Source organism: Dreissena polymorpha, chromosome 16, assembly GCF_020536995.1.
Source record: "Dreissena polymorpha isolate Duluth1 chromosome 16, UMN_Dpol_1.0, whole genome shotgun sequence".
NCBI lineage: Eukaryota > Metazoa > Mollusca > Bivalvia > Myida > Dreissenidae > Dreissena > Dreissena polymorpha.
This window is the reverse complement of record NC_068370.1, coordinates 3,382,320-3,514,534: the sequence shown is the minus strand read 5'-3', so window position 1 is coordinate 3,514,534 and position 132,215 is coordinate 3,382,320. Positions and strand designations below refer to the sequence as shown.

The window sequence follows — 132,215 nt, the reverse complement described above, 5'->3', positions numbered from 1 at the left end:
TGCTGAAAATGGTGGTTTTCTGGATCCTGCGATAACTCTAAAAGTTTTAAATATTTTTTCATGAAACTTGGAACATGGATAGATGGCAATATGGACATTATGCACGTCATTTCATTTTATTCCTACGTCAAAAATTATGGTTGCTATGGCAACAAATATAAATAAAATAATCTGACAATGGTGGAATTTCTGACAATGGTGGAGTCGGTAGGGGACTTTTATTGCTTGGCAATAGTCTTGTTCAATGGTTTTTCTGCTGAGATCTTAAAACTGGATAAAAAAGCTTTTACATTCTCTAGAGGCAATATTTGTATGCCCCCGGTAGGAGGGCATATAGTGATTGGACTGTCTGTCCGTCACACTTTGCGTTTAGGTTTCAAAAAAAGCTCATAACTTCTATGTCCCTTGAGATATAACCATCATATTTAGTATGCATGTGTAAATGGACAAGGCCTTTCCATACGCACACAAAATTTGACCCCTGTGACCTTGACCTTGAACTTAGGGTCCGTGTTTAGGTTTCAAAAACTGTGTTTAGGTTTCGAAAAATGCTCATAACTTCTATGTCCCTTGAGATATAACCTTCATATTTGGTATGCATGTGTATATGGACAAGGCCTTTCCATACGCACAAAAATGTTGACCCCTGTGACCTTGAACTTAGGGTCCGCGTTTAGGTTTCGAAATCTGCGATTAGGTTTTGAAAAATGTTCATAACTTATATGTCCCTTGAGATATAACCTTCATATTTGCTATGCATTTGTATATAGAAAAGGCCTTTCCATACGCACACAAATTTTGACCCCTTGACCTTAAACTTAGGGTCCGCGTTTAGGTTTCAAAATCTGGGTTTAGGTTTCGAAAAAAGCTCATTACTTCTATCAAGCGTTTATAGGGGGCATAATTAAGTCATCCTATGGTGACAGCTCTTGTTTCCAATATTTATGAACATTTGTCCCAATGATATTTCTGCCAAGTTTGAAAATGGGTTATATAGCCACTGAATCTTGTTGATTGTAAAACATGACTGTCTTGACCTGAGGCTTTGCAGATATGGCTTGAGTAAACCAATGTGAACAAGTAAGTAGTAACATTGTTTACCCACTCATCGTGAAACTTGCTCAGAATATTAAACACTTGTATCAATCGGGATGATTTTGCAAATGAATGTTGGTTGTTTAAAAACATGGCAGATAGGTGATCGGACCGGTTTCCTTTTAACCCATTTATACCTAGCGCCTAGAAAAAAAGGCCTTGGCAAACAGCTTAGACCCAGATGAGACGCAGCATGATGCGGCGTCTCATCAGGGTCTGCGCTGATTGCTTAAAGGAATTTCTGTAAGAAATATTCTAAATATAGAAATAAATATACTAGACATCCCTAATTTTGGAAATAAATTGATCCAGGTTAGAAGGATGGGAGAGTCCACTAGGCATAAATGGGTTAATTATTGTGAAACCTTGTGATCACTGCCTGCTCGGACCAGTAAAAGTTCCCTCGGGTCTTACTTGACTACTTAAAATGTATTTTGCGCTCATGTTCTCGTTTAATGAAGATATTCTATGTTTCTAAGTTCATTAAATTGCACTTTCTTTTACAATCAAAAAATGACTACAATCAATAGTTCTCAAGCAATGTAACGAAATTCATAGAAAACTATTAACAATAATTTGCCACTAAAACTTGAACGCTTGAACTGTAAAAGGATATATGTAGATACTGTGTATATCAATCATTGATTAAAATATGTTAATCTAATTCTTCAACAAATTGAAATAAAATATGACAAGATTTTATGTGACAATCCGTTTGTTTCTACCAGTCCCAGTATCTTTCAAAATCTCACACATAAGACCTCTGTTGAAGAAGCCAACTCTAGAGCACAACACTCTGAAAAAATATAGACCCGTTTCAAATTTGCCTTTCATATAAAAAGTGTAAAGATAGTCGGAAATCGTATTGAAGAACATTTGAAATAAAATAACCTTCATGAAGTTCACCAGAATGCATATAGAAAGTTCCATTCGACTAATAATGCTTTAATCAAAGTTTAAAATGATATTCAACTTTCTCTCCACCAGAAAAATGCCACTGTCCTAGTCCTTTTAGATATGTCAGCTGCGTTTGATAATATAGATCATTCAACATTAATTTACCGACTTAAAAATGACTGGCATCACAGCAAAACCTCTTAAATGGACCAACCACATCTTATTTTGAAGATCGATATCAGTCAGTTTGCATTAATGGAAAACTCAAATCCTGTGTTAATAAACTTTAGTGTTCCCCAGGGATCAGTTCTCGGGCCCAAATTCTATTCAATGTACACGAAGCCAGTAGGGGCAATATGCAGAAAACACGGACTTTAAAATCATGTTTAAGCCGACGACTCCTAAAATGTGTTCACACCATGTTATAAAAATTTAAAGAACCTTCATTAAATGCATTAACAACCTATAGTCAGAGCACGCTATAAACCCGCAACAAAGTTTTCTTTAGCTTTTGGGCATGACAGAATGATACGATTTTAGAAACGACCAAGGCCTGTATCTGGGAAATCTGCAATTATCTATTTCTTCGTTAGTGCTACTAATGAATCGTCGATGTCAAATAGTTCATTAAATAAAAGTGAAAGTTTCCAGGACGTTGTTAGTGATCCTGAAACCTCCGACCCACATACCAAGCGACTCAAACAGCGAGCCATTGGGTTCGAAAGTAGTTGGAAGCAAGATTTTACATGTTTAACAGAAGTTGAAGGAAGTAAGTATATCTTTACTTTACTTAATATTTTGTATAAGTATGTAGTAAAAGCAACACAAAATGAAATCGCAAGTGAATAATAATTTAAAATTGTCGCTCAAACGGTTTATAAGACAGATATTGTGTTGCATCAAAGATTAGACACTACAGTTAATAAATTTTCAATATGAAAGCATGTCTTAATGTAACTTTATGAACATATAATAGACTATGAAATAAAACAGTTGTTTGAAAAATAATCCACTCTTTTGTAGGTATGATGTGCTCTTTGTGCATACGTCACATGTGCAGACCAGTGCTTTCAGCAGTCGGTACTGCTCCGTCAGTACTTAACTAGACTGTCAAGAATACATAAACAAACGAAAAATGCTTAAATATCTCTATAATTTCAGAATTATTTTACAAATTATGCGTATTGCAGTTTGCAAGAGGGCTTCAGCAAAATGAAAACGGTTAAAAAACTGCAAATCGTGTTCGCCTGAAGTCTGCTGTCCACCATGCTCTTGTGATGGTCAGCATTGAAGGACCAGACAATTAGGAAGTGGACTTCGGAAGAATGATGGATGCTTGGCACCTGGATAAAGTCTCGAAGAATAGTTTTTGGAAGTTAAATTATTATATCTGTACACTTGTGGTAAAATATGAAACTGTATTAGCGTTTTAATGCCTGATTTTATTTTTCTTGTTATTTCATAGTATAAAATATGACTTGAATGAAATAAATTTAGGAAAAAATTATACACATTTAGATAAATTGTAGTTTTTTTAATAGCTTCAAAGTATTGTATATTTTATTAAAGACAGGTAGAAAATCGATTTTAAAAATCGACCCGCAAAATGGACACCCTTCCGCAATAACCCCGATTCCGCGATGTCTTGCCGCTGTGCCTGGCCAAATTCCTGGGGAAATGCCTGTAGCTATATATGTCCTTCAAACCTAAAGATAAACTGTCACAATCTGAAACAATATACCGCTTAGAACAATGCTTGAAAGACAACTTCCTGGATGAATGCAAACATGCTTAAATTTAACGCTGAAAAAACAGAAGTTATCGTGTTCTTCACAAAACACAATCCTCAATATGTGAGTGATGTTTCCATTATTGTAGGTGACACAAACATCACACCATCCGACTGTGTCAGAAATTAAGGGGCCTGGTTTGGTTCCCGAATGAGCGTAGGTGCGCATATAAACTCATTACACACAGCTACGCCAAATTGGTCATATAAGACAATACATTACAAAAGATGCCACAAAATCACTTGCCGATTCACTGGTGACATCGAATTGAGAGGTGTGTTTGTACGATAACGCGATACGGCATCATAACTACAACGCTTACAGCGTCTTGGCAGTTATAGACATACATACGCGTTTACACAGGTGATTTCGTTGTTTAAACTTACACGTCGTAAAACGGCATATGGCATTTATTTTCAGTTATTAATATTTCTTTACTCGCTACCTAAGCTATCGAGACAATTTCTAGCGTGAAATTATGATAAAAGAAAGAAGTTCAAGCTCAAAACATAGAAAATCCAATAAGTTCTATCTATGTATGTATCTACCTACCTACCTACCTACCTACCGACCTACTTATCTACCTACCCGCCCGCCCACCAGCCCTACTGGCCGAAGGCCTGAAGAGCTTATGTCATGGCGTGGTTTCCGTCGCCCGTCCGTGCGTGCGCGCGTTCGTTAGACTTTTTCTTGTTTACGCGATAAAGTCCACAGTTTTCATACGATTCTTTTCAAACTTATTCAGTGTCTCAATATTAATGAGGACTCGAACCCTATTGAAAATGGGTTACATCAGAGTAAAAAGTCCAGAATTATCTTCCCTCGAATTTGAGAAAATTGTGAAATAAGGCTTGTTTACGCAATAAAGTCCACAGTTTTCATCCAATAATTTCCCAACTTGCACAGTGTCGTTATCTGAATGATGAGTCAAACCCTATTGGACATGAGCAATATCGGAGTTATAAGCCCAGAATTATCTCCCATTGAATTCGAGTAAAAAATGAAAATTCAGTTTTTTTATGTGATAAAGTCCATAATTTTTATCCAATTCTTGGCAAACTTGCACAGTGTCTCTGTAGTAATGAGGACTCAAATCCTTTTTTAAAAAGAGCAATATCGAAGCAATAATTTAAGAATTACTTCCCCTTGTATATGATAAAATGATGAAATCCTGCTTGTTTACGCAATTTATTCCACAGTTTTCATCCAATTATTTCCAAATTTGCACAGTATCTTTATATCAATGAGGACTTGAACCCTATTGAATATGAGCAGTTTCGGAGAAATAAGTACTAAAAAAATCTCCTCTTGATTTTGGGAAAATTCTCCTTGTTTGCGCGATTAAGTACACAGTTTTCATCTTATTCTTTCCAAACTTGCACAGTGTTTATAGCAGTAGAGCGACTCAGGCCCTATTGGGCCTCTTGTTTGTAAATTTTGTAATGTGCGAGGACCCCATACGGAAGAAGCATATTCAACCTGTGGTCTTACTATTGTCTTGTATGCCAAGCGAATGTTGAAATTTCTTGTCTGTATGTTCCTGCTTAGAAAACCAAGAGATTTATTAGCGTTATTTGTAATTCTATTTATATGGGTGTTCCAGGAAAGGTCTTTTGAGATGTCCACACCTAAGTTTTTTGCATTGTCAACAGTTTCTAATATTTGTCCATGGTGTCTATAATTAAAAGAGACTTTTGATTTATTTCTGGTTATGTTTAAAACTTGGCATTTACTTGGGTTGAACTCCATGTCCTTAAGATGTTCCCATTTCATTAGTTTATCAAGATATTCTTGTAGAGTATGGCAGTCATGCATATTGTTGATTGTTAGATAAACGGCAGTGTCATCTGCAAATAAGCGAACTTAAAAAATTATAGATTTAAGTAAGTCATTTATATAATGAAGAAAAAGTAACGGACCAAGCACAGACCCTTGTGGTACCACAGATGTCAATGGCACCTCGGATGATAATTCTCCATCTAGAGCAACACGTTGAGTACGACCTATCAGGAATGATTTGATCCATGAGAGTGTATCTTTATCCACGTCATGTTCCTGTAATTTGAAAAGTAGTTTAAGATGGTTCACTTTGTCGAATGCTTTACTGAAATCAAGCAATATAAGATCAGTTTGTTGTCCAGATGCCATATTTCGTGCCAGGTCATCAATGAGTTGTAGAAGTTGTGTTTCGCAGGAACGCTTTTCTCTGAAGCTGTAAGTCATAAAGTATGTTATATTAATTGAAGTGAGCTGAAAGATTTGAGGAAACTATATGTTCTAAGGATTTACATAAAATACAGGCTAGAGAGATAGGTCTGTAATTTGCTGGGTCTTCTTTGTTTCCTTTCTTGTACAGCGGTATTACATTTGCAGATGTCAATACTTTTGGTAGAATTCCGGAGTCCAATGATTTCTGAAAAAGTAGTGTTATTATGGGAGAAATTTGTGAACTTAATTCTTTTAGAACAAGAGGTTTGATGTTGTCGGGACCTGCTGCCTTGTCTGGTTTAAGATTGGATAGCAACTTCTGCACCCCATTGACACTGACTATGATATTGGCATTGTTGGAAATTTTCTGAAACATGAAGATGGAATTTCATTAAGATTTCTGAAAAAAAGTGACATGATTGAGAAAGGGTATGGGGGACATAGGGGTGAAAAGGGATCGAAACTGTTGGTTCAAAACATTGGCCTTTTCTTAATTCACAGAAGTTGATTTTTCTGAAACATTGTCAAAAAGAGGAGATATACCTTGAGCGTCTTGTTTGGAGTTTTTTAAGATAGTATACAGTTTCTTTGAATTAAAGTTGGATCTGTTTTCTTGAGCGTCAGGGTCTTCAATGCATAAAATGGACTCGACATATTTATTATAAGCAGTTTTAGTATTTCGTTTGATAAGGTTTTTAATATTGAGAAACATTTTCCTCGTCTTATGTGCTCCATTGTTTTTAAGTCTGAAATAAAGGTTATCTCTTTTTCTTATTAGTCGTTTTATCGGTTGCGTAATCCATGGTAATGATTTCGTGTACCTATAGTTTTGAAGGAATAAATACCAGTTGATATCTCATCTGAAAAAAATGACCAAAGTTCTTCTACGGTAACCGAGGTACTTTCACCTTTTTCAAGAACCCTGTCACTCACTCCTTGCATGTGGGTTTTAAAAGAATCCCTGTCTGCCTTTCTATACAGGGGTACAACCCTGGGTTTCTGTTTTGCTACTTTAGGTTTTAGGTCTGAAATAAAAGATACAATATCATGGTCTGAAATACCTGGAAGAGTTTTACAGAGTTAACAAGAGTATGATTAGAGGTCAGGAAAAGGTCCAAGATGTTGTTTCCACTTGTGTTTTCAGTCACCATTTGAGTAAGGTTGAAATCTGCAAGCAAGTCAATAAAGTCATCATAAAGTTTTACATTACTACATCCAGGTATTATTGTGAGTCTGTGTTCTGTATCCCAGGAGAACTTGGGGTAATTAAAATCTCCGAGTATCCAAAAATCTCCTTTCAGGTCGGCGGTTAGCTCTAGGGATTTCCTAAATTCTTCCGAGCTTTGCATTGGCTTTCTGGCTTGCAGTTTCTGTCACGATGATTATTTTTAATGATTTGTATCAAGTTCACTCTTATACAAACATGTGATGCCCATGTGTATACTATTATTGGTAAGTTCTATCCGATTTTGCAAAAAGGTTGTAGTATGTCAACTCCGTGTACATGTTACGGTATCTTCTCTTACGAATAAGACATGTTACGGTGTCTTCTTTACAGCGTTACAGCGCCTGCAGGAAGTCCAATTTACAACCATGGAGATTTCGTTCCACGATAGTAGCATTTTGGACGTGAGTAAGGAGGTCGTCATTGATTGCAACAACAACAGTTACTAATTGCCTCAATTACTATACATAATTTACAGGAATGTAGAAAATATTTCAAACATTGAAAGTGGGGAATTCAATAACATATTATTGTCATTTAAAAGCAAGACTTCATTTGGGTAATATTTATTATCCCCCGCCATAGGCGGAGGGATATTGTTTTCGCGTTGTCCGTCCGTCCTTCCGTCTTTCCGTCCGTCCGTCCGTCCGTCCAGAGCCATATCTTGGAAGTGCTTTGGCGGATTTCGTTGAAACTTGGTATGAGTATATACATGGCTATTAAACAGGATGATGCACGCCAAATGGCATTTTACAACATCTGTTAATAACGGAGTTATGGCCCATTGTATCTTGAAAAAATGCTTCTTAATATAAGCTTACAGCTTAATGTCCATTTACACATGAGCCAGAGCCATGAAACTTGCCATAGTTGTTCTCAATCATCTGGGGGTGCTTCACATTAAACACCCATAATCCTATGGGCTAAGGTCAAGGTCACACATTGAGGTTAAAGGTCACAAATTTGATCAATTATTCATTATTTAGTCATTCCTTTACTATGCCATAAAACTTGCTATAGTTGTTCTCTATCATCTGGGGTTGCTTCACATTCAACACCCATAAACTTAGAGGCTAAGGTCAAGGTCACACATTGAGGTCAAAGGTCTACACCCATCCATGAACACAATTTATATGGCGGGGGATATCAATTCAACGAATTTGCTTGTTTGTATTTCTTTATGGCGTTTTTTTAATCAATAAGTAATACAATTTTTAAAGATTTGGTTTATTTATTTTTAGATAAAATAATAGTAAAAATATTTAATTAAAGACTGAATTTATCTTAGAATCGCAAATTTATTAATATTTGGTTATGCTTTTTTTTAAAATAAATCAGTACTACAATATTTTACAAGACTTTGAACATGTGTTAATAGCATTAATTTAAATTGAAGATCTATTAATTCAGTCTTTAAATCAACATGTATTATGACTATTATTGTTTTTAAATAAATGCACCAAATCTTAAAAAAATAGTATTGATTTATTTAATCGTAAATTTACTTTCAATAAAATTACATTTTAAATTCAATCTACATTTTTTTCGGTTTGGTACCTAAAATTATTATTTTTAAAAAGTTCAGTGGTAGCTCATTCATGCCCCTAAATTCTTTACTGTGTGCATTGCATTAATTAATCAATGAAAAATTAATTACCAGTTTGCAAATATATATGCCCCTGATGTAAGACAATAATAGGTGGCATTAACACCTCATTAAAGGTATACCTCTATAAAGATCCATTTTACCGAACCCTCCACAACATTTACTATATACATGTAAATACAATTTACCGACCTTGTTATTTACCGAAACCTCAAGTAACCGTCAATACTAAACCGTAACCTTAAACATGTTGTAGTAAATGCACTGTAACACGCTGTGTAAGACGTCGTTACATTTTCATTCATCAAAATTTATCTCGTTACACTAACACGCAGTTAATTTTGAGACAGATCTTGATAAGATTGATTCAATATTCGTGTATGCTAACGTTTGTTTGCATTTTCTTATGTTTAATGTCAGACTTTGAATTTCCATTGATATTATGAGTTGTCTATAGGTCACATAACCCCAAACCGGAACTCCTGTTTGCAGAGTTACATGCAGCCAGTTTGATACTTAGCACACATTGTTCAGTGCATGCTGCATAGGATTTGTAAAGTACATTGCAAATGGAATGTTTTGGTATCAATTTGAAGGTATATTTGTAAGCAATAAGAAAAAAAAGCCAAATTTGTGCTCTACTTTTTCTGTTGATGGTTCCCGGCTTTGAAAGTAGGTCATACTATTTGAGCCCCAAATGGTCGCCTGCACAGCTGTCAAACCGGTTTGCCTATTCTAAGGTGAATATTTTGAGTTAAAACGTATAGAATGTAATGACATCCATTTTTTTCAAAAGATTATGCATTTATCTTTCTAATGATGTATGATGATATAGTGGGTCATTGCTTGATCATGGTAAAAATTGATATCGAACTTAAACTATTTTATATGTTATATAGAAGGAAATTAATTGCGCATGCGTAACCTTTAGCACATCCGACCAAGTTAGTCGTGTGCCAGAATGTTGACATTTGACCATCAAAAACTCTCTGTATTGCAAAACATAACTGCCAGATGTCATTTTGACCCTAATTAGGGCTGTTTGCAATTGGGCTGTTGCACTTGGGGTAATAAGGGGGGGGGGGTAAATGCTGGAAAACACTCGGTATTGTTTTTCAGTGCCATTTTGACATTAATTTGCATCAATCTCAATAATGAACCTAATGCATGTCTTTATTTTATCTGTATTTATTATTATTGTTTACTTTTTGAGCCTTTTACTGTTAAAAATGCCCGCCAATTTAGGACCGACACTGCTATCTGCCTTCGCCTTCAACCCCGTCAGGCAGATCTATTCAGAATAACACTACTTTGCCTTATTTTTCTTGTTTGGATATCTTGCTGAGTTCAAGTAAAATCAAGTATTCAGCTGAAAACACAAAAATGATAGTAATATTATGCTTTCTTTACTGGAAGAATGTTGTTGTGATAGACCCTTCGTGACAAACACCAGGGAATCTGTATTTAAGTGACCTCAATATAATTCGTAAACCTAAGTGTGCATTTGTAGGCGGTGTCGAAATGGGTCTATAGCTCTGCCTGAACTGTCGAACAATTGGTTTACAAGTCCGGCTGAAGTGACAGGCCATCAAAAACTGTACAGCATGACTGATTCGGAGACGGCCCTCAACACTCGCCCAGTCGTGTCGAGAGGATCGGTGTCTTTGCTGGTAAGTACGCCGTTATTTTCAATTAAATCTATTGTAAAATGATTTCTTTGATATCCTGGCACACTTTTGTCACCAAAATTAGGAAAATTGGATGTTTTACATTGACTGCAGCTCTGAAACCACATTTTGTGGCGATAACTTTGCCAGTGTGCCCGACAATGTGAAGCCGGTGTGGTGAATTAACCATTTGCAGCAAATAAAGCAACAAAGAATATTGAAAGCTTACTCTTATTGTATCTAACTTACATTAGTTGGCACCGTAATGGGTAAATGTGCACAAACAACCTTTTTGTTTTCTCAGATTACACGTAATTGAGCACCCGGGCCAGACTGACACTTTCCGGAGCCTGTCCGAGACGGAACTCGAGCCAAGGAATCATTGGTTCAGGTGTGACAAAAGACTTAAAGCTCATGTCTGACGATGACCTTTTTAGTCAGGAAGTCAAGTGTGTTGTTTTTCCATGCAAGCAAGCCCTTTTGTTGACATAAAAAATGCAGCTTCTACATGGATTTTACCTAAAATGTGCAAAAAAATAATAAAAAAAGGTTGTTCGAATCCAGTTCAAAACCTGCTTTGATGCACAAATATTGCTTTTGATGATTTTGTTCACTTATTAAGTCATAAGTTACATCAGCTTTGCCTATTTGAATCGAAAGTGATGCCTTGTATGGAGTCTTATTGCTGCATGTATGATGTAACCAAGCTTGGCTTTTCTACCTTAATTCTTGACGCAAAACGCTGTTACGCATGGCGCTTTCAACGGCAACTTTTATGAATAAATCTGTGTGTCATTGTACCGGAACTTTGTGATCTTTCTCAAAACAGATAATACCTGTGTGAAAAGTGCCTTTAATTCAAATGTAAAGGGGTTGGGTTCTCTTAAAGGTCACATAACCCCAAACCGGAACTCCTGTTTGCAGGGTTACATGCAGCCAGTTTTATACTTAGCACACATTGTTCGGTGCATGCTGCATAGGATTTGTAAAATACATTGCAAATGGAATGTTTTGGTATCAATTTGAAGGTATATTTGTAAGCAATAAGAAAAAAAGCCATTTTTGCGCTCTACTTTTTCTGTTGGTGGTTCCTGGCTTTGAAAGTAGGTCATACTATTTGAGCCCAAAATGGTCGCCTGCAAAGCTGTCAAATCCGGTTTGCCTATTCTTAAGTGAATGTTTTGAGTTACAACGTATATAATTTAATGACATTCATTTTTTTCAAAAGATTATGCATTTATCTTTCCAATGATGTATGATGATATAGTGGGTCATTGCTTGATCATGGTAAAAATTGATATCGAACTTCAAATATTTTATACGTAATATAGAAGGAAATTAATAGCGCATGTGTAACCTATACAGGTCTGTTAAACTCAATTTTACATAGGAATAAATAACATGGCAAGCTGTGAAAGAGGAACACCATATCCGTATTTAAATAAACATTAGCTTACACATTCAAAAACTATTCAAATTTACCTTTATTATCATTTATTTTAACAACGTCCCGTATCGTCAACAAACTGTGGAAAGACGCCGTAACCATTGTAGTTATGGCGCCGTATCGAATTGTCGCACAGACGCACCTCTCATTGTAACGTAGTTCAGCGGGAGTGATCACACCTGTTTTCAAGGATCTACACTGGCTACCCATACAACACAGAGTAAAATATAAGATCATGACTCATACTTTCAAAGCACGCAACGTCTAATCACACATTTACATCAGAAACTTGCTTAGCATCTATAAACCAAGAAGATCACTTAGATCACAAAACAAATCAACAATATTAGAAATACCATCAAATATAAAAGGCTCCTATGGCGACAGCAGCTTCGCAATAGCAGCTCGATCCGACTGTTTGGATTTCACTTCCTTATAGAATCAGGGATGTCAAATCATTGTGTTCTTTTAAACGGTCACTTAAAACACACTATTTCATTGAGGTGTACGGGAAGTAAGTCTCCGGGGGCAGTGTGCTCAGTTCTGTGAACTTGTGATTGAGGATTGCCTCGCACACTTGTCATGTCTCGATCACACCCATTCACTGCCAATTCCACATGTTTATTTTCTTTTTAGCTGTTTTCATGTTTTACCAGTCAGAACATATTGTTTTCCCCTTAATCTTTTAACATTCCACTGATGAATTAATGTCGCCTTAGGTTTGATATCGGTACGGCCTCCTTCGGCGGCCTGGCGCGCAATGTCCTCGCCCCAACAGGGAGGATTGTTCTCTGTCTGAAGGGATGTTTTAGGTCTCTGGGTAGGACCCGCTTTTCTACCGTTGGGGTTACGTCATTGTTTCAACAACTATCTGAGTGTATCGTGCTCTGTTTAAGGGTCCGTTTTATCTATGGAATGTACATTTAATCAATTGATTTTTAATTCTAGAACTTTTAGATGAATTCCTTCAATCGTGTTGTATGTTTTTACCTATTTTGCTTATGCATCATGTTATATGGTTGCATTGTATTTTATACTGAATTATGTCATGTAATTTGATGTGAAGCGCTTTTGAACGCACAACTATGTGTGAAAAGAGCGTTAAACAAATCAGGTATAATAGTAATAATAATCATCATCATCATAATAATAATAATAAAAAAATAATAATTATAGTAATAATAATAGTCGAAATAGACACTTGACGACATCCTTACCAACTTTTCCTTCCTTATGACAACTCTAGAAGCCACATTTATTGCCTACTATATAAGAACCTTGCTCAAAACACAGGTGGTTAGCGTGTGGCTATGATATTAATTAGTGAAAACATCATTTTGAATGATAAATAATCATATTATAACGAAAAATTAACTTTTCTCAAAAAAAATATTTCACTATCAAATATATATATAACAAGGTATGCAACTCAAAATCAGCCCAAAACGGGGTGCATCGCTTTGAACAGCCATATCTTTATCAATTTTGCAGCGATTTTCACGATTTCGGTCTTATTCAACGCAGAAATGAATTTCCTTTCTGGAAATGTATATGTCTTGCAATATTTTTACAAATGCTGGGTCAACTTTTAAGAAATAACACGATACACAACACGCATGACCCAGTTGACAGTGATCATGCTGTCTTTAAGACTGAAATCTTCACGGAGTAAAGGGCAACTTCCCTATAAAGTTCATGTAGTTCGATACCATAATTCAATAAAACGTATGAAAAAACATTATTACTGTTCTTGTCGTTACATTCTGCATCAAGACTAACTGTCCAGCGCCGTTTGAAACCTTTGTTTACATACATTTCAACTAACTGACATTTTAAACATACGAGTGATTTCATTGGTCCAATGCGGAGGTGTGTCTTTACAACTGGAGATTTCATTCATAAAGAATACATGATCACTGTCAACTGGGTCATGCGTGTTGTGTATCGTGTTATTTCTTAAAAGTTGACCCAGCATTTGTAAAAATATTGCAAGACATATACATTTCCAGAAAGGAAATTCATTTCTGCGTTGAATAAGACCGAAATCGTGAAAATCGCTGCAAAATTGATAAAGATATGGCTGTTCAAAGCGATGCACCCCGTTTTGGGCTGATTTTGAGTTGCATACCTTGTTATATATATATTTGATAGTGAAATTTTTTTTTTCAGAAAAGTTAATTTTTCGTTATAATATGATTATTTATCATTCAAAATGATGTTTTCACTAATTAATAGCATAGCCACACGCTAACCACCTGTGGCTCAAAACACATCTCTAATTGTCTCGGCCAAGTTCGAAACTGGGTCACATAGGATCCAAAACTAGGTCACAAGATGAAATTAAAGAAAAGGCTTGTGAACGCTCTAGCTGCTACATTTATTGCCCAATCTTCGTGAAACTATGCCCCAACATTTTTCCCAATGATACCAGGGCCGAGTGTGAAGATTGGTTCAAGTCCATTGAAAAACACGACCACAATTGGACGTTGCAGTTTTCCTTATATTACTATTGTAAAACCTTGATAACACTCAGGTCACATTTTGCCAACTTTTCATGAAACATGTTCAGAATGTTTGTCCCAAAATAAATTTCATGGTGGTTTTAACATTTTATCTTTAATGTTTACAAGTGCACAGTTTGCACATTTGTTTGCGATGTGGATTTAAGCGTGTTCATTACAGCAGCATCATGTAAACTTTCGCTATCAGGTCAGGGGCTAAGCTGTCCGCTGTAAAGTCGAAGAAGGATTAGTAGACAGGTAGTTTCTGACTAGAGTTCGTTGATGCGCTTCTGGTCAGAAGCTACGCTGGCCCATTTGGCATGAGACCCATCATTCACAGGGCGCGGTCCATATTGTTGCGTTTTAAACATTTTAGCATTATATATTTTTACATTAGATGTTTGAACGTATTCATGTTTGATGGACATTTTAGCATGCTCATAAAATAAAGCTTTTAATGAATTTGAAGTACCAGGAACATTCCGCTTGAGGCACACAATAACAACAACATATGCACGATTATAAGATGCTTTTTCGTTTAATTACGCATGTATAATTTTGTATCATGAACTCAGGTAAACCAAAGATAAGTTGTGATTACTTAACATATTAAAATCTTGCAAATTGTATATAGATTGATATTTCGTCTTCATAACTGTTTTTCTAAATAATTCATTCGATTAAATAACGTTTAAGTATCAGGACATCGCATTTAAAGCGATATTATACGATTTTTATATGTGTTGAATTGTAATATATTGATACAAATATGTTATAATAACACACAATAGACAAGAAAAATGATACATTTAAGACGAATTTTATAAAATGCAGCAAAAACAAATTAGCGCCCCGAGCCGCTTGTGACGAAGATAATTCGAACATATCTTCCTGCAATAACCGATGCATTCGTCTTTTTAGTAACTGTTCGTGTGTCGTCACTCTGGATCAGCAGACGATTTATTTCCTATCTTACGGAGGAATCCGAGATAGCCGATGTATCACGATTGGTGTGTCATATGATTCGATATCACTGCAGGAATTTCAAATGAACCGTTAAACTAAATTTAGATTCACATCGTACATGCATAATATACATGCTGGCGAATTTGGCTGTACAGCCCGTTTCGATTTCAGAATTAAATATCTGGCTTATTTAGCATTTTTCGACACATGTTCATCTTAACTTTTATTTTAGTTTATATTGAAATATATGTATAACAAGTTTTTTTTACAGATTTTATATTAATTAATAAATATTTGACAAGATCGTATATACCACAGGTGGTTAGCGTGTGGCTATGATATTAATTAGTGAAAACATCATTTTGAATGATAAATAATCATATTATAACGAAAAATTAACTTTTCTGAAAAAAAATATTTCACTATCAAATATATATATAACAAGGTATGCAACTCAAAATTACCCCATAACGGGGTGCATCGCTTTGAACAGCCATATCTTCATCAATTGTGCAGCGATTTTCACGATCTTGGTCTTATTCAACGCAGAAATGAATTTCCTTTCTGGAAATGTATATGTCTTGCAATATTTTTACAAATGCTGGGTCAACTTTTAAGAAATAACACGATACACAACACGCATGACCCAGTTGACAGTGATCATGCTGTCTTTAAGACTGAAATCTTCACGGAGTAAAGGGCAACTTCCCTACAAAGTTCATGTAGTTCGATACCATAATTCAATAAAACTTATGAAAAAACATTATTACCGTTCTTGTCGTTACATTCTGCATCAAGACTAACTGTCCAGCGCCGTTTGAAACCTTTGTTTACATACATTTCAAGTAACTGACATTTTAAACATACGAGTGATTTCATTGGTCCAATGCGGAGGTGTGTCTTTACAACTGGAGATTTCATTCATAAAGAATACATGATCACTGTCAACTGGGTCATGCGTGTTGTGTATCGTGTTATTTCTTAAAAGTTGACCCAGCATTTGTAAAAATATTGCAAGACATATACATTTCCAGAAAGGAAATTCATTTCTGCGTTGAATAAGACCGAGATCGTGAAAATCGCTGCACAATTGATGAAGATATGGCTGTTCAAAGCGATGCACCCCGTTATGGGGTGATTTTGAGTTGCATACCTTGTTATATATATATTTGATAGTGAAATATTTTTTTTCAGAAAAGTTAATTTTTCGTTATAATATGATTATTTATCATTCAAAATGATGTTTTCACTAATTAATATCATAGCCACACGCTAACCACCTGTGGTATATACCCGCTTCAAAAAGGTTACTCATTCATAGTTGTACACATTTTGATTTTGTTTATATATTTTTTATTCTACGGTACAAATTTACATATAATCAGTGTAATAAAACTTCATAAATGAGCAACTATTCCAGTCATCATCCGTATAGAATACCTTTATTTGCTTGTGTAAATTTAATAAAAAAAGTAATAATCCCAAATTTATATGCATTGAAGTATATCAATCTTCACAAGCTATTTCACAAGAACAATCTTCGGTTGTACAAAGAAACACGCGATGTAATTTTTAAAGTAACTTCATAAGTTGTCGATCACACATGATCTTTATTGGTAGAGTAACTACGCGATGTCCAAACCGGTGGTAGAAAACATCATGCAAACCGTGTGTATACTGTTATGTACAACATGTGGTCTCAATTACGCCAAATGTTTCGATCTGAAAGAAAAAGTACATAGCACGATAGTAATAGACCCTAAATCCCGATATAGTTTACAACCTATTATTTAGATCACAAAATATTTTCATAAATTTTGGTATGTGATGATATAATACTCGATTAAAATTAATTACTCTTAACTAATGACTACGATCTAAAGGGAGAGCACTCAATAAAATATTAGCAGCGTTCTGGGCAAACTGGAGTTATGCATGTGCGTTCAATGTCGTTCCAGATTAACCCGTGCAATCAACATACTTGTAATTTGACGTAAAATGGTGATTGACTCCTCACCATATTAAACCCGATACAATTAAACACATATGATCATAAACTAGATTTGCCACATACTCTGATGCCCCAACGACAGGTGTTTAGGAACATATTTCTTAAAAAAATTGTATTGCCTTACAATTGCCAATTCGTGAAATTTCTTTATCCGTGAATGCGTTCGAAAGTTCCCCCCCCCAACAATTTAAAGAAGTACACAAAATTGTCCGGCGGAGAAAAAAGAAGAAGGTGCCATAATTCTACCAGAACTGGTAACAGCCAAAAATTAACACATTAAGATCTGGAAATTTGACCAAAATTCGCCAAAAAAGAGTAGCCTAAAAAAATATGAGAACTATATTATCAATAGTGGATAAAAGAGAAGCCAGTAATTAAATAAGAAATAACAAGAATACGCCTAATGATTGGGACACTTAAGAAGTCAGTTTTCTGCAAAGATTGATTATTTAATGCCTTTGATGGGAAGTCTTCGACTGTTCCCTAAAGGAAAACAAACTCCCGTTCCCCCGCCCACAAGGCGGACAACAAAGTAAGTAAACTACTGCGGCCTCTATATCTTTTCAACTGTATTTATAGTATTTACATTACAATCGCAGAAAGTCGATCTAGGATTTCGTTGTGGATTCTCGCAATTGTTTACTCAATTGTGTGTATTTTTTAAAACATAAAAATAATGTTTATATGGCTTACCATTATAATTAGATACAATGTCGTTGTAGTTGCCGCGATTGTTGCCAACGACATCGTTAACTTTACTGTAGAACTCGTTGTTGTTGTTGTTGTTATTGTTGTTGTTATCGTTGTTATATTCGCGGCGCCTGTACGGGATGTAGCTGTCGCTGGAGTAGTAGTCTCGCGTAGGGACCGGTACATATACGGGCACTCGATAAGGCACGGGCACTTGAACGGGCACTGGCACCTGAATGGGAACAGGCACGCTGACTGGCACTTTAACCGGAAACTTGATGGGCACTTTAATAGGAAGAGGAGCTACCTTCTTTGGTTTGAACTTTGGCAGAAACAAAGGTAAACCTTTTCCGCCGAAGAATCTAGGTCCATATCCGCCTCCAAATCCGAACGAACCTCCGCTGCCGACAAAAGGCCCGACTCCGTAACCCGCCGGTCCAAAGCCGCTTCCTCCCCATTTAGGCGGCACCGGTCGAGGAAACCAGGCCGCCGATGATAACGCCGAGCAAACGGCCAATATCAGCAAATGTAGATGCATGGTAATTGACCGCCTGATTTAGAAAAAAGCAAGGTCACATGCTGAATGTGTAATTGTTGTTATAAATAAGAGGCTTTTCATATATTGTTAGTAACGTATTTGGTAAGACAAATGCTTGACATCTTATTACTGACACGAACGGTGTGGTAAAGGTTAATATATTTGTATGTGAGTTCGAGCTACGATCTCGTATAATAATTTACAGACCCTGTATCACAACGTACGGGGTGAGTAAGATGTCGTTTAACTGATAATACAAACGGATCAAAAGCACAACATACAAAAATATGTGCATCATTCGGCAGATAATCAATTTGTATCTACCTACCGGTACTCGTGATGCAAAGATATTGGGTGTAAATTAAATTATTTCTCTGATCACTCGTGAATTAAAATCGATATTCTACCGAGCCAATAAATATCCGAGAATATCGTAACGCAATAGATATAGTATATAGCAAACCTAACATTCTCAATTTACATACGATGCATTAACGTGTGTTAACATATAATAACTAATCGAGATGTCCGACTTTCTTGGTACGGTGTGTTTAATGAAGAATCTAAATATATAGTGCCGTGCAATCATTAGATTGCTTAAACATTTGAACCTTATTTTATTATACTGCACGTTAATTATTGCGCGATAATTTTGCTTACAACAATTCACCGTCTGTTCAGTCAGAATTATAAAATACTGCAAAACAAAGTCAGTGTTGTGTAAGAAATTAAACGAATGTTAAAATAAAAACCACTAAAAAAAGTGTAGAATACAGCGTTGTTTTGCCTTAAATGCCTTGTCCCAGTTGTTCAAATCCCGGGTAATTTAGAATAATGGACCGCAATAATCACTGGTTAAAATTATCCACGTTTGATAATTAACCAGACTGGATAAATATAATGTTGACAATAAACCCTAGCTTGGATACCTGAATGTTTTAGCGTTGACCCAGCATTTGACCAGGGTTAGGCTTAAACGCATGCTTTGCTTGTATAAATTTAACCAAAAAATCGCAATAAAAATAATCCACAACTTTATCCAATGGTTGAATTTAAGTTTATTTATTGTAAGCTAAGTTCACTAATAACATGACAATCAAGTGTAAAAATTTCCCAGTTTTTGAATAACCTGATCCTATAGTATTTGTATCGTGATTTCAACGATAATCAAAATTTATGTACATCACTGTTAATGACTCCAACTTGTAAGGGCATTAAAACAGATTATCTGGCGTAGGTTGCATAAGACAAATTTTGTTCTGAATTTATACAAACTTCATTAAACGAATAATACGATTGCATTTTAATACATCGTTGTAAAGATATTTACAGGAAATCGAAAACAAAAGCATGTTTTATTTCGATTATAAGTATAGCTCAAAGTAGTGCATTAATAGTGGAATACGTGGGTATATTATTTTAAAAATATATTAAAATAAATTACGTCGAAAAAACGTGAGTACCAATTAGATAATCGCAAAAAAGAAAACGATTGCTTACCTCTGAAGCACTAACACCAAAGCCAATGTCGGGAAAGACGTATAACTTCGAGTTTTATAAGATCATTAAATTTAAAAGCTATAAATTACAAATCGTGGCATAAAAATTGTATAAATAAATATGTAATACTATTTAGCAAATGTTATGATGACAGTTTTTGACAGCAGCGTGACATAGCTCGTTTATTCAAGGAGCTAAAGGTTATTAAATTAACCTATATTTATTCGGAACATAATGAGCGGATTGTTTTTGGAGTTAATGTATGAATTATGTTGAAGCATATCAATGTCGCCTTGTCAATCATTGTTTAAAAAGGCGGTAATGATTGGTTGAAAAACGTCAAGGATGAACATAAATATTTTAAACATAATACTGACGTGTCAAAGTACTTAGAATATGTCGACCAAAAGAACATGTAAATATGTAAATGACATAGAGTAACAGGTGTTATTAAACTTGCACCATTTGTCTTCAAACAATCTTGCGTAATCACTTATGATGTCCCACACCTCGCTGCCAGTGACTTTTATTATCGTACATTAAATTCATTCACAAGCTTACAGTATAAGTATACTTTCTTGTTTTTAAAAGGTTTTAATGTTGATAAAAACGAATTTATAAAACCAGTTGTGTATGATTCTTCCTACTAAATTGAGTATTATCTAAAATGATTTTGCGTGTTAAATAAATATAAGCTTCGCGTTCAATTATAAAGAAATACAACTTTTACATAGCAGAACATTTTTTTTATTAACACGAGTACAGTGATAATTTTAACTAAGTCAGTTTTACTTAATTGACTTAATTTAGTTTGATACGATTACAAGGCAACGTTTGATTCTCATTGAAGAAAATCTACAGTTTCACATATCATATAATAATAATAATAATATCATCGGCGTCGCACTGAAGTGCGGCGACTAGTATTTACTACGTTTTTTTTCGCTTATAGGAGGAGAAGTTATTTTACGGATCAATGTAAATATTTTTGTTGTCAAAAATATTTTGCATAGTGGTGATTTTTTTGTGTAAATTAGTGTAAATAAGTACTGCATTTGTGTCTATTACATTTACTACAACATTTATTGCCAATAGTGCAAAGCTAATTCTTTTAACTAATAACTGATCACAGGGACTGGGCAATAATAAAAGATCACAGGGACTGGGCAAATACGCGAACCGGTGAAACTTTCTGGTTTTGTATAAAATCAAAACTTCTTTGTTCAAATATCCTAGCAACAACCTAGTTACTAATAAAGGCGCTATAGAGCGCGAAGCGCGACACGTATTATTTATTGTAATAATGAGTCTTGATAAAGGAAGCAGCCGCTTATCAATGAGGAGCACCATCACAGCACCCCAGTCTCATTACTATCAAGTCCTCCTAGAGTTTTTTTTAAGAACCACATATAGAAGGCCGCAGGCCTGACCCGTATCTTGCCAGTGATATGGACCCTTTGGTATGGACCTTTAACCCCGCTCACTATCTAGCGTTTAAACTTCCGGGTTTACATTTAAACCGACTATTAATAGCTTATTAATATCTTAGTTAGAAGGTGATTTTTCAAGCGGTTCCGTAGTGTAGTGGTTACACGCTCGCTTCATATGTGAGAGGCCCACGGTTCGAGCCCCAGTATAATCTAATTATTTTATTTGTGTTCTATGTTAACTTTTTGTTTTGATTTTAGTTTAAATAAATACAAAAATGTATGCTGTTTTATTGTAACCATTTTTTGTTTTTATTATGCCCATGAAATATATGTGTGAGAGGGTGGGGGGGGGGGGGGTCGTAAACACATTAAAACTTTTACAGTGTTTTCATATCAATGAGTACTCAGCCCCTATCGTCAATGAGCAACGTAAGAATAAGTTCAGAATCATCTCCCCTTGAAGTTGAGACAAATATGACATTACGCTTACAAGATAAAGCAGATTTTTTAAAACCTACACAGTTCTGTTCCATTAATGAAAACTGCACACGGATGCCAGTAAAAAAAGGAAACCTGTGCAGATTCGCAAATTTTCGTTGAAGTTATGATATTTGTGAGGAAACAGTAATACTGAACATTTGCCATGCTATAAAATATCCATTGTATGCATCTTTTGACGATTTAAAACCCTGAAAATTATAAAGCGTTGCAACGCAAAAGAGCAATTTAGCGAACGTTTCGAATTACATAAATATAAACGAGTATTAAAACTAATTAATTATCCCCACGCTTTTTGAAAAAAAGGTGGGGATATTGTGGTTATCTCCGCCGTCCGTCTGTCTGTCTGTCTGTCTGTCTGTCTGTCCGTCCGTCCTGGCCACTATCTCCTCCTACACTAAAAGCACTAGAACCTTGAAACTTATACACATGGTAGCTATGAGCATATGTGCGACCCTGCACTATTTGGAATTTTGATCTGACCCCTGGGTCAAAAGTTATAGCGGTTGGGGTGGGGCCGCGTCAGAAATTATCACTCATTTTTTTAGGTTATTTTACATTTACTTCTTTATTTCTACACCGATTCACTTCAAATTGATACTGGACCTCTCTTATGACAATACGGTCAATCTCAACCATGCATGGCCCCATTCCCAACCCTGGGGCACCCCGCCCACATAGGCCACACCCACCAAAAATTTCCATTTACTATAATTTTTTCATTTCTACACGGATTCACTTCAAATTGATACTGAACTTTTGTTATGACATTAGGGTCAATCTCAACTATGCATGGCCCCAATCCTAACCCTGGGGCGCCCGCCCACATAGGCCACACCCACCAAAAAATTCCATTTACTATAATTTTTTCATTTCTACACGGATTCACTTCAAATTGATACTGAACTTCTCTTATGACATTAGGGTCAATCTCAACTATGCATGGCCCCATAACCAACCCTGGGGCCCCGCCCACATAGACCACACCCACCCAAAATTGCCTTTACTATAATTTCTTCATTTCTACACCGATTCACTTCAAATTGATATTGAACTTCTCTTATGACAATACAGTCAATCTCAACTATGCATGGCCCCATTACCAACCCTGGGGCGCCCCGCCCACATAGACCACACCCACCCAAAATTGCCTTTTACTATAATTTCTTCATTTCTACACCGATTCACTTCAAATTGATACTGAACCTCTCTTATGACAATACGGTCAATCTCAACTATGCATGGCCCCATTACCAACCCTGGGGCCCCGCCCACATAGACCACACCCGCCCAAAATTGCCTTTTACTATAATTTCTTCATTTCTACACCGATTCACTTCAAATTGATACTGAACTTCTCTTATGACAATACGGTCAATCTCAACTATGCATGGCACAATTACCAACCCTGGGGCGCCCTGCCCACATATGTCACACCCACCCAAAATTGCCTTTTACTATAACTTCTTCATTTCTACACCAATTCACTTCTAATTGATGATGAACTTCTCTTATGACAATACGGTCAATCTCAGCTATGCATGGCCCCATTACCAACCCTGGGGCACATCTAGGTCAAACATTCGGCGTGGGGATACGCGTCGGCCTCTGCCGCGCCATTTCTAGTTACTACTGAAAAAAATCAATAACGTTTACCCTTGTTGAATGTTTGTGGTGGTGGTGGTGGGGGGGGGGGGGGGGAGCGTACGTCGTTTCTGCCCCCTCCCTAAGCCGCCTATGTGTACACATCGTAAGATGAAACAATCATAGGCCGTATTAAATTATTAATGACTAAAGTGAACAGTCCGTAAACATTTTGAGACATTATAACTCACGACGAAGTTGGTGTAAACAGTGTTAGCAAGCATTTGCATCGAATTATCGAAAATATATAGCAAAGTGACCAATATTCTAGTGTCTTACCAATATAAAACAAAATCAATACAAAACGTATCTGTTAATGTTTCCTTTAACAATAATCAAGATAAGACTTTCTAAGGATATCGCATAGAAGTGAATTTTCAGAGTTCACTTTCGTATGCACATGTGACTCCAGTTGATATTTTCCGAACGATTTTCGTTGGTTTCATGGCTTCGGCATTTGACGAATCTCGCATCTTTGATTTCCTTCTGCATCCCAGAACGAGGTTGCGTAACGAGTTGCCGAAGTGACAGCTCCGAAAATGGCGGTCTTAGTCCCGAATCCCAGTCCTACCGCACCTGCGCTCTGAGCCAGGGCAAACCAACTTCCGGATGCGACTGCTGGGCTCTGCAGAACGGAGAAAATCCGTGATTTAAATAAAATATGATCATCAAACTGTTATGTTAACGAGAATATCATTTGTATAGTCCTTGGTATTAACTTTATCCTTCACAATACCCATATTATTTTATATTCAATTTCTAATACATAATTATAACAAGAAATTAGCCAAATTGCATAAAGAAAAAAAACACACAAAAAGGAACGTTAATATGACCACATAGGCCAACGTTGTAAAAAACATAACTTATGTCAGCCGTGAATACCGAAATACCTGAATAGCAGCAGCTATAGATCCAGCGGCTACTCCTGCGGTTGTAAATCCGACTGCCGACAGAGCTACCGGCGCTACCACCACCGCCCCAATACCGACGGCGACAGCAACGCCCGTCTTAGATGTGTTGTTCAATGTTGATAGGGAATCCTTTATTGCTCCGACATTTTCAGCTACCGTTTCTCCTATCTTAACAGTGTCCTCCCATGTCGGCAATGAATCCTTCATAGCTCTGAAACCTGCAGCTACGGCCGCCCCAGTATTAGCAGCGTCCTCCAAAGTGGGCAACGACACTGTCACTGAATCCTTCATGGCTTTGACACCAGAGGCTACACTCGCTCCCGCCTTAATAGCGTCTGCCAATGTTGGCAATGAATCCATCACAGATTCCTTAATTGCTACGACACTGTCAGCTACGGCCGCCCCAGTCTTAGCAGCGTCCTCCAAAGTCGGCAATGACACTGTCACTGAATCCTTCATGGCTTTGACACCAGAGGCTACACTCGCACCCGCCTTAATAGTATCTTCCAATGTCGGCAGTGAATCCATCACAGAATCCTTCATAGCTCTCACACCTGCAGCTACGGCCGCCCCAGCATTTCCAGCTTCATCCCAGGTTGGCAATAAGTCTTTTATATGGCCGAAGACTTTGTTACGGGAAAAAATACACATTCAGATTAAGACACATATTACATAATATCGGTCTATTTGAAAGATAAATTATGCGGATCCTGGTCAGAAAAGAACACGACGAATAAAACCTTCATTATAATTCAGCCGCGTTCTGAGAAAACTGGGCTTAATTCACGTGCGTAAAGTGTCATCCCAGATTAGCCTGTGAAGTCCGCACAGGCTAATCAGGGACGACACTTTCCACCTAAATTGGAATTATGCTAAGAAGAGACTTCATTTTAACGAAAAATGTCATACAAGCGGGACGACACTTTACGCACATGCATTAAAACCAGTTTTCTCAGAACGCGGCTCATTTAATCTTAATTCACACTGAGAAACAATTTGATTATACTACATGTGCTTTATTCGATGGTTTGCTATTTATCAAAATTATGATATTGTTATTGAAAAAAAGATAATATTAACATCAAACTAAAATTCAAAATTCAAATTTAAATTAAATGTGGTGATAGGAATGAGGTCATAACAATTGGACACCATCTTGTTCACAAACTGAAAGTATATGTTTAAAAAAAGAAACTTACCCAATTTATCCGTAGTTTCTGAACCCTTCGTATTTCCACTCAAAAGTAAAACAACAAAACAAAATGCCAAAGACCTACGTCTTAAAAACATTTCAAAGAAATGCGTTGTAGAATTATGTGATGTTTTTGTTGTTCTGCACAGATATATTTATTAATAGACAGAGAATTCGGTGTTGCCAGGTTTCCTTGATTCTGACTTCACTTATGTATGCGGCTAACAGGGATTGCGTGGAACCAATGTATATTTGTAGCGATATGACGATATAGTATACAAGACAAACGCGTCAGTAGGCAGAGTTTGCACTGGGTTGAAAAACATTTGCATGGGCACATAGTTGGTTTAGTTCATTGGCTTTAGCAAATCAGAAGCACGTCTCGCAGTCGGTTGTGGTTATATTACACTAATTCCGAGTCCTATAGGATCCAATTATAAAACTTTTGCAACTTCCACAGCATTTATAAATTTTTCCGAACATGGTATCATTTTAATGATGGATCCGTCCTCTTCCAATAATTACAATAAAAAACTTACGTTCCCTCAACTTCTAAGAAGCACGTTTTTTCGGCGGTGAGCAAGCACGTTTTACCCTTCTTGATTTTGCACTAATAAGCTTTAGAGAGTATTTTTACGCTGCTCACGATTCCTATTGAAATGAGATGTACTTGCTAACAGCCCTAGGATTATTTTTACGCAAACACTCCAAATGTAAGCATAAATTATTATTTAGAATTTACTTTAATTAATGTTGTTCCGTTCCTGACTTTTATGGCCAGCTCACCGGTAAACACTTCGCACTTTAATCAAGAATTACAATCAAAAACGGGAGACAATCACACCCGAATCATTGAATATTGAAAATTAATCACACGGTTTAACCTTCCCTGGAGAAATCTAAATGTGCCCAAAATGCTTTTGTCCAAAGTGTTTATTTATAATGGGACCAATTTAAATTTCAAACGCAAATGCCACGTATTGAAAGGTCATTTAAATTTGAACTTTTCGTTTGCTGCTGTGGTTATTTTTATCGAAAGATGTTTTTTTAACATGTCATTCTGCTTTCTCATGTCTCATATATTATATTTTTTTCTCAGTCACGTCCAAGTCATGTAACACACCCGATACGACTCGAGTTAGTCTGTTCAACAGGCCTTAGGTTAACGGAGTTAGCCTGTACGGACAGGCAATGGTATTACCATCATACCATTTAGTATGGGGTTAGCCTCTAGATAACCTGACTCAAAGATCTATAAATAAATAGTCTATTTACAGATAACGAAGGAAAAGGGATTTGGCTACGGGATCTCGATCTTCTCGATTATGTATTAAAAATAATGAAAGAAAACGCCATTTTAGGTCTTAAACCAATAAAGAATGGAAATTGGTTTTAAATTTATATTTTATTCAATGCATTAAGAGCATTTTAATTTAAGATGTAATATATTACACACTGATAGTGAATATATTAATTATTTTGAAAACACTAGGGATTTGTTTGTAATTTAATTATATTAAAGTATGAAATACCAAAAAAATATCAATAATTGTAAACAGAACAGGATTTCATTCAATCATTTATTTATGTATTAATGTATTTATTTATGTATTAATGTATTTTTTATGTATGTATGTATTTATTTATTCATTCATTCATGCGTTCATTCATGTGTTTCTTTCTTTCTTTATTTATTTATTCATCTATTTATTTATTTATGCATCTATTTATCTAATAATTCCGTTTGTGAGTACGTGAGCTAATTCATTGGTTTATTGGTTCGTTCTTTCGTACGTAAGTTCTTTAAGTCAGTCAGTCAGTCAGTCAGTCGGTCGGTCGGTCGGTCGGTCAGTCAGCGAGCGAGCGAGCGGGCCGGCCCGTCGGTTTGTTCGTTCGTTCGTTTGTGCGTTCGAGCTTTTTTGCGTTCGTAATCATCATCATCATCATCATCATCATCATCATCATCATCATCATCATCATCATCATCATCATCATCATCATCATCATCATCATCCTCATCACCATCATCATCATCATCATCATCATCATCATCATCATCATCATCATCATCATCATCATCATTTTTTTATTTGTTTTATTTTTTTATTTCATTTCTTTATATATTTTGTATTATTTGTACTGTATTATATTAAATGCATATTATTTCAATGCTGCCACGTTAAAACAAAATAAATGTTGAATGATGTTACAAAAATCAATTGGTGATATCGTCACATAGCAGGAGGAAGGGTCCGTGTATATACCGTCTTTTCCATTTTCATTTTGCATTAGACACAACGAAAAACCAAAATCAACATATATTAGTTCATATTCCGATTTATTTATAACCAGAACAAAAACAAAAAAACAAAAACAACGTTGAGTTCTTTGTATCGTTTTTCGGTGTACTAATAACAAAACAAAACAAAAATCTTATTTCTCTATTCATATTTCGTTTCAATTTTAATTATACAAAAAGTAATGTATGAAAATTGAAACACAGTGCCTGTTTCCATTTACCGTTCTTGAATTGATAAAACGGTATACGAAAAACGAGGGGCGCTCCGCTGTTTTGGAGAGATAAGTCGTGATTGATCTTTTTGCGCAATTTTCTCCCTTAGATCTTAATATTTTTTAATACATACATGCAGACAATTATAGACGAAGAATAGTAGAGTATTGGGACAGCTATTATTGGCTACTCTGATGGGAAAATAAATAGATCTAGTAACATTATATTACAAGACCATTAAATTATAATAATAGAAAAATCAACGCTAATTAAAGTCAATTATTTAAAATACCATATACGTTACAAATATGAAATTGTTACAAATTTATGAATAATGTTTTTAGGTACGTTTTTTTCCACTTTTCGAATGACTTTTTACATGAACTGGATGTGTATAAAAGGAATAAAATAATACATTTTTCGACTTTTCGTGCACTTTAACAGATCACGCAAGCCAACGCTTGCTTGAATGCGCGTTTCTCTCTGCAAATCATACACGAATAGTTACAGATGTACAAGCTTTTTTATAATTGTATTCGAGTTCCATTTTAGGAGACAACCATTTTCTAAAACGGAACGTTTTAACGCGTGCAAGAAGTTTCTTTAGGCGTTACGCATGCTATTCGCCTTCTTTATGAACCGTAACATTTAAAGTCATTTTAGCGGCGTTGTTGGCGTCGCACTGAAGTGTGGCGACTCGTATATAATACGTTTTTTTTCGCTTATAGGAGGAGAAGTTATTTTACGGATCAATGCATATATTATATGAAGGTATATGAAGGTAAATCTTTTGTAAGCATTAACTTCATCTTGAGCGCTCTTTCCGGAACATTAAATATGTTTTTTAATAAGTTATTAAATAGGCACATTTATAAATATTATTAATAATATTATATAAAATGATTTCAAGCGCAAAACGGTTTCATATAAGGTGTTTGGTTATAACTCTATCAGAGCAAATAGCACTAGACATATCACAGTTCAGTTGTGAAATGCAACATGTACATGTATTTGTACTTAATCGAACGAATTAGAAATTATATTTAAGACACCTTGCACTTAACCATTTCATAAGCTTCAAACAACTTTTTATTTATTGTCCGTGTGTCTTGTTCTTTATTTCAATATTGGCAGTACTAATACAACTTAAACATAATTTTATGTACGGTGATGTAAAAAGGGGACATTTTAGCAGCCGCCGCCGATTTTTGTTCTTCTTTAAACATCATTCGGGTCTAAGGGTTAATAATAATTGTAATACGGGAATCAGGCGAAGCGCTATTACAGCTTTTAAAATGTAAGGACCTCTCCCTAATTATAGGACTAAAACGAGTTTGTTTTTTTGTAAAATTAGTACTGAATTTGCATAGTATAGGGGCAAAGAAAAAGAAGTTTCATAAGGGCAAAGAAAAAAGAAGTGTCATAAGAGACTAACTATAGCCCTATAAATTCGGTTGGATCGACATGAAATACCGGTACGTTGGGAAACATTTAGATGTCAGATTATTATCATTTCAATTTGGACAAATTCATAATTTGGAAAAACAACTGAAAATATCCACGTCTTCTTCCCTAATACGGCGTGTCTTTCTTTCCCCCCCCCCCCCAAAATGCACGTAAGAAGCCATCCTGGTCGAAAAACAACTGAAAATATCCACGTATTCTTCCCTTACGGCGTGTCTTTCCCTCCCCCCAAAATGCACATAAGAAGCCATCCTGATCGAAATAAGTGATGTATTCTTATGTAAAGGAAAAAAGAACGCGCAATAGCCACCAATGAGTTACCTCCCCAAGCCAGCAGCACAGAGCAAAGATCTTTTTTTATTTATAGATTTTTGAACAGCGCCACTCGTTTTTCGTTTTTTGTAAACCGTAATATCAAACCAAGAACGGTAAACGAGACCAAGTTTTAATCACTGATTTTCGTTGTATGAAGATTGAAACGAAATTTGAAGAGGGAAATACATTTCGCATTTTGTTTTATAATTAGTACAACAGAAAAAAGATAAAAAGAAGTTAATTTTGTTTTCGTACTTTGTTTTTGTTTCGGTTATTAGAAAATCGGAATATAAACGATTATGCCTTAATTCTCATGTTTCGTTGTGTCGAATACAAAACGAAAAAGAAAAAGACGGTATATACACGGACCAGGAAGGGTGCCTTGGGTACTTTATGACATATCATGCCGACAGGGTGATTGATGTCGGTGTGTCATACTTCATTGTCCTGTTTACTGGACCCTTAATGCGATAAAGCCGCTTTTAATAATGGTGATAACTGTAATTTCTAATGCTTAACAATACGAGACTGCGAAAACAAATATCACGGGTTATTTATTTGACTCTTTCTTTGTTTCAATTTATATTAAAAGTTTATTGATTATCTTAAGTGTGACTGTCTTTAGTTTAAAGATTTAATACGAAATTACATACAAAAAAATAGTTGTTAATTTACCAAAGCAATTGATTCTTTTGCATGTGTTTATTTTTTTATGAAACTACGATAATGGTAGCAAAAAATATCATATTTTTAAAGATGCTCGGTGCATATCCCGATCGTGAAAATTAAGGTTGAAATAAAATGTTTATATTTAAATTACTGATTTTTTTTTTAAAGTTTTAAATCTTTTTTTATTGCATAAATCGATTCCGGTTAGAATGGTCTTTAAGAAAAGGTATGGTTATGGGGGTCTCTATGTGCAAAATGTTGCATTTATTTTGGCCTAAAGTTGTCGCTTTCGCATTGAACTTTATAAGGAAACTATTTAGTGTATTCTGACCTGTAATACATTTTTTTTCGCTTATGGGAGGAGCAGTTATTGTACGGAATCATGTATATATTTTTGTTTTAAGAATATCTTGCATAGTGGTGATTTTTTGTGTAAATTAGTGTAAATAAGTACCACATTTGTGCCTATTATATTCATTACAACATATATTGCCAATAATGCAAAGTTAATTCTTTTAATTAATAGCTAAACACAGGGACTGGGCACTAATAAAAGATTACAGGGACTGGGCAAATACGCGAACCGGTGAAACTTTAAATAAATAGTCAACATTTGTGTCTGAATTTTAACAGTCGCCTTGGTGTAGTGGATGAGGTATCCGCCTAGCGTTTGTTGGTGGGTTCGATTCCCAGGCGAGGAGCATTTTTTTATATTTTATTTATATATTTATATATATTATATTCTCAACCGCAGCTAAGCGAAACAATTCCTTAATAACATTGGATTCGAAATGAGCTCCTTGATCGCTGTGTATTCTTGCAGCGAACCCGTAATACACCACACAATTATCAAACAGGATGCGGGCTGTTGTTTTAGCTGTCTGATTACGGGTCGCATACGCATGGGCATATCTGGTAAAGTGGTCTGTTAGCACCAGGCTATTTTCGTAACCGCCTTTGGAGTGTTCTAACGATAAAAAAATCAATACATATGATTTCCATGGGTGTTGTCGATATTATCGGTGTCATTTCGGCGACGATGCCTTTAGACTTTCGGTATATGCAACGTTTACAGTCCCGGACTTGTTCTGCAATAAATGTGTTCAGTCATGGCCAATAGAAACGCTCCTTGAACAGAGCCGTAGTAGGTCTCTTCCTTGATGGCCAAGGTCTGTGTGCAGAGCGTGAAACACTTCACATCGAAGATTCTCTGGAATCAACAGCTGAAGTCGTTCTTCACCAGGTGTTCGTGTTTTCTTATATAACACTCCTTGTATACTAACTATGTTAGGCAATTCCTTTAGGTACGCTTTCAATTCGCGGTTCATAGGTTGAGCCAGTATGGTACCTTTGTTAAGTTTATCAGCTACCTGTGAAATATTTGGATCCTGATTCTGTGCATCATGCCAGTCTTTAGAAGACACACTGTTGGACCGAATAACATCCTCTGGAATATGTAGTGTGGGGTTTGCCGGTACTGTTTGTCGGTCTCCCACCGTGGCTGACAAAGGAATCGTTTCTGTCATTGCTGACTGTGTAACAGCTTCAATCACGACAGATGGAATGCATCTACTTAACCCATCAGCATCCGAATGGTTTTTACCTTTCCTGTAGGTAATAGTATAGTTGTAGTTGGATAAAGCTGCAAGCCAACGTTTGCCAGTGGTATCCACTTTGGCTGTACTTTGTATATAAGTGAGGGGGTTGTTATCCGTCACATCATCGAACCTCCCGCCGTACAAGTAGTCATGAAACTGTTCAGTGATCGACCACTTAAGGGCGAGAAATTCGAGTTTATGAGCTGGATAACACCTATCGCTTGCTTTTAGGCTGCGACTGGCATAGGCAATCACACGGTCTTTGCCATCTTGGTGCTGATATAGTACCGCTCCGAGACCTAACGATGACGCGTCAGTGTGAACGACGAAAAGTTTGTTATAATCATCGTAACCAAGCACTGGGGGATTACAGAGCTGCTTTTTGATTTCCTCAAAAGCCTTGTGTTGTGACTCTCCCCACTTGAACGTTGTCTTTTTCCCCTTTTTCGCAGGTTTCGCATTTTTCTGTGTCGTTGTAGGTTGTCCCACAAGGAGGTCGTTTAAAGGTCTTAAATTTTTTGAAAAGCCTCATATAAAACGACGATAATAACCTGCGAAACCAAAGAATTCCCGGACATTTCTCGTTGATGATGGTGTTGGCCAATTAAGTACCACCTCAATTTTCTTGGGGTCAACCTTAATTCCGTCAGCCGATACTACTTAACCGAGAAAGGTAGTCTCTGTTTTGAAGAATTCACATTAACTTGGTCTGATCTTGAGGTTCAATTATGCTTACCGATGGAATACGTTATCTAATCTTTCAAGATGGCTGCTCACGTCACTGCTAAAAATGATGACATCATCGAGATTGATTAGGCAGTCTCTTAGGTTAAGGTCGCTCATACAACGCTCTTTCAGCCTCTGAAACGTCGCTGGTTGCATTGTTAAAGCCCAAACCCCATACTTGAAAGGCTGTCTTTTCCTTATCTTCTTCTTCAAGTTCAACCTGCCAGTACCCTGCCTTAAGGTCAATCTTCGGGAAGTATTTGGCTCCGGATAATATATGCAAAGTATCTTCAACCCTCTGGATAGCATAGGCATATTTCTTCGTGCGGTTGTTTAACTTTCTGAAATCTATGCAGAATCTTATTGAACCATCTGTTTTCCTCACAATCACCACATTCGACAAAAATGGACTTTTTGACTCTTGTATTGCTCCAATTTCAAGCATATCCTGTAGATGTTGCTTAACTTCTTGAAATAAGGCTGGTGGTATCTTCCGGTACGGTTCTTTGAATGGTTGCGGATTTATTATTTCAATCTTATGCTTCACTGCTGTTGTGTGTCCTAAATCCAGTGGCGAAGTCGGAAAAATACATTTCCATTTTTCAAACAATTTTAATAGTTCTACATTTTGTTCAGTTCTTAGTACAGATGTACTCACATCCACACCATATTTCGCCTTGATTTCTGCTTCAGTTGTTTCAGGGTCTTTCTGTTCAGCATCCGATGCTACATGCTGTTGGACTGATGCCAATGGACATCCTGAGGTAAATAGTTCAGAGTGTTCTGTTTTAGATTCAAAAATAGGTGCAGAACGCAAAACATTGACCTCCTGCAGTTATCATATTGAAGATTTCGCGTGTATTTTCATAACCTTGGCCGAAAGGTTGTAAACCCTCACAGGAATCCGCGCTGTTTTTACTGGCTTATCTAACGATACCACTCGTGGGCACACTGTAGGTTGATGTGGACCTGCACTTTCAGTGTCTTCTGTAACAGCTGCTTCTACATGCCGATATTTTCTAACTATTCCTGAAATAGTTTTAATTTCCATAGGTTGTAAAGTAATGTCTTTTGTTGCCTTTACTAACCCCACATTGACACGCTTTGTCATTTCAAACGCGGTATTCCATTCATTTGATATATATATATGTCATGTCATCTTCTTCATACAAATGAGCCTATTCTCTAATAATGATCATGCCCACTATAGCAGGTACTTCTTTGTTATATTCCGTATGTTTGATAACTAACAACGGAACAGTCAGAAGTACCATATTACTGTTGGGTAACTTCACTTTCGCTTCAATATAACCACTGTAAGGACTTGTCAGACCATTTGCACCTGTGACATGAAGCTCAAACTCATCTAAACTCTTAATGTCTGGTTTATTGTCCATGTTTTCGAAGAACTCTTCAGATATCGAACTTATCATTGATACTGTATCAATTAATGCTTTAACACGTATGCCGTTCATTTCAATAGCATCTTTATTCGCGGTTCCAATTAATCTCTTCTTCAAATCGTCCCTCTCGAATGGGCCTAATTTCTCTTCGCTTCCACCGTGCCCTCCGATGAAAGCTGCCTCTGGTTAAAGGATTTTGTTCTTTCTTAGCCGTTTCATTTCCTTTCTCATTTGTCTTATTTTCATTTCTACCATATCGATGTTCATATTCCTTCTATATCCTCTTCGATTTCCTTCAAATCTTCCAGTAAACTGTCGGTTCGATGGATATTGTTCTCGATACATTGGTTCTTCGTTTCTTTATCATTTAACTTCAACTTCTTAAGCTTTAAGCCTGTAATGGTTACGGCAGCACTGATATTTTCTTTCTAAATCTCTTTGCTTTAATCTTCCTCTTGTCTAGCCTTTCGTCTTAGCATTTCAAATGTATCATCGGACTCATTCGAAACTCTAGTCGCCATTTTTAACCTCTCTGAATACCAGCCCCCTCCAAAATCGCTCCTTTAGTTTTCCATCTCTTTGAGTTTCCACTATTTCTCCTTTATCAACCGCCCTTCGGAACAACATCTCCAATCGCACTCCTCATGCAGAACAGGGTTCGTTCATTCCTTGGGTGGCGAAGTAGAACTCATGGGCAACACGATCAGCTGTTTTAATGTTCCCATATATATCACTAAGTTTATTAATAATTTCCTCTGGTCTAGCTGATGGTTCCATTGTTAATAATACTAGTTTGGTATCACCCTTTTAATGAGTTCCGTATTGCTTGTATAATTGTGTATTCAGGATAGACATTACTTTTCATAACACATTTGACCTCCATCATCCATTGATCAAAATGATGGCCATCAAAGGTAGGTATCTTTGGAAAGTTGCCTTTATAAACAGTGGGATTATCACAAACAACCGTGTCTCTAATTGTTTGTTCCTGTGGAGGTTTAAGTTCATATCCAGAATACTTCCCTGACGTATTGAAGGTTGGATTGTGTTTTCTACCCACGTCTCTAATTCTGCGTTCCTCTCGTGTGTCAATGTCATCTTTAAAACACACCCGTTTGTCTTCTTCTACTGTTCTCACCAATTTCATTTCCTTTTCTCGAAGTAATTCTTATTGCTTGTTAAATTTCTTTTTCTCTATCTGCTTTGAGAGCATGTCTCTTTCAAGCTTTTCATTTTCATTTCTTGTTTTACTAAGCAAAAGTTCATGTTCCTCAAGAAGTTTAACTCTATTCTTTAGTTCCTCTTCTGCTCTTCTTTTCATTTCAAGTTCACGTTTAAGCCTATTTTCAGTCTCTAACATGAATTGCTTCCTCTTTTCTTCCTCTAGTTGAAACTTTCTTAATTTCAAACTCTCTCTTTCATATTTGCTTTATTGACTTCTTAGTTCGGTCTGTTCAAATTCTATCTTGATCAGTTCATTTTCTACTACATTCTCTCTGCCTCGAATAGAATTGCCCTCAATTCCATGAGTTTGACTGTGTCTGTTGAAATAGTGTGTATTCATCATTTTACCAATGGGATGTTGTGACACATATGTTACATCATCTGTATGTATCTCTCTCAATGTGTTTTCTAGCCTCTGAATATGATCATCGATGAATTTGAAGTGTGTTTTCTACGTCTTCACGTGTTGTTGAACCTATACCATCTGACATTTCTATGACTTTTCTTTATGTACTTTCATTAAGAAATTCGTCAATAGTGTTCAGTTCAGATAAGTAACTGAAGCGTTCCGATTCATCTGTGTAATCGCGCTCATACTGTTGAATTATTCTTGCCGAATCTTCTCTAGCATCATTGTTATCTATTGCTCTTTTATTCCTCAGTTTACGTTCAGTCCGTTTCTTTTCCTTGCTGTCCTCATCTATCCTCATCTGAATCTCTCTTATCTGTTCTCGTCTTGGTATTTCTCTATCGTCAAAAGACTCCATTATGACCAAGTGTTATATTCACTACACAAAATGTACGTAAATATTTTTAAACTAATAACCTCATTGATGCATGCTATGATATAACATTAGTATAACCCATATCGCACACATAAAGCACACATATTTCTTTATACTACTTGAAATGCTAGTAAAAACGCATAATATAAGTCTAACACAAATTTGACATTGGCTTATTAACTAAATACTTTATTGTTTGTGATAATATATTAATTACCTAAACTGTTTGTCAACATAACAATCTTATTTATTTTTTTCCAATCACTTATTAAAGTTACTAGATAAGATATATTTTTCATATTGAAAACCGTTACACCTTACAAAAGATGCTTAGCTATGGCCTGGTTTAAAACTAGACAAAGCTATGTACACAATCAATAAGTGCAAGATTTACTATGTGAACACTATTTCACTTAGCTGCGTGTTCAAGGTAAATCTTCAACTACCCAATTATATTTCTAGTTGTTTACTATACACTATTGTCATTCTATGAACTAAAGCAAGTCAACCCTGCAAGCCTCAATTGATTATAACGGTTAAAATTGTAGGTTCTAAATTAACATATATGCTTAATAATCAACACAATATTTAAATTTGGCACAACATGTAGATAAAACTAAAGCCCTATAACTGTAACTATATTCGCAGCAACACTAGATACGATTTACAAAGTTAATACAAGTACAATAATAGGAACATATAAAATGTCTTACCAGTCATCCAAAATGTCATAAGTCACGCAATTATATACACTTAAAAAATCATAAATTGCTAAACAATAATTATAACGAAACGTCCACAATGCACAAAAGTACAATTCCATATAAGTGTAATATTTCATAAGTTTGCACAGGTAACTGGATATCGATTCCCCGACGGTCAACGATGAGGATCACTCAACGTCGAGGCTAGCCTTCCGTGCGAGAACGATCAAAATTTCCACTCAGTGTCCATGTTCCGTCAGAGACTTCTAGGCTTCATATGTAGTGACAATCCACTTCGAGTTAGTATAACTTCAGTATAAGCCTTGAAGACTTGTTACTAGACAGAATCCAAACGTTGGGCGCCAATGTCCACGTATATGGTAATTGCTCGTCTACGTGTTGCGGGATTCTGTTCCGTCAAAAGGATAAACCAACCACTGTAACACATGAAGATCACTTTATTCCTCAACTTCACACTAAGTGTAATCAAAGTTTTATCTATAAAATCTATACATTTTATATTGTTATTTAAAATACATAGTTAGATAGCAAACTATTCATAAATTTATACACGATGACTGGTAATTAACAATTTAAAGCTGGTTGTAATATGGTAATATAACAAGATATGTAATAAACATTTCTGAAATATATGATAACTTTTTATAAAAAGTTAAACAAACCTGTAACACATGAAGATCACTTTATTCCTCAACTTCACACTAAGTGTGATGAAAGTGTAATGAAGAATAGTGATCATGGTATGTTCACTCATGCGTTACAGGCTGTTCACTTTGGGATTAGTACTGGGGAATGATGATTCTTAAATTGATTGAAAGCCTTGATCGACGGACTATAAAAACACTGTAACTGTAAATGTTACCCTATGACACAGACAGACCCTGATTAGTGAAGTGTATTGTTAACTTATAGAAAATAGGTCGTTTTTTACGAATGTCGGGACAAATTGTGCCACATCGGGACAAACACCTTAAAAGCAGGACTGTCCCGCCAAGATCGGGACGTCTGGCATGTATGCTCATTTGGCATATTATGTATGTAGCATACGTCTGTTCTCAGCGATTGAACTATATGGTATTAAAGTATTTCATTTAGACGCAGTTGTCTTTCCACACATTCTAATCACACATTTATGACTACTTTCGTTTCTTAATTGGACAATCTAACCACAATACTTTACGACAGAAAATTAAAGTCAGGCTAATATATAAGGGAGCCGGCCGATATCTGATCTATATGAGATAACTTAACGCTCAAATGGATAAGAAAGGGATCACCACAGCAGGTTGCTTATTCGCAATGTAGACATCCGCTGTTTTATTGTTGTAACATGTTTGTTTAGAAAGCATAGGCAAAATAATATGGAATCCAACTTTGAAATAACAAATCGTCTGAAAATCGTTGACTTTTTAATTGAAGAGAATAGATGACATCAAAGTCGAAGAAGTGATTTTCTAGACACCTGGAATTAACTGAGGACGACACATACACTACAATAAATAATACAACAGCTAATAACAATCCAATGGAGGCAGATGCCAGATAATATCTTACTTAAAAGTCAACAGATAAGTTCAGGCTAAAAATCGTATTTAATAAAGGAATATAATTGAATCTCTCTCCAATTAGATGTTTTGCAAGTGAATGTTTATTTCAAATGTAGTATGTGCTGTGATAGAAACCATATTTGCGCATAAATTATTAAGTTATTTAATAACGTGCCTTGAATTTTTGTCTCGTCTGTGAGAGTTTAAACTCGTATTATACTGTGAAAATCACCCACGGTACTTCACCGATGTTATTTCCCTGAAGACTTTTACATGCAGACAAGTTTTGAATGTACACACATTCACATAGACATTCATTATGGCATATAATCATATCAATTTAATATTTATCAAGCATCTTACTGAATGACCAGGATGGTTTAATCGCCTTTCTATTAAAAATATATTTTTAGTAATTTACACTATTTCAATTTAGAACGTTTTTTATAATTTTATTTTATTTTGTATGTTTGTTACATCAATATATTTAAAAAGAAAATACATGCATTTAATTAACTAAATAAAGCTAAAAAGTTGAACACAAAATAAGTAATAATTATTAAATACATAAAAAATGAATGAATGAATAAATGGCTGGCTGGCTGGATGGATGCACAGATGGAAGGAAGGAAGGAAGGAAGGAAGGAAGGAAGGAAGGAAGGAAGGAAGGAAGGAAGGAAGGAAGGGAGGGAGGGATGGAGGGAGGTAGGGAGAAAGGAAGGGGAGGGAGGGAGGAAGAAAGGAAGGCACGAAAGAAGGCAAGAAGGAAGGAAGGAAGGAAGGAAGAAAGAAAGGAAGTATGGAAGGCAAGAAGGAAGGCAAGAAGGAAGGCATGGATGGATGGAAGAACGAACGAACGAACTCAGGAACAAACGAACCAACCAATGAAAAAACGCACACTGTAGCGTGAACACAAACGGACGGACGAAGGGATGGAAAAGTTAATGGATGAATGAACGAATAAATAATTAAATACAAACAAAACATCAAAACAAAAAATCATAAATAAATGAATAAATGAATGAACGAACGAACGAACAAAACAAAGAATTAATCAAAGAACAAACCAAAAAAAGAACGAAATAACAAAAGAACAAACAAACGAACAAACAAACGAACGAACCAAGGAACGAACCAAAGAACGAACGAACCAACCAACAAACATACAATAAACAAACGCACGAACGCACCCACAAACAAACACACGGATGGACGGACGGACGGATGGAACGATAAATGAATGAATTAATTAATAATTAGATAAATAGATGGGTAAATAATTGCATACTTAAATATAATTTAACTACATGTATCAACAAATGCATAGTGTTTTTCAATATTATGAATCTATTGTACATTTCACAGGTATTACAAATAAACCACGCGGTAACAAGATTCACTTTAGCATTTATTATATTCAAACGTAAAATGTTCTAATTTCATTGAATAAAATATAAATTTATAACCAATATTTCCATTCTTTATTGGTTTAAGGCCTAAAAAGGCGTTTTTTTTTCATTATTTTTGATAAATAATCGAGAAGATCGAGATACCGTAGCCTAATCCCTTTTCATTTGTTATCTATAAATAGACTATTTATTTATGGTATGATGGTAATACCAGTGCCTGTCCATACAGCCTAACTCCGTTAACCTAAGGCCTGTTGAACAGACTAATTCGAGTCGTATCGGGTGTGTAACAATGCTATTTTGCCGCCAACTTGTTCCACAGTCTGATTGGTTTAAACCTCCTGTGTTGTTAACCTTACTACCCAATGAGTAATGATGTTACTCAATACAGAATGCCTGCTTGAATTTTTAACTCAAGTGTACGGATTAGTCGTCAAAAATATACCATCAGTTTTAATTTTTGTTATGATTGATACAACTTCCGTCGAGTCTGCAAAGATTATCGCAGTTGGAAATTAACAAATACCTAAATTCGTTGTTAGTATGTGCGCTCATTGTTGTATGCGCTGATCTTTTTCGTTTTATTTAACTTCTGTCTGGTGATGTCGAACTTAATCCAGGCCCTCAGAACAATACCTTGGGCTTACTTTATCTTAATATAAGATCGATTCGCCACTAATTGACTTTATCAAAGATAATTTACTACATTTTGACATAATGTGTTTTACGGAAACCCATTTAACCGAGGTTATCACCGACGAGCAGACTCTAATTGATGATTTTAATCACTCATTAGTTCGGAAGGATTTTTCAAGTCCTTCAAGCGGCCTAATAGTTTATGTTAAACAATCATTATTATCGAGGCGTATTACTTGAACTTGAAAATCCCCATCTGCAATTGGTTTGGCTAGAAGTGAAATTGTATAATTTCAATACTCTGGTTTGCTGCTTTTACCGACCGCCTAATGCGGATGTTACTTATTGGAATGCTTTTGAAATCATGATTGATAAAGCGCTTGATTTAAACCAGAACGTTATTATGCTTGGGGACATAAATGAAGACCAATTTAAACACAATGCTCGCCTCTTTCAATCAATATCACTGTATAATATGCACAACGTTATCCTCAAGCGACAAGGGTCACCGCAAATACTGCTACACTAATTGATCCGATATTAATATCGGATACCTTTTTATGTTTGAACAGCGAAGTAATACGTATCTATCAAACCGTTAGTGACCACCATGCTACTGCCATTCATGTTACAATTCCTTTAATAAACAGCAAACTGATTCAACGAAACTTCTGGTTGTACAAATATGCCGATTTTTGAGCGACTTAACAATATCTAATTATATGTACAAACTGGGAATTTATCCATGATTCTAATGTCAACGAAGCAACTTTTATGTTTGCGAACAAACGAATCGAACTGATGAAACTTTGTATTCCAAATCAACTTGTTACAGTGCGACCTAATGACAAACCATGGTATGACTCATCTATAAGAACAAATGCTCGTAAACGAGGTAGACGTAACATATATCTATATATAATCCTACTACTACAAACTGGAATAAATATAAGCAACTTCGAAATAAGGTTAAATACATTATAAAGTATACGAAAGAAAAGTTTTATTTAAACCTTGAAACATCTCTTGATGAACTAAACACTTCAAATCCAAAAATAAATAAATATTGGAAAACGCTTTAGCAACTTATAAAAACAAATTCTCACCCGAATTTGACACAAATCTTACAGTCAACAGACTCTTACGGAACTCTTATTGTAAATATGTCAGATATTGACAAATCCAACTGTTTAAACAGATACTTTGCCTCCATTGCGTCTTTGAATTACTCGACCGGTGTTTTTCCACAATTCATTGATATTTCTAACGCAAAACTGTATAACCTGGCCATATATGAATAAAAAAAATATAGTCGTTATAAAATGCTTAATAACCAATAAAGCCGTCGTTGGTGACCTCATAAGTCTTATTGTCTTTACCGTCTACCGTCCTATCTCATAGTTAAGCTGCGTACGCAAGCTGATGGAGAGGGTAGTTTATAAACATTTATATAACCACATGCTTGCTAACAAAGTGATATACTCTAACAAGTCGGGCTTCCTAAAAGGTCACTCCACAGTCCTTCAATTAATCGATATTTTTGATCAAATAACACAAGGTATTGATGAAAAAAAAAACTCACATGCAATGTATTATGTGATATTTCAAAAGCGTTTGATCGCGTCTGGAACACTGGACTACTCTTAAAACAAAAACAAAATGGACTTGATGGAAATTTAATGAATTGTATCAAAATTATCTAGGGAGTCGCATTCAAAAAGTCGTGCTTGGGGCATCCATGTATCAAACGTTAGAGCTAAATGCTGGTGTTGCTTAGGGATATGTTCATAGCCCATTATTTTTTCTTGTTTATGTAAACGACATAGTCAAACACATTCAATGTACTGCCCGCCTTTTTGCCGATGACACATCCCTTTCTTGTACTACCTCAAATATGTCTAACATTGATATTGTTCTGAACCATGACCTACAAGTTATAAGTAACTGGGCAAAACAATGGCTCGTATATTTAAATACACATAAAACTATGGCTCTGTTATTTCAATTACACCATGCTGTTTTTCCACCCACATCTTTTATTTAATAATGTACCGATCAATTTAGTAGAAAACCATAAACACATTGGCCATACACTCAGCTCAAACGGTAAATGTCATTAAAAATACTTGGAATTATGCAAAAAGTTAAATACATGGTCTCTATGTTAATGGTCAATTTTTATTATAAAGTAATGTATGCAGTTTATGAAATAAATATTAAACTAAACTGTGTTGTGTTGTTTTATTGTTTAACCAATATCTGTACATTAAGTTAATTTAAAACGTATTTCACGAGTATTCGATGGGAATATAAATTTAGTCAGTTGTTTATTCGATTAAGTCGTTAAAGTCGTTAGTCGTTAAAGTCGTTTTTCTCTAGGTAAAGATAAGATCACCCTTCCCTTTTCTCGTGCATCAAATGATTGCTATAGTCATTCGATGCTTTACTTTCAAAGATTCCACATCTTTGATATATTAACGATTTTTAATATCATTAATAAATATATATTTCAGGTAACTGTGTTTTGTATTTTTATTATGTTTCGTTGTTTTAATTATATATTCTATTGCTTGTATTTTAATGATCACCGTCGGATCATGCATTACTTGTATTTGTCTATTATTAATATTGTTGTAAGTGAGATTCGATGCTTTGCGTTCAAAGATTCTACATCTTTGATATATTAATGATTTCTAATATCATTAATTAATATATATATTTCAGCCAAATTGAGTTTTCTTCCACGATCGAACCCACAAAATAACCTACCGGTAACATTGGCGCCCAACAAGTCTTCGTGGTATTCAGGAAAAACAAGGGTTGAAGTATTTTGTTTAACGTTGAATCGTCGAGCATCATACTTTGCTCAAATTGGCCAACTACGCCTTTGCTATTTGACATAGTAGAGACATATTTGGGAGTTATTCCCAAAGAGGCAGTCGACTGAACTGGGATTGTTTAGTGAGAAACGCGTTTGCTGAACGTTCTATGGTCTGTCTGCTCACAGAGAAACCGTTTCCGGGACATTCACGGTATAAATGTGCACACATTAACTTTTGCGTACGCACGTCAACGTCAGGATTCTTCATTCTACGTTACCAGGATTGAATTCGCCGTTCAGTCTGGATAGTGCATTGACACTCGTTTATATTGTGAGGTTGCTGTGAGAATATAGTGCTTTAAGGAGATAGTTTTATCTTAAAAGAATAGAAATTATTGGTAGAAGTGCTATTTGTTGATTAGTATAAAGAGGCCTCTACATAAGTACATAGATATAAGTATTGAGTATAGATAGTAGACAGGTTAGGCTCGCACGATGAGTTTAGAACAGTTTAGAAATGTGATTGAAAGAGAGGAGATATTGCAGAGGAGAAATATAGAAAAAGAGATGGAAAAAATAAGGCACGGTAGACACTATATCCAGGAGAGGAATCATACTCACCTGAATGAATCTGTCCATGCATGTGAGTCCCCATTACGAACACAGGGGCGAATTACGAGTAGTTCCAGACAACAACGTGTTTCGTCTTATGTTCCATTACACGAGGGAGAGAATCTTGAAGATTTGGACATATTTCTAGAAGAGGCACGCATGGAAATACGGAACAGAATCAACAGCCTTGGATCAATTGTCGGTGACCTCGTAACAGTTGATGAGTACGTTGGTGACACCGAACAATCGGAAACCAAGACGTTTGAACATCACAAGTCTGCACAACAACCAGAGACGGAAACAGACAACAGATTCGGACGACAAGCACACATTATCCGTAACAGAGATGAAAATGAACGTACAGAAAGGGAATTAGAGTTACGACAGCGGCTTCTGGAGTTAGAGGACCGCGAAAGCAAATATCGGGGAAGAGAAGAGCATATGTATGAATATTGGAAACCGAAAGAGTTTGACTTACAGCAAAAGGAACGAGAAATGAAACAGAAATTTGATAGGAGAGAAGAGCGACTATTATCTCAAGAAATGAAGTTAAGAGATATGGAAATCTCATTATCTGAGAGGATGCAGAAGCTTGAATGCAAACTGGAGATGCGAGAGAATCGTATAACGGAGGGCTATTGGAAGAATGAACGAAATGAGACAGTGGGCAATGCATCTGTGCTTGAAAAGTGCAGTAAAGAGAAAATTGACTAGCTTCAGCGGAAGATCGAAGCTCTTCAAAAAGAAACGGCATCATTAGAACCCAGATTACCAGATGCTTACGTTTTAAGCTACGACAAAACGCTTATAAGAAAAGACGGTATAAGAGATTCATCAGAAATAAAATTGAACATTTCGTCATTTTCAGGAGAGGTACCAGTACCAAGAAGCGAATCTTCTTTCGAGGATTTCAAACTAGAGGTAGACAGTGTGAAAGTAATATATGCTGAACACGTTGTCAAACAAAGCCTTTACAGAGCACTTAAAGGGCAAGACAAGAAAAATATGCTTCATATGCAAGCTGATGCGACGGTTGGTGAAATCTTGACCGAACTAGAAGACAATTTCGGAAATGTCGCCAGTTCCGACACATTTCTATCCCGTTTCCTCAGTGCAGAACAGAAAACTGGCGCGTCCGTTACACAGTGGGGTTTACGACTCGAAGAAATGCTCCTTCAAGTAATCAGAAAGTCCAAGATTGATGAACAAGAGAGGCGGTTCATGCTAAGAAAAACGTTTTGGAGAGGCCTCAAGAGCGAAGAATTAAGAAATGCCACCAGGGTTCACTTCGAAAATAATGTAACATATGAGGAACTACGAAATAAGGTACGCGAAAAGGAATTCGAGGTGAAGTTACTAAAGGACAACGATAACAGACATAAGATAGGGAAAGGGAATCCGCTTGCTGTTGAGACAGTTTCGTGTCAAAGTAACGAATTAATGCAACAGCTTATGAAGAAAATTGAGAAGCTCGATCGAAAGTTGGAAGACTTGAAAAAGGAAGGACAGACAGATCGGAAGATAAGCAATGATAGAGCTGCGAATAATACATGCGAATACCGACAGAGAGGGTTCCAGAGAGGCGGATACAGGAGACGCCCCAATTATTATCAGAATAACCGGAATAATTATCATACTGCAAACCCCGATAAATCCATGTAGAATCAACCAGCATAAAAGGAACATTTAAACTAACAAACGTCGACATTGAGTTCCCGTTTTGGTAGTGCCCAATACGGATTACAATATCAGTGTGCCAGTCATCATCGGTACCAATGTGATACGACACCTTCAATTACTGCCACTAGAAAACTTATCTGAGGAATGGAAAGCAGCTGTAATGGCTACGTCTCTGGCGACGAACATAGGCTTGGTTATTTCTACGAACAAATCCTCGGTACAACTACCACTGAACGATACGATGACGATATCCGGTTTAGTTCGGAAGTCAACAAAGAATTCGGCCGCTGTTACTGAGCCATCAGATAAGGCGTCAAGTCGAATTGGTGTATGCCCGCGTGTTGTTCGCCTTGACAACCGAGGAAATACTGCCAGAGTTCCTGTCCGCACTTTCAACTTGTCAGCCAAACCCATTAAAATCCCTAAACCGTCCTCTGTGAATTGCAACCTGCAAAGGTACTGCTCTCATGGACGCCAGATACCACAGATACACCATTAAACGCGACGTGTGCACCACAACAAATAAACAAGGAAGATAGAGGTAGGTTCTGCGATAGTCTGAAAATCGATATCAATTATCAGAACCGGAACAACAAGAGCAACTCAAATCCATGTTGTTTGAAATGAGGGATGTTTTTTCGTCAGGGTCGCTAGATCTGGGTAATACCGATCTCGTTCGCCACAAAATACGCCTAAGTGCTGACGAACCATTTAAACAACCTTACAGGCGCGTACCGCCTGGACTCATAAATGAGGTTCGTGAGCATGTGCAAGAAATGTTGGACATCGGCGCTATTCAGCCATCATCCAGCCCGTACTCATCAACCGTGGTCATTGTCCGACAGAAAGACGGGACAATACGCTTCTACATTGATTACAGGAAGCTGAATAGCCGTACCCACAAGGATGCGTATGCCATTCCCGCACTGACGACACCATGCACCTCATTTCCGGTTCCCGTTACTTCACTTAACTTGACTTTAAGGCGGGGTACTGGCAAGTAGAGATGGCGGAAGAAGACAAAGAAAAAAGTGCTTTCCAAGTAGGCAGTTTAGGCTTCTTTCAGTGTAACCGGATTCCTTTCGGCCTCTGCAATGCACCGGCTGCATTACAACGATTAATGGAGCGTTTATGGGCGAATTAAACCTGACAGAATGCCTCATATACCTTGATGACATCATTGTTTTCAGTCATGATTTTTCAGAGGCTGTGCAAAGACTAAAATCAGTTTTACAGCGTTTAAAAGACCATAAGCTTAAACCTAAAGCCTCAAAATGTGAATTTATGACACCGGAAGTGGTATATCTAGGTCGTTTGGTCTCAAAAGACGGTATAAAAAAAACCGACCCAAGTAAGATCAAGGCGATACTTAAATGGAAAGTACCGACATCTATCAAAGAGGTTCGAAGTTTTTTAGGATTAGCCGGTTATTATAGAAAGTTTCTTAAAAACTTTTCTCAGATAGCCCGGCCCCTCAACGACCTCCTAATCGGCACCTCCGGAAACCAGTCAATTGCAAAGAAACAGTTTATAGGGGTGAAGCACAACAGATTGCTTTCGACACTCTAGTTCACAACTTGTCAACGGCCCCAGTTCTGGCGTATGCCTTCTATTCGAAGCCGTTTAAGTTGCATACGGACGCATCTTCGCACGGTCTTGGTGCAGTATTGTATCAAGAACACGACGGCGTAGATAGAGTGGTTGCCTTTTCAAGCCGCAGTCTGAAACCATCAGAGAGGAATTATCATGCAAGTAAGCTGGAGTTTCTTGCTCTTAAATGGGCAATCATCGATAAATTCCATGATTACTTGTATGGTATCCCATTTGAGGTCTACACGGACAATAATCTACTGACATTTGTTCAAAGCTCTGCCAAACAAGAAGCATGTGGTCATAGATGGATTGCCTCACTAGCTAACTGCGACTTCAAAATACACTACAGGTCTGGAAAGCTGAATATTGAGGCCGATGCACTGTCGAGGTTAGATCAGGACGTTGTACAAGCTGTCCTGGTAACACATTCAACCCCTATGAATTCAAGTCCTGTTGTCGATCAGACCAATATATATGAAGCCTGCAACACACCGGAAGTTCTAAAATCCGATGACTGGATACACGATAAAATGCTGATCCAACAATTGCACAGGTCAAGGCACTAATTGCTCTGAACTGGAGACCTAATCAGAGTAATGTCCGACAACTTTCACTGACAGTTAAAAAGTATGTCCGAGTACTCAAGAATCTTTATATTGAGAACGGAATTCTTATGCATACAGCCAAATTACACGAACAAACCGTACACCAAGTTGTTTTGCCAGAATCGGCCAGAGTACATGTATTTAAAGCGTTGCATGATGATATGGGCCACCAGGGACGAGATAGAACTATTTCTCTATTCAGCGAAAGATTGTATTGGCCTGGTATGACAAGTGACATAACGAAATGGATACGAGAATGCGACAGATGTATCCGTAGTAAAACTGCCCCAACTGTTGCCACCGGTCTGGTAAATATTACCTCTACGGCCCCTATGTAATTGGTGTGCATTGACTTTCTTTCATTGGTAGTATCGAAAGGACGTTGTGAGAACATACTCGTTATAACGGACCATTTTACGAGATATGCTCAAGCATTTCCAACCAAGAATCAAACAGCTCGCACCACGGCAAAAGTTCTTTTCGAGAACTATTTTGTTCATTACTGGTTTCCGGAGAAATTGCATAGCGATCGCGGGCAGAATTTTATGTCGCGAGTGATTAGAACGCTTTGTGCGATAACGGGTATCAAGAAAACCCGCACAACTGTGTACCATCCACAAGGCAATGGTCAGTGCGAACGATTTAACGATACACTGCTACAGATGCTTCGCACGCTAGACAATGGACACAAGTCAGTCTGGAAATCTGCAGTACCAGCACTTGTGCATGCATACAACGTGACCCGGAGTGAGTGCACTGGCTACTCACCATACAAGTTAATGTTTGGGCGCGCCCCTCGACTTGCAATCGACGCTGTTTTGGGTTTAAACCGACAGAGTGTGGGAGTCTCAACATCGTCCACATACGTGAAAGAGCTCAAACAACACTTTAGGGACGCTTATAAAATAGCTTCCCGCGTATCACAAGAACGTGGAAAGAAAGCCAAACAACAGTACGACAGAAAAGTGCGTGAAACTGTTATTGACGTGGGCGACAGAGTCCTGCTACGCAATTACGATTGAAAGGAGCTCACAAAATCGCACATATATGGACCGAACATATATCGTGATCGGCCAACCTGACCCGTCAATTCCGGTATTTCGTATCCAGCGTCAGGGTGACAAAAGCATCGTCAAAACAGTTCACCGGAACCATTTGTTACCAGTCCGCCAACTTCCGCTAGACGTCACTTCAACGTCTGAAACGGAAACTTCAAACACGCATGAGACATCGGATGCAGAGTCCGATACCTCGCATTCGGTACTGTCGTCTGCAAGCAGTACGTCGAGGTCGGTGTTTGTTCCACCACATCAGCGGAAGCCGGGGGAGCCAGGGTTATTACCGCGCAGAACAAAGCGCGCTACAAAAACACCAAAGTGGATGCGCACAGGAGACTACATTGTGTAAAGTTCAAATATCGCCTGTCAATCATGAAAATAAGATGAATGTATTTTAACTAGCATTGAAAGATGTTCATTTCAGTATGTTTTCTGATTTTGAAATATGCTGGTGTACATTTTGTGTGTGATGGAAGTATTAAAATTGTATGCATTATTGTCTCAATTTTCCTGTCTTTTATATAAGTTCGGAGTTGCAATTTCGACGCTCGAAGGTGCAATATCCTCTTTCGATGAATATACTGGTTCTTAATTTTATCAATGATTATACCGCGAGTTTTGTTTTCAATTTGATTGAAGCATATGTAGAGGACGACATCAAAATCGGAGGGCGGTATTATGTTATAGGTCAATTTTTATTATAAAGTAATTTGTGCAGTTTATAAAATAAATATTAAACTAAACTGTGTTGTGTTGTTTTATTGTTTAACCAATATCTGAATATTAAGTTAATTTAAAACGTATTTCACGAGTATTCTATGGGAATATAAATTTAGTCAGTTGTTTATTCGATTAAGTCGTTAAAGTCGTTTTTCTCTAGGTAAAGATAGGATCAGTTCACCTAATCCATACAGTTGCACGTTAATAATTTGACTAATACTCTGATCATTCCTCCCTTTTCCCGTGCACAAATAGGTTCAATGTCGATCTCGTGCATCGAATGATTGATCTAGTCATTCGATGCTTTACTTTCAAAGATTCCACATCTTTGATATACTAGTATTTATTATTTTTAATATCATTATTACATATATATTTCAGGTACCTGTGTTTTGTATTTTCATTATGTTTCGTTGTTTTAATTATATATTGTATTGATGAAAACACCAACTGCTTTATATTCAAAAATGTTCAGACATTTATAAAGAGGACAGCGCGTTTTTCATAATGTTGTTGTAGCACAAAGATTTTATCTTTCTGGACAGGACTTTACTATCTTGGGTATATTCTTGTTTTCCCATTTTTAACAAATCATGATTTTCTTAAATTGTTTTACTTTTACACTTTTTTTGTTTCTTCTAACAAATGTACTTTTGACCGTGTAACATAGAGCTTTACCACAATCACGTTATCGTCACGAACATCTAATGTAAATAACAAAACAGCGAAAGACCATAAATAATGTTGTTAAATCTTAAGGACCTAACCGTTTTCTAAATATATGTATTTTGAAGTATATTTGTTATTAGTGTCAACTGTACATATGATTATTTTGGAAATAAAATATGTTTAAAATAACTTCTAAGAAAGCAAATCGCCGCCGTCTATAGGTCAAATTTTAAGAAGTTTAACGATACACAATTCGCGTGACCTACTGAACAGCGATCAGCCAGGATTTATGAATGAAATCTCCAGGTGTAAAGACACACCTTCGCATTGGACCAATGAAATCACTCGTGTGTTTAAAATGTCAGTAAGTTGAAATGTATATGTAAACAAAGGTTTCAAATGGCGCTGGACAGTTAGTTTTGATGCATAATGCAACGGCAAGCACTGTTAGAACGTATTTTCATACGTATTATTGAATTATGGTATTGAGGACCGTGAACTTTTGCAGGGAAAATGCCCTTTACTCCGTAAAGATTTTAGTCTTAGATCCTGTCTGATCGATGTTAAGTGGGTCACGCGAGTTGTGTATTGTGTTATTTCTTAAAAGTTGACCCAGTTTTTGTAAAAATATTGCAAGACATGTACATTTCCAGAAAGGAAATTCGTTTATGCGTTGAATAAGACCAAGATCGTGAGAATCGCTGCAAACTTGATGAAATAATGGCTTTTCAACGCGATGCACCCTGTTTTCGGGTGATTTTGAGTTGAATACATTGTTATATAAATATTTGATAGTGAAATTTGTTTTTCTTAGAAAAGTTGATTTTTCGTTATAATATGATTATTTATCATTCAAAATGATGTTTTCACTAATGATTATTATCATAGCCACACGCTAAACACCTGTGTAACAAACCAAGAAAAACAAAGATATAAGTTTTACCTTTTCTTCCGAATGAAAAGGTCGTTCATTCTCGTAAAAAATAATGATGTAATGATAACGTTAGAACAGGAGCATAAATAAACTTCTATCCGATCAGAAATGACATAAACATCCGGTCATTTACTCGTTCGCAAAATACAAAGGTCCCTTAATACATATTTCTGATTGTCCGACCGATAAAGGATGGTTTTGCAATATTTCACCACTTCTTGTTTCATGTATGTGTATTTATTCTACAAACACTTTTTCTTCTTGATAGCCTTTATATTTGCATTCAGTTATCTGTTCCTTTAACAGTTACTTCAGCGGAAACTTCCCTGTATCTTGCCAATGTACTTTTAACGCAGCCGGCGCTCTCGTAATATATTTGAGTTGTATTTATTGTTGAAGGGACTTGTTAACCGTTTAGCAAAATAACACGTTTCAAAAATGTATTGAAATGATTCGGAATATTCTATAACTACGTAGTGTCTGACAAAGACCTTTTCCACAATTTATATTTTCCAACTGTTCTCCTGTCACTACGCAACACGATGGACACACTCCGGATTGACAGGGTGAAGTATTAACGGACTTCACAGGGGTTAATCCACGGGCTGGACTGAATGTAAACACTACAGTAAGAACTTATTTTTTGCAAATATATAAAGTTTTGAAGATACATTTGCAAAAATCACAATTTGGATACCGAAGTTGTTCGATGCACGTGGCGATAATAAATGTTGACTTGCATGTGTCTATGCAAAATAAAAATCAGATAATATTGCCGTCTTACGTTTTCTTGCCGGAAAACTATGAACTATTTCAACTGAGGAAGGGGGGGGCATGAAATATAACAATTATATAACACGCATTACAAGTTTAAACAAGTATTTGAATTTTTACTACCAGATTTTCAATATATGTGGAATTGTGCCAGTTAGTCCTGACAAGTTAACTATTTAACACTGTTAACATGGATATGTTCAGAAGTGAACCTTTTGGTCGGTTTTACATGTATGTGTGTACACGTAAACGTCCTGTTTGAGTTGTTACACTGTACATGAAGAGCTCTTTCTTATAGTTCTAAGCAAATGATATATTTTACATAGCTTTGGTTTGAGTATTGCAAAAGACCTGCTGTCAAACTAAAAAAAAACATAACTAAATGTTCCTCGAATCTATATTTTCGAAAATTCTTCAACCTGATTCACACACGAATTACAACTGCAAGTAAACGCATTTATTAACATTTTATATTATAATGTTTTGTTTTTATTATTTTAGTTCAAAATGCAAGCCATATAAGGAAATAAACATGCAGACATTTGTTTAAATAGGATTAGTCGAGGTTGATGTTGTAGCTTTTTGCGTTTATTTCGACCGGAAATAAGATGTCGCAAATTGTGTCGCCGATGCAACGCCACCGAATATGGCGGTCTTCGTCCACCATGACAAACCCGCTGCGCCTGCGCTCTGAGCCGAGGCAAACCAGCTTCCGGCTGCAACTGCTGGGCCCTATAATGAGTAGGTTACATTTATTGGTAGATACATATAGGATCTTGCATGAGTAACTACGTCTTTTTAGCGTGAGTACACATTTTAAGCGTTATAACGCCCATTTTAGCGTTTGTACGCCTTTTAGTTGGCGTTATTACGCCTTTTATTAGCTCTTGTACACCTTTAAGTTTGGCGTTATTGCTCCCTTTTTAGCTTGAGTATGCCTTTTTAGCATTATGACACCTTTTAAGCGCTTATACTCCTTCTAGTTTGGCGTTATTACTTTGTTTGTAGCGTAATACACGTTTATTAGCAAGTATAATGCGTTTGTTTGCGTTATTTTGTGTGTGTTTTTTTGCGTAGAAAAGCATTTTTTTCTTGTTAATACGACTTCGCACTATTTTATTTACATTTTCAATGGTACTTATAGGCTGTCGTACAGCAGAAATCGTGTCACAGTAAGTTTATTATATAAATAAATCGTACGTGTAGACCGTTACACGAATTAGGAGATATACTGTTACCACACCTGAAAGAGATTGTGGTAAAGGAATCGTAGACCAGACACACTTGATTGAAAAAGAACTTATGGACTTGCAAAAATGACTCTGAACTAAATTAAATAGCTGCATTTGATAAAGAAATCATAAAATTGATTAGAAACATGTAAGAAGCATTGAAATCACGAAATCGTTTCACAGAAAGTGAAGTACCTGATTAGCGGCAGCTATTGATCCAGCTGCAACACCCGCGCCTGTGAAGCCGACAGCGTATAGTACTGCAGGAGCCGAAACTACGGCAGCGAGACCGACAGCTATAGACACTGCAATTTACAATACACTTTATTTTAAAAGACAATGTAAGTCTCAATCTGTGAGAAATAATATTCCGAAATATTGACCTTTTTTATTCCACTATTCTTGGTCTGTTCGCATATCAAAGTTTGCAACACATAATATTATGCAAAGCTAAACGTTTTCTGATAGCCGTTGTGGTTTTCTTTCCATAGAATGTTGCTCTCTTGTAATGCACGTTTTGTACAACAAAGACATAATCGGAAAAAAAAGAAATTTTTGGATTCCATAACATACAATTGTAAAATATTGGGCGGGTTCGCCCTTAATGGTAGTTTATAGAAGTTTCCGAGCCCACACTATCTTACTATCTTAAGGTCTCGAACTGGATTAGTTTTACTTTCCTACAGTCCTTCGTTGTGTCCATGCTAACCATTTCTCAAGTAGCAGACGAACACGAATTCAAGTGACGATGACGATGTCAAATTTTTGCATGCTGTCACGTTCGTTATTACATTCCTCAAAATTGGTAATGTTGTGGCTGACCTGCTGGACTGTTGTGTGTGACCTGGCGGAAGCGCGTTGGGAGCATGCGCAGAGAGAAGAGGCGCCGAGCAAATAAAGACGATCTGTGAAATTATCTGTGATATTTAAATCATTAAAGTGTTGTTATATCCTTATCAGTCTGTGTTGTCAGTACGCGGAAAGTGAAATCACAGGTGGTTAGCGTGTGGCTATGATATTAATTAGTGAAAACATCATTTTGAATGATAAATAATCATATTATAACGAAAAATTAACTTTTCTGAAAAAAAAAATTTCACTATCAAATATATATATAACAAGGTATGCATCTCAAAATCACCCCAAAACGGGGTGCATCGCTTTGAACAGCCATATCTTCATCAATTGTGCAGCGATTTTCACGATCTCGGTCTTATTCAACGCAGAAATGAATTTCCTTTCTGGAAATGTATATGTCTTGCAATATTTTTACAAATGCTGGGTCAACTTTTAAGAAATAACACGATACACAACACGCATGACCCAGTTGACAGTGATCATGTATTCTTTATGAATGAAATCTCCAGTTGTAAAGACACACCTCCGCATTGGACCAATGAAATCACTCGTATGTTTAAAATGTCAGTTAGTTGAAATGTATGTAAACAAAGGTTTCAAACGGCGCTGGACAGTTAGTCTTGATGCAGAATGTAACGACAAGAACGGTAATAATGTTTTTTCATACGTTTTATTGAATTATGGTATCGAACTACATGAACTTTGTAGGGAAGTTGCCCTTTACTCCGTGAAGATTTCAGTCTTAAAGACAGCATGATCACTGTCAACTGGGTCATGCGTGTTGTGTATCGTGTTATTTCTTAAAAGTTGACCCAGCATTTGTAAAAATATTGCAAGACATATACATTTCCAGAAAGGAAATTCATTTCTGCGTTGAATAAGACCGAGATCGTGAAAATCGCTGCAAAATTTATGAAGATATGGCTGTTCAAAGCGATGCACCCCGTTTTGGGCTGATTTTGAGTTGCATACCTTGTTATATATATATTTGATAGTGAAATATTATTTTTTTTCAGAAAAGTTAATTTTTCGTTATAATATGATTATTTATCATTCAAAATGATGTTTTCACTAATTAATATCATAGCCACACGCTAACCACCTGTGAGTGAAATAAGAGTATTTACATCATTGGCGACGAGGTTAATTGCGGAAAACACCGGGATTCAGGGTAAACAACGACTTTAAACTTTTGCCAGTTTGGCAAACACGTGTTTTTGCAACCGTGGGTTTCACTGCGTAGATCGTATAGAGAACATTTGTCGGTAGAGAACGATCAGTTACAACTAGTTATAGGCAAATTTGAGCCAGTTTGGCATAATAAATTTGTTTGAGACGGTTATTTCCTAAAAAATAACGATTGTTGCTGTGACGTCACGTGTTTATGCGTATCTATTCAGGTGCACTAGAACTATCGCAGTTTGCGGTGGTACACATGGGTGCTGCGCAGTTTGTGCAAGGAATCTTCTAGCCATCGCAGGTTGCGGAGGTGCACAGAGGTGTTGCAGTTTGCAACAAGGGGCTCTACTACAGTGATAAGAAGGAGGGAGGTGCTTGGAACGCGGCTGCTCATATACGTCTAACCAGTTTGGTTGGTATGTATAGTATGGTGGGCTTTTGTTGCCATTAATTAATTGGACAAGAGAACATTTTCTAACATTGTTATTAAAAATAAAATAATAAATAAAAACTTGGTTTTAATACATTGTTTATACTATTTTGGTACTTTCAGATTGAAACTAAAGAGTACAATATATACATAACACAACTCTGTATCGTTTAATTAGACTTTGCAACACACCCGTGCTTGTTTCATCTAGTTCTTAAAATAATTAAAAATGGTTGTTCGAATTAATACTGCATCAGAGGCAGAGTTACGTGCAATTCCGGGGGTGGGACAAAAGACTGCAAAGGTTATTGTTCGATTAAGGGAAAAATATGGGACTATGACACCAGAGTTATTGTCATTAGCATTGGGAAGAACTGTCCCCAGCCATGTGCTGCAGCTTGTGGAGTTTCCAGAGGCAGAGCAGGATTTCAGTTTAGTCGTTTCAGATGACCTTAGCGAGCAGTTTGCAGAGGTTGAGCAGTTTGCTCTCTCACTACCAGCAAGTGTACAGGTCCAGTCCCCAGGTACAGCCAAGCTGGATGTTGCAGCAAGGCTTAAAAGCACATGCGCTGCCACCAAATTAGAGAAAGGCCAGCAGCAAGTCGAACAGAAGCCTAATCTGAAAATTTGTTGACACTTTGCAGCCGAAAAAAGATGACAAACCATGTAAGCCCTTGGAGCGACAAAGCGGTGCGAGATTCAAGAAACACGAGACTAGTGACTCCGAGGGTCATTCACCGGTGCGAGCGGAGAAATGGCGTAAAGGTAAAACATCCAGGACATCTGGCCATTTAAGGCGTCGCCATTCCCATGATAGTTTATCAAGGGAAGACGACGACAGCGACTGCGATGACAGACGGTCGGTTCGCAAACATACCCGCCAAAGTCATGCTCCATCCGGTGGGAGGTCAAAGCGCAGGAACGACTCCAGCGACTCAAGTTCAATATCGGGGTCGAGACACGGTGGTAAAGCAAGGAGGAGTCATGATAGTTTATCAAGGGAAGACGCCAGCAGCGGCTCCGGAAATGACTGTGATGACAAACGGTCATTACGCAAGCGCGATGAAAGGCAGTCCAAAGGTAAAAAATACAGGACATCTGGCCATGTTAGGTATCGCCGTTCCCATGATAGTTTATCAAGGGAAGAGAGCGACTGCGATGACAGACGGTTGGTTATATATACCCGCCATAGTCATGCTCCATCCGGTGGGAGGTCAAAGCGCAGGAACCACTCCAGCGACTCAAGTTCAAGATCGGGGTCGAGACACAGTGGTAAAGCAAGGAGGAGTCATCGTCATGGGCATGGTCGCCGTAGGTCAAGGTCATCAGGATCCAGGTTCTACTATCGGTCGACTTCAGAATCTGGTAGTTTATCGGAGGATGATTACCACTCTAGAGTCCATGGTGATCCCAAGAAGATGCCTAAGAACCTACGATATGATGGACGTACCAGTTTGCTGTCATTCAAACAGAAGTTTGACAGCTACAGAAAGGTGTACAAATGGTCTGACCATGAATGCCGGGATTACCTCAACTGGTGCTTAGAAGGAAAGGCTCTGGACTACTTTACAATTGAGACGCGCATGGGAGAAAGTTTTTCTTTCCGTGACATTATGAGAAAGATGGAAGGGCGCTTTGGTTCCAAGGAACTACCCGAAACCAGTAGAGCCAAATTCCAGCAGGCTACACAGCAGCCGGGGGAATCCTTAGAAGATTGGGCGGATAGAGTGTTAACTCTGGCAACGCCTGCTTTTAGGGACCTTCCAGATCAGTGTGGTCAACGGGAGGCAGTTTCTAGGTTCTGTCAAGGTTGTATTGACAGGGAAGCGGGAAAGCACGCCTGCTTCGAACGACCACGAACGATTCAACATGCTCTTGATCTGGAACGACATCATCAGTATGTTTCGCAAGTGGTTGATGGCAAGAAGGTCAGGAAATATGACCAAGAAGTCACAGTCAATGCGGTTCAGTCCCCAGCAGACGTGAGAATGGAGAGTCTGGAAAAGGCGATTGAGCAGTTAACTTGTAAGTTTGAAGCTAGTTTAGCATCAAACAGTTCAACAAGTAACAAGGACAGGAAGTTCCCACAGAAGACCTTTAGATGTTTTCATTGTAATGGCAGGGGCCATATGAAAAGAGACTGTAGGGAGTATCAGGAATCCCTTAAACAAAAGTCTGGAGGTCAAGTGGTTGATAGGAGTCCACAGAAGCCTTTAAACTCCAAGGGGCCGGTGGCGTAGGCCAGGCACCGCAGCCCGATGTAGAACGAGGCCATTTGTTAGCGCCGGTTGAAGTGCAGCAGGAGACTTCATCTTGATTGGCGGCTGAAAAAGGAGACAAATCCGGATCAGCAAGTGGAGGGGAGACGATAGCAGTCAAGGTCGTGACGGCAGGGTCGTCTTATGTGAATATGTTGGTGGGAGACCGGCAGGTTAGGGCTCGGGTAGACTCTGGAGCGGATATATCCATACTGTCTTCAGAAGTTTATGACCGGTTAAAGCGGAAACCAGGCAAGGTCAATGATATCAACATGCAGCTTGCTGATAAGAATTCTATTCTGAAGGGATTTGTGACACAGCCTATCCATGTACAGCTGGGAAAACAGTCTTCCAGGGAAGGGATATGCGTTGCGCCAATCAGCGATGAGATGTTGCTGGGACATGACCTGCTGCGGCACTTCAAGGCATTGATTGATTTGCACACAGACTGCCTATTGGTCAATGGCGAAAGTATACCTTTAAACACAACATTTAGGGACAAACCGGTGGTTGCAAGGATCATCATGTCTAAAAGAACAGTGGTACCGCCAAATTCAGTGGTCAGGGTCCCCTGTAAACTGGAGGGAACGTTGGGGGCATATTACATTGAACCAGTGAACAACTTGCAGGTATTGGTTCCAAAAGTTGTTCGGGACGCTAATGAAGTCCCAGTAGTGTGTTTTGTGAACCCAACTGACCAGTTTAAGACTATCAAGAAAAACGTGGTAGTGGGGAACGCCTATGAATTTGAAGAGGTTCTTCAGGAAGGCGATTTCCAAGCAACGACAGATGATGGCATCAAGATACATCCTGTAGCTGAAGTAGACCACCGTTTAACAGCGGAATATAATAGAAATCCGTTGGAATTGTCCTGTGCCGGGTCGACCAGTCAATCCAGAGAACAGGAGACCGTGGCAGGTTGCCAGGTGGAGTCGGTTTGGCAGAAAAGGTCGACCAGAGAACCGGAGACTGTGGCAGGTTGCCAGGTGGGGTCAGATCAGCTGAAAGGGTCGCTGAGTAAAACCAGAGATCCGGAGACCGTGGCAGGTTGCCATGGTGAGTCGGAACAGCAAAAGAAGGAAAAAGAAGTCGTTCCTGACCATCTGCAGGAAGTGTACAAAGCGTCGATAGGGAAGTTGACGGATGAACAAGCCGGAGCACTCGCCAAGTTACTATGCAACTACGCAGATGTGTTTGCAAGAGATGAGTTCGATTTAGGAAGTTTCACCGCCATTGAACACACTATAGATACGGGTGAGGCCAAACCGATCAAACAAAGAATGCGGCAAACCCCAGCATGTTTTGCAGGGGAGGAAGAGGCTCATTTGAAGAAAATGTTAGATGCGGGCGTCATCCAGGAAAGTTCTTCGGAGTGGGCATCAGCACCGGTGTTAATAAGAAAACGTGATGGGTCGGTCCGGTGGTGTATCGATTACAGAGCGCTGAATAATGTCACTGTGAAAGATACGTTTCCTTTGCCTCTGGTTGAGGACTGTCTCGATGCGTTGGCCGGAAACATCTGGTTCTCCAAGTTGGATGCAAATGCCGCCTATTGGCAGGTGCCAATCAGCCCGGAGGACAGGAAGAAGACTGCGTTCATAACAAAATATGGACTTTTCCAACATGTGCGCATGGGTTTTGGGTTGACAAATGCCCCCGCCACTTTTGCAAGGGTTGTTAACCTTATATTGCGTGGGTTGACATGGAAAACGGTCTTAGCCTTCCTCGACGATGTACTGGTCCTTGGAAAGACGTTTGATGAACATTTGAAAAACCTAGCGGATGCTCTATCCCGTTTCCGTCTGCATGGTTTAAAGCTTAAACCGAAGAAGTGTATTTTCTTCCAACCGGAGGTCGAGTTCCTTGGACGCATTATTAATGGAAAAGATATGGCTCTGTCGGAAAAAGACATTCAAACGGTTGCAGATTGGCCAATCCCAAATTGCTCAAAAGACGTTGAACGGTTTTTGGGATTTGTGAACTATCACCGGTCATTTATTCAAGACTTTGCTAGTTTAGCACAGCCCTTGTATGCACTGACCGGCAGGAACCTGTTCAAATGGGGTAAAGATCAGCAAAAGACATTTGAGATGTTACGGGGTGCCATGATCAAGGCGCCTGTATTAGGTCTTCCGAATCACCAAGACCCATATATCCTTGATACTGACGCGTCCAACACAGCCATTGGTGGCGTACTCAGTCAAGTTCAAGGCGGTGTGGAAAAAGTGATTGCCTACAGTAGTTTCTCACTGACATCTGAACAGAGAAGATATTGCACCACCAGAAAAGAGCTTCTTAGCATTGTACGGTTTACTAGGCAGTTCAGATATTACCTGTTAGGTAAAGTCTTTACTGTCCGAAGTGATCATTCAAGTCTTACATGGCTATTGCGCTTCAAAGAGCCACAAGGACAGTTGGCCCGTTGGATGGAAGAATTGGCACAGTACCACATGATCGTGCAACACCGACCTGGAAAAAATCATGGAAATGCTGACGCGTTATCACGTCTTCCAGACACATTGAGTCCATGTCCTTCGTTTCTTGCAGGAATAATACCTGCCGACTTGCCTTGTGGTGGTTGTCACTACTGTGCCCGTGCACATGATCAGTGGGCTGCATTCACAGAAGACGTCGACGACGCCATTGGCCTAGTAGAGCAGGGCAGTTTCCAAACGAGGGGTGACCAAACAATGTCAGAACATGAACAATCAGTTCGCATCGAAGGAGCAGTTTGCTCAAGTACACCGTCGGATGGCACGGAAGTGGAGAACGTTCAGTCAGTTTATGACGTTTCCAATAGACAAGAGACAGCTGTTCAGCTAGGATCATATCCCTGGGATCCTGGGGGGCGAGACGATCACTCATTCATGCCAGGTGGTGGCAACAAGAATCCAGCAGAAGCCTGTAACCAGGGCAATGTAGTTTCGAACCATGACTTTCCCAAATGTCAGTTTGACAATTCTAGAACTATGGAAATAGGGCAAAGTAACGCGGCTTTCCAGATTTGTGCTTTCACACCCGAAGTGATTTTCTGTGCAAGTGTAAGTGTAAGATCACCTGAAGAGTCACAGGGCGATAATGCATGTTGTTGGGGTTTCACATTCAAAGAATTGGAGGAAAAACAAGCGGAAGACAACAAATTGGCCATGTTACTAGCCTTTCTGAGGGACAAAACCGAACCAGATGAGGGTAAACTGTTTCTTTCCAGTCCGGATGCAAAATACTACTGGATTAACAGAGATATGTTCAAATTGGTGCAGTGTGTTATGTTTCGCATGAAACCTAACTCGAAGGACTTGGAATTGATGGTACCCACTGACTTACAGACCCAAGCTATTGAATGGCATCATGATTTACCATCGGCTGGGCACCAGGGTGTGGCCAGGACCAAGGCGAAGATCCAGGAAAAGTTCTTCTGGCGACATATTTCCAAAGATGTAGAGCGATACGTGTTGACCTGCGATGTGTGCAATCGCAATAAGAAAAGTAAATGCTACGGGAAAGCTCCATTGACAGAGTACCAGGCAGGGGCTCCGATGGAGAGGGTTCACATAGATTTCTTAGGACCGTTGCCACGTACATCTAATTCAAATTCACAAAGCAAGGACCACACCTTATAGACCATCTTCCAACGGACAAGTTGAGAGGTTCAATCGAACATTAATGGATGCGGTTCGGTGCTTCATTGGAAAAACACATAATAAATGGGATGAGAAAGTGCAGCAAATAGCTGGGGCTATAAGGGCCTCTGTAAACCGCAGCACTGGATATACGCCCAACAAATTGATGTTAGGGCGCGAAGTTAACACTCCAGCTCAACTGATGTTCCCAATGGCGACAGATAAACATGAAGATGTGGACGAATTTGTCTGCGACCTTCTGGGGACCATAAGCCTAGCCCATGAAACAGCAAGGGCCAATCTAAGGACAGCATCAAAACGTATGAAGCGAGATTACGACGTAAGGGTGTTGCTGCGTCCCTACCAGGAGGGTGATGTGGTTTATCTCATGGACACCGCAGTACTGAAGGGAAAGTGCAGGAAACTCTGCTCACCATGGAAGGGTCCAGGTGTTATATCAAAGAAACTCTCTGCATACCTGTACCAGGTGAAATTGCGGAACTCTGTTTTTGTGGTGAATCACGACAGAATGATGCCATGCCGGGATAGGAAGTTGCCTGCATGGATCGTGCAACATCGCAGTCAAGATCAGGTTGATCCGGACAATCTTGAAGATGAGGAACTGCACTGCGTCTGTGAAAAACCGTGGCAGGGACGCTTCATGATCCAATGTGACTTTTGTGACAAATGGTACCATGGGTCTTGTGTTAACATTTCTCCTTCTGATGCGCTAGATATAGACAAGTACAGGTGTGGGGCATGTCGCAAAAATATTTCTTAGTCTTTTTTGCCTGTATGAACACTTACGGAGCAGTTTGCCCCATTGTTTTGTTTGTATGTTTCAGATTCAATGTCATCTTTCATTAAGGAAGTCGAGGCGCTGCTAAGCCAGGGGATCCTCTACAAAAGCCCTGACAAGTTTGCTCTGGGGATTGGACTGGCCATGGCTCAGGACAGGGAGGGTGCCCTTCGCCTCCTAGAGGGGATGGTCAGTTTGGCCAAGACCCAGAAAACGAAGACCAAGGGAAAGGAGGACTGGCTTAAGAATTTATCAAGATCGCTAGATACCTATCAGATAGTGGACAGGGAATGGATCCACGAAAATGTATTCCCACTTCCCCAGCGGCCAAAGAAAAGGGAACAGGAGTATAATCCCGGGGCAGGGCAGCGAGATATTCGTTTGGGGCAGGCTGGGTCTAGTTTAGATCAGGCTTGTTACCTGGGAGATGAACTGCTCAACGTAGAAAAGCTTCTCGGAAAACCTGGCACTCCCAGCCACAATGAAGACCTTGGTCCGGATCCTGATATCCTGTTGGGAACGCCGAGTCCCAGAAAGTGTCTGGACAAGTCATCGACGGCAGTTTGCCCGATGGAGGTCAGTTTCCCTGGCGAGGACAAGGTAGAAGCTACAGGAGGTCACACAGACTCGGGGGCTGCTGGTTTACCCTTGGGAGAGGTCGAGGGCGACCCGTCCGAGGATGCAAGTCGCACGTCCACAGGAAGAGATGAGCGGGTTCTCTATTCTCGTGAAAACCAAGTCAGGAGCTCCGAGAGTCACCGGGAGGACAGAAGCAGGCTTTCAGGGGAGAGGGTAGAAGACCGGAAGTGGAGTCAGGCGAAGAAAAGAGATACCAGGTCAGAACCTGCACGGAAAGTACGCCAGATGCCAGGTACAAGTTCCGGGGGCAATCTCCGAGTGTCAGTCGAAATACCGAAGAAGATTAGGCTGACCAGGGACAGTTTGTCCCAGGTCCAGAAGAGGTTAGAATGTCAGCGCCGGGTCGAGAGGCTAAGGAGGAACCATACCTGCTGTGTCCCTGGTTGTGACAGCGTTGGAGTTGAATTCGAAAAGGTCCATGCGATGACCTGGCATGTGCCAACAGTTTTTGATGGACGGTTGGCTGATCCAAGTGACATAGTTCAGGGAATGCGGGTCCGAGCATTGTTGCAGGTTGCAACGTGGCTACTTGGCAGACCAGGGACGCTCCACGACCTGCTGGATCTGGTGAACGCCCAACACTTCCTCGAGTCCCGTGAGACGACTCACCCAAGATCATCCTCTTGGTCTACCTTGGAAGGGTTTTGTAGGTATTTACGGGAACCAGTTCCAGCGGAATTCACACTTGCACCCGTCAACAGTGTCGCAGGACTTCTTCACTGGAGAGTTCTGTACCTGTTGGCAGCCTTGCTGCAGCCCAGGGATCGCCTTTATTGGATGGAGCAGTTTGCTTATCCCCCAATCGTGGTTGAATCTCTCCCAGAAGCAGTGGACAGTCATTTCCACCCTGATCGGCTCAGACGTGCCGCTAATATTCACGGCACCATAGAGGACGTCCTGGCTTTAGGAGTAGAGCAGCAGGTGGTAAGACTCAAGCTTAAACACGTGGTGGCAAGTTTCTGCGACCCAGAGACGTACCCATCGTCAAGAGATGTTGATACTTTTCCACCGGAAGTCATCGTGGCGGTTGGGATTCACCCTAAACATGCCGCCAACCCGAAGAGGTTCCTCTCAGACGCTTTGGAGAGGTTGAGCAGTTTGCTCACTAATCCGCGGGTTGTGGCAATTGGTGAAGTAGGGTTGGATCACTCGATGGACCCGGCAGACTGGTGGTACCAGATGAAGCTGCTGCAGAAACTCCTGCCCATCATCCGAGAAAACAAGGTTCTGGTGCTCCACTGTCGGGGAATTACCGGCGACAATGGTATAGAGGCTCATCTGTTGTTGCTTCACCTTTTAAAGCCCCTTTCAAGACAACAGAGGATTCAGCTCCATGCCTTTAATGGGAACCAACTGGTGGTCGGGTGGTGGCTGGAAGTTTTCCCTAACACCCACTTCAGTTTTAACAGGAGTGTTGAAAACTTCACCCCGGAGCAAGTGGCCGCTGTAGTCAGCATGCCTGAGGATCTTCTCCTTATTGAAACAGACGCCCCTTACTTTACGAGGCCCCATATGAGGTTTTCGGCGCCAGCGGAAGTTGGGGATGTGGCGGCGATGTTGGCGGGACTTCGAGGGGTGACGACGCAGCATATCCTGGAGATCACTACAAGAAACGCCGTCAACCTGTTTGGTGAGATCCCCACAGGGCAGGTTGCCCTGTAGATCAACCCTAGTAATTGATGGTCCTCAATGTATGCCAGTTTGGCGATCCAGGATGGGCACGAACAACAACACCCAGCAGATGGCCGACTATTACCTGCGGCGGAGGTACCGTGTTACGGGAAGCGGCTCCAACAATAAAGACGGGGGGAGTGTTGTGGCTGACCTGCTGGACTGTTGTGTGTGACCTGGCGGAAGCGCGTTGGGAGCATGCGCAGAGAGAAGAGGCGCCGAGCAAATAAAGACGATCTGTGAAATTACCTGTTATATTTAAATCATTAAAGTGTTGTTATATCCTTATCAGTCTGTGTTGTCAGTACGCGGAAAGTGAAATAAGAGTATTTACATCAGTAACAAGTGAGTATGGGTGATTTTGTCAAATATTTATGAATTTATATAAACTGTGTATTTTTTTTTATTATACATGTAGTACAATATGAATTAAAATAAACGTTAATAAGAACACTTGTCAAAATATGCGAAATAAGCCAGATATTTAATTCTGAAAGCGAAAATGCCTGTATGCACAGTCGAATTCGCCAGCATGTAAATCATGCATGTACGATGTGAATCTAAATTTAGTTTTACGGATCATGTTAATTACCTGCAACGATATCTATTCATACGACACACTAACACTAACTCCGATCTTAATAAAGAGACGAATGCTTCGGTTATTGTAGGAAAATATGTACGAAATATCTTCGTCACAATCGGCTCGGGGCGCTCATTTGTCTTTGCTGCATTTTATGAAATTCGTCTTCAATGTATAATTGTTTTTGCCTATTTGGTGTTATTGTAACATATTTTTATCAAAATATTACAATTTAGCACATGCCAAAATTTTGCATACTCACTAATATATAAAACAACTCATTTATGGAAGTAATTATTGATTTATTTAAAGCGGGTATATACGATCTTGTCAAATATTTATTAGTTAATATAAAATGTTTAAAAAACGTGTTATACATATATTTCAATATAATCTAAAATAAAAGTTAAGAAGAACACGTGTCGAAAAATGCTAAATAAGCCAGATATTTAATTCTGAAAACGAAAAGGGCGGTTCAGCCAAATTCGCCAGCATGTATATTATGCATGCACGATGTGAATCTAAATTTAGTTTAATGGTTCATTTGAAATTCCTGCAGTGATATCGAATCGTACGACACACGAACACTCACTTAAAAGACAAATGCATCGGTTATTGTAGGAAAATATGTACGAATTATCTTCGTCACAATCGGCTCGGGGCGCTAATTTGTTTTTGCTGTATTTTATGAAAATCGTCTTAAATGTATCATTTTTCTTGCATATTGTGTGTTATCATAAAATATTTGTATCAATATATTACAATTAAACACATGTAAAATTCGTATAATCTCGCTTTAAAGCAATGTGAATTAAAATAAAAGTTAAGAAGAACATGTGTCGAAAAAAGAGAAATAAGTCAGATATTTAATTCTGAAATTGAAAACGGCTGTACAGCTGAATTCGCCAGCATGTACACCATACATGTACGATGTGAATCTAAACTTAGTTTAACGGTTTATTTGAATTCATGCAACGATATCTATTCATACGACACACTAACGCCGAGCCGAATACAAAGACGAATGCTTCGGTTATTGAAGGAAAATATGTACGTCGATAATTTGTCTTTGCTGCATTTTATGAAATTCGGCTTTAATTTATACTTTTTCTTGCCTTTTTTTGTGTTATTGTAACATATTTTATCAATATATTACAATTAAACACATATAGAAAATCGTATATACTTTCTTTAACTGATAATAACACAATCGGAAGAAGAAATACAAATACTTACATTTGACTAACGGCATTTCGAAAGATATATCCCACTGCCGACAATTTAAAGTTTTTTTTAAATTTTAAACTATGTATTCATGTAATAGCACTTAGTGCTGGATAGTTGTCAATCTTTCTGGTTACCTGTTATCCACGTATGTTTTAGTACAATTTTAATACTGGTGGAAACCAAACGGTGTAACATTACTGTTTTAAATCGTTAATCACCGTTAGACTGAATAGAGTTTCTTTATGTATTTGCAATTGAATTTGCTAGCTTATCGTTGAGTTACCATTGATCAGCGAACAATGGTATTTGGACCGATCCCAATGATTGATCACATTTTATGAAACACATAACCAACTTCACCACATGACTTACCGGTAGAAAAATAAACGCACAAGGAGACGCAGCGATGCATTTTAATGCGAAGATATCTATATACATATATATGGAAGTTTGTTTACATGAGTGCTTCGTTCTTTGTTTAAGCAGAGGTTTTGATATTTGTTATTTCATCATGTTGATATTTAAGAACACTACTTAGTTCCTGTTTTTTTGCATGTGTTGCTCTCAGTATTAAAAAACGGCGACTCTCCCTTTTTTTTAATTTTTCGCAATTACTTTTATGTATGTCAACCTCTGGGTAACTTTGTTTTAGGCTTTTGCGTTACATTCACACACATGATATTTACAATATGGTCGACACTAAGTGAGACATAGATTTGATACGTGTATTTTTGTTAAAGTGATATGGGCATTTTTCACTGTTAAATTGCGCTGAAAAGAATTTACAGGTTTAAAGAGTTAGTTAAAATGTGGTTACTGACCAATTATCTGCAACTCATCTTGCTACCAGTTGTTTATAAAAAATATATTTTATATTCGATAGTTTACGTGACTGGTGAGTCATGTAAGACGAAATGAACCGTCAAACAAAATGGTGTCTTTGTGTCGTGTAAACGAATCTGCACTAAAACTTAATTTTAGTATCACATGGTACATGCATGATCAGTTGGCAAACGAAAGTACGGTTGATATTCAAATGCATTATTTTTCTCTTTCCGGTATATTGTTTTAGTATGTTGATGCTGCATTAAAAAATATAAGTGTATATGAAGTGAAAACACTAAAAATAAACAACGGTTGCGATAGACACCTATAAACTGTTAGATGCCCATAATACATTTGTATCACTTTAATTATAGAATTGATGCTTTGCCGGTATTTTTATAGAATGTTGTAGTAAGATGTTTCTAATTAAATGTCCGGCCCATCACTCAGCCTCTCTAATATGGCACAAAGAATTTGGTCAATGTAAGCAAAATATAAATTTCAAAATCTCATAATTATTTTTTCTTATAAGCGATGTCCATGTATTTCCTACTTGTCTTACACAGGTGAACAATGTCGATGTTTAAAGGTGGGTTCCCACTGCCGATCCGATCAACTCGATCATCCCGATCACCGAAATTTCCCGACCAAAGCTCGACTAGAAAGGGTATACACGACTTCTTCTCGACCTCTTGTCGATAACACACGACCCTCACAAGACTCATTCACGACGTCCACTCAACCATCGTTCCGATTACCGCTCAATCATCTCGACCTATACGCGAGCCCTATACACGACCAGATCGTGATGGTCATACTACAGCCGTACAAAGCGATCTAAAATAACTCGGGCAGAGGTCGAGCGGATCGGGTACAGAGCTCGTGTATGGTCGAATAGCAATCGGGAAGTGATCGTGTACGGTCGAGTAGCCGTCGGGTAGCAGTCTAGTAAATCTGTACATCTAATCGAATAGAGGTCGAGTGGATCGTGTTGCGATCTAAAATTACTTCGCGATCAACTCGATCTTCTACTCGACTAATACACGACCACTTCCCGAGCGCTTCTCGATCCATTTCCTACTCGACCGCTACTCGATATTTTTTGACATGTCAAAAAATATCGGGTAGGAAGCCCGACCAATACCGACCTTTCCGACCGCCCCCGACCACTCATGCCGACCGAACCAGACCAGTACCCGACCGCTTGGTCGGGCTTGATCGAGTTGATCTGATCGGCAGTGGGAACCTAGGTCAAATCTGGTACTTAATCTGGTACAGAATTGCAAGCTAACTATTTTATTGCTGAACGAAATATGTCCATGTTTAATAAATGATGAGTATGCTTAATACGAAAGAAGGAAATACTGGCGACATAGTAATTCGTGCTCCGGATAACTGCAGTATCTAACTCTTTCAGTGCTGGAACGAATTTTGAAGGCCTTTAGTTTAGTTTAAACCTATTTATTTTAGCTCGATTGCGTCGAAAGCCTTAGGCTTATATAAACGCTCTCGAGTCCGTTTCCTGGGCCTAGAACCAGTACTTGGTGTCTTTGGGGGAGATCTAAAGAACGCTCCCACGGTGGGGATCGAACCCGTGACCTCCCGGTCGCAAGGCGGACACCATATCCATTACACCACGGCGACCTTTGCAAACAGTTTGGATCCAGATGAAAAGCCACAGAACGTGGCGTCTCATCAGGATCCGAACTGTTTGCTATTCTGATAGTATTCTTTGAAAAAAAATCAAAGAAAATGCTAATTTAAGAAATTCATCAGACGAAATTTTAGCAGACGACAAATTTCCCAGCATGCAAAGGGCTAAGCTAGGTTGAGCTTTACATGAACTATTAGTTACACTGTAACTAACTGTGTAACGATAACATTGCATATCTCAACCGACTACTCGATTACTCGGTGTGTATGGAAATTACTAGTACTCGGGATGTATGGAAAATACACCATGGGCACGTAACCGCTCTAAGCCAATCGGATTAGTTCATTTTGTAGGAGGTGAGATATATATTGATACAGTAAACAAAACATGGATGTCACATGGAATTGGTGTTAATCTTTTACAAAACCTGAAATACCAGATCATATCATTCCAGCATTTCAGTATTGTTTATAATAATGAAATAAATTTCAACCAATAATTACTATATTGAAATGGATATAGAAATATAAACTGTTTTTTCGTCGGAAAAAGAATCAATATTTTACATTAACAAATATTTAGCACACGGCCTCATTGTGGACAACAAGCCCGATTCAAAAACACGGCGCTGTTTTTCAGACTTCCACACTTTTTAACGAGCGTTTAAATTTGCTGATGTGTTGCGATTGTCCCTCTTCATAGTGAAAGTCGCTATGAGAAGCATTGTTTATGTCGTTCCGCAAATGTTACTTCTTCGAAAATGGCGGTTGAAACCCCGAGTTCGAATCATACCGCTTCTTCGCTCGGACCATTCCTACCTCGTACTGACGTAACGTGATGGTTTCTTCATTTTTATTAGATCATATTTAGTATGAATAGTTTATTTATGATAACGTTTGATAATTTCTCCCTGAGTTATATGCTCAACGTTTAAACCAGGTTTTCACCGAAGCTGAACCTAATGGTTATTAAATATGGATTTGTCATCGGCGATGTCAGACGGATCGGGTTTTTAAATCGTCAAAAATGGAATACAATGGATATTTTAGAGCATAGTAAATATTCAGTATTACTGTTTCCTCACCAATATCATAACTATAACGAACATTTGCGAATCTGAAACATTTTTTTTATTTGTCAATTTACCAAAACGTGAAAAGGCCTCTTTAATCGGTTGTGTAAAAACATCGATCATGTCCTTGTGTTTTAAGTTGCTTTTTGTGTTTGAGTGTGTTTTATTCCTAGTCCGAACCGGAAGCTGCGTATTTTGCAGCGGCGCCAGCTCCGCTGAAAATTGCTGCTTTTGCTCCGAATCCTAATCTCGCCGCACCTGCAATCTGAGCCAGCGCGAATAAGCTACCGGAAGCAACAGCTGGGCCCTGAAATGTTTGATACATGCCTTCGTATACCTTTCATTTCTGTTTAAAAGGGATCCGCTGGCATAGAATTTATCCTATTTTGGGAACATGCATGGAGAATTCTGGCTAAATATTGCAAATCAACCGAATCAATGGATAACACGTAGTTTGTTTTCGAAATTTATGCACGAAATGCACTTCGCTTTCATTCCGTTGTTCGTTGTTACGTTTCATGAATAAAGATAAGCCAACTGCTTAAAGTACACCACAAATAAAATCTGCAAAGCAAATTGTGCATGTACATTCGAAAATACTGTATCGGTTAAGATACCTCGTCGTTAGTTTGGTGTGATGTGTGTGCATACTTTGACACGTAACAAATGATAAGTGTCATCAATATTTTGATCGGAACGATTTTACTAGCGTTTTCTCCAGTTGCCTCGCAAGAAAAAAGAGAGGGGGTTATTCAGAGGGTTCCTATGATGATGTTAGGGACAACTGCGTGTTATGAAGTCTTTCTTTGGAACGCCGATCGTGAGATCGCCACAACGATTTTTTAATAACTCGATGTTTACTGTAACTGCAGACAAATGGAGAAGTAAAACAAAATGTGTTTCAAATCAGACCCTCAGCTTATGATGTCTGAAATTAAATCAATATTATACCAATACTCAATACTAAGTAAGAATGTATTGAGCTTTAAGTGATATTATGGGCATCTAACAGTTAATAGGTGTCTATCGCAACCTTTGTTTATTTTTGGTGTTTTCACTTCATATACACTTATATTTGTTTATGCAGCATCACAATACTAAAACACTATCATGGAAAGAGAAAAATAATGCATTTGAATATCAACCATACTTTCGTTTTAACAACTGACGACAGAAATGATTCGATTTACGATGTGAATCTAAATGTAATTTTAGTGCAGATTCGATCATACGACACAAAGACTCTATTTTGTTTTACGGATAATTTCGGCTTAGATGACTCACCAGTCATGTAAAATATCGAATTTAATATATACTTTTTATAAACAACTGGAAGCAAGATGAGTTGCAGATAATTAGTCAGTAACCAAGATTTAACTAACTCTTTTGACTTGTTAATTCTTTTCATCTCAATTCAACAGTGAAAAATGTCCATAATATCACTTTAAGTAATGTAAATAGCACAATTCGGACGAAATATATTATTAACCGAGAATACAGATCAAGATTAATATTTAGGGTTCAAACAATCGTTTATTAATTACTAGTAAACAATAAATTGGGGTCGGACGAGTATAATACTTTTGATACCCAGTTGTTCGTACACTAGGTTATTTTGATCCCATTGGTTAGCGCTAACCGCCGGTTAAAGTTATCCAAGCTGTGTTACTAACCAGGTAGGAGAAATGCGTTGCTGGAAATATTTACCCAGGCTGGATAACTATCCATGTTGGGTAAATTTATCCACTGGTTAACTTTCACATATATTAGTCCAGTCAAAATATCCCCAAAATAGCCATAACCTTAAAAAAAATGCAACAGAAACGAAACCTTTAAATTTACCATCTAGGATCTATTACATATTAAATAAAAAAAAAATCTAGAAAAATCTAAGCAGGGGAAATATTGTAAAAAATGAAAATATTTACTAGGTAAACACATAATATTTCAGATAGAAATTGCCTGCTACAGCTCAATAGTGTTCAGAAGAGCAGTTTCATTTCAATATTTGAACATAATCCGGTACACAGAAAGTAGCAAATAGTATAAAAATATATTCTTTGGCTATCTGTGCATGTATTTAAAGCGAGATAAATATACATTAAACATTATACAATAATGAAGAAGTGGGTGGGGCAACGAACAATAACCTCAATAGGATATATGACTGCCACATTACGTTCATGTTTGACCACAAGTATCAGGCGCATGTAATAACGTCTTTAACACAAATGTTAAACCAGGTTCTTATAATTCCAAGTCTGAGTCAGAATCGTCTGATTCCCGTCTACATGTTGTGTTAGTGCAACTAACACCCTGGCACTCTGAACATCCAGTTGTACATTCAAGTCCGCTTTTTCTACATGTGCATTTTTTAGAATCGCAATTTCGTTTGCATCTGCATTTAATCATGTTAAGAAGGTTCTCTGGGGCAGGCGGTAAATCTGTTTTCAATGGTAGAAGTCTGTCGTTATTAAGAGCCCAACCCCATTCAGTTGGCAGCAGTGGTGGGTCAGCTCCTATCCACTCCTGGACTTGAAAATATGAGCGCACGCTGTGATACTTAGCCGACCTAGAGGTAGGTGGTAATGTTTGAACCTGCACATGGGTTGTACTTGTCATTACCTTCCGCGTAAATTTCCTGAAGTGAAGCGTAACATGTCTAACCCTTTCTCATCCAATCCACCATACAGACAAAGAAGTATCTTTTCTCCATTTCTTACTATGCTTTCTTCAGTGGACTGTTCTATGAATGTCTCCGCAAGTGTAACAAGATCTGTATCACCCAAAAACCTTTTCAGTGCCGCTCCTTTGCTTATGCCATACATCTGTGAGGTAGTATCACATCCAGTGAGGGCATGTATTACAGGCAGGATATGGGAACAGCTGAGACCTAATACCCGTTTTGTCTTCTGAATATGCCAAACTCGCAATCCCTTGGAGGCTGTAGCACTGGTTGCTGACTTGAAGAATACCGATCTGCTGGGTGAATTGAAATGTAACAGAAGTACAAGTAAATCCGTATCTTCACCAATAATGGTTACATTTGATGTTTCCGCTAATTTTAGAGAAGTTTCTACAATCAACCGATCAGCATCATGGACAGCGTGAACACAACGATATCCGTGGACTTCTAATTCTGTTCCCAACATAAAAATGAAATTCTGTTTATTTTCTGGGTTTGACAAGAACTTCTCTTTTCGTGAAGTGCATTTTGTAAAGTAGACTTTTGGTCCAACGACAACATGCGTTCGCCTGATATGTGCTGTGTCTTTTGTTGTTGGTCATGACAGATAACCATCAAATACAATCACTGCATTGGAATAACGTCCAGTTATGTAGCTTATATAGGCTTTACAGATTTCAGCAAATGTCATTCCCAACTTCCACGGCAAATGATGAAGAAGAAATCCACCATCAAGCACATCAGTTAAGTTTACAGTGTCAGATTCCTCACATGCACTACAGTCACCAAGTTTTCATATCGCATTAGCCAGTAAGGACTTTTGAGACTTTCGAATGAGTCCAGTAGTATCAAACAATGCAGATGGTACACTACAAAGCTCATATAAAAATATACTCGGAATGTCATCAGCAAATCTTTGGGCTGCTGTAGATAGTCTTTGAAACAGTAATTGTGGATCAACTTTCACAACGTCATCATTCTTGGTCCGCGGTGCAGCGTCCAGAGTAACCGCCCTTTTGTTCCGTTTAAATGTGATTTCAAAAGCATCTTGTCCCATCATAGACTGGACAATACCATCCCCAACACTTTTAGCCTTATGTACATTCACGTTTTCTGAGGAGGTGACACCAGTTTCTATATTGTACAAAAGAGGATCCTTACGAAATGGGGTTCTTTCTTCTAGAAAGGACACGAATGTTTGTGTGTCCTTGTAGTCTCTCTCATTGCGAGTTTTCCCAAATTCCTTATTATGTTGTGGACTGGACTGAAATTCTCTCTCACAGAAAGATTGCATTGTTCATTTCAACACATGTAGGCATGGATAAAAGCCATTGTGTACGTTGGCTTTCTGACATACCCTTACCACGTGTCATTCCACCTGTAGTTTTTGCACTTCTCATTAGGACTTGCTCAATAACAAGGTCTGGTGACAAGCCTGCCCAGTATCTGTCACTTCGTCTCACAACTTGTAAACCATTTTAAATGCTTGACAAACATTTGGATGGCTTTCGGGAAGTTTCTTCATAGTTTCCAAATAGTGGTATACAGATTTCAAGTATAAGTTGTGTCCTGCTGCAGCAAAATACGGTAACATTTCATGAAGGGACTGCAGACTCAATTCCCAGTGACCAGTACGCTCAGCAAATACAAACCGTCTATAGATGTCAATTATTTCCAGATACTGGATCCACAATGCTGCTGTTGGGTACACTTTCAGACGAGATTTTGTGTCCAACCAGGATCGAAATAACTTATCTAAAAGTTCATTGTCATACACATCTTGTGGTAGATTTTTACCAGATACAAGCTTTTCATAGAGGTCAGTCATTGTTTGCATGCTGGGAGACACAGTGTAGCTAATTCCTTCAAATGTACTTTCTTCATTATTGCAGTTATTTTACTTGGAGTTGCTGGTGTGTTGTTATTGTCATCAATAGGGTTTTCTACAGAAGTAATTATTTCCTTACGCATCAAAAGAATACATACATAGGGCAGTTGAGGCCAACGAGTGTCCGCGAACAGCTCTTGCAACTGCTTTCCCGCTCATAATGTGTGCACAGTATTTGGAGCATACACTGTTTCAAACAATTCATTCAATCCTGTGCCTGACATGAGTTGGCCAATGCATCCCAGAAAGCTCATTATGCAGTGAAATCCGCCTAGTCGAACTACCATGTCCTTTAGCAAAGTACCATCATTAGCTTTGGATACAATTGTTACTGCTTTCCAATACAATGGTTGATCAAAGGTGACAACCGCGGTTTGCTTGTACTTGTATGCATGGCTGGAAATATACTGAAGCGTTGTGAAAACGCATGACATGTCGTTCGGATCCATATCAATCATAGGTAGCAGGATAACCGATGATTTACCTGGGTGTTCACCTTTACTTATCATCTGCATAAGTCCTGACCATTCGGGTCCAGTTTTCCTGTGTGGCCAAGTGATCTGCGCAAGAAATGAAATTTTGTTGTAAGCATCATATATACGAGTTTTATTCTGTAATGTTATCTCTGACAATTTCAGTGAAGGCTTTGAATTACATGGTGCTGTGTAATATTGTTTATTTATCTTTCCAATTGACAAGAGATCCTCAGCTGTAATGCGCCTTCTTGTCACTGGTTTATAACCAAAGTTTCCCGCTGTAACACAGGCAATCATACCCATACCATGAAAGGTATTGTGTCCATCCAAAGTCCGTAGATTATGGTCAACATTGTCACCCACATATTGAATGAACATGTCTTCATGATAGTTTTCAATATTTGTATTGTTTGTAAAAACTGCACTTGACTCGAACGTCTGCACTTCAGAGTAAGACACACAAAATCCAAGGCTATTCAACACATCAATGAGATACCTTGACGCAAAATGATGATGGAGCTGAACAGCCAACCCCAACTGTAATGGAGCTATGATAGTTCTAGGTCGACAAGCTTGCATAATGGCTTGACCTATTGAGCACAATTTTACATCAGAATCCTTCCCCGAAAATATTTCTCTTAAAAAGATTAATAAGCTTTCAGGCACAAACTGCTTATTGGCGATATCATCCGGATTTGAATAAACTGATTTGTCACTTTTTACATCCTTGATATCATTTAGAATTAACTTAGCTGCTGTTTTAAAAAGAGTTACGTTTTGGGCCTCGGCATTACCTAACTTTCCTTGTGAATAGAAGTCATGTAATATTGAAGCTCCAGTTCTTGTAAAGGTGACCACATCTACTGTCCCATTTATGTCTGTGATTATAACTGAATCAACAAAATTTTCCTTTAATTTCTGCTTAGTGTATTGTACACCATATGCATTTTCTCCACAAATATTTTTCATTTGGTCAACTAAATCTGTTACTGTTATTTGCCCGTCGTCACTTTCTTTTAATGATGAGATCACTATTGAAAAGCTAGATGTGCTGTTTCGTTCGTGGGTCTGCCTCGTATTGGTGATGTCATCGTCATAGGTTCGGTAATACTGCGGAAATTTGTTGGCATATCTTTAAATGTTCTAAAATTGATGCTACAGGACTGGTGGTAAACTGCATCAACTGCTGGTAGGTCATTTACATATTCTATCCTGCCCCGGACCTTATCAGCCCAATCATCTCCTCTGGCTGAACACAACTCTATTATAGTTTTTTGAAACTCTAATGTCCTTACTGGAAAAACATCCAAACCGCGTTTTCTGTCATTGTATTTAGCAGAATTACCACAAAATATACAATGTTCTTGAAAATTCAATACATCAGCTTTAGACCTCACTCACCTGTTTGGACAAAGGTTTTCTTTTGTATCGCGAACAATAACATTAGCATTTGTGTACGTCTTTCGACATGCAATGTGAACAAAATTTCCTGGAACAGCCCTAACATTATCCTGTCTCTTCAAGCTAGCATCATTTATTCAACTGCATTCTTTTACTGTAAGCTTAGAGCCTTGGTTGTCTTCAACTGCATGGTGACATATACAGCAAATCATGATATTCATTCTGTAATATAAAGAGGAGACAACTGTTAGGTTTATGTTACACACTTACTGAATATTTTTTTTTCATTACTGCATTTATTTTTAATAATATATAAACTTTGAACCTGTACACTTGTATTACACCATATTTATAAGTATAATGTTGGTCTGATTCTAGTTTCAAAATAGGGCAAGCGTGGTAAGAAGTTATAGTAGATTTCTTCATATTGTTGAACGATAAATTATATTAATTTCATTATTTTTGACACAATAATACTCACATGTCAGGATTTCTAACATTATCCGCAAGACATCAGGTAAATCACTTCCATGTTATTGTCTGAAATACATAATACAAAAAATAGAAATGTTTGTTATGGAAACAATTTTGTTAGAAAGCAAAATGCTTGTTATCATGTCTGGTAATGGTCACCGTAAACATGAGTGAATCTGGCTGATGCAAGTACTCATGAAGCGTCCAACATGAAAGCCCAAAGAAGGATGACAACAGAAGACCAATAACCTTAATTAACATGAGCTTTAACAATGATTCATTAATGACAATTTCATGTATGTATTTTAGATTGCATAGATAACTAGATTGGCAAAAATATTTGGATTCACTAATTTTCTGTCATTTATTTCAAAACCCAGGAAATACTTACAAAAACAGACTGGTCACCAAATGCTTTGTCAATTGTCTGAACATCTGTCAAACACCTGCTGGATTCAACTGAAATATAAAGGAAAGGAAAAAAACAAGAGGGCCATGATGGCCCTGAATCGCTCACCTGACTAACCTTGCTTCATGAACTTAAATTTTATTAGACCCATATACAATCCCAAGCCAAATTTTATTAATAAATACATTCTGACAAAATTTCATTAAGACGTGATGAAAACTGTGACCTCTTTCATCTACACAAGGTTTTACTAGAATTTGCCCGGTGACCTAATTTTTGACCCCAGATGACCCATATACGATCCAAAATCAGATATTATCAAGATAAACATTCTGACCATATTTCATTAAGATCATATGAAAACTATGACCTCTATTGTCTTCACAAAGTTTTTCTATGATTTGACCTAGTTTTTGACCCCAGATGACCCTAATACAATCCCAACCCAGATTTCATCAAGATTAATATTCTGGCCAAATTTCATAAAGATTTAATGAAAACTGTGACCTCTACTGTCTACAAAAGTTTGTTTTTTTAATCTGACCTAATTTTTGACCCTAGATGACCCAAAGTCAATCCCAATCCAGATTTTAACAAGACAAACATTCTGACTATATTTCAATAAATACAATCCAAACAGGGCTCCTCTTGCCCAAAAATTTCTGTGGCCAACATTTTAGCCAAATGGAATTTTGTGTAGCCAAATTTTAGAAACTGTAGCCAAAGCTTTAGCAAAGCATTTGCAGGGGTCAAAGTTGGATATTTTGAAAATCCTGAACTTAAAGCTGGGGGCCAGGGGGCCGCAGGGCCCTCGTAGGGTCCAGGGGACAAGGGGGCCAGAGGCCCCCAGAAGCTCCTGGATTCGACACATTTAAAGGGTGCCTGTACCTGTTCTGGTGATTCTATTTTCTTAAAAAAAACAACATACACATATATTTAAAAATCTTCATGTATTTGATAAGGAACACACAAAACTTAGTCAAAAGGCAATTCATTCACATGCACCCTCTGTCTGGCATGGACTCGACTGCAGGTGTTGCTTTTGAAGAACCAGATAAAACCTGTAACAGTGGTTACAAATTATATTTTTCACACATACTTTTAAAAAGTCAATAATACATGTTTAATTAATGCAGAATCAAATGTCACCATTTATATTCACAGAATCATGCTGCCAGAAGCCTCCACATACACCTAAGAAAATTGGGTATGGTGGCTTCTGCTAAACAGTTAAAATTGAAAATTTCAGCATGGGTTCCCCTAGTTTTTATCCCAATCGTTGTTTGAATGCTAAATAATTGTATCCTGGTGTGACCCAAATTTTACGATGTAACGGTTACATGAAGCAATATTTAGCAAATAATTTAAGAAATAATGAATGTTTAATAGCACAAAATAATAATTTTAAACTCGGCTGCATTACTTTGAAATGATTCCAAGACAATAATCATCCATTTAATCGATAAAAATAGAACATCGTTGAATTAAGGTGTCGGCGAATTTGCATTACGGTAGGTTGCCCATATTTGTTTTACAAAAAGTAAAAGAAAACAACATTTCTTGCTGCTGGGCTCATATGTTGGGGACAATAAAACATTTTATTTAACTAAAAAAGACCTGTCCCAGTCAGCAAAAATGGCGTATTTGATCGTATTTTCAATTACTGTTAAATTTTTTTTCCTTATTTATGCTTTATTCAAAGGTCAAAATGTTTTAAAAGCTCACAATCAATGAATCATACGTTATTAATAAAAAAAAATTGGCAAATTTGCTAGATCTATCTTGCCGATTTTTGATGCAAAACAACCTAAACAGTAAACTTTAGCAACAGAAAATACGACCAAATTCGGGGTGTTAGTTTAAAAAATAAAAACCCTACCTGGTTGGTCTTGATGGTGCTTATATTCTTTATGTGATAAGGGCCCTCTGCGTGGAGACGCAATGCCTTCTTCCCACAAGACTGATAATTCAGGGTTTTCTTACAAACTTCTCAAACCGCTTTTCCACAAGCTTCCACTTTTCTCAACCAGTTCACTACCCGCCCGTAGACTACAGCTGGGAATGGCCACCCATTATAAACTTTACGCTGAAGTTTCTTTAGCTACAAACAGGCAAGTATCTCGTTGCCATTTTTCTCAACTTAATTCTAAACACAGCTTCCCATTCGGCATCAAATATACACAAAAAGTACTCAAATTGATTTAAATCGGCAGCAATCTTTAATCTTTAATCAGATGTAATTGTTTATTTAATCCTCTACGATGTACGATTTGTTTTCACATCAGTAATTTGTCTCGATGACCGGTGTTAATGCCGACTGCGTATGAATTTTTCAGGTCAATAACACGGCGATGTATTGATGCACAGTCTACACCTGAAAGCGGTTAATATCTGGGACGGCATGTCAGGAAAAAAATCAATACCGATAATTCGCATTGTTCATTAATTAAGCAACGATTAATAACACTTATCCTTTATGGATTTTCATGAAAGAAAAACCATAATAAAGAAAATTTTATTCTCTTTAATCTGATATATAAACAAGTTTGGAAAAAATTGGATGAAAAATTTGGACTTTATTGCATAAACACCATTTTCTCAATTCAAGGGGAGGTAATTCTGTACTTCATGGACCAATAATGCTCATTTTTTGTAGGGTTCGTGTCCTCATTGATATAAAGACACTGTGCAAATTTGGAAAGGATCGGACAAAAAATGTGGAAGATTTTTGAAAGTTTTCACAAAATAGGAAAAAACGAATAAACATGCAAAGTTCAACGAGCTCCTGCGGCCATGTTTTTTGACGAATCAAATTTTCTTTGAACAACTTTTTCAGGGGAGCCTTCAAAGGTCATCCCTGTGAAATTTTTTGAAAATCTGATGAGCGGTTTCTGACAAGAAGATTTTTTAAGGTTTTTACCATATATGGTCATGGCGGCCATCTTGGTTATGTGATCAAATTTTTTTTAACAATTCTTTTGTCCCATGACCTAGGGATGCTCCACATGAAATTTAGTTGAAATTGGTTTAGTAGAAGAAGATGTTTACAAATTGTTTACAGACAGACGGACGGACGGACGCCGGACGCTGAGTGATCACAATAGCTCACCCCGAGCTATCGCTCAGGTGAGCTAATAAGTATTTTATGTTGTATTGGTAGCTATAGACTTTTTAAGTAATAAGTAAATGAGTAGAGTCAAAATTGAAATTTTGACACAAAAGCGATTCCGTACTTGAGTTTTTATGCAGTAGCTGCATTCCCGCGGACAACGTTTCAACCCGAAAATGTGTGTTTAGTGGTGATTTTGATTGATTTTTTTTATATATGTAACTTATATTTTGTGCGTTTGAAAGAAAAATGCCACTCAAAGCGAGAAAATATTACTAAATCATGTTGTTCAATCTTAAACCGCGAAAACATGTAACTGTTGTGACTTTGCCTTCGATCTGTACCGAGCCGAGAGAAGACGGGACGTAGACCAGACGAGTAGTGCGGGTTTTAGCGTGTACCGGTAGTGACGACAGACGATGCGGGTTCAACTCTGGCATTCGAAGGACCGAGACGAAGCGAGAAACATCAATTGCTCTTATCTTGTAAATAGTGTAAATAAATTGGTATTTTAACTCTGAATAGTCTCGGTTATAATAGTAGAAATACATAATATCACATTATTGGCGACGAGGGAAAACTTTTAAGTAGTGAATTTGCAATTGGGGCTTTTCTGCACCAGGCAAATTTAGGAACATTTGACACTCGTTATTCGGACGAGAAATTCAACAAAAAATACCACGAGGCACGTGAGGTCATCGTTTTGAAGAATACTTCGGGGCTTCTTCTGTCCTGTACCTTTCTTCAACCAGTTGGCTGTCAAGATTGGGGCTTCACTGCACTAGACAGTTCACGGCAAGACACAGTCTTCATTTTTTAAGGTGAGGGGAAAGATGTGTTATTTTGCAAATTATTGTGCAGCTTTATGTAACATCTTTGTTTACTTAAGAGTAAATTGTTGTTAATGCTAAGCAAGATTTGGGCTTTCGTGATTATCAGATGAAAGAACGGGCATGTTAATTGTGCATTAAGGTCATTTGGGAGTTATATAAGGGAGGTAATTTCTGGTAGCCATTCAATGGTGTAAGGACGAAAAAAGGTTTGGTATCATTTACTGGATGAAAATTATTAAAAGGGTATAATTTCTTGTACTTGGTAGCCATTCGCGGTTTTTCGTACACATTAGAGTTGGTACCGGTAAAAGAATTTCTGGTAGCCATTCAATGGTGTAAGGACGAAAAAAGGTTTGGTATCATTTACTGGATGAAAATTATTAAAAGGGTGTAATTTTTTGTACTTGGTAGCCATTCGCGGTTTTTCGTACACATTAGAGTTGGTACCGGTAAAAGAAGCTTTATTTAACTGTCCAAGTGGGTTGGCCTTTTCAATGTATAATTGAACATATGAAATCTGATAGGGGATATGATAGTAGATTCATAAGGGACACTAAAGCCAAATTTTGGGTTAGATTATTAATAGTAAATATTCTTACAAGCAAGCATTAGGAAAGAATCTTAAGAGAGTCATTATTGACATAAAAAGGGCACAATTCCATTACAGGAAATTGTTGATATTTGTGTGATTGCATTTTGTCCGTCGAACGCCGTCCGTCGTACCTTGCATATTTCCAAATCCTTGTGTGATTGGATTTTGTCCGTCGTACGTCGTCCGTCGTACCTTACATATTTCCAAATTCTTGTGTGATTGCATTTTGTCCGTCGTACGTCGTCCCACATAAATTGTGCGTCTACAAATCTATGGTGGGCTATTGAAGTCATCATAGGACTTTACAAATCTATGGTGGGCTATTGATGTCATCATAGGACTTTACAAATCTATGGTGGGCTATTGTGTCATCATAAGACTTTACAACTATATGGTGGGCTATTGAAGTCATCATAAGACTACAAATCTATGGTGGGCTATTGAAGTCATCATAAGACTGTACAACTCTATGGTGGGCTATTGTAGTCATCATAAGACTTTACAAATCTATGGTGGGCTATTGAAGTCATCTTAAGACTTTATAACTCTATGGTGGGCTATTGAAGTCATCATTAGACTACAACTCTATGGTGGGCTATTGAAGTCATCATAAGACTTTACGAATCTATGGTGGGCTATTGAAGTCATCATAAGATTTTACAACTCTATGGTGGGTTATTGTTGTCTACATTAGATTTTTCAAATCTATGGTGGGCTGTTGATGTAATATTAAGCCTTACAAATCTATGGTGGGCAATTTGTGTCATATATTGATTGTCACTTTTTTGTAGATGCATTTAGAATTATTCAAACTTTAATTTTAGTTTGTTTTGAGTTATTTTGAATAATTTTTTGTGTGCTGACAAATCTTTTTAGTACAAATCTTTCACAATTTAGAATTAATTCATTCATTCATAAAACATTTAGGGATTTTGTAAATATTTTTGTACATATAATTGACTCATTTGTTTAAGTTTTTCATTGATTGAATTAAATCTAAATCTTACTAAATTGAGCATTTAAGTTTGACACAATGGCACATCTTGACCCAACGGACAGTAGGAAAAGGGCATCCTCAACAGCTTCACAAAGAACAATAAAAAGTCCAACTGGGGCTGAGTTGAGCGCCTGGATGAGACAATTGGATCGTCAGCAGGCAGAACTGTATGCAAGAACAACCATGAGAAGTCCCACTGATGCTGATTTGAGTGCCTGGAGGACGCAGTTGGATCGACAGCAGGAAGAACTCGACCTCGAGATTTCACGCCTTACTGATGTTATTTCAAGTGGGTTGAGAAGACCAGCACTCACTCCGTCAATCAAGAGGGGTAGACCAGATGTTGATGGATCCAAATCCGCAATCAGTGTTTCAAACCCTGCAGTAAGGTTGCAGTTTGAAGGGCCTACAAGGTTTAGATACTCTAGTCCGAAGTCAGAAGATGAAGATATAGACTTCATTACCTACAGAAAAAGACGTCCCTATCAAGAAGTAGATACTGGGGCGTATCGCCCTAAACCAGCAGTCGATGCTGTTTCCAAACGAGAATTCTATACTGGGGCTTATAGCTCCAAAAAAGAATTCAATACTGGGGCGTATTGTCCCAAACCAGAAGTCTTTGCTGAGGCGAATCATCACAGAGCAGTTTATCCTGGGGCCTATTGTCCCAAACAAGAAGTCGTCGATGCAGGGGTGTACCATTCCAAGCAAGATGTCGATGCTAGAGCGTATCGTCCGAACCAAGAATTCTATACTGGGGCGTATTGTCCCAAACCAGAATTCTATACTGGGGCGTGTTGTCCCAAACCAGAATTCAATACTGGGGCGTATTGTCCCAAACAAGAATTCTATACTGGGGCGTATGGTCCCAAACAAGAAGTCGTCGATGCGGGACATAGAAGAAAGGATCGATCTCCATCAAATGAAAGAAGTCCAGTGAGGAGAGGTAATCCTAAAGACTTGCCCAAAAACCTCAAGTATGATGGTTCCACCAGATGGCTATCCTTCAGACAGAAATTTGAGAGCTATCGCACTGTCAACAAATGGTCAGCCAGTGAAAGCTTGGACTACTTGAACTGGTGCTTAGAAGGAAAAGCATTGGACTTCTTCTCCATTCATCGGCAGCAAGGACCAAACATTACCTTCATTGACATGATGGCCAAGCTTGAGTGCCGTTTTGGGGCCAAAGAGTTACCAGAAACGAGCAAAGCCAAATTTCAACAGGCAACCCAGAATCAAAATGAATCGTTGGAAGACTGGGCAGATAGAGTCCTCTCCTTGGCAATGCCAGCCTTTCGTGACCTTCCAGAACAATATTGTACGGAAGAGGTTATTTCAAGATTCTGCCAGGGATGTCTGGATAAAGAAGCAGGGAAACATGCGTGCTTAAATCGACCAAAATCGATGCAAGGGGCAATAGACCTGGTTCGCCACCATCAGTACATCAGTACAGCAGTTGACGGTAAGGTGTCGCGCCAGAAAAATAACTCCGTGAATGCAGTTAGCAGTTCAGAAGACAAGATTTCAAGATTGGAAAAGAAATTGGACCTTTTGATGGAAAAGTTGGTTAAAGCAGAACCATCTAACAGCTCCAAACCTAAAGAAGCGTTCAGAGGTTTTTGCTATTTCTGCAACAAACGAGGGCACATGCAGCGCGAGTGCATACACTTTAAAGAAGAACAAGCACGAGTTGGAAAAGAAGGAAAATTAAATGTTCCTAAAGAAAGAGGCCCACAGAACTTTAACTGGAAGAGGCAGGAGGCATCTAACCAGCAAACCCGTCAACAGACTTTAAACTTGAAGGGGCAGGAGGTATCGAGCCAGCCACCCTGCCAAAAGTAGATCAAGGCTCACAATGTTCGAACCAAAGTATGGAAACACCATCAAGTACAATCCAAATGAATGAAATTGAACATGTACATGAAAGTGAATTCTTAAAAACTACTCAAACATCAGATGCTGCGTGTGTCACTCCTTTAAAACAGGAAACACCATCAGAAATAAGCGAAGGTTCCATACGAATAGTAACAGGAGGGTCATCTGCAGTAAAAATAATAGTTGGTAACATTCCGGTTTTGGCGAAAATAGACTCCGGTGCTGAAATAACTATTATATCAACCAATGTGTATGACAAATTGGAAAGAAAACCATCCAAAGTCAAAGATGTTCAAATGCAATTGGCTGATAAGGATTCAATCTTAAAGGGTTTTATAATCAAACCAATTGGACTTACATTAGGAAATCAGACTTTTAAAGAACGTGTCTATGTAGCTCCAATTAATGATGATATGCTGCTAGGCCATGATATTTTACATCATTTGGGAATTCTTCATGACATGGCTTCTGATACTCTACTTCTCAACGGTGAACGTATACCCGTTCTTACTTCTTTTAAGGAAAGTACACCAAAGGTTGCCAGGGTAATCATTCCTCGAAGAACTGTAATACCACCTAATTCAGTACTGAGAGTTAAATGCACCTTGTCATCAGAAATGAATGCAGACTTTTACTTTCAAAAGAACGAGGAGTTGGAACTTTTAGCACCTAGGGTGGTACGATAAAAGGGACAAGAACCAGTCATCTGTCTTTTGAATCCTTCAGAACATTATCAGACACTCAAGAAAGGCAAAATCATTGGCAATGTTTTTGAGTGTTGTGTTGTTGAAGAAGACCTTGGAGAAAAGAATGGGGTTTACAATCCCAGCGTTGATAGTTCACAGAAGAATGGGGTTTACAATCCCAGCGTTGACAGATCACAGAAGAATGGGGTTTACAATCCCAGCGTTGACAGATTACAGCTAATGGGGTTTACAATCCCAGCGTTGACAGATTACCAGAGAATGGGGTTTATAATCCCAAGGTAAGCCAGTCACATGAAAAAACAGATAATACACCAACAGTTCCAGATCATCTGAAAGATGTGTATCAGGCGTCCATTTCCAAGCTGAACAGTGAAGAACAGAAACAACTTGCAGATCTTTTGATTGAGTACCAAGATGTTTTTGCAGCGAATGAATTCGACTTGGGAAATTTCACAGAAATCGAGCACACTATTGACACTGGTGATGCTAAGCCTGTGAAGCAAAGAATACGCAGGACTCCAGCATGTTTTGCAGGGGAGGAGGGGGCACATCTTCAGAAGATGCTCGACGCAGGCGTGATACACGAGTCTACGTCAGAGTGGGCATCTGCACCTGTTTTAATACGGAAGCGTGATGGAACTGTAAGGTGGTGTATTGATTACAGGGAATTGAACAACGTCACAGTCAAGGATACCTTTCCGTTGCCATTGGTTGAAGATTGTCTGGACACGCTCTCGGGAAACATCTGGTTTTCGAAGCTTGATGCAAATTCAGCATACTGGCAAGTAAAGGTTAAAGCAGAAGATCAAAAGAAAACCGCTTTCATTACCAAGTATGGTCTCTTTGAACATGTGAGGATGGGTTTTGGCCTTACGAACGCCCCCGCAACATTTTCAAGAGTTGTAAACTTAGTATTGAGAGGGTTGACCTGGAAAACTGTACTGGCGTTCCTTGACGACATTCTGGTGATGGGAAAGTCATTCCTTGAACATCTTACACATCTAAGAGAAGTTTTTGACCGATTAAGGAAACATGGTTTGAAATTGAAACCAAAGAAATGTATCTTCTTTCAAGAAGAAGTAGAGTTCCTGGGCAGAATTGTCACTGGGAACACACTTTGTATGGCGTCGAAGGACACTGAAGTTGTTGCAAATTGGGCGATACCGACATGTTCAATAGATGTAGAGCGCTTTTTGGGATTTGCCAATTACCATCGATCATTTGTAAAGGGTTTTGCAGACATGGCTCAACCTTTGTACAACCTTACCGGGAAGAATACATTCAAATGGAATGTAGAGCATCAGTTGGCGTTTGACGCGTTGAAAGAGGCGCTGACGCAACCTCCGGTACTGTCACTTCCCAATGGCATCGATCACTTTATTCTTGATACAGATGCGTCTGATACAGGAATAGGAGGAGTGCTAAGTCAAGTGCAGGAAGGGAAAGAGAAAGTAATTTCCTACAGCAGCTTTACTTTGACTCCCGAACAGAGGAAATATTGCACCACTCGTAAAGAATTATTGGCAATAGTCCGTTTTACAAGACAGTATAAATACTACCTACTTGGAAGAGTGTTCACGGTGAGAACAGACCACTCAAGCCTTACCTGGTTGCTGCGTTTTAAAGATCCTCAGGGACAGATAGCTAGGTGGATAGAAGAACTATCGCAGTACCATATGGTGGTTCAGCATAGACCGGGGGCGAAACATGGGAATGCGGATGCACTTTCGCGGGTTCCAGATGGGTTATCGCCGTGTTCTTCGTATCTATCCGGGATAAAGCTAAGTGACTTACCCTGTGGAGGATGTCTTTATTGCACCAGGGCGGAAAAGCAGTGGGGTCAGTTCATTGAAGAGGTGGACGAGGCAGTTACTCTTGCAACAGGTAGTTGGACAAACATACGTGTAAACAAAACGGTTGAGGGGAGTGCAAGTTTAGCGCCTAATCTAGAAGATGCAGTTGATCCTTTGCACAATGAAGACGCAACAGATGGAGATGAACTATGTCAAGTTCAGGAAAGTCAGGAGTCACAGATGGACAGCTGCGCAGGGCTGCATGGTGAAACTGACAGGAAGGTTTGGGATCCAGGAGGAAAAGAAAAATTGGGGTTTATAGATCCCAGCGCTGAAAATAACTTTAGATTGGGGTTTTTATGCCCCAAGGAGTTAGATTTCGGTGGAAAACAGAGCAAGGTCTGGGATCCAGGTGGCAGTGAAGAAGAAATATTGGGGTTTATCAATCCCAGTGAAGAAGAAAAATTGGGGTTTATCAATCCCAGTGAAGCAGAAAAATTGGGATTTATCGATCCCAGCATTGAAGAAAGATTGGGGTTTATCGATCCCAGTATTGAAAATGACTTCACTTTGGGGCTTTTAGGTCCCACGGAGCCAGGTTTCAATCAGTTGTATTCATTGAGAGTAAATGGACCGGATAAAATTGTAAATACCATAACCATAAGTCTTGAAAAACATTGTGTTTGTAATCTAAGTGTTCCAGGAATCAGAATTATGGATCAGCATACATGTTGGGGTCTTTCCTTTGAAGAGTTACGCAGAGCTCAGAAAGAGGATGCTAATCTGAAGTTTATTTTAGGCTGGTTGGAAAGGTTTCCGGACACTTGGTTTGGCTTCACAAATAGAGTCGCGACATTCGATTACCTGCAACAGGAAGCCTTGACGTCGGTACCCGAGAGTCGTCTTCTGTTGGAATCGGATGCTCCGTATTTCCCTCTACGAGGAAATAGGTGGTCGGCGCCAAATCAAATTTATGAGGCCGCAGCCAGAGTGGCAGAATGTCGTAAAGTTCCAGTGCAATCCATCCTGTCGCAGACGGCGGATAATGCCAGACGCCTATACCGGTTAGGAGAGTAGGTACTTATTGGGGCTTATTGGCACCAGCGAGTTACTTACAAACAGGTAATTATTGGGGCTTATTGGCACCAGCGAGTTACTTACAAACAGGTAACTAGTGGGGCTTATTGGCACCAGCGAGTTACTCTAACAATAAAGTTTCAATTTAACTTATATACTGGGGCTTTTCAGTCCCAATAAGTTTCTTTGAGTTGTAAAATCTTGTAAATTTGTAAATCATAGCGCTGGTCTGTGCTACAAAGGTTAACTTAAAGTGTGGTGCTTGGGGCTTTTCAGTCCTAAAAGTGAATTGATTCCGTATAGAATGCCTGAATGTTTGAAGATTATCGTCTGTTTTAGTATACCGGTATCATCACGTTACTGGTCATCTATCCTGTCCAGCGGCCTTCTTCAATAAAGTCGGGGGGAGTGTTGTGACTTTGCCTTCGATCTGTACCGAGCCGAGAGAAGACGGGACGTAGACCAGACGAGTAGTGCGGGTTTTAGCGTGTACCGGTAGTGACGACAGACGATGCGGGTTCAACTCTGGCATTCGAAGGACCGAGACGAAGCGAGAAACATCAATTGCTCTTATCTTGTAAATAGTGTAAATAAATTGGTATTTTAACTCTGAATAGTCTCGGTTATAATAGTAGAAATACATAATTTCACATTATAACATTTGTATTTTTGCACTTTAAATGGCTTAACACACAAGAGATATGACCTGTAAATGACGAAAACTCACCTGTAAAGTTTTTTTTTTAAACAAATCATGCACGAATCCCATTTTAATCACCAACGACCTTCATAGACGCTGTTGTCATCGTTTACAGCCACCGAAAAATGCTCCGAGTTGAAGAGTAGTTTAGGTACGGTGGGGTATATGGGGCAATTCTTTAATTTATATAATAGGAAAAATTAACTCGATTATTTTCATATTTCCCCTGCTTCGATTTTTCTAGATTTTTCATATTTGTTTAATAACTATATAAGATCAATAAAAAATGTAAAACAATTTATGTTGCAAATTTTTTAAGGTCAAACTGTAAAATGACTGGACTATATCCCATAATCCACTGTAAAGGCAAAATTGTCGACTTGTCAAGCCAGACGTCGAATTCCATAAATAAAAAAGAAAAAGAGAAAAAGTGGGCCAAATTATACGGCCTCTGAACTTTCAGTTTTAGAGGAGGAGTTTGCCGATAACCGTTTCTTATTGGAAATTAATCTTTCCGATAAGGTTACCCATGCAAAACTAAAACAATTTTGGCAACAAATCGCCGATAAAGTGAATTCGGTCGGAAATCACTTCCGATCCGGGATAGAAATAAAAGAAATGTGGCGTCAAATGGTGAAAAAGGCGATTTTTTTTTTAGTGAATACAAGAAGGAGTCCGCGAAAACGGGTGGCGGAAGACCCCCAAATGACCCGCCGTCCACATCATCTAGAATTATAGAGATGTATAAAGAGACGGCCGGATTTTCCGGTATCCCAGGTGCGGCGGACCTCGAAACCTTGAGTAAGCCGCTCCGATTTTTTTTTGTACAAACAATACCCATAGTAAAACACAGACACATGTATATAACAGACTCCCAGAGCATTTAATGATTATTGAAATGGGTTATAAAGCTAAGCATTGCATAATTGCAAATAAAAAGTACATACCTCATCGTAATTAAATCCAAAATAATTAACAACTGTATATATTTGATTTACACTTTTCTACTGCCGATGTAATTTTCTGTCAACACGTTTTAGTTACATTTTTTTCACACATCGCAGACTATTATATGAATGTTTACACTCGATCACCATTTAATTGTTTTCTAACGACACGAATTTTTATTCTATTCTAGTATTCACTGGCACTACACTGTCTAATAATCCCAATGCATGCTTCCACGTGAGGTCGCTGATAGCAAGATAACATTGGAACACTGCATCTTTTCATGAATCCAGTGTTCCAGAAATTATCTCGCTTAAAAAACTATGGATACAAGTTATTTTCACCACATATTATTAATCCAAAGATATAGCCGGTTGTACACGAAATGAATTCATGTAACACGTTAACTGTAAATGGCATATCGATTATGCCAAAGAGAACGGACCAATGAAAAAAAATACAATAAATTACGTCATATTCTTTGAAGTAGATGACGCATAAAAGCTACAGGAGGCCCGTATTTCAAGCATGAACTCTGACGAGTACTTTCCACGTACTTGTTTAATATAATTAAGTTTACTGTTATATACGTCGTTACAGATCTAAATGCATCACTTTATATATATTTTTTTTATTGCTTTCAGTCCTACAGGACGGTGAATTATTGATCAATTCACAAACTGGTAAGGCTCATAGGAAGCAACATGCCATATTTTCCTACTACTTTAAAGCTTTTAGCACGAATACAAATATTATAGTATTGCTTGTATAAAATGCTATTTTACATTATATGAATGCGTGTTTAAGACTAATAGAATGCTTTCAACATTGAACAATAATATGACTTTATTAATGAACGTGCAATCATGCTTGTGTGTGTGTCAATTTGGTGTGGTTAACAAAATCATTATGGATTCTTCAGGGGTCACTGGATAATTTATATTGGACTTCATTCTGGAACAAACAGGCGAAGACACCGTCAATGGTATTTTTTATGATGTAACATTTGTATTGGCTCAGATTATTGTTTTGCCTGCTATGCGTATCATCTTATTCATTCCACTTGTATATTGTTCTATTAAGATAGTCATAGTGGTATTTATTATATACATGTTTAATGCTTTTAACAAAATACAGGTTGTATCAATCGTTGAAATAAAAAATCCCGTATTACGCTACTCGCTGTTTCCAAATCCGTATTACCATACTAGCCGGACTACTTCGACCCATTTAATGACGTCACATTACACGCACCGAAAATAGAAATATTTTATATTACGAAATATATTACGTAGCACATCGTGTGACGTCATTTCTGTGACAAAACACAATAGTTTTATCTAAACTCTGTAAGGACATGTCGGACCTGTTGTTTTTTAGCAGTAAACTATGTGTTAAAAACGTATATTCGAGTGTGTGTTTATCTTGCATAAATGTATATTTCGATAGGAATACAATAAAATAGTTTGGTTTAAACTAAGTTTCGATAAAGCCATGGAAGATAGAAGTGGAAGTGCATATCGTTTAAACGTTTTTGTTATAAACATCGGATTAAAGTTGTCAACTTAATTGTTATAAAAATTGGATTAACGATGGCATTAAGGTAAGCGTGTCGGAAACCTGTGTTTTCCCGGTTCGAATGTTTACGTTAATTTACATAAACTGTATTCATACGCGTCTCAAATAAACTATGGCGTACCGTTTTAGTCATTGTTTTGTCAGTTTTGTTAAAGTAAAAAATACATTTGTTAACTGTTTTCGTTAGTTGTTGTATATAATAAAAGGAATATTACGCTAGTCAATTGTTCCAAGAGTTTTTATCACTCTCGTGGCTTGTGCTATTTCGCATCTCACTCGAGGCTCCGCCTCTCGTGTGATACGTCATCACACAAGCCACTCGAGTGATACAAACTCTTGGAACAATTGACAAGCGTAATATTCCGTATTTATTACGCATCGTTCTTGCGTATGCGCACAATCGTCGCAAGCTCTGTTAACTCATTTAAATAAGCAATATACGCAAGTTTTTTTTCACAAAACATCATTTTTTTCAATATCATTCATTAGGACATTAAATTACATGAAGATGCCTGCAAATTTGTGATGAGTGAATGCTATTTTTTATTGTGTTTTAGAGAAAACGAAGTCACATACAGTTACAAGGAAACCAGTAGGTGGGAAAGAGACAGGTGAGTATCAACATATAAATAAGATGGCTTTATTAAAACACATTTTCTACAAAACAATGAAACTTAAGATTAAATTGAAATTATTACTTATTGCGTGTAATGAATGTAGTGATTAACATTTAATCAAATAACTTCTATTTAACCTACATCAGCGCTCATCAAGTATCAATTACTGACCTCCAAATTTACTGTGTACATGTCTATTCAAACATACACACGCTGGTTAAGCTCGCGTCAAGGCTTTCTTTCGACCGTGTTTAATGAATGCTGAAAATGTATATCTGGCTTACACTATCCATGTGCATTTACAGCTGAATTGTGGTTGTGTGTTGTTTCTGAAGGGACACAGTAGGTATGAGCCTTTTTCGAAACGCGGTCGCAGATTTTGAAACCTGAAAGCTGACCTCAAGGTCAAAGTCACAAGGGTCAAACATTTTATGCGCATGGAAAGGTCTTGTCCAGATACACATACATACCATATATGAAAGCACTATATGAAGGGACACAGTAGTTATGAGCCTTTTTCGAATCGCGGTCGCAGATTTCGAATCCTGGACACTGACCGCAAGGTCAAGGTAACGGGGGTAAAAATTGTATGAGCATGGAAAGGTGTTGTCTAGATACACATGCATACCAAATATAAAAACAATATCTGAAGGGACACAGTAGGTATGAGCTTTTTTCGAACCGCGGTCGCAGGAAAATCTCTGACCCGTCCCCATCCCAACCCCCATAACTTTTGACCCACGGGTCAGATCAAAATTCCAAATAGTGCAGGGTCGCACATATGCTCACAGCTACCGTGTGTGTAAGTTTCAAGGTTCTAGTGCTTATATTGTAGGAGGAGATAGTGGCCAGAACGGACGGACAGACAGACGGACAGACGCCGGAGATAACCACAATATCCCCACGCTTTTCAAAAAGCGTGGGGATAATAACTCTGTGTTTGATACATAGGATTTAAATATTAAACCTAGTTTTGCCATATTTAACAAAACTATATATTTTGGTACAAAATGCAAAAATAGGTGTCCTAAATTGTGGGTTTTACTGCTGACTTTTTTGTAGAGTTGTTATTTTAGCTATTCTTTTTATCTTACACGTATACTAAAAGTAACACTATATATGTTACGTGTAATAATCATGTTTTCAATTCGGTTCTTGTTTACATAACCAGCTCCTGATTGAAGTATTCATAATGGCTCAAGTATGTGCAATGCTTTGACCTAAACATGTTCACTGTGTATCCATTACATATCTTATATAATTCTAAAAAATATGTGGCAGATGCTTAATCTGCATGCGGTTAATTATCAATCAAATAGGCCTTTTCAGCCCGCGTGTTACACATTTTTATTTTATTAAAAAGAACTTCCACAAATCTTACTAGAACGTACATAATATATTGGATCTGTATGCTAACGAAACGAATAGAAGTGAAAGTTGTTGGTGTATCAATCTAATAAACTTTTTCAGCCCACATGTAACACATTTGTATTTGAATCAAAAGAACTTTCACAAATGTAACATGATAATACGTACCGGTAATCCATTGGTGTTAATTTAAAAGAAAATCAATTGAAATAAAAGCTGTTGGTGTTACCTGCAGTGATACTGTATGCGCATGTAGTGTATGGACGGATGTTCAATAATTGCGCTAGTACATAATAACGTTAATTAAAAGACTTTGACTTTGAAGTACTACAATGAATCATGCCCACAGAGTACCGTAATCAAACGGCCAACTGTTTAAGCATGTTGTAAATTTCGTTTAGTTCAGTGTTCGCACTGGAAAGACTATTATTATATTATTGTTTTATCCATTTTAAGAGATGTGTATGCAAATTAGGTTTAATTAGATCATTAGTTCTTGGAGACGGAATGTACCGGACGGTTCGCTATTGAGTATTTTTGATGTGTGGAAATTTTGTTTTCAACAGCCCCACTAACGAATTAACATCAAAATGATAGTTTTGTAGAGGAATAAAGCGGCGACTATATTCTAGCCTTTTCATAAAAAAACTTAAATTTGATAAGTGTATTATTTCATATCATCCTAACCTGCCAAAATTGTCCCAAATCAGTTTATTTGTTCTTCAAATCAGTATTGTTGAGCCTTTGCATTTTTGACAAAATGTTTTCTTGTTGTTTTTTAGACAAAGGCTTTTATTTATTCTACGACTTTCAAAAGCCTCTGAATATATTGATATTGGACAATTATAATTAAATGATAAACGATAAAATATAGAAGTTTTGAAACTACAATTATAATTTAATAAAAAACGATAAAATATAGAAGTTTTGAAACTAAAATTATAATTAAATGATAAACGATAAAATATAGAAGTTTTGAAACTACAATTATAAGTAAAGGCTCTATAACGCTAAAAATCAACGAAAATTTCGTAATGTATTTCGTAAAATAAAGTTAACACCTTAACAATCAGTGTTCCTTATAGAAATAGCCAAAATTTCAACGCTAGATGTGGTATGATTACATAGATTTTTGTAGATACAAAATGCTCGTTTTTATTTATTTGTGACCACAATTAATTGCCACGAATATATCTATTCATACGACACAAGAACACCATTTAAGTGTTCATGTGTCGTATGAATAGATATGCAAAACAATAATAAAAACGAGCGTTTTATATCTACAAACATCTATTTTACCAGACCACATCTGACGTTGAAATTTCAGCAATTGCCATAAGGAACACTGATTTTCAATTGGTTAAGTTTATTTTACGAACAATTGAAAGAAATGTTCGTTGATTTTGAATAGTAATGTTACTTTAAATGATGTACGATAAAATATAGAAGTTTTGAAACTACAATAATAATTAAATGATAAACGATAAAATATAGAAGTTTTGAAACTACAATTATAATTAAATTTTAAACGATAAAATATAGAAGTTTTGAAACTACAATTTAATTGTGCTTTATTGTGATGATACACAACCCCCAAAGGCGTCTATAGAATGGGTTAACAGGTAATGTTACGTTTTACATACTGTGAAACAGGGCGAATACCAGGAATGGTTAGACTTCCATGGCCAAACCGCATACAGTAAGACAAAAAATTATACAGTTATTCTTTTTTAACAGTATTCTTACACAAATATACTCTATGCTCGTGAAAAGTCATGTGCGTTATACATTCACGAAATGCTCGAGCAACATTCTTAACCAATCACAAATAAATACCGATCTGTATAAAATATGAACCGTTTTTGTGTATGGACTAACCACACAATAAGCAATACATTGTAAAGCGGATTAAATTAATCCGTGCACTACTTAAATATGTATTGAAATGTTATTACATTAAAACCACTTCAATGTTTATTATATGAATGCCAAAACCAAGTTTAAAATAAATGTAAAAGTAAAAAAAAATTATACAGAAATACTATATTAAAATAAGTATATGTTTAAAAAAGAAATTTTCTTTTAGAGCTATGAAGGAATGTTTTTTGCGTCTTTTCATTTTACGAGATGATCGATGTTCAAATTCAAGCACAAGATGTTGCTCAAAATGGAAACTGCTTATTTATGGACTTTGGTTACAGATCAGGAGGGCGTAACAAATTAATACACATAAATGTCCAAATCGCCTTCGTGAATAAAGTGACTGATTGACATTTGCATACAAAGTATCTTCAAACCAGCAACATTTACATACTAAGTAAATACAAAATGACACATAAAAGACAGTTTCCTTGTTATTATATCGCTGACCTTAACCCGGTGTTTACATTAAATAATTGACTGGGCAATTTCATAATTTATTGTAGAGAATATTATTCACTTGAATGTTGATTTCGTCAACGTGTCACTGAGCTTATAAATTTATATGAAGGCATGTTGATTATAAAACCATTTGAGCCACAGCGTAGCTCCAAACGAGCCTGCTTTTTCGCGAAATCTGGGGATGGATAACCTTATCCGCTATAAAGTCAACGCAAAGTTTCACGGTGTCATAAGCGGACATGTTGGCTTCTTACGAGACTACGCTTAATGCGCAGGCTTGTCTGGTGCTACACTGGCCGCATAAGGCATAAAACTCATGTTCGCATGCCTCGGCTCACTTAAAGAGAGTATATACCACCTTTTCAGAACAAACGTTGATAAATTAAAAACTAGCATACACTTTCAAAAACAGTAATACCCAAAAAAAGCGAACGTAATATGTTTTAAATTTCAAATAATATTTTACTCGACATCTGAAAACTCTTCTTGGACAAAGATAGAACACTGTTGGGAAAGCCTCATGTGGGTTTGTTTAAACGATACATAGACACATTTATTCAGCAACCACTACGAGTAAACGTGTCGGTATCGGCGTAAACTTGTTCAGAACATATTGCATTGAAGTTTATTTGATGGATAGTATCAAATAAAGATTGTTTTTAATTTTGCATAACAGTTTGCGTTCACATGTTTGTTTAAGATTACAAGGATCAAATGTCGACATTTAAATCGTATACGTATATCCGCTTTAAAACGGTACATTCTTTTGTATTCTCTAGATAAGTATGTTTAACCTTTTTTCGCTTCATGATTGTATTTTTTTATATTACACCTATAATACAAATTTGAAATTCATCGAAATGACATAGGTAATACATGCGTATTAAATTTCAACAAATTCTAAGAGTATATGTGGACATACCTCGCAATGTAGTTATATATATTATATGAGTTAATTGAATAAATTTAGTGTAATTCTACTTTTGAATACTAGAAAAACATGATACATTAACTATCTCCTGATTTATGGAATAAATCGTCTGCTGATCGAGAGTATCAAAATATAAGGAAAACGATGTATGAATGAACATTTCGATATTTTATTCACCCATAATTTATAACAAAATAATAAATTGAAAATAAACAAGTTAATTGTAAAACATTAGAAAACAATATTATTGGGCAAAATATAAGGAACAAGATGTATGAATGAACATTCTGATATTTTATTCGCCCATAATTTTAAATAAGTATATTATAAAAGGTTAGAAAACAATGTAATTGAGAACAAAAATAACGCTAAATATATATGTGCAAAATACATAATTTATATAAGAGCGAAATATGCACAAATAAAATTACATTTTAACACAAATAATAAGAGCAATTGGTCACTGATTCGTTTCGAACAACAAATAACTGATTGAGAAATATAAATAAATTACTAAACATTTCGCTTCAATTGGTTGCACTAATTTACTTCTTTCTTAGCCACTGAAACGGATGCTTGTTGTTGTTTTTGCCTGCCGTACGTGTTGGAATATTGCCTGACTGGGCACCATTTATACCTGAAGTTTCGGCGACAACTGGAAAACCGCTATTAAACAAGGAATTGCCAGCTTGGACTCCATTTTGTGTAAAAGAGCCGTCCACACTGCCAAATCCATTTTGAGTGAGATCGACAGATGACCCGGATTTCACGTCAAACTGTTGATTGCCTAGCAACGGATTACCAACAACCTGGTTTCCGTCTGTAAATTGTGTATAATTTGCCCAGGGATCGGAGTTTCCGGTGTTTGCGTTTGACACTCTTCTCTGGGAAAATATATACACCTTTATCAGCATAAAGAGTGAGTGTTACATAATTATAAACTCAAACTAGCAAGTATTTATCAACTTTTCTTTATACGTTTGGAATTATGAACGAAAAAACCGCAGTGGAAAGTCGATAAGACAAAACATCAATTAAGATATATTGTTTGTTTGTTTTTGTTAAACTCTGTTTTGCTTTTTTTAAAGTGTATATTTCAAAATGTGTGCTATACTCACATTATCATACTCAACGTCAGTCATTGGTCCTAGATTGTGTAACTGTCCACTCCACTGTCCGTTGAGACCATTTATAGTATTGGCTGATAATGGATTGTTCCAACCATTCTGGTCATTGGGCAGCCACGGTTGTCCATTCTGTCTAAACAGACCACTCATTGGCCACTGTCCAATCTGACCTCGGAAACCCGGCTGCTGATCCCAGAATTGTCCATTTGGCGACATCTGACCCTGGATCATCCCTCCTGGAAACAAGTGTCCCCCTGAAAATAAACAAACAAGGTTTTGTTTTCCTCCTACAAAATAATGTTAAATAATTATCTGTGTAACTGATTCCTTATTTTCATAAATGAGTATCTAACAACTCGACAATTATTTTATTGACGTATATGTTTGTGCACGCCAAGTTTAAAGGAATTATTTAGTGTTCAAATAAATATAAATACAGGTGATTAAATTCTTTGCAAAAAGTACAGACTGCTCAATATTTGATAAATGTCTATAAAAACTAAGTACATAATGTTTCTCGTAACTTCAACAGTTTAAACACCGCTAAGATTAGTTATGTTTTAATAATAAATCCATTTTTACCGAAAAGACTGGCGCCCATCCAGTCCCATAGATCTCCCCTAGGGGCGGGAATAAATGGTACCTAGGGATCTAGATTGGCCATGAAGATTTGTGAAGGGTGGCAAAAACTGTGACCTCTGTGACCCAATCTGTGAAGAATTTGACATTGAGCCAGGGCAAAAGTTGCGACAACCAGAATTAATATTATCGGTAGCTTCATAGTCGAGTGGTAGCAAATCGTACATAATATCGTACACAGAGGAGACTAATGTACAACTTATTTTATACACGCGTTTTTAAAATATTGGTATTGAATTTTAAGTTTTTGCATTGTCAAACATTGTCTCCGCAAACTGATAAATCACTTTGTCGGAAATAACTGTTTTGATACAATTCTATTGGTTTATAATCGATGTAGTGCTAGTTCAATTATTCAGCAACAAGGACATGTGTATTTGATTTTGGAAATTTGTTATTTGTAATCGTTTTTACGTAAATATAATAAAATACCTTTAAGCGTTATGCTATCCGCTGATTTACTATGTCACTTTTCTTTTCTTTGCCTCTTTATTACAGATATCTCGTTTCTGACTGAAAGCGACTGGCACAAGTAGTCAGTATTTATCCGATCTCTCGTCAATCCTGTCCATTCATACCATGACGCCATCGTAACGGAAGAAACGTTGGAGTAACGCGCCGACGTAAAGACGGACCAATATCATAATGAATAATCCGTTGTTGAGTCAGACGGGCTATTTCCAATGAGTGATTTTCATACTCGATTTTAACTGGACCTTACAAAGTCCACAACATGACGCAGGCACATTTTCAGCGGCGTATACTGTATTTCTCAATGTTTATACTTCATCGTGACTGGAGGGTATTTTATCTGACTTAACAGCTCATACTGTACAATATGAAATTATTATAACTAGTTAGTTAAGAGTTATCACACTCATATTTACACGCGTTTTCGACGTTATTTTTAACTACGTGTTTGTTAAATTTTTGCTGTTTGTGTCTTGCATGTGCTATTGCATTCACTCTTATAAATATTACTTTGTTCAGTCATATGGAATTACAATACATACACAAAACAAAATATCAATAGGGCCAGTGCAGTGGCTGGAATGATTGAAAACGTTAAAGTAACATTACTATTAAAAATCAACGAACATTTCGTACAATTGTTCGTAAAATAAACTTTACCAATTAAAAATCAGTGTTGCTTATGGCAATTGCCGAAATTTCAACGTCAAATGTGGTCTGGTAAAATAGATGTTTGTAGATATACAATGATCTTTTTTATTGTTGTTTTGCATATCTATTCATACGACACATGAACACTAAAATGGTGTTCGTATGTCTTATGAATAGATATATTCGCGGGAATTAATTGTGGCCACAAATAAATAAAAACGAGCATTTTGTATCTACAAAAATCTATGTAATCATACCACATCTAGCGTAGATATTTTGGATATTGCTATAAGGAACACTGATTGTTAAGGTGTTAACTTTATTTTACGAAATACATAACGAAATTTTCGTTGATTTTGAGCGTTATAGAGACTTTAATGGAAACTGAATTTCGATTATATAAAGCATTGCAATAATACTAAACATTTTATTGTCGTCTAAGGCAGTGCATCGCTGTTTTTACTAAATAATTGTTATTTTCCATGGTCTGCGCACAGGTTTATAATGCAGTAAAGGATTACAAATATAGTTCAATATGTAATGGACATTTTAAAACACAGTTTCTTATTATGTTATCCGTTCTCAGATTGTATAAAGTTATCAGCAAAATTTAAGAATAAGGAATACTATCGTTGTCAATATGATATTAGATACTAAGACAAAGCTTTGTTATGGTTACCTGTTGTGTATAAAATAATGAAATAAACAAATAATCAAGAGACAGGGATCACGTATTATTTCGTAAGATTTACGAACTAATTACATTTAGACAAATTTTGTTATTATAAAATAATTAAAAGATAATTTATCATCTTCTCGATCCATTATATCCTTTATTATGACCTACATATGTAAAGTATTCTTTTTCCGTAATGTAACCGAACATAATGTGTCACGTTTGAATTTTAACTTTTCCTCTCTGTGGACGAAATAATTCAGATACTTGGTAATAAATGATAGCATGTACTTTTAACACCTCTCATCTTGACATAAACATGATAGGGTCGTAATATTTAACGTATATGGGGGCACAAACCCACAACAATTAAATTTAAAAAAATGTTTGATCTTGATTGCATAATGTGATTAAAAATTTTCATCCCAACCCAACAACTTTCAAATTAAATGACATTAAGACACCTACTTAGCATCGTGAAATTATATTGCTTAAAACTTGACGGGGTCGTAAACTGTCACTGATTATTTTAATAATAAAATTTCATGTATCAACTATCTTCAATATCTGGTATAGTTAAAGGTCTTTGCGTTTATTTTTAATGTTCACAAAGTAAGACTTTAGCTGCACTAGCAACCGAGATATTTAATAATAGCGCATGTTCCTTTATATATTTCAAGGAACCAATTCAGTGAAACGCAAAACAAAGATACTTAACGACAAAAAATAAACAAATAACACAAGCATGAATTTAACTGGGGTCACCGGCTTGGGACGGTTAATGCAAAGAATTGGGATTTAATCCAGTTTTATGGAGCTCTAAATTATTCATAAAACGCGGAAGAAATAATGAAACTTTACATCATAGCGTAACAATGCGAAGTACATTCTTAAACGTTAAGAACACTCACAGAGTGGGACCTCTCCATGATGACACAATACTTGCAACGTCACTTAAAGTAATTTATAGATTGTTTTGGATAAGGGTGTCACGATACGCTCACCTTACGATACGATGCGTATCGCGGTACAGTGTGTACGATACAATACGTATCGCGATACGTATCGTCAGATGGAAACAACATACAAACCATTTAGAACCATTTTTCAATTTAATTAAAGACCTCTACATATGTGTCATACAATATACAAAATACCATATAATGTCATGAAAGTTCACGAATTGACAATTAGTTATTATTATTTACAAATCTAAAACTTTGATTAAATATGAAGACGAAATTATGGATATGTTTGAAACATACGGACTGCTTTAAGTTTCTTTAACTGCGATTGATTTTTTTAAGGTAACAATAAAACGTGTTTACTAACTAGTCAAACTGGCTTGTGCCAATCTTTGCTTGTGCGGTAATAAAACTCCAAGCGCATTTCTTAGAACCAGTCAAATATTGCACCTTGTTTCGTGAGGTAGGCGACACAGCACATTTTTGAGTGGTTGAAGTTTAATTTTAATGGTTTCAAGAAGTTGCGAAATTCTCAGCGGAATCACAAAATTACAGCTCCTGCTTAGGAAATTCGTAGCGACTAAAGTCTTGATATAAAGCACATGTTTATACGAAATAAACGCCTACCACTTTCTTACTGATAACACACAATTATTTCATATTTTTTATTAGAAGCTCGCTGGAGATGATTTCAATTAAACTTCCGCCATTTTTTGGGCGATTTACAGTTACTTCCCTTGAAATGCGTCATGGAAAATGACGTACCGTACCGTACCGTACGGACTCGGAGGCGTATCGTGAACCGTACCGAGGGGAGACTATTACGATATACCGTCCCACGGAGTACCGTGACACCCTTAGTTTTGGAGTCAGGTAAAGTAAGCATAGACCGATTTTCTAGCGATGCAAAATGTTTTGAAAACCTTTCCGAATACATTCATTTGACATTAAGAATCTCGAACATAAATCGTTAAATGGAAAAAATGGTCTAAATTACCGTGGGTGCATTATGGTGATTGTGGTGATTATGGTGAGGGATATGAAACATATAGTTAATAAAACTAACATATACTACATGTATCTTTAGCATTTAAATATAGTAAACTAGAAGGACACGTTAGCCCTCATATACAATTCCACTTAGTATCTAAAGTCCATGTCAAAATACGTGCACCAGACTAGCCTACTGCACATCTTCGCGCAGTGAAAGATTTGAATACAAAGCTTTATTTTATTAGCTGTATTATTTTCGAGTTGTAAGCAATTTCCATCCAAAATGCTGTTTTCTTTAAAAACGACTAATTTCTTCTTCGACTGCAAAATTGCACCTAACTATAAATGGTAACAAATTCACATTTTGATTTGATAATATGTTTTTAAAGTTGTATCACTTTAGCAACAAAACTGTTCGAGTTGAGTAAGATACAATTTCAAAATCGTCATTTTTTTCTTTTATCCAGTTAAATATGTACACAGCTGCGCGAAATTATATGCTGATTTAATAATATGTTTAAACAGCTGTATCTGTAATACAGTAACATGCCTTTAGATAAAAACTTTTCGGTTAAAACACAGATGCGCAATTAAACCGCCAGGTATGCCAAAAACAAATTGCAATGTAAACGAAATACTTAGGGGCGAAAGTTCACATGATGGTTAATTTGCATTGTGTTTGTGAAGCTGCACCAATCACGCGACAATATTTATCGAATAAGAACAACACAGAAATCCATCGGACATTTGGGCGGACAAGAACACACTATGTATGCCCCTTCCCCCTGAGAGTAAGGACACAAAATATTATATCTGAATTTATGGGGAGGATGAAAGAGTGCATGGTACAACAATATGTTTATAAGCATAATTAAAACTATCGCGAAAGTATTTGAAAAAGCTGTCTAAATTCTATATACATGATTTAATATGGACAATAAGACGTCCACAAGTTTGGTTGTTGGAGTAGAGTTACATTTGATTTTAATGCTTCTTTAGTTTGTTGTACCTTACCTGTACAGGATCAAAATAAAAAACATTGTCAGAAATGTACTTTAAATTGAAATAAAAAAACCTATACGAAACGAATAAAATCATAACGAATAAGAATCGTTCTTAAATAAAACGCAATAATACTTTACATAATAGAACATAACTGATCAAACTATATCTTCAAACATTAAAAATAAAGCACGCAATAACACCAATTAGAAATAGCATCATCATTTTTTCACTCTATGTGTGAACAAGGCATTTCAATAATTTTGGTTGAACAGAACTGGTTCTGAGAGTTGAGGTATTCTTTGGTGATGCATGTACTCTTTGATGGCATATTTCTGCCCAGGGCGCTATTCGATTCTGAAAATCCGATGAAAACCGGATATCCGTTTTTCGTGTTGCCTGTTTGCAATCCGTTTTGTGTAAGAGAGCCATCTATATTGCCCGGCCCTTTCTGAGTGGGACCGGAGCTAGCGCCAACTTGTTGGTTTCTTATCATCTAATTTCCGGTAAGCTGGTATCCACCTGTAAGCTGTGTATATATCCCCAGGGATCGGTATTTTATTTGCACTCTTTAACCTGAAATAAAATAAATATAAGAACAACATTGAAATTATAAGTAAAAATTACAAATGTTGCTTCCTTTAAACTTATTTTGTTAGCAGTGCTCAAAGTATGTGTTTTTTTCAGTTCTATGAAATATATTAAAGGTAATTCAATAAACATATTGATTTGTTTTCCTACACAATCGTTTTGTGTTTAAAGCATGTTTATATTCATAGAAAACACACATTGTCATCTTCGTTCTCAGCCAATGACCATGTATTATGTCCGTTCATTTGTCAACTCAAGCCATTAAATAACAACTGGTTATTCATATCATTTGGTGCTGACGGATTATTCCAAATATTCTGGCAATCGGGCAGCCACAGTTGACCGTTCTCTCCGTACCGACCACTCAATGGCTACAGTCCAATCTCACCTGCGAAACCCGGCCCCAATTCCAGAAGTCTATTGAAGGCATCTGACTCTGGATTATCCATCGTAGAAAAACGGTGCTCCTTGAAAATATTAACAGGGATTCGTTTGTCTCTAACAAAATATACTTTACTTAAGTAAATCTGAAACAGTATTTAACACCGGTCTGCATGATTATTATTAAAAGAACCAAACATGGTGTCAAGGCCTCGTGTAAACAAGTCTGAACAACGAGTGCGGATTCCAAAACCGTTGCCATTTGTGATTGCATGAATTCACTTATTTCATATATTTGATGTTCTCGCATCAACTTTTTATCATCTTTTATTACAGAATTTGTATCCATCAACATTTTATCAGTTTTATTTTAATAAATGATACTTTCGTAAAGACTTTTGCAAAAAAAATCTTTAGAGCGCATTAACTTTAACCAAAGATATTCTCGCCTGTCAAACCCCAAATGTCCGCCGTATTGACGGGGATCATAAGTTTGTGCGTTTGAGGATGGGCCGGGAAGAATGGTGGTGGGAGACCGACCATGTTGCGTACTTGACCTCATCGGGATGACCTTGACCTTGCATTAGGACTCAAAAGGTGAGGAGGAAACTCCGCATCATCGTCTGCTTTATGGTCGCAGTGTTTACGATACGAAGTTTCTGAAACAAAAAAACAACACATATTACCAAAGTCGAATGCAGAACTGATTTTAAAAATGACTTAAAAACAATTTCATTGTATTTCACACGTTTGCGTGTAAAAGAAATCAGAGCAGAATTTATAACACAGTATATGTCGGAAAAAAGGAGTTCAATATCACAGTGTTTAATACGTGATTGAGTCGGTCGGGCTATTTCGTTTGCGTCATTTGAAAACTTGATTTAAACTGGACCTCACTACGTTCACTTGGCAACGTATGAATAAAAATTGTACATGTTTTGACAGCATTGTGTATCGTATTATTAAAACTGAATGATTTATTGTTTATATCGTTACATTTCTGGGGATTATATCATTTTTGTTAACATCTTATGTAGTATACAGTACATGAAAATAATTTAAAATGAATGAATCACATTGTTTTTAAAGGTATTATCGGAGTTTCGCGTAACTCGAACATGCATTTAAATATTAATGTATGTCCTTTACAATTAAGATGTGTAACGCATTATAAAAAAATTAAATATTAAATCAGTATGCCAATGACAGGAGTTTGACTGTCAATGTCCTTGCCAAAAAGGTCATTGGCAGAGATTTTACTTTTGAGGAAATAGAAATTAGAAAAACAAAACACATTGTCAAACTGAATTTTCCTGTAGAAATTGTTTATTTAAGATATTCTATTTTATTACTCATAAAACGTTTACATATTTTAGATACATTGATATTAACCAGAAGAAGTTCTATATACGAGCTGAACACATTTAAATATTATTAATTAATGCATCGTCAGATTTCTCCATTAAAGTCTCTATAACGCTCAAAATCAACGAAAATTTCGATAAGTATTTCGTAAAATAAAGTTAACACCTTAACAATCAGTGTTCCTTATAGCAATAGCCAAAATTTCTACGCTAGATGTGGTATGATTACATAGATTTTTGTAGAAACAAAATGCTCGTTTTTATTTATTTGTGGCCACAATTAATTCCCGCGAATATATCTATTCATACGACATACGAACACCATTTTAGTGTTCATGTGTCGTATGAATAGATATGCAAAACAATAATAAAAAAGATCATTGTATATCTACAAACATCTATTTTACCAGACCACATTTGACGTTGAAATTTCGGCAATTGCCATAAGGAACACTGATTTTTAATTGGTAAAGTTTATTTTACGAACAATTGTACGAAATGTTCGTTGATTTTGAATAGTAATGTTACTTTAAGGTAATTGATAATTTATTTTATTTATTATTCTTGAACATTAATAAGTGTTCATTCGTGATTATACCTTTTTACACTACATGTAATTCATTTTTCCGTACTACGATGTTTGAAATGTTACCTAAAACATAAATTTCGTCCCTGCCAAGTTGCCAACCAAGTGACGGACACATAGAGTGACACTGTAATTAATCTTATTAGCATCTATCATTTTGATAACTTGACAGGGTCGTAATATTTCACTCAAATGGTGGCAAAGACACTGTGATCTAGCCGGAATGTGGGCGAAAATTCGTCTACACATACTCATTCATTGACAAATTCATTTAAAATTTACGGCGCATTCTACTTATCAGAGCGATTTTAATTACAACAACGGGATCGTAATAATTCACGTATTATGTTTATCACAAAAACTTTTTTTATTTCCTTGTTCAGCAATACTTAGCACTTTGATATAAGAGTGTCATATTTTTGCGTGAAGAACGTTTACATTTGTGACTACATATGTGATATCAACGACAATAATACAATAGTACAATTTTTTTTTTTACATAGAATGCCAAAAATTAATTTAAAACAATTTTATATGGATTGTATGCACACGTTTAAAGTATTTTCATTGTTATTGATAATGAACATGCTAAAATCACAATTTAATATTTTTTTTAAAAACGATAATGTAACAGTGAATGATCATTTTAATTATCATACACACGATCCCTGTGCTATCGTTCAACATAATTGACCTCAGTTGCGACGTTTTGTATGACCCCAGTCTATACGGGGGGACATATTGTTTTTGCCGATGTCTGTTTGTGTGTTGGTTTGTTTGCGTCAAACTTTAACATTGGTGATAACTTTAGCAATATTGAATATAGCAACTTGTTATTTGGCATGCATGTGTATCTCATGGAGTTGCACATTTTGAGCGGTAAAGTGTCAAGGTCATCCTTCAAGGTCAAAGGTAAAATATATGGGGGGACATAGTGTTTTACAAACACATCTTGTTTATTTTAGAAATTGATTTGGATTAAAAAAAATATTCTTAGTTACATTAAAAAAGCAACAAGACACTGTAAATAAAATTCTATAATAATATAGATTGATAAAATTATATTAACATACAACACAATCTAGATAATATGAAGGTACGTGAGTTTCATTCAAATATTCACACTAAACGAGCAGTAAAACCAACATTCGCATTGTTTTAATGTTTAAGGAAAAATATGGAGGTTAAAATCAATAAGTAATATGTATCGCCTGTACACTTTTGATGCTTGTGTCGTTTTTAACAGAAAAGCGATAAAGTTCTGTCAATTGTTGCATGCATGAAATATATAAAAAATATTTAGAGTTTCTTAAATAAAAAGAAAATTATGGCTTCAAAACATAGTCAAAACCTTTGATAAAAATAAGACATAACGTTATAAACATGTTGATACAAATAAGACATAACGTTATAAACATGTTCTTTTATAATATCATACGATGTAAGCTATGCAGTTTAATGTTGTGGTATTTTATTTAAGGCATTGTTTCCTGTCTTAAGACGCATACATGATATGCTTGCATGTAAACAAATGCTCGGGTAGTCTTCATTGGGTTGTCAAAATCATGCCAACTTTACAACCAAGACCGTGAGGAAACTTCCCATGTGTGTTATATGTTATGCTTTGTTAAGACTTGAACAGCCAACTAATTAATCTCCAATGGGTTGAATATGTAAGTCATACTTATCGATCAGTGAATATATTTGGGCCATGCCCTGTGAAAAGGGGGTTTAATGCATGTGCGTAAAGTGCCGTACCAGAATAACCTTGTGCAGTCGGCCCCCACTAATCAGGTACGATACTATCAGCGTTCATGATATTGTTCGTTAAAAAACTTCTCTTCTTAGCAAAATTCCATTAAGACGGTAAGTGTCGCCCCTGTTTAGCCTGTGTGGACTGCACAGGCTAATCTGTGACAACACTTTTCGCACATGCAGTAAACCTAATTTTCATAGAGCACGACCTATATTTAGAAGCTTAATTAAAATCTCAGTATGCATCATGTAGACCTGTGATTATTGCATTATATGAGATGCATCATGCGAAAATTAGTGATAAACTATATGCGCCTAGGGTTGCTCCAGAAATGGAGATACTACGTCCGTATTTAAGTCATACAATGTTCCGCTTTTTAAAGCGAGACTTTACGATTTTTATATGTGTTCCATTGTAAAATATTGATAAAATATGTTACAATTACACAAAAAGGCAACAAAAAGTATACATTGAAGAAGAATTTCATAAAATGCAGCAAAGACAAATTAGCGCCCCGAGCCGATTGTAACGAAGATATTTCGTACATATTTTCCTACAATAACGGAAGCATTCGTCTTTTTGTTAGTGTTCGTGTGTCGTATGAATAGATATCGTTGCAGGAATTTAAAATTAACCGTTAAACTAAATTTAGATTCACATCGTATCTGCATGATTTACATGCTTGCGAATTCGACTGTTCAGACATTTTCGATTTCAGAATTAAATATCTGGCTTATTTCGCATTTTTTCGACACACATTCTTCTTAACTTTTATTTAAAGTTAAATTTATCTTGAAAAATATGTTTAGTTTTTTTTTTACACATTTTATAAAAAATTATATAAATGAATAAATATTTGACAAAACCGTATAATCTCGCTTTAATAAGTGGATATGGTAGATCCTGCCCAGACTGGTCTGGAGCTACGCTAGTCGAATAGTTTCGCATGACGCGGTCCATATGAAATACATAATACTATTCTATGTTGTTTACGCTTACAAGTACAAATGTATGTATGTCTCTGTGTGTTTGATAGTCATTATTTAAGTATTAATTGTAAATATATTGCATCATCGTTGTACATGTCGATATGCATGAAATAAAGCGTGATTCGTGATTCGTCATTGTTAAGTTGTTAAACTGCGTTCTAGACAAAAGGCATTGTTTAAATACATTGTACTCAATAATGTGTTTAAGTGTTTTTGATAAGACTTCGCTTTTGATAGCGTTGATTGTGTTTATATTATAATAGTAATGGTCTCATATCCAAAGTAAAGAATTTATGTTTTACATTCGTCGATACTTTGCCTTTGACATTATCATTTGTTTTTGTGACTTATCCTGGCATAGATGTCGGTTCGAAATAGCTACTTGACTCTTTATCTTTGAACTTAATACAATAAACCGATGCTATGCTGAAATCACTGTTTAGTTTAGTATACGAGTAAATATTAACTTACCGAACCATATTCTATGTCAATTTTTATGTCGTAAACCAGATTATTACCAAAGGTGTGCTTTTCATTACCTTGCAAAAACCGTTTTCAAAATAGAACTGAGAATATTTTTTTTGTTTATTATCATAATTTAGTTTCACAAAAGGGTTCACGTGTTCACTTATCACATGGGAAATGACAATGGTATAATTTGGCGCGTTTTATGCTATTTACAGAAATGTATTTGTGTTCCTGGTGAATTTTTTTTTTCGATGGGGAATTCCTCCATATTAAAATATCATACAACTATATTTTAAAATATAAATAAGAATATTCCCGTTTAGTTATTCAAGTAAGTGCATTTAAAACATCAACGCATCAATATAATGGTGATATGCAAGTAACGTGTGAAACGATCAAAACAATATATTTTCAAATAAATGTAAACGCGAGATCATGCTGTTTTGAGCATTCCTTTCTATGAGTGTCAATGTTTACAACCCCAAGGCAAAACTATAAATCTAAACAACTCTGTATATGTCCAATCACATAAGTAAAGGGATGTAAAACATCCGAAATTGCTTGTCAATAACTACGTGAGTAAATGCACGTCCAGTGTCACCTAATTAACCAAAGTGACGTAGCGGAAACGTTTTAAATTAGTCACCACCAATCGTACACCAGTTATTAACAGTTTTTGGTAAATTGATACGTTGTTATTCATAACCATGAAGTTCTTAGGGAAATCCGTTAGTTTGACGTCATTTTATTTAAAACGGATTCTAAGGAGGGATTTGTTGTGGGAACGTATAAATACAGGAACGATGATCAAGCGGAATCAGACACCAGTAGCGCATTGAAAAGACAGCAAAACAAACTCTGAAAACACGGTCAAATTAATTGGATATAATCTTTTCATTCTGTACAAATCATCACTCGACTGAAAAAGGTAAGTTATTTACTGTTATGACATTTACACTGAGTTTTAAACATGGTTTCCTTCAGGACAATCAGACGTGTCGTCCCTTCTAAATCAGGGTTGTTATGTTGACATTCCTTAATTGCTCCAACAAGACAAACATGCACGTAATCGTAACAAGTATTGTAGATGTTGCTGCAATCATATAGAAATACTCAAATGTTATAATAAAATGCGGAAACATATTGCGAAGTTAACAGCATAAAAACACCAAAATCGTGTTTTTTCTATGGAATGTTTAAATACCGATTAAATATTCAGCCATATTACTCTATGGTATGAAATCTAAAAAGTGAATCCTTTTAAAACAGATCGCGTTCGAGTCCTCAAACGTGCATACCCATTCTATTTGTTGCTTATAATTTACCGTGCATTTTTCATTTTCAGCCGACATATTAACATCGGAATATACATAATGCAGCAGACACTATATCTAGCCGTGTTCCTAGCTTTGTGTGCCTTTGCAACGAGTCAGGGCCAGCTTCGTATGATGCCATGGAATCCTCTCCCGCCATCTATGGTCCCTGGGATCAATCTGCCCCTGATACATATTAGCCACGCACCGTGGCATCGAGGCGGTGCGTGGACAAGGGACAATATTTTTGGTAAGGCAATCATAATGTCGATTCTTCGGTTTTCTTAAGCGTCATGGGCGAAAGCTCTGTTTGTTGCATAGACAATCAAAATGATGACAACGAATGTTTGATTGTTTGACATTTATGTTTAACATGATCTTACATAAATTGAAGTTAAAATGATAACGTAAAATACACAAATTTACTAAGACTTATCTTCTTGCCGCTGGGTGTATTGTTTCGATCTTCATTTCTATGCTTATATCAACAAAACAAACAACTTTTTACTGCTTTCTTTGTAAAAATGGCGATCTGCGAGCACCATTATAATCAAATGTGATGTAACAATTTACATTCTCATTATTGAACAATTGTTGGAAAAAAACTTTGTGCTTACGAAACGTGAAAGTCATTATAAGCTAGATTCTGTGTGTGTTAGTTCATACACTCTAAATGCTGTCATTGGAAAAACTTATTGGTTTTAATTGGACAAATTAGGTCGTTGCTTTTCAGACATTAAGTTAAAATTATGTTATTACACCTTCATACTTGATAAAGAACACAGTTTGGACGATGATTGTGTTTGCACAAAAATATCAATGAATTGTTTGCATAATATGAACAAATCGGAACAATTACTGGAACGTTAATGTATCATTTACAGTAACAGGATGCAGAATCAACTAGGGTTTAAGGATTTTGCACACGGACCGGACCGAATACACACACGCCGTTTAGAACTTTTTTTTGCAAATATCTCAAGTAGTTGAAATTCATTTGCAAAAGTCTTAAGTGCATAAAAGAAAGTTTTTCGTGCAGTTTGTGCCGATATCTTAAGGTTTAAAAATAAGTCATGGAATACGTCTGCAATTGGTGATACAATTTCACGTTGCGGGAAGCATTACCGTGCATAACGCATCGAATTTTTAACAAGAATACAGGATTATTAAATAAAGTAATTCTGATGTATTTCACATTGCCATGAGCAGCATATAAATCTTTCTTTTCCGCACTACTTGAAATTCTTAAGAAAACTTGTTTTAAAACGTTATTTGAAAAAAGCACCACTTATAAGCGTGTTTACATTTAATTGTAATCCAAAAAGAGTCACGTGATCCAGTAAATTGAATAAGACAGTCAATCATATTACGTAAACGTTTCCTTTGTCGATACTTGAATAAAAATTCTAATGAATGGTAAAAAACAACATATATTCCTTTCAACAGGGAGCCCATTGTTTCCAGGAGGAATGGCCAGTGGTCAAATGTTGCCAACAGGTCCGTTCTGGGGTCAGCAGTGGAGCACTTTTGGTCAGAACGGGCAGCGGCCAATGAACATTCAGAACGGTCAATGGCTGTCAAGCGGTCAAAACGGCTTTAATAGTCAGTGGCCAGTACATGGTCAGAATGGACAATTTTCACCAAATGGACTGAATGGACAATTGTCCGTTAATGGGCAGAATGGGCAATTTTCACCAAATGGACTCAGTGGACAATTGTCGGTAAATGGACAATCTGGACAATTGATGGACCAGTCGCATGTTCTGCCTAATTCGTGGGCAATTAATGGCCAACAAAGCAACACTTTTTCAACAACTGACACCTTTGTAAGTGATATGTATATCTATATTATTATAGTTGAAATATTTTTCCGTAATTTCCTTTAATGTTATTCACAATAAGCATCAATAAACAAATATGCTACACGATTGGTTTTCAAATAGTTCGATCATTGATTAAAAAAACAACATGAATACGGATAATCATCAGTTATTATATATTACTTTTAACAGGGCTCGGGAATGCCGTCTGTAAACAGCGACCCCTGGGGAATGTACAAACAACTTGCCATGGATTCATCGCTCGGGACCCAGTCCGCTTCCAGAAATCAGGGCGCGTTAAACCAGCAGACGGGTTTTGACAACGGTTTCCTTTCCGGTTCCGACCAGACTGGTTGGACACCTATTGACGGGTTCCGGAATGAGAACCAAAACTTCAACAACGGATTTACGTCACCAAACGCAGGTTCCGCAACGAATTTTGGAGTAAACCTTCCACCGTGGACAGGTTAAATAAAACTTTAACTTGCCGTTTGCTTATTTGTGCATATTGAAAGAAAGAACTCGATGTGTATTGAATATATTCTTACATCGAATAGAGCGTGATTTGTCCATATCTTTACCTCACACTGAAAACTTGTATCTTTACGTGTACACTATTTATTGTTATACCATACTTATTGCATACTTTTTTCCGTATCCAAAACTATTTTTCTTACTTTGTTGTTAGTCTTTCAACGTGCATCTTTAACTATCTGTTTGTATATTGTTTTCTTTACCGTTGAAATATCAACATTATTTATTTTACAATATTGGATGTAAATAAAACATTAATTTATTTATCTGTTTTAATATTTTTGTGTTCAATACAAAAACCTTGGCCGTGCCGTTAATGTGTATAATTTCACCAAGTGTCATAGACATATTATTATATTCTCGTCTACTATGCAAGATTGGCGTTTTAAAAAACTAACGTGCATAACACAAGTATTGATATATTATTGTGCGATTGAAACTTCCACATAACAATGGTATACTTCAAATAAGGTATGCAAAATGCTTATTCGTTAAAAAACGTAGACATATGTGATATTATTTTAAAAACATTGTATTAAAGTAACATTACTATTCAAAATCAACGAAAATTACGTACAATTGTTCGTTAAATAAACTTAACCAATTAAAAATCAGTGTTCCTTATGGCAATTGCCGAAATTTCAACGTCAGATGTGGTCTGGTAAAATAGATGTTTGTAGATATAAAATGCTCGTTTTTATTATTGTTTTGCATACCTATTAATACGACACACAAACACTAAAATGGTGTTCGTGTGTCGTATGAATAGATATATTCGTGGGAATTAATTCTGGCCACAAATAAATAAAAACGAGCATTTTGTTTCTACAAAAATCTATGTAATCATACCACATCTAGAGATAAAATTTTGGCTATTGCTATCAGGAACACTGATTGTTAAGGTGTTAACTTTATTTTACAAAATACTTAACGAAATTTCCGTTTATTTTGAACGTTATATAGACTTTAATTACTTTATTTGTATTGAGCTCAAGAAAAATGGCAGGGGTGCTTCCATGTGTATCCTCCATTCCATTTTTTGCCCCAATATTTAAAAATTTGACCATGTCCCACACTTTATTGTCCTTTTTAATTTGCCAATGTTCTCGTAAATAAGCCAATCGGAATTTATTGGCTATTAATGGTTTTATAGAGTAACGCATAGTATTCATTGGTATCAGCATCTAACTTTTTTTATAAGAAACATTCCTCTTGAAATATAGGAACATCAAAGAAAACAGAAAAGTCACATACAAAAGTAAAGGGTATCATATGGCGAGGTTTCCCGAAAAATATCGTTCTGCCCAATTTCAACAATCCAACACCCTTTCCATTTGATTTCTAAGTAACTATTCAAACTTATTGCAACCATTGAGCTCAAAATGTTACCCATTTGATCTCGCCATGAATGCTCGTTTTGAAGCTAACATTTATAAATCAAAGTTTACTTCAAGTATTAAATCACTCATCACGTACTTGCATATAAAATATAGAGAAACTTAAGAGTATTTGATGAATTTCAAAAGAAAATCATTTGTTTTTCATTCACTGTGAATTGCAGATGTGTTTCGGCATTTAATTGTCACATTAATTATAATGCATTGATGTGACGATATATACCATATATGAAGTACACTCTACGTATAATTTATGCACTGTTGTGGATATAAAGGTGAACGGCTAAGGTCGTAAGAACAAGTCACGGACATAAAAGTAAAACAAAGACAGACTGACATTGTAAATGGGTGTATACTAACACCGTAAAAGTTAGCATGCGATGATGTTGTTAACATATAAACACAATTACCAAGTAATTATTGAATGTCCGGGTTGAACATAGATCATGGGTAGAGGGAATGAAATACAAATTATGACAGACTGCAATATATCGTATAAACCATATATTGAACAAATACATGCAAGCTTCACGTATAGGTGCGACAGGGTTAGTGAAGACCTATTGATGAAGTACAAAGGCGAGGTAGATGAAATATTAAAAGTCTATGTCTAACACTGGCAAGCTTTAATCGATCACGTAGGTTTGTGAAATGTATTTCCATGTATTTTGAAGATTAAAGAAAATCCCGCAAACCCCCCGCTTTGAATCCATATAATTGAACTTTGACCTTGAAGGATGACCTTGACCTTTCACCACTCAAAATGTGCAGCTCAACGAGATACACATAATGCCAAATATCAAGTTGCTATCTTCAAAATTGCAAACGTTATGACCAAGGTTAAAGTTTGAACGCCGCTTTGAAGCCATATAATTGACATTTGACCTAGAAGGATAACCTTAATCTTTCACCACTCAAAATGTGCAGCTCAGTGAGATACAAATGCATGCCAAATATCAAGTTGCTATCTTCAATATTGCAAAAAGTATTAATTATTGCAAAAGTTTAATCTAGGTGAAAGTTTGGAGACAGAATGACAGACAGACACAATATTCACCCGATCATTCGATCCGGGGGCATAAAACATTCTTTTTGTGTGCAAGGGGGGGGGGGGGGGGTGGAGAGGGAGAATAATATGGGGGCGGCGCATATTATATGATATATAAAAATTAAGAAAAAGGGAAAAAAAACAAATAAAAATTGGGGTGGGGGGATTCTGGAGTGGGGCTGGTTTGGGAGGAGTCCATTGTGGTATGTCAAATAAGTGTTGTTTTGTCAACGTTTGCATCAAATCTGATCCTACATAAAGAAGTAATGGCAATTGAAGCAAAATTTATTTATTTGACCTTGAGATTTAAGGTCAATCAAAAGTCAAGGTCAAATTCAACTTGCCAGGTTCAGTACTCTCATGATAGTAAGAAAGTTTTTGAAGTTTTAAAGCAATAGCATTGATACTTTAGAAGTAAAGTGCATCTGAACAAAACATTTAACAAAATATTCAAATTTATTAAGTTAAGCAAGGGCCATAATTACGTAAATGCAAACCAGAGTTATGCAACTTGTCCTGTACAATCCCCTTATGATAGTTAGTGAGTTATCAAAGTCTGAGAGCAATAACTATGACGCTTGAGGAGTAAAATGGAAAAAAAAAAACATAAAGAAATTTTCAATTTTCTAAGTACATTATAAAAGGGGCCATAATTCTGTCAAAATGCCAGTAAGAGTTACATATCTTTGCATGAACAGTCCCTATATGATAGTAAGTGTTGCAAGTATGAAAGTAATAGCTTTAGGAATAAAGTGGACCATAACACAAAACTTAACCAAATTTCATTTTTCTAAGTATAAAAAAGGGCATATCTCTAATAATAATGCTGACAGAGGTATGCACCTCGACAAACACAATTTTCGTGTTGCCATAAAGAAGTGTTTAAAGTTTGAGTTAATTATCTTTGATAGTGTTAACGTTATTTAACTTTATGAAAAAACTTTAACTAACGCCGACGCCTATGCCGACTCTGTGGCGTGTAGTATAGCTGTCATTTTCGTCGAAAAGTCGAGCTAAAAATGGTTTGAGGAACAGTGCATTAGTTGTTGTTGCATTGTTATAGTCTGCCTATTGTCCAAAGACACAATTTCCTATAGTTATTCTTTAAAAATTTGATTTTTTTTTTTACATTGTTTAATTAAGTTTACATTTAAGTTTCAACTAACATTTTTGATATATATATATATATATATATATATATATATATATATATATATATATATATATATATATATATATATATATAATATATCAATTATCTATAACAAGGGGAGACATGCTATGTATGAGAAAGACATCATCATGGTGTTCATTCCCTTGATCTGTCAAGTCATTGAGGCGAAATGCGAAGACGACACACATATACTCCGCCAGTCAGGTATTGTGTTGGCTGCTATGAATAGTGGAAAATATCTACTGTTTCTCATGGACCAGCCATTTGTTCTCGTGGCGGTTTCAACGACGACTTTGCTCTAGCGTGCCCTGGGGCACCGTTTGCTGAGACCAAACCAAGCCAGCTTTCGTGTGACGGTCGCTGCTGTTATGTGCTGGAAGAACTCGTTTGTCTTGCGCTTTTTGTATGATATGCGGGGCAGTCTTTGTAGACGTGTGCGTTCAAAGGCTTTATGCGTAACGGTTGTTAATTTAATAAAAACAATTGGTAAAATTAACATGCGAGTTTTAATAATGTCCGAATAGCTTATATTTTATTTATTTGAACGGTAAATAAACATGAGATTTTTTAGCGGACATCGTTTTCAATAACGCAAGTTAATGTACTGAATAGATCTATCCATGCATTAACTGGCTTTTGCTTTAACCAACACATCTGCTGATAAAAACAATGCTTACTCAGAAATAATCCCTTCAAAACACATACTGTATCAATCGTTATTGTGTAAGTGAATTAATTATGTGAATAAAATTGTGTAGCGTTCGTTGTACCGAGGTTTTGATGGGTTTCTTAATTCCGAATTAGAAATACGTTTTTATTTTATTTGTTCTTATGCAATTTCCAAACCATTTTAAATGATCTAAACAAAGAAATACGAAGTTGAATTAACGTACAAATTGTTGTTTGAACAACTAGTAATCAACGAATGAACAATATTGTTATAAAACGGTTATTGTAAATTGAAAACAGTAAAACACATTCGAGAAAACAAGAAACATTAAAAATCCAAGTAATTCACACAATTTATTGCGAATACTACTTGTCATCGCAAAGTTAAATTACCACAACATGACGGCAATGTACTGATTCACTCATATGTTCATAATTAAAACAACATTGCCCTGTTTAATATGTCTCAGCATGTTAGTAGAAGTGTAATAATTGTTTGCTCGACGAACGACTAAATTTTTGAAACTATATTTGATATCAACGACAATAATACAATGCCATTTATTTAAAAGAATGCCACAGTTTTTAAAACAAATTTATATTCCTTGTATGCACACGTTTAAAGCTGTAATTTTTATTGATAATTAATGCTAATGTTGCTATAATAGTTTGATAACAAGGAAAAGTTCACTAATGTGACATTGAATGGATATTGTAATTATTGTCTCACATGAAATTTGTGATATCGTTCAAATTTCTACATAAATAAAAAAATATAAAAATACAATTATACAAAAAGGCCTACGTCATTTTATATAGCTAGGCGAGTTCCATTCAAATATTGACACTAACGTGCACTACGAATCATATACGAACTGTTTGAATCTTTAAGGTAAACTCATAATTTAAATTCAATGATAATTATAATGCATAAACTCTATCTATAATACCCACTGGCGGGTTCAGAAACTTGGTAAAAAAGGGCTTGAACGGAAGAAATCGTGTATTAAGGTTCATGTAGAGGCTTCATTTTGAAAAATGTGGGACCCCTAGCATTGAACTCAAATTTGACTAAAGGAAGAGTGCCACATTGATAATGTATACATATATGCTTTAATGGATGTTTTTCCTTCAAACTGCTACCAATTTTGTACATCAACGTATCATAACATCCACAAAATCAATCAAAATACAAAGAGATTTTAACACTAAAATATACATTATTTTCAAAAATTCATGTTTATTCCACGTATTTCGGCGGAAAATTATATAACTAGTGAATGATATCGACATTGACGAGGGCAAGTTACGCTTAAATAGTAAATAAAGTTTGCATATCTAGAAATATCAAAACTCGAACACATGTCATTTCATCACCATGGGGGCAGCCATTTTTAAATTAATAAAATAGAAAGAAACATGCTAAAAACTCACTCATCGCCTAATTGACATTCCATACGGTTGACGATGACAAATGCATTGGATTGTAATCTTTCCGTTGATGTTTGCAAACTGCACGATCAGACCTCATAAACACTCAAAAGAATAACTATGTAAGAAGCATTTCACCAATGTTTACAATCGTTGTCGAATCACATATACTTTATTATTGCGCATAAAATAGTACGCTTACAGGCTGACAGAAAGATCTAGATTACTCCGTTCAATTCATCACGGTATACTATTCTATTGATAATATATAATAATACATCGCTTTAACAATCTAAAAGTAGTAATAATTCTTTTAAACGGAGTTTTTAATAACGAAAGTGAAAACAACGGAAGTTGGTTGGATATTCTGTGAGATGCACTTCGGCTCCAGAAAACCAATACAAATTAACTAAAAAGACGTGTGGGGGACAATTTTCAGCTGGAAACTATTTCAAATAGGGTAAGTGATGATATCTCTATGCGGTCATTTTTTGTTATTTAGTGCGATCTCTTGCTGATTAATGTTAATAGTTGTTTTACAAGTTGCCACTAAACTGTCAAAATAAGCATGTGTTATCTCAGGTATGTGTATACACATACCCGGTTTTCTCACCACTGCACGTGGTTTCGACCGATTTGTTTTGCACGTTTTTCTACGGATCACAGCGATGGCCACGCTTTCAAATGGGTAGAAGGAATCGAAAAAAAAAATCGTTTTGCCAATTTCTTTATATTCCTTTACAATTTTATATGTCGTCTGCAATCTATTTCAATTTGAGATGGTTTAAAATTTGCAATTTGGTTGAGAGGTAAATAACAAAATTGTTAAGCCTTTGAAATAGAATTGTGACTCTTATTATCCACCATACCTGGATTGTTAAAAAGTAGTTACGTTTGAATTATTTTTAGAACTATGTTTAGGATATTTATCCAAGAAAGGCAGTTGAATAAAAACTCATTTGTTGTTTTATGACAATAATTTTCTGTAAAATGTTGCTAACTTGACCTTGTATATGTATATAGCTTTGTATTTATTCAACTTAAGGTAGTGCATATCATTCCTAACTTTAGATTGAGATTTTGTAAATTAGTGTAAAAAAGTATTGGTTTTAAACCAAAATACGAATAAAGGACATAAATATTGAATGTCAAAAATGTGTTTATGTTATTCTATCCGTCTTTAGCTTTAAAATGATATATAGTTTGACCATATTGTACCACATTCAATGAAAAAAAACCAAAGCGAAGTTTTAATGAATTTTATCCCCCCCCATGAACCTTAACAAGGCGATTCACGTGCCGTTCAAGCCCTGCTACGTGTTTTTCATATCCATGAACGGGTCCACGCACAGTTACTTCCCTTAGTCTTCGTTGAGTTCTTCTTAGTGAATTCAATGAAGTTATTATGAACTTGGCTAATAACTCCAGACTCAATCCACTTTTCAAATTATACCGTCTGCACTCTCTTGACAACAACTTTTATATTGGCAACGTCAATGAAGTTAAGGTTATAACTCAACACTTTCAAAATACTATGCTGTAAACGTAAGTGTCTTGTTCCTTCAACGTTCCTGCTGTATGCTTGAAATACTTCTGTGATAATATAATGTTTTGGTAGTATTACTTTTTAGAAAATTTAGTTGGAACGAAATAAGATAGACCTGTACGAAAGAAACATATATGAAAACAATGACTTATTCTGACGATATATTTATAAGTAAATTCCAAAATAATTCCTCATTTCTTACTTTGCGCGGCTGCATTTTAGATTTGCATTAATCCACTGTTTAAACACATTTTAAATTGAAAACTGCCTATCCGAAGGTAAAGCCTCGTCATTTCTGACGATGATCGAGTGAGGCATATGTTAAACACAACCTTGAACTGTATGACGTCATATGAAATAATCGAATTATTTTGTCGATGTCGAAGACCTTTTGTTTTCAATGTTATTTTAATTTATTTCGGTATATGTGATTTGTTTATGCAATAATAGCGAAAATACAAATTTCATCGGACATGATCATTTGCGGGCGCTTTAAAAATCTGTTCCTGCCCTCGTGCGGCGAACTCGGGCAGAAACGGATTTTTCGAGCGCCCGCAGATGATCATGCCCTCGAAAACGTGTATTATCCCTATAATATTTATCGCTTTTTAATGTTGACTTTTGTGTTAATTTATTCACAGGCAATCGTTAAAGTCTTGTAAATTTTGACACGCGGTTAATATAAATAAGTTGAATCAAGTCTCTGATCATTAAAGAAAAGGGGAACGATGACTTGTACAATATCGTTACGCCTCTTGTAATCTATTATCACTTACCAGCACGTCGTGAACCTGAATCTTTTTGATTCACACAATTCCTAAAACAAGCACATGTTCCCACTTTATATTCTTTTTATTTTACATTGAATGCACAGCATGCACAGAAAGAGAACCCGGCGTTGTGTGAAATGGGTGTAATTCTATGTTCGGCCAGTACAGCTCCCGATCATTTTTCGCATGAAAGAATTATTATTAGATTAGATTATTAGCTACCCTGTCTGCTATAAAGTCACTCATGGTTTCTTGGTCTCGTATGCGGACAGTATTACTCATCATCCGAGTATACGAATAAAGAGGAATTTCTGGAGACACACCATTCCAATGCATACAAAAAGAAGAAAAAAACAAATCAGAATGAAATAATCAACTCATGATAAACGATGAGTGATGCTAATATTTTGCAAGTAATGCACTAGTTACAATCCTAACTTTCTGTTGAATCTGACAGACGTAACGTTTCCAACTATTCTTGTATGCCGGTTGAGGACATCAAATCATGTGACCGGTGCTCATGCTTTACATGTGAAAGCGAGAAAACAAGAGGGTCTTAAATGCGCACTATCACTCGGCTTAATGGGGCCTGGACATTCTGACCAAGTTTTTAAATATGTGCCATGCAAAAGACAGGCAGCACAGATTATGCAAGCTAACAACCAGAATCAGTAAAATGCTGCTGTATACAACTGAAGTACTTCTCACAAAATACTCAACTCACTTCTGTAAACAAAACTCAATTATCCAGTAACTCTCAGGTAAGCAAAATATCACAATACAATAGTTAAATATGCAGTTTGGCAAACATAGAATACATTCAAAGTAAACTGAAAAGGTAAAGAAAAAAGTTTAAAAGACGAATAAAATAACACAGTATTATGCGTTTTTTTTCAAAATAACGAACTTCACACCATAATCATACATAATCTACAACATAATTTTAATTAAAAATAACGGTCAACACTGAAATTTAGGCAATTTGCTGGTGTGCTGGAAGGCGATCCAGGCGGAGGCGTTGCAAGAGCAGGCTCCCTCAGAGTTTCTCTGGACTTCCGTCCGCCGTTCCTGTCTCTCGCCCCTCCAAGCCACTTCGTTACAGCAGCCCCCATGTCTTTCACGGGATTCATGCGCAGACAGCCTGATACAAATGATTATAGTTTACATGGGAAATGTTTACAATTCAATATTGGTGATATTTCCATAAAACAGACATAACACAAGAGAAGATATTTATACCCAGAGTTTTACCATTGACTGTTTAAGTGAACAGTCATACTAAAATTAAAGTTATTTCTGTCTGCTTAGATTTGAATCTTTTAACTATTCTTGAATAAACATTCGGGGTAGAAAGAATACTTTATTGATTTTTCTTAAATGAATTAAATAAACCATTTAAGCACCTTATCTTTTACACTTGAATTCAAGGACGAGTTCTATTTAAATGTAAAAAAGTGCATTTAAATTGCTAAACATATACAGAAAAGTTAGTTTCAAGCTATATGCTTCTAAATTAATATGTAATTAAACAGGTATAACTGCAGGTCTTTTTTCAACTGATTTTATCGCCGTTATTCGGAAATAGTCCCGATGGTAAAACATACCTTTTTTCAAAATCAATTACAAATATTCTGAATAGACAATTCAGTTTTTGAAGTTTAGAAATGATGAGATTGTTAGTGTAGAAAAAGGACTGGTAGGTTGAAATAACCATTTTACCAATTGGTTTTCATGTATATCATTCTATTTTCAAAGATTTACCAAGTATTCATTATTTCTATTCATTATTCTTATACACTTATGTACTTTTTCCCCATTTCGGGACTAATGTGACGCTTGAATTCCCAATTTCAAGGGTATAGGTCATGTTCGCAAAGTTGTGAAAAAAGCCCTGACCTGAAAAACTCACCATCTGAGATTTTATTCCATCAGTTTATGGAAATGGCCTACATGAAAAAGGGGGCATTAACTAATCACCAATATTGCGCATAAATATTTTTTACAGTGAAATAGCCCAATAGCTTAGTATCTAACATTTGTAAGATACCGCTGTCAACATGTAAGACCCAACGATAACTGCAATTCTGACCTATCAACCGCTGAAGGGCACCCCGCAGCTACAATTGGTTCTTGAATCAAGTTAAATCACTTTTAACTTACGAAAAATAATGCCTGTGATGTTGAGGCCCTAAAACTTTATTTTCCCCTTTAGGCCCTACACATTGTGTTGCTTGGCTAGGCTGTTGTCAATCAAGGTTCTCATTGTACGACCAACAGTGTCCTGTACATCTCGGCCACCTAACTCAGCAATACATTTCACCTACAAAAAATGAAGTGTAATGACACTATTTTCTAGTCAGAAGTTAGTAGCACAACAGTGTATGTATAATTATACCCTGTTTTGTCAAATTAGTGAGCATTTCAATCATATTTATTCTCATTTCAGTGATATACTATATTTTTTATCTATATTATTACTATTCAATCAGGGATGCACGTTATCTGGATACATGTAGATGAAAACCTTAAGCAAAACATTATAATATAATATAATTATGTATCATTTACAGACATACTTTCAACAGATGAAGACGTTGTTTCATCATCCTATGTCTCCAGTGCCTCCAAGTCTTCAAGGGGAAGACGATTCCCATCTGAGAGGTCAATGGGCACAGCCGCCTCTACCCCACCTAAGCCCTGGGCAATGAGGCATTTTAGAAGTATTTTGTTAGCTTTCAGAGTGACATTCATTGAATCCAACAATGTTAAAATTCTTGTGGCACGTGCTGTAAAACAAAGATAATTCTTTATTCATTTAAGAAGAAAATTGAAATATGTTTATATCAATTAAAAACAAATTTATAATACCAATAGTTGGTTCATATACAAAATTCAGTTTCATAATACCTAGATCACAAGTCAAGTAGATGAATGAGAAAACAATTAACTTACAATTACCTGATCAACTAACCAGGCATTAATAAAGCATAAACCTTTATATCTGTTTTTGTAAATCATTCAAAATTGTTCCTCTGATTATGTGCCAGAAGGTATGGTGAAGGTTGGAATTGGTAATTGGGATTTTGTAAGGACAGAACTGGTTAAATATTGCGTTGTAGAATAAGTTAACTGGTGTAGACATACCATCCAAAATTTACAAAATTCATTTGTTTGCCGGGCTGTATTTTGTAAATTCTGATTAATGAAATACATATATACTAAAATGATAATACACCACTTTCAACTTCAACCATTTCATACCCCTGGGTCAGTGTTTAATAGTGTCATTGGAACTTTAGGCAACAACGGGTGAATACATGCGAAGTAAAGAAAATAGCTCCCGTAATCAGTATGTGCTAATCTGTTAGAGGTTGCCCAAGTTTGTAGTTCACCTTCCAAAGAATGATCAATATCTACTTTTTCATCAATGTCACTATCTGAAAATTACGGAGGTTTTTCCGTAAAAGTGTTTACATCAACATGAGAAGGTATTGATTTTGGTGATCATCTTGAAGAAAATATAAATAACGTGCATCGTCAACTGAAAGCTGTGTTTCTTCATGTTGCGCTGTAGAGTCTGTTAATTCGGACCAATTGGAATTATAATCTCGTAAATGTTTGACAAAAGTTTAAGGCATTTCATCCGAATCACTATATTGGTAGATAGCAGATATATGACCTTCGACATAAGAGCAAACCTTTCTGTGCGAATACCAATAATCAGCTTTCCGCCATTGCGAAGCAATTTTGAAATTATTGAATGAAAAATTATATCGCGAAAATATGTGACATATAGTGTATGATAAACATTTCAACGCTCTAACAATTGCAATTACAACGGAACAGGAATTTAGAAATTCATTTTTCGAAAATACAGAGATGATGCCAGAAATTCGTTAAAAAAATAACTTGTAAATAAATTCTTTCAAAAAGCATACCATTTTCCGCAATTTCACTGCCAATGTTTTCCCCGAAAGCCTTCCAATTTCCAATAATGAGCGCTCTGGTCGACATTGTTTTAAATAACTAACGTTGTTTTTTTAATGTCCATTTCATTATTTTAAATAATCATAAAATACTTCTTTTAATGCAATCGAGACACCAGAAAAAGCTTTTTATTAAAGAAAGTAAACACATGCTTAATTACGTTCCTTACAGTACTGCACGTGTAATATAATATGTGTCCGAAATGGGCACCATATGGACACTCACTATAATTTGGGTAGTTTTATTGGACATATAAAGCGTGTGTTTTGGGGGTTTTGTTTATCAAAATATTACATAATGGGCCAAAATGGGTTCCTAATTGGCACATATATATGGGCATGTTTGCATTGGGTCCCATATTGTAACTGTATGGGCAAACTCACATGGGCCTTCCCAGATTTAGCTCATATGGGACCCATATATTCATGTTTGCTGGGTAGTTATTCGATATTCCAACAATTTTCATTTCATATGATGGTGATTGCAAATTTTATTTTATATTAACTGGTTTTCATTATACCATTTTCATCATATTTTAATGCTTTCATAACGTCAAAAAGAGACATATTGTTATTTTGAATGAGTTATCTTTATAACATAAATATGAGGATAAACAGTTTGTAGCGAAACAAAGAAAATTACCAACCAAAAGAAATCAAGTATTATATTAACTATTAGTATACTAAATATTATACACATTGGAAAATTATAAACAATAGAAATTCAATGTTATAAGCGGGTCACGAAATTGGAAAATTCCTACTATATGTTTTGGAGCGGTGTCAATATTGAATCAATCTCGATCTAATTATGGTGTGTCTAAGCTAATTAATAATACATGTTTTAGAGCGATGCCAGATGATAAAACAGATGGTATCTTACAAATAACATCAAACTAGACGAGTATAACACACCAAATTACTCATTGCTTATCTCGCTAATTAGACATGTCTGCGGACAGCCCATTGATTGTTGTATGATTTCATGTAAAAAGCGGATTGCTATCCTTATTCGTCTGTCGCATATATCATATTACTTCGCTACCTTTGGGCACGAGGTTTTGCACAAAATCCCGTAGGAAATTGTACACGTCATCATTTGGTGTTCAATTCTATATCAATACACGGTTCTTGAGTAGAGGAGGAAAATCACGCATACGACTGGACATTACGGTCATACAATTTGTTATATTCATGGGGCCAACAGGCAATTACATTAAACTTATAGTTTATAATATTTTACGAACATTGAAAAACTTTGTGTTGGAATTAAATAAATAGAAATAAACCGTTATGGACATTGAAAAGGACTTGTGTATGTTTATTATTGAGTTTAAAAGACTACGTAACGCAGTGCACATACATCTCCACCTGGACACGTATTCACCAAACAATTCTTACACTTAAGTCTAAAAATAAAAAATATTTGTGAAATTGATTTATGTCAATATTGCTTGAATTTTGGCACTTAACACCTCTATCAATGGCATTCTTCAATTAGAACAGTGTGTTAATGACACTGGCATAATTACCAGTGGAGGCATCTATTTATTCAAACACTGAACGCATTTTTGTCGGTATTAAGTCTATTCTTTATTCTCAAGTCTAAGAATGGGTTGGTGAATACGGGGCCCTGTGCCTCAAGACACACTCTCAATAATCTTAATGGATTGTGTTCATTTCAAACTTGAAATTAAAAAAACTATAAACATAATTTTGTTAAACGAGTTGCGTCTAAGATTATACAATAGCGAACAATTCAGCGCCTTCAGCGCTTTGAGGCATTTGATTATGTATTGCATTGATTTGAGTACTTGGAAAGCTACTACATATCTGTGTTTTTATTTGTAAGTTTTTACAGAAGGACGTGTTGGACACGTGTGTTTCGATTAAACATATTTCGTTTTCCGATTTATTCAAAGAAAATGTTAAATTATGCCCGATGTAAAGCTAGTGATTATTATTTTGCCTTAGGCCACTCCAAATTGATCTGTTGGTCGTCGGATTTGCCGCACCTATTTATTTCAAAATGGAAAAAAAAAATTGTTTTACCGCTCGCACTCATTGTGTTTCCTTCTGTAACGATAGCGCATGTTGTTTTTTAATTTGTGAAAAAACAAAACAAAAAAAAACGCGATCTAATAGAAACGATTTTGACGCTGCATACGAATGCCAAATATAGTGTTTCGTACCCCTTTTAATCGATAACTGCAGACGCTAAAACATTCGATCGAGACGACCAGTTCATGTTTCGCTATCGTGACCGTTCTAACAAATTGCGGTGAAAAGTTGCTGCAGCCAATATAAACACAACTTCTACGTTCTGTGACTTATTTGAATGTGTTTGTTTACGTTCGATCAATTTCAAACCACATCGGGAAACATGACGTAAGCTTTTTTTAAATACTTTTTCTTCATTAACTGGGCATATGGACGGTATTTCCCTAAATGCAGACAAATTTTTCCTATAACACAATTTTAAGTGAACAAAAAATAAACATAAAATCATTAAATGCTGGTTCTAAAAGTTTCAAAGGGACAATGTTTTATAATTTTTAAAATACATGGTTGACGGAACAAGTTTAACATCTAGGTCCGTGTATTTCAGAAACATCAAATAAGTTCTTTGTAGTGTATAAATTTATTTCAGACAAATACAATACCGCACTAGCCATCGATATGCCCTTTTTAAAATAAGGTAGCGACAATGGATTATATGCTTGGCCTTTGTCCGACTGTCTGTCATTATCATTTTGATGATTGTCCCTCGTAAAGTGCAGCATGGTATACCTTTTCACAGCTTTCACTGTTTAAAACTTAAAACAAATATGAGCAGCAGTAGGTAGACATGTGTCCCTCACTTCAATGATATGGTTACATGTATATTTCGTGGTCAAAGGTCATATACAACTTACTCCTATAAATATGTGGTCGATATATATTCTTTGTATAAGAATTGATTTGAATATTTGAATAAAAAATATAACTGTTTAAACTTGTATCTCTTGATAATGCAAATTTTTCTATCAAAATGTGATTTTTTTATTCTTCGCTCTTCGCTCGCTCTATAATTTTCCTGTTTTCAAAAAAAAATTTTTTTCGCTCGCCTCTTCAACTTTTTTTCAAAAATCCGTAGACTAACATATCAATTTGGAGTGACCTTATCTTCAAGAAAGTTCACATGCAAACTGCACACGTTTAACTCAAGAAGTTGTTTGTTCGTCATGCTTTATTTGTATGTACATTTCAAGCCAAGCGTAGATTTTAAAACATCGCGTGTAAATATTTGACAACTCATGCTTTATTGAACTATGTAAAACTAAATTTGTTATTTATTTAAGAGTATGTGATTGTATCAATGAATTCATTAACATTTATAAAGCATACATGTTCTTTTTATCAAGGAGTTCAACGTTTGTACACAATTATTCCCCCAAGATGTTGGATGCGACTTTCGACGTTACATATCCAGTAGCCGACCCTGTGCCCAATAGGACGGCATTCCCTGCGATCCCGAATCCTGCTGCGCCTACGCTCTGTCCAATGGCGAACCAACTTCCTGCTGCGACTGCTGGGCCCTGAAATCGAATTTTTAGAGTAAAACACGTCTACTTGAGCAATTACAATTATTTCATGGTTTGCATAACAAACCCGATATACATCAGCAGCATTTTCCAATATATGACATAAACAATAATAACATTGTCTGTTTGAATTTGCATTATGTGATTGTTAAATATGATATAATACTTTTGATGTTACAATGGTACTTTGTATTTTATTTTGTGTAGCATTGTTTAGTATAATAATTGTCTGTGGAATTAAGCTTGGTTCGTACCGTTGTGGACCTTGCACTATGAAATGGTTCATGTATATCCTGTGCAAGATAAAACTGTGTCAATAGTCGGAACCAAACCTGAAGGGAAGCGGCTAAGGACCCAGCCACAACACCAGCGGATCCAAAACCAACAGCTGATACTACGAGTGGAGCGGCTACAATAGCAGTGGCGCCACCTACGACAGTCAATGCTGCTGTGGCTGCATTTGTCCACGTCAGCCATGAGTCTGCAACGTTGAATTGCATGAGTGATATCAACATTATTGTGCTTGTTTCCAATGTGGTAACAGTCATATGCCAAATATGTACACATGTGTAGTGTGTCCTTTTCAAAGTGATAACGGGAGTTTTACTATATTTTAAAAACCAGTAGTCAAATACATACTGGTCAGAAACTTTGAGATTGCAAACTAAATATTGCAGTGGACATTGTTTAAGCATTGCTCATTTTACTTTTTTTGGTTTTAAGTTAAAAGTAGAAGTAGTAACACACTCAAAAAAGTTGTATTGCTTGATTTTATTTATAATGATGTTAGCAAACAGTTTCCAAACATTCATACACAATAATTACATATACATGTTAAATCTAATACTTGAAATTAGATCTACAGGAACAATGTTACATTAAAGTGTGTCAATAACCACGAATTATAATAAAAAACAATTAACTGGTAATATATTTTGCCATAAACACATTCTCGAACATGTATATTGCTGTACTGCTGAGGGTGATGGGAAATTGGGTAATATCTTTAACTGTTATAGTTTCTTTTTTTTCTTTTTTTATTTTATTGATAGTTATTAAGAAACACTTTGATTTTGATTTATTGCATGAAAACAGCAACAACAACAAAAAGTGACCCCAGAGGCGGATTCGATTTGTACTGGTGTATGATTTGAACACACTTAGTAGAGGACCGACATACGATGGTGCACACTAAATATTAAATCCATCTGTTTTCAGATTTGTTTAAAGTGAATAATTATATTAGTCCATATAAATCATGCGATTCAAGTGCCTTAGTTTATACCACATGGTTATTATTTGAAAAAAACTTGAGTTACATTTGTAGTAAAGAAAAAATATGTAACACTTAATGTCAAACCCCTAAACCCTCCTGTTTCAGATAATTAGACTTTTAAACTTATTTTTCTATATGTACTATACAAGTCTTTTGAAATCATTTAGCCCTGGGGCGGGGTCAGTTTTGATAGTATGTGCATTATTTTAACAAACTTAGCAGGGGACCACTATTAGACTTGACATGCCAAATAAAACACATCTAGGATTCGATCTCCGTTCCCGGTAGCACATGATTTTGGTTAGTTGTCATCATATCTAACAGGCGGAGATGCCTCCGGGTTCTCCGGCTCTCCCGAATCCCCCCCCCCCCAAATTCGCCCTTAACACAAGACCACATCAGAAGTTAATGGAAATGGCAACTTTTGTTCAAAATTTGTTCCAAAGCAAGTCTATTAAGTTAATAGGCCAGAAGTGTTAGACCTTAATCCGGATTCACACATGATGCAGCCAAATGATGGAAGGACTTCATAAACTTCGAAATAATCCACAAACAGACAACATATGTCATGGCCTTGATGTTCCAGGGAAGAATTCTTTTAGGGTTTTAACTAGGTACAAATACGGAAAACAAGTAACCCCGGGTTGACCCCATATTCATGATTTGAACAGACTTGGTAGCGGACTATCATGCAATGTTTAACACTGAATATCAAACCCCTGACCCTCGAGATTTTAGAGAAGACTGTAAAGATTATTAAATATGTAAATATACATACATATATGGAATAAAGAAATTTCAAATTCCTAACTGATTACAATAATCGTACTTAAAATTTGATTCCGTTTCAATTATGGGGCTATTTTGTATGAATGTTTTGAGTGTAAAACAGGGAATGAAAGCACTTCAATGGGTTAAAATGAAATCGCGTAAACAAACGATTGCACAAAAAATATATAAGGCAGTGTCTTAAAACATATGTCACGTTGATAATTAAGTTATAATCGGTATAACCCTATCCAACCATTCTGAAATATCACATTGATACTTTTTTAGAATATATAGTATGAACACAGTTGAATACAAAGGCATGTGGTTATTTAACCGAGACCATTTCACAAAAAAGAATTCACAACCGATGGTTTTTTCATTGTTGGATTATTTAAAGGTATTTGAGTTGTACATTATATATACCGGTAGATTACATAAAATTGTATTATAATTGAACCACATAATAGTTTGAGGTTTGTAATTTTCGCTCAACTGGTAAAATAATTTATCAACTTAAAGGATCGAATAAGTTAATAATATAATAACTAGATAATCATATATAGACCAAACAAAGATAATTCGTCGAATCAATAGAGGGTATTTTGAATGCATTGTACACGCTTTGAAGCAATTGGTAGCAAAGCTTGGTCATTAACGTTACAATTTGATGTATATGAGTTATGTTGACTTACTAGTCAGGATTTGTTGCGACAACGTGACGCAATGAATTACAATATGCGTCGGGTTAAAACAAATGAATTTCGATTCTCTTGTGTCGAAATGCCCTGAATGCTGCCTCTAGTGAACTCTCTGTGAGCATATTAAACTTGTTCACACCAAAGCCATCGCATTGACACTGTTCTAATTGCATGTATCAAACATACAATAAGGCATTTGTAAATAGAGTCCATGGAAATTTTAAATGCTGCATCTCGACCAGACTGATGCTCACAGAGATAGAGGGAGAATCCTGATACTCAGCGTGCCTCCAAAAATACTACAATGTACGCAATTAGTCATAGAAATGCAGGTTTATAAAAAACATTTA

At 36.6% G+C, this 132,215-nt stretch overlaps 5 protein-coding genes across 6 annotated transcripts in view; 3 read left to right on the top strand and 2 right to left on the bottom strand.

Moving 5' to 3' along the window:
* Positions 1-20,872: 20,872 nt before the first annotated feature.
* On the bottom strand, positions 20,873-26,168 carry LOC127862828 (interferon alpha-inducible protein 27-like protein 2B). The gene is made up of 3 exons (XM_052402091.1): positions 25,827-26,168; positions 24,607-25,253; positions 20,873-24,338 (listed from the first exon to the last, which is right to left on the bottom strand). The coding sequence occupies exons 1-3, from the start codon at positions 25,915-25,917 to the stop codon at positions 24,156-24,158; spliced, it is 921 nt and encodes a 306-aa protein (XP_052258051.1). The 5' UTR covers positions 25,918-26,168; the 3' UTR covers positions 20,873-24,155.
* A 17,980-nt stretch (positions 26,169-44,148) lies between these two features.
* Positions 44,149-44,979, top strand: LOC127862730 (golgin subfamily A member 6-like protein 1). The gene has a single exon (XM_052401989.1). The coding sequence runs from the start codon at positions 44,149-44,151 to the stop codon at positions 44,977-44,979; it is 831 nt and encodes a 276-aa protein (XP_052257949.1).
* Positions 44,980-55,505: 10,526 nt separating this feature from the next.
* On the top strand, positions 55,506-89,276 carry LOC127862729 (uncharacterized). Its single transcript, XM_052401988.1, has 4 exons — positions 55,506-55,983; positions 62,721-64,963; positions 83,238-85,022; positions 86,002-89,276. Exons 2-4 carry the CDS (start codon positions 62,726-62,728, stop codon positions 88,660-88,662), a joined length of 6,684 nt encoding a protein of 2,227 aa, XP_052257948.1. The 5' UTR covers positions 55,506-55,983; positions 62,721-62,725; the 3' UTR covers positions 88,663-89,276.
* A 2,152-nt stretch (positions 89,277-91,428) lies between these two features.
* LOC127862961 (uncharacterized) lies at positions 91,429-113,680 on the top strand. Its single transcript, XM_052402234.1, has 5 exons — positions 91,429-91,913; positions 92,446-92,499; positions 111,194-111,411; positions 112,608-112,987; positions 113,174-113,680. Exons 1-5 carry the CDS (start codon positions 91,903-91,905, stop codon positions 113,450-113,452), a joined length of 942 nt encoding a protein of 313 aa, XP_052258194.1. The 5' UTR covers positions 91,429-91,902; the 3' UTR covers positions 113,453-113,680.
* A 15,068-nt stretch (positions 113,681-128,748) lies between these two features.
* LOC127862526 (interferon alpha-inducible protein 27-like protein 2B) overlaps positions 128,749-132,215 on the bottom strand; it is a 5,939-nt gene continuing 2,472 nt past the window's right edge. For both annotated transcript variants that reach the window (XM_052401690.1, XM_052401689.1), the window contains exons 2-3: positions 129,453-129,601; positions 128,749-129,114 (exon numbers count right to left, since the gene is read on the bottom strand). In XM_052401690.1, the coding sequence (XP_052257650.1) occupies positions 128,945-129,114; positions 129,453-129,601 (319 nt within the window). In that variant the 3' untranslated portion in view covers positions 128,749-128,944. The remainder of the gene's footprint in view (positions 129,115-129,452; positions 129,602-132,215) is intronic.

Coding starts and splice junctions, on each gene's coding strand:
- LOC127862961 (XM_052402234.1), top strand. Junction 92,500..111,193: donor AGTAGGTGGGAAAGAGACAG/GTGAGTATCAAC, acceptor TTTCATTTTCAG/CCGACATATTAACATCGGAA. Junction 112,988..113,173: donor TTTCAACAACTGACACCTTT/GTAAGTGATATG, acceptor TACTTTTAACAG/GGCTCGGGAATGCCGTCTGT.
- LOC127862729 (XM_052401988.1), top strand. CDS start 62,726: ATGTCATCTTTCATTAAGGAAGTCGAGGCGCTGCTAAGCCAGGGGATC. Junction 64,964..83,237: donor GTGAGATCCCCACAGGGCAG/GTTGCCCTGTAG, acceptor TGAGCATTTAAG/TTTGACACAATGGCACATCT. Junction 85,023..86,001: donor TAAACTTGAAGGGGCAGGAG/GTATCGAGCCAG, acceptor CAGCGTTGACAG/ATTACAGCTAATGGGGTTTA.
- LOC127862730 (XM_052401989.1), top strand. CDS start 44,149: ATGAGTTTAGAACAGTTTAGAAATGTGATTGAAAGAGAGGAGATATTG.
- LOC127862828 (XM_052402091.1), bottom strand. CDS start 25,917: ATGTTTTTAAGACGTAGGTCTTTGGCATTTTGTTTTGTTGTTTTACTT. Junction 25,254..25,826: donor AGAAACTACGGATAAATTGG/GTAAGTTTCTTT, acceptor CCCGTAACAAAG/TCTTCGGCCATATAAAAGAC. Junction 24,339..24,606: donor CTATAGCTGCTGCTATTCAG/GTATTTCGGTAT, acceptor TCCGTTCTGCAG/AGCCCAGCAGTCGCATCCGG.